Source organism: Annulohypoxylon maeteangense, assembly GCF_022496945.1.
Source record: "Annulohypoxylon maeteangense strain CBS 123835 unplaced genomic scaffold GGS22scaffold_2, whole genome shotgun sequence".
Taxonomy (NCBI): Eukaryota; Fungi; Ascomycota; class Sordariomycetes; order Xylariales; family Hypoxylaceae; genus Annulohypoxylon; species Annulohypoxylon maeteangense.
In genome coordinates this window covers 2,164,651-2,294,760 of record NW_025953249.1, presented here as the reverse complement: position 1 = coordinate 2,294,760, position 130,110 = coordinate 2,164,651, and the positions used below count along the sequence as shown (strand labels likewise).

At 45.0% G+C, this 130,110-nt stretch overlaps 43 protein-coding genes and 1 non-coding gene across 44 annotated transcripts in view; 21 read left to right on the top strand and 23 right to left on the bottom strand.

Annotated features, from left to right (window-relative positions):
- The window catches only part of GGS22DRAFT_153429 (uncharacterized protein), a 2,424-nt gene extending 1,369 nt beyond the window's left edge, over positions 1-1,055 (bottom strand). Inside the window, exons 1-2 of the mRNA XM_047959849.1 lie at positions 483-1,055; positions 180-385 (exon numbers count right to left, since the gene is read on the bottom strand). Of these exons, the coding sequence (XP_047823052.1) occupies positions 180-385; positions 483-669 (393 nt within the window). The 5' untranslated portion in view covers positions 670-1,055. The remainder of the gene's footprint in view (positions 1-179; positions 386-482) is intronic.
- A 453-nt stretch (positions 1,056-1,508) lies between these two features.
- Positions 1,509-4,311, bottom strand: GGS22DRAFT_68747 (methylenetetrahydrofolate reduct). Its single transcript, XM_047967799.1, has 3 exons — positions 4,135-4,311; positions 2,168-3,949; positions 1,509-2,118 (listed from the first exon to the last, which is right to left on the bottom strand). The coding sequence occupies exons 2-3, from the start codon at positions 3,864-3,866 to the stop codon at positions 1,943-1,945; spliced, it is 1,875 nt and encodes a 624-aa protein (XP_047823051.1). The 5' UTR covers positions 3,867-3,949; positions 4,135-4,311; the 3' UTR covers positions 1,509-1,942.
- Positions 4,312-7,419: 3,108 nt separating this feature from the next.
- GGS22DRAFT_184790 (uncharacterized protein) lies at positions 7,420-8,619 on the bottom strand (the record flags this gene model as incomplete). The annotated part of the gene is made up of 4 exons (XM_047964225.1): positions 7,420-7,706; positions 7,757-7,943; positions 8,000-8,311; positions 8,362-8,619. The coding sequence occupies 4 exons, from the start codon at positions 8,617-8,619 to the stop codon at positions 7,420-7,422; spliced, it is 1,044 nt and encodes a 347-aa protein (XP_047823050.1).
- A 447-nt stretch (positions 8,620-9,066) lies between these two features.
- GGS22DRAFT_184789 (uncharacterized protein) lies at positions 9,067-12,645 on the top strand (the record flags this gene model as incomplete). The annotated part of the gene is made up of 2 exons (XM_047964224.1): positions 9,067-12,047; positions 12,111-12,645. The coding sequence occupies 2 exons, from the start codon at positions 9,067-9,069 to the stop codon at positions 12,643-12,645; spliced, it is 3,516 nt and encodes a 1,171-aa protein (XP_047823049.1).
- A 978-nt stretch (positions 12,646-13,623) lies between these two features.
- GGS22DRAFT_196846 (uncharacterized protein) lies at positions 13,624-14,970 on the top strand (the record flags this gene model as incomplete). The annotated part of the gene is made up of 5 exons (XM_047965895.1): positions 13,624-13,780; positions 13,867-14,249; positions 14,316-14,648; positions 14,703-14,795; positions 14,849-14,970. Exons 1-5 carry the CDS (start codon positions 13,677-13,679, stop codon positions 14,968-14,970), a joined length of 1,035 nt encoding a protein of 344 aa, XP_047823048.1. The 5' UTR covers positions 13,624-13,676.
- Positions 14,971-20,715: 5,745 nt separating this feature from the next.
- On the top strand, positions 20,716-21,666 carry GGS22DRAFT_184787 (uncharacterized protein; the record flags this gene model as incomplete). The annotated part of the gene is made up of 3 exons (XM_047964223.1): positions 20,716-20,730; positions 20,800-21,280; positions 21,335-21,666. 3 exons carry the CDS (start codon positions 20,716-20,718, stop codon positions 21,664-21,666), a joined length of 828 nt encoding a protein of 275 aa, XP_047823047.1.
- Positions 21,667-24,033: 2,367 nt separating this feature from the next.
- On the top strand, positions 24,034-24,642 carry GGS22DRAFT_184786 (uncharacterized protein; the record flags this gene model as incomplete). Its single annotated transcript, XM_047964222.1, has 1 exon — positions 24,034-24,642. The coding sequence occupies one exon, from the start codon at positions 24,034-24,036 to the stop codon at positions 24,640-24,642; it is 609 nt and encodes a 202-aa protein (XP_047823046.1).
- A 419-nt stretch (positions 24,643-25,061) lies between these two features.
- On the bottom strand, positions 25,062-27,203 carry GGS22DRAFT_196844 (uncharacterized protein; the record flags this gene model as incomplete). The annotated part of the gene is made up of 6 exons (XM_047965894.1): positions 25,062-25,642; positions 25,709-25,977; positions 26,035-26,246; positions 26,327-26,533; positions 26,582-26,972; positions 27,088-27,203. 6 exons carry the CDS (start codon positions 27,201-27,203, stop codon positions 25,062-25,064), a joined length of 1,776 nt encoding a protein of 591 aa, XP_047823045.1.
- Positions 27,204-27,741: 538 nt separating this feature from the next.
- GGS22DRAFT_196840 (major facilitator superfamily domain-containing protein) lies at positions 27,742-30,333 on the top strand. The gene is made up of 10 exons (XM_047965893.1): positions 27,742-27,794; positions 27,861-28,170; positions 28,234-28,310; positions 28,366-28,417; positions 28,468-28,642; positions 28,719-28,742; positions 28,798-28,869; positions 28,923-29,426; positions 29,485-29,645; positions 29,708-30,333. The coding sequence occupies exons 1-10, from the start codon at positions 27,790-27,792 to the stop codon at positions 30,095-30,097; spliced, it is 1,770 nt and encodes a 589-aa protein (XP_047823044.1). The 5' UTR covers positions 27,742-27,789; the 3' UTR covers positions 30,098-30,333.
- Positions 30,334-30,444: 111 nt separating this feature from the next.
- On the bottom strand, positions 30,445-30,516 carry GGS22DRAFT_t10. The gene has a single exon. It is a non-coding gene; the product is annotated as a tRNA-Gly (tRNA).
- A 27-nt stretch (positions 30,517-30,543) lies between these two features.
- On the bottom strand, positions 30,544-31,989 carry GGS22DRAFT_153417 (GroES-like protein). Its single transcript, XM_047959848.1, has one exon. The coding sequence runs from the start codon at positions 31,695-31,697 to the stop codon at positions 30,681-30,683; it is 1,017 nt and encodes a 338-aa protein (XP_047823043.1). The 5' UTR covers positions 31,698-31,989; the 3' UTR covers positions 30,544-30,680.
- Positions 31,990-34,772: 2,783 nt separating this feature from the next.
- Positions 34,773-39,275, top strand: GGS22DRAFT_153416 (uncharacterized protein). Its single transcript, XM_047959847.1, has 3 exons — positions 34,773-37,061; positions 37,113-38,298; positions 38,358-39,275. Exons 1-3 carry the CDS (start codon positions 35,309-35,311, stop codon positions 39,127-39,129), a joined length of 3,711 nt encoding a protein of 1,236 aa, XP_047823042.1. The 5' UTR covers positions 34,773-35,308; the 3' UTR covers positions 39,130-39,275.
- Positions 39,276-39,908: 633 nt separating this feature from the next.
- Positions 39,909-43,466, bottom strand: GGS22DRAFT_177762 (Arginase/deacetylase; the record flags this gene model as incomplete). Its single annotated transcript, XM_047963535.1, has 2 exons — positions 39,909-40,994; positions 41,046-43,466. 2 exons carry the CDS (start codon positions 43,464-43,466, stop codon positions 39,909-39,911), a joined length of 3,507 nt encoding a protein of 1,168 aa, XP_047823041.1.
- Positions 43,467-44,162: 696 nt separating this feature from the next.
- On the top strand, positions 44,163-45,709 carry GGS22DRAFT_68670 (nucleotide-binding protein). Its single transcript, XM_047967798.1, has one exon. It carries the CDS (start codon positions 44,521-44,523, stop codon positions 45,547-45,549), a length of 1,029 nt encoding a protein of 342 aa, XP_047823040.1. The 5' UTR covers positions 44,163-44,520; the 3' UTR covers positions 45,550-45,709.
- On the bottom strand, positions 45,605-46,426 carry GGS22DRAFT_68666 (glia maturation factor beta). Its single transcript, XM_047967797.1, has 4 exons — positions 46,283-46,426; positions 46,123-46,225; positions 45,903-46,036; positions 45,605-45,848 (listed from the first exon to the last, which is right to left on the bottom strand). Exons 1-4 carry the CDS (start codon positions 46,283-46,285, stop codon positions 45,660-45,662), a joined length of 429 nt encoding a protein of 142 aa, XP_047823039.1. The 5' UTR covers positions 46,286-46,426; the 3' UTR covers positions 45,605-45,659.
- Positions 46,427-47,074: 648 nt separating this feature from the next.
- GGS22DRAFT_68634 (uncharacterized protein) lies at positions 47,075-48,295 on the bottom strand. Its single transcript, XM_047967795.1, has 2 exons — positions 47,472-48,295; positions 47,075-47,399 (listed from the first exon to the last, which is right to left on the bottom strand). Exons 1-2 carry the CDS (start codon positions 48,029-48,031, stop codon positions 47,210-47,212), a joined length of 750 nt encoding a protein of 249 aa, XP_047823038.1. The 5' UTR covers positions 48,032-48,295; the 3' UTR covers positions 47,075-47,209.
- Positions 48,296-49,735: 1,440 nt separating this feature from the next.
- GGS22DRAFT_177760 (Argonaute siRNA chaperone complex subunit Arb1-domain-containing protein) lies at positions 49,736-51,581 on the bottom strand (the record flags this gene model as incomplete). Its single annotated transcript, XM_047963534.1, has 5 exons — positions 49,736-50,600; positions 50,651-50,932; positions 51,003-51,020; positions 51,075-51,141; positions 51,197-51,581. 5 exons carry the CDS (start codon positions 51,579-51,581, stop codon positions 49,736-49,738), a joined length of 1,617 nt encoding a protein of 538 aa, XP_047823037.1.
- A 1,854-nt stretch (positions 51,582-53,435) lies between these two features.
- Positions 53,436-55,551, top strand: GGS22DRAFT_153408 (inositol polyphosphate multikinase). The gene is made up of 2 exons (XM_047959846.1): positions 53,436-54,109; positions 54,172-55,551. The coding sequence occupies exons 1-2, from the start codon at positions 54,009-54,011 to the stop codon at positions 55,301-55,303; spliced, it is 1,233 nt and encodes a 410-aa protein (XP_047823036.1). The 5' UTR covers positions 53,436-54,008; the 3' UTR covers positions 55,304-55,551.
- Positions 55,552-55,933: 382 nt separating this feature from the next.
- GGS22DRAFT_153406 (Clp1-domain-containing protein) lies at positions 55,934-58,315 on the top strand. Its single transcript, XM_047959845.1, has 4 exons — positions 55,934-56,046; positions 56,104-57,178; positions 57,239-57,496; positions 57,578-58,315. The coding sequence occupies exons 1-4, from the start codon at positions 56,011-56,013 to the stop codon at positions 57,583-57,585; spliced, it is 1,377 nt and encodes a 458-aa protein (XP_047823035.1). The 5' UTR covers positions 55,934-56,010; the 3' UTR covers positions 57,586-58,315.
- A 1,894-nt stretch (positions 58,316-60,209) lies between these two features.
- Positions 60,210-62,584, top strand: GGS22DRAFT_68591 (putative isomerase YbhE). The gene is made up of 4 exons (XM_047967794.1): positions 60,210-61,004; positions 61,155-61,620; positions 61,683-61,790; positions 61,950-62,584. The coding sequence occupies exons 1-4, from the start codon at positions 60,451-60,453 to the stop codon at positions 62,217-62,219; spliced, it is 1,398 nt and encodes a 465-aa protein (XP_047823034.1). The 5' UTR covers positions 60,210-60,450; the 3' UTR covers positions 62,220-62,584.
- Positions 62,585-68,324: 5,740 nt separating this feature from the next.
- On the top strand, positions 68,325-71,027 carry GGS22DRAFT_68535 (uncharacterized protein). Its single transcript, XM_047967790.1, has 3 exons — positions 68,325-68,818; positions 68,875-70,340; positions 70,440-71,027. The coding sequence occupies exons 1-3, from the start codon at positions 68,447-68,449 to the stop codon at positions 70,699-70,701; spliced, it is 2,100 nt and encodes a 699-aa protein (XP_047823033.1). The 5' UTR covers positions 68,325-68,446; the 3' UTR covers positions 70,702-71,027.
- Positions 71,028-73,165: 2,138 nt separating this feature from the next.
- On the bottom strand, positions 73,166-74,318 carry GGS22DRAFT_68543 (uncharacterized protein). The gene is made up of 2 exons (XM_047967793.1): positions 74,059-74,318; positions 73,166-73,960 (listed from the first exon to the last, which is right to left on the bottom strand). The coding sequence occupies exons 1-2, from the start codon at positions 74,108-74,110 to the stop codon at positions 73,311-73,313; spliced, it is 702 nt and encodes a 233-aa protein (XP_047823032.1). The 5' UTR covers positions 74,111-74,318; the 3' UTR covers positions 73,166-73,310.
- GGS22DRAFT_68542 (uncharacterized protein) lies at positions 74,319-75,469 on the bottom strand. Its single transcript, XM_047967792.1, has 2 exons — positions 74,637-75,469; positions 74,319-74,564 (listed from the first exon to the last, which is right to left on the bottom strand). The coding sequence occupies exons 1-2, from the start codon at positions 75,080-75,082 to the stop codon at positions 74,528-74,530; spliced, it is 483 nt and encodes a 160-aa protein (XP_047823031.1). The 5' UTR covers positions 75,083-75,469; the 3' UTR covers positions 74,319-74,527.
- On the bottom strand, positions 75,470-77,580 carry GGS22DRAFT_68541 (uncharacterized protein). Its single transcript, XM_047967791.1, has one exon. It carries the CDS (start codon positions 76,967-76,969, stop codon positions 75,857-75,859), a length of 1,113 nt encoding a protein of 370 aa, XP_047823030.1. The 5' UTR covers positions 76,970-77,580; the 3' UTR covers positions 75,470-75,856.
- Positions 77,581-78,110: 530 nt separating this feature from the next.
- Positions 78,111-78,863, bottom strand: GGS22DRAFT_184771 (uncharacterized protein; the record flags this gene model as incomplete). Its single annotated transcript, XM_047964221.1, has 1 exon — positions 78,111-78,863. One exon carries the CDS (start codon positions 78,861-78,863, stop codon positions 78,111-78,113), a length of 753 nt encoding a protein of 250 aa, XP_047823029.1.
- A 1,382-nt stretch (positions 78,864-80,245) lies between these two features.
- GGS22DRAFT_153390 (Aldo/keto reductase) lies at positions 80,246-81,743 on the top strand. The gene is made up of 3 exons (XM_047959844.1): positions 80,246-80,496; positions 80,548-80,608; positions 80,695-81,743. The coding sequence occupies exons 1-3, from the start codon at positions 80,455-80,457 to the stop codon at positions 81,582-81,584; spliced, it is 993 nt and encodes a 330-aa protein (XP_047823028.1). The 5' UTR covers positions 80,246-80,454; the 3' UTR covers positions 81,585-81,743.
- A 170-nt stretch (positions 81,744-81,913) lies between these two features.
- GGS22DRAFT_68527 (GINS complex protein-domain-containing protein) lies at positions 81,914-82,948 on the top strand. The gene is made up of 2 exons (XM_047967789.1): positions 81,914-82,091; positions 82,186-82,948. The coding sequence occupies exons 1-2, from the start codon at positions 81,978-81,980 to the stop codon at positions 82,837-82,839; spliced, it is 768 nt and encodes a 255-aa protein (XP_047823027.1). The 5' UTR covers positions 81,914-81,977; the 3' UTR covers positions 82,840-82,948.
- GGS22DRAFT_68523 (uncharacterized protein) lies at positions 82,948-83,817 on the bottom strand. The gene has a single exon (XM_047967788.1). The coding sequence runs from the start codon at positions 83,663-83,665 to the stop codon at positions 83,057-83,059; it is 609 nt and encodes a 202-aa protein (XP_047823026.1). The 5' UTR covers positions 83,666-83,817; the 3' UTR covers positions 82,948-83,056.
- Positions 83,818-84,250: 433 nt separating this feature from the next.
- On the bottom strand, positions 84,251-85,161 carry GGS22DRAFT_68521 (uncharacterized protein). Its single transcript, XM_047967787.1, has 2 exons — positions 84,504-85,161; positions 84,251-84,383 (listed from the first exon to the last, which is right to left on the bottom strand). The coding sequence occupies exons 1-2, from the start codon at positions 85,014-85,016 to the stop codon at positions 84,348-84,350; spliced, it is 549 nt and encodes a 182-aa protein (XP_047823025.1). The 5' UTR covers positions 85,017-85,161; the 3' UTR covers positions 84,251-84,347.
- Positions 85,162-86,871: 1,710 nt separating this feature from the next.
- Positions 86,872-88,429, top strand: GGS22DRAFT_153386 (DHH phosphoesterase; the record flags this gene model as incomplete). Its single annotated transcript, XM_047959843.1, has 2 exons — positions 86,872-87,203; positions 87,259-88,429. The coding sequence occupies 2 exons, from the start codon at positions 86,875-86,877 to the stop codon at positions 88,415-88,417; spliced, it is 1,488 nt and encodes a 495-aa protein (XP_047823024.1). The 3' UTR covers positions 88,418-88,429.
- A 27-nt stretch (positions 88,430-88,456) lies between these two features.
- Positions 88,457-90,025, bottom strand: GGS22DRAFT_68500 (NAD(P)-binding protein). Its single transcript, XM_047967784.1, has 2 exons — positions 89,557-90,025; positions 88,457-89,282 (listed from the first exon to the last, which is right to left on the bottom strand). Exons 1-2 carry the CDS (start codon positions 89,648-89,650, stop codon positions 88,894-88,896), a joined length of 483 nt encoding a protein of 160 aa, XP_047823023.1. The 5' UTR covers positions 89,651-90,025; the 3' UTR covers positions 88,457-88,893.
- On the top strand, positions 89,896-91,272 carry GGS22DRAFT_68514 (S-adenosyl-L-methionine-dependent methyltransferase). The gene is made up of 2 exons (XM_047967785.1): positions 89,896-90,153; positions 90,203-91,272. The coding sequence occupies exons 1-2, from the start codon at positions 90,140-90,142 to the stop codon at positions 91,086-91,088; spliced, it is 900 nt and encodes a 299-aa protein (XP_047823022.1). The 5' UTR covers positions 89,896-90,139; the 3' UTR covers positions 91,089-91,272.
- Positions 91,273-91,843: 571 nt separating this feature from the next.
- GGS22DRAFT_153378 (myosin regulatory light chain cdc4) lies at positions 91,844-93,356 on the top strand. Its single transcript, XM_047959842.1, has 3 exons — positions 91,844-92,318; positions 92,457-92,690; positions 92,761-93,356. The coding sequence occupies exons 1-3, from the start codon at positions 92,141-92,143 to the stop codon at positions 92,787-92,789; spliced, it is 441 nt and encodes a 146-aa protein (XP_047823021.1). The 5' UTR covers positions 91,844-92,140; the 3' UTR covers positions 92,790-93,356.
- A 36-nt stretch (positions 93,357-93,392) lies between these two features.
- On the top strand, positions 93,393-96,410 carry GGS22DRAFT_153376 (Metalloprotease). Its single transcript, XM_047959841.1, has 3 exons — positions 93,393-94,663; positions 94,722-95,827; positions 95,884-96,410. The coding sequence occupies exons 1-3, from the start codon at positions 93,932-93,934 to the stop codon at positions 96,167-96,169; spliced, it is 2,124 nt and encodes a 707-aa protein (XP_047823020.1). The 5' UTR covers positions 93,393-93,931; the 3' UTR covers positions 96,170-96,410.
- Positions 96,291-97,221, bottom strand: GGS22DRAFT_196830 (uncharacterized protein; the record flags this gene model as incomplete). The annotated part of the gene is made up of 3 exons (XM_047965892.1): positions 96,291-96,749; positions 96,845-96,986; positions 97,040-97,221. The coding sequence occupies 3 exons, from the start codon at positions 97,219-97,221 to the stop codon at positions 96,537-96,539; spliced, it is 537 nt and encodes a 178-aa protein (XP_047823019.1). The 3' UTR covers positions 96,291-96,536.
- Positions 97,222-99,610: 2,389 nt separating this feature from the next.
- On the top strand, positions 99,611-102,756 carry GGS22DRAFT_68449 (uncharacterized protein). The gene is made up of 4 exons (XM_047967783.1): positions 99,611-100,028; positions 100,100-100,393; positions 100,445-100,554; positions 100,606-102,756. Exons 1-4 carry the CDS (start codon positions 99,873-99,875, stop codon positions 102,488-102,490), a joined length of 2,445 nt encoding a protein of 814 aa, XP_047823018.1. The 5' UTR covers positions 99,611-99,872; the 3' UTR covers positions 102,491-102,756.
- A 1,059-nt stretch (positions 102,757-103,815) lies between these two features.
- Positions 103,816-104,646, bottom strand: GGS22DRAFT_184760 (uncharacterized protein; the record flags this gene model as incomplete). The annotated part of the gene is made up of 2 exons (XM_047964220.1): positions 103,816-103,933; positions 104,018-104,646. 2 exons carry the CDS (start codon positions 104,644-104,646, stop codon positions 103,816-103,818), a joined length of 747 nt encoding a protein of 248 aa, XP_047823017.1.
- Positions 104,647-108,871: 4,225 nt separating this feature from the next.
- On the top strand, positions 108,872-111,445 carry GGS22DRAFT_68444 (HET-domain-containing protein). The gene has a single exon (XM_047967782.1). The coding sequence runs from the start codon at positions 108,919-108,921 to the stop codon at positions 111,199-111,201; it is 2,283 nt and encodes a 760-aa protein (XP_047823016.1). The 5' UTR covers positions 108,872-108,918; the 3' UTR covers positions 111,202-111,445.
- On the bottom strand, positions 111,282-112,299 carry GGS22DRAFT_184758 (short chain dehydrogenase reductase; the record flags this gene model as incomplete). Its single annotated transcript, XM_047964219.1, has 2 exons — positions 111,282-111,689; positions 111,748-112,299. 2 exons carry the CDS (start codon positions 112,297-112,299, stop codon positions 111,282-111,284), a joined length of 960 nt encoding a protein of 319 aa, XP_047823015.1.
- A 1,424-nt stretch (positions 112,300-113,723) lies between these two features.
- Positions 113,724-114,692, bottom strand: GGS22DRAFT_68432 (stress responsive A/B barrel domain protein). Its single transcript, XM_047967781.1, has 3 exons — positions 114,606-114,692; positions 114,438-114,548; positions 113,724-114,391 (listed from the first exon to the last, which is right to left on the bottom strand). Exons 1-3 carry the CDS (start codon positions 114,669-114,671, stop codon positions 114,236-114,238), a joined length of 333 nt encoding a protein of 110 aa, XP_047823014.1. The 5' UTR covers positions 114,672-114,692; the 3' UTR covers positions 113,724-114,235.
- Positions 114,693-115,857: 1,165 nt separating this feature from the next.
- GGS22DRAFT_68421 (FAD binding domain protein) lies at positions 115,858-117,814 on the bottom strand. The gene is made up of 3 exons (XM_047967780.1): positions 117,431-117,814; positions 116,711-117,363; positions 115,858-116,645 (listed from the first exon to the last, which is right to left on the bottom strand). Exons 1-3 carry the CDS (start codon positions 117,449-117,451, stop codon positions 116,075-116,077), a joined length of 1,245 nt encoding a protein of 414 aa, XP_047823013.1. The 5' UTR covers positions 117,452-117,814; the 3' UTR covers positions 115,858-116,074.
- A 199-nt stretch (positions 117,815-118,013) lies between these two features.
- GGS22DRAFT_153365 (uncharacterized protein) lies at positions 118,014-119,802 on the top strand. Its single transcript, XM_047959840.1, has 5 exons — positions 118,014-118,389; positions 118,456-118,559; positions 118,615-118,988; positions 119,047-119,105; positions 119,164-119,802. Exons 1-5 carry the CDS (start codon positions 118,203-118,205, stop codon positions 119,571-119,573), a joined length of 1,134 nt encoding a protein of 377 aa, XP_047823012.1. The 5' UTR covers positions 118,014-118,202; the 3' UTR covers positions 119,574-119,802.
- Positions 119,803-120,708: 906 nt separating this feature from the next.
- GGS22DRAFT_153363 (major facilitator superfamily domain-containing protein) lies at positions 120,709-123,246 on the top strand. Its single transcript, XM_047959839.1, has 7 exons — positions 120,709-121,237; positions 121,291-121,424; positions 121,490-121,613; positions 121,690-121,896; positions 121,964-122,311; positions 122,380-122,747; positions 122,808-123,246. The coding sequence occupies exons 1-7, from the start codon at positions 121,068-121,070 to the stop codon at positions 123,113-123,115; spliced, it is 1,659 nt and encodes a 552-aa protein (XP_047823011.1). The 5' UTR covers positions 120,709-121,067; the 3' UTR covers positions 123,116-123,246.
- A 1,002-nt stretch (positions 123,247-124,248) lies between these two features.
- GGS22DRAFT_153362 (serine hydrolase FSH) lies at positions 124,249-125,712 on the bottom strand. The gene is made up of 3 exons (XM_047959838.1): positions 125,123-125,712; positions 125,046-125,064; positions 124,249-124,981 (listed from the first exon to the last, which is right to left on the bottom strand). Exons 1-3 carry the CDS (start codon positions 125,162-125,164, stop codon positions 124,344-124,346), a joined length of 699 nt encoding a protein of 232 aa, XP_047823010.1. The 5' UTR covers positions 125,165-125,712; the 3' UTR covers positions 124,249-124,343.
- Positions 125,713-130,110: the final 4,398 nt, after the last annotated feature.

The following is a 130,110-nucleotide window of genomic DNA, read 5'->3' as shown; positions in this document are numbered from 1 at the left end:
CGTCAGCATTCCTCTCATATCAAGTTTCCAGCTTCATCGTTTGTCTGACTACGACTATCCCAGAGGTAACTTGGGAGATGAACCAGCGATATTGCAACGTACTGCGAGTGTATTAGCGTCTATTGGGAAAGGTAGAGATGTCTAGCTAGTTTGAGGTGGGACATCATTACACATACCCTTGGATGTCTAGCGACATTTTGTGCCCATTTTACATACGGCAGCAAGATGTGCTTGTAGATCACGGGATGTAATCGAGAAGACAAGTCTCGAAAGTCAACTGTGCAGAAGACAGATGGCTCGAAGTCTTTGTGTGTCGGATCGTTAACTGCTCTCATGGAGGTAAGATCGCTCTCATCCCTAGATGCTAAGACATGATTGCCAATGGCTATAACCGAATTCCAGTTAACATGAAGTCCAGATCCCGGGGCAACTCCTTGAGGTCTATCTCAACCTCCTCGTTCGAGTTTACGGAGTGGACCTACTTCCATTGGTAGCTTCTTGGCCGGACGCGGAGGATTCATTATTTACCGTCTTGCCGGAGGACTTCTTGGCGGAGCTCTTAGTAGACGGCCCGGTGTTTTGCTGACACCGTTGAATATCCTCGGAAAGATTCCGGAGGAGTAAGACGTCGTTCGGGGGTAACTCTGGGCTTATGATAATCGAATCCATGATAATTCTGCCCAGCAGAATAGTACATTAAAAATTTTTACCAGGCGAGAAAGTCCGGGGAAATGACAGCTGAAAAGGAATGGGCAAAAAATAAGCTAAACAAGGAACGGTGTAGGCAAGGGGTTGCAGCCGATTAACATTAACTAATAAGTAAATTGTTAATGTGACTGTTGGCTCACCTCGATTAGAGATAGAGCTCAAAAAGAATCTGTAGATGCTACAGATACGTCAACTAAGTCGATGCTAAAGAGCAAAATGAAAATCAGGTCGCATGTTGCATGTTTGTCTTGGTCTTGTACCTAATGCATCAACTAAGATACAATAGGGGTTTTTACATCGTATGGTAGAGATCAAAACAAGACCACCTAGACACATTTTTGTAATGGTATCCCGGTTCAGATCCATTTTCAAATTGGCGCTAAATTGGAAGCGGTATTAATAGTCCACACCGTCCACATAAAAATACATTAAACTTGTCCTGCGCACGTTTCCTAAAGGCGGTCGGCATGTGGTCCGCTTATCAGTTAGTCTAGACTAAAATGGAATAACCTACGGATAGGAGTCTATCGTGTGAGACCCGAAGCTATCGCTTGATACGACCTTGAGCTGCCTGAGTTTGAGCCGCACTGGAATGAGTGTCGGAGATATCGGCGGTATTCGTTCGGAATGAATTGTTATCATATATCATAAAACGCCAAAAATAAAATAAAAAATAAAGCGACGGAACAAGATAGGCAAAATCTCAAGCCACCATAAGGGGTGATCTACGGTGATAATCACACCCACAAACCCTTTCTGTTCCAATTTGGGTTTAACTGTTGAGAGTTAAATGTGGAAGAAGTCCTGAATGTTATCCAATTCATCCAACTTTTGTGGTAGGTGGGAAAATGGCAAAATATAACTCGTTTCTCTTCGTCGCCCACATGCTTCCTTCGAACTAACTTCGCTACCTCGACTTACTGAATGCTGCTCGAATGTATTTCCTTGGTCCAATATACCAAGAAAAACAAGAAATGGTATTCAAAATTCATCATCTGTCATTGCTGGGGGTATCGTTGAGATATGATGCAGCGCAGCCTCTTTTAAGCCTATCCCTTTTTCCGGGGTGCCGTTAAAGCCCTAAACCTGTGCTCCGATTTTTTGTTGAAAAATCTGGACTCCGTTTCCAAACGCCTTGATATATGCTTGTTGTTGAAATGGTAACTCCCTTCGCCTACCAGCCAAATGCTTGTTGAAAAGTTCAATGACGCCGTTCCCTATATCATCGCTAATCTCATGCAGTTGCGATCGCTCCACTTCCATTAACAGCCGAGTTGCCATTCGTCTCATGAACTCCGTTGGACTGCTCCGATCCCCGAAGAGGGGCAGTCATAGGTACATCAATATCTCCGACCGTCAATCCGTCAAAGAGTTCGAAAATAGCTCGCGGTAGATGGAAGTCATTGTTTACTGTGAATAGTATCAGCATTATTCCATACCAGGATTCAATATAGCTTACCAATGTTGACCAAATACCACTCATTCATGATCTTCTCGATCAAAACGCGACTGGGGGAGTTGGCTTCGTGACAGTGAGCCCAATCCATGCCAAGTCTAAAGGCCTCGTCTTTCCAAGCTAAGAAGCTGATACTCTCGACGATTGTGGGCTGAACAATCTCCTTGCCCGGGAAGACACCCCACGTGACCGCGTTAGGGCCTTCGGATGAGGTGTTTGTCGTGAACTTCCCGGATTGGGTCACGGCGTAGTATGATAGATCCGGGTTCGCGTTGATCCTCCGAATAACCTCGGGGAACAAGTCTGGGGATACTAGTAATTCCAGATACGCTTTTTGATAAACATATCCATTGTGTGGTCCCCATCCATACACGGGATGCGTGGACTTGACGCCATCTACTGCGGGTTGAGAATTAATAGTTAGGAGACCGCGTTGGTTGAGTTTGATGAGATCCTCTGTAATTGAATCGGATTCACCGGTTAAAGGGGCTTCGCTCCATGGCAAAGAAGGAATATCTCGTTGGATGTATTTCGCGAACAAAGAAGCGATGTCTCGCACGGATCTAGGCTCGCCCCATCTCTTGCGATTGAACTCGTTGGTGCCGCCTAGGCCGACGCCGTATGCATCCAATTCGCCAAAAGCAGGCGAACGTGAGTCACCCCATCTGCCATTGGGAAATTCATCCCAGTCCTGGGTTCTTGAGATGTATGACTTGTTGCGATTACGCCAGAAGATGGGGCGGACGTCTTCCTCACGTCGACCAAGTGCAAGGGATTGCTTCCACGGCAAGGCTTGTTTACGAGGACGTGTCGTAGTTGGCATCCAGTCCAGCTCTTCCAAGACCATGCGGGTTGCTTGAGCTAGGTTCATGGTATAGAAGTGGAGATGCACGATACCAGCAGACATGATCTTTCGACACAATTGAGCAACCAGCGATTTCCCGACCTCCCTCACGGCAGCATCGTCGTTCTTAATCGGTTCGAGTGCAGCCATCCATTCGTCGGGAACTTTGCAGTTCATATGATTTACTCGCCGGATAAAACTTGCGTACGTCGCGATAGGCATAATTCCGGGCACAATTGGGATGGTTATTCCCCTCTCTCGCACTTTTCCGACCCACCGCACGAAATTGTCGGCGTCGTAGAACATCTGAGTAACAATGAAGGTGGCACCCATGTCAACTTTTTCTTTCAAATGATCCAGAAGCATGTCCTCATCTTTATTGTCGTCGCAACCCTCGGGATAACCGGCGACACCAATATCGAAATGATTGCCGTATGTCGTTCGTATATGAGCGACAAGATCCCTTGCATACTGGAAACCACCATCGACGGCTACCCATTTCTCTTTTTCCCGTGGAGGATCACCTCTTAAGGCCAATATATTAGTGCAACCGGCCTTGTATGCCCTCTTTAGTGCGTCATTGATCTTCTCCTCCCCCATATCGGTGCATGTCAAATGCATGCATGTCTCGAGGCCGAAGTAAGCCTGAGCCTGGACAACCATGTCGCAGGTTAGCTCGGCAATACGTCCTCCTGCTCCCCATGTGATGTCGATAAATTTGGGACCAAAGTCGTACATACGTTCCATACGATCATACAGATTTTGGACACCTTGGGCGGTCTTCGGAGGGAAATACTCGAATGAGAAGGACGGTTGGCCGGTCCTTTCGGCATCGGCTAGCATCTCCTTGATATGCATATTGGGCTAAGTGATATACCGTACGGTAACCAATTTGAAGGTGTAGGGAAGGAGGCGAAGATGGAAGATACAACAAATGAAATCTGCATAGGAAAGGTAGTTAGCATAAGTTGTAATGATACTTTGTGAAGTCAATGTTGACAGGAATGAACAGGTAGAGGAATAATACAATCATGTGTAACCGTGCAACTACCTAAGGGAGTATAATAAATGGTATGACATAGGCATATGGAATAGAAGAGGAAGAAGAAAAAAATAGTTAGCTCACCTAGCAATCTTGTGTGAAGAAGCACATAAAGAAACGACTCCCCCAAATGGAGATGTCTATTACTAGAAATTCGGAAAGAAGTCTATGAAGACTAATTGGACAGAACAACTCCTTTCCCTCCGACCAATTCGAACGTAAAAAAGAAGTAGCGAGGAAGAAAGAAAAGGAAGGCTCGGAAATTCTATTGAAAATGGACGGATCGAAATCCTCAGAGGTTCTGAAAGTATGGAAAGTATGGAAAGTCCCACCAACGCTGCTAGGTACCTCCCCGTCATTCCGAGTCTGGAGCATATTTGATTGGTTAAGTTTCTTAAGTCTAACTATCTTCAGCCACGTCGAGATCCACCCATCAATTCTAGTTGCGGTAAACTAATACTCCGTCGGATGTACTGTACATACCAAAACTCTCACCTTGCATATAAACCTGTAGGTAATGTATGCGGATTATGGAGATTTAGAAAAAGTCCCGCCTATCACCTCGTACGTGTATGCTGCCAGCAATGATTTGTAGAAACATATAAGTACGGTATGATTGAAGAGCAGAACGTGGCGTGCATGTTAGAGTTAGAGTACCTAGTACCTACCCTTGTACTTCCTGACTGTTGGGACATTGGGATCCATCAGTTCAACTATCAACTACATATCGGACCCTGAAATTCGGATTGCAACGCATCCAATCCGTAATAGTCAAAGTAGCGTCCCTTGCATTGGAATTCAAACATATCGTCACGTCCGATAAGAAAAAGCCGCTAAGCATTCATTGTTATCGTATATTAGCCTCCTTCGTCGAAGGTAATTACACTACCGGGAGGGGGGGGTGTTTGGACATGGTCACAGGTATAGTCACTAGGGGTGGACATAATGTCAACTGGTGATCATTAACCCACCGTCACCACGGGAACATAATGTCCGACGAACAGGATCACAGTGCAAAACAATCATGTGTGGCTGATCATAGTGTTACGGCGCGCTACAGTGTTACGCAGCCACTGTTACCAAAACGAAAGGCAATCAATCCCAATGCTGCTGTTGAGTTCAACATTATCTTGCGCTTTAATGATCATGTTCTAGCCACAATGCCATTGAAAATAGACATCATCATTGACAAAACATGATGGCCTTGAATGATCAGTGTGATGTTCTAACAATGCTTACAAGTTTGACACCAGTTGAGAAAATGAAGCTGGTCTCTGTTAGAATATCATTTCATTGTTGACAGTATCTTGACGCTGACACAATGTTCAATTGATGACAGTCTCAATTTTAACACAAGGTTAATCAGCACATCGTCACCAGCAATAACCACACTTGTCGAATCATGATGGTCTTGAGTAGAGGACATACTGTCCGTATCAACAGTGTCATTTTCGCTGGTGATCATGTCAACTACGACACCGTCACCAATGTCCATTGCCATGTCAGGCACATACTGGTCACCACGCCTGGCCGCAATGTCAAGTCGAACATGGTCACCGCAGTCAAGATCAAGACAGTCACGAAATAATCATCCAATGTGGCCATGGTAGTGGAATGGTAGTCCTCTCGACTCAGATTGTATTTCGCAGTAGTGTTATTATGGTTAATAGTACATATGTCTGGTGTGGACAGGGTAATAGATGACAGTTGCTGTCCAGTGGTAATATGATGTTGCTCATGAATCGATTTCGTCTTCACACTGACTGGTTAGTCCGAAATACAATTTACAGGATGATTTATGCTCGCGGGATCTACTCACCATGTTAGATCCCTCATGCCGCAAGAGGAATAACATTCAGAACTCCCATATTCGGTGTTTAATCTCGATCGGACCGCAGTAGCCGATACTCTTTAGGCTCTCTGAGTCATCGTTAGTTAAGTTGTTCCAATTGAATTTATGAGCCACTGGGTGAAAATGAATTGAAAGATTTACCTTAATCCCGAGGAACCTGTCCACCAGCGAAGTCCTGGTAGCGAAACTCTAGCATGCGTCAAGTGCATGACATGTGGTCAGCAGCCGAACTCAACTCAATTACATGTAGGGTGGGATATTTACCTTGATTATTTCCTGTAGTAGTTAAATACATGAACCCGGGTGCGAAATCTGTCCAATAACCATTGTGAAATTTCCCATTAGTATGATTATTCCTCGTATGGTTAGGGAACGAGCCACATACCTCATTGTGAATGATCCATGTATGTGCTGAGTCGAGTTAGTGAAAACCTATCGCCATCAGGTGGAAATTACTTACACGCTGCTATAATAAACCATACGTCAATAGCCGCACACGAATCATGTGAATGAAAAGTCCATGTATTCTAAATCATATTAGCAGTACCACTATGTATAGGAATGCATGAGGCAAATAAACACCGAAAAGAAATAGTATCGTGGGAGGAGGGAGAGAAGAGGTCATTGGTATAAATTATCATTATAGGAAGAGAGGTAGCGAACAGATTTGACATACAATGTTGGTATCATTGATTGAAATAACGTAGCTGTCGAAACGTAGAAGCAAAATCAAAGCTGCGCGATGTTCTAACTGCAGGTAGAATGCGAAAATGCAAGTCCAAGTGATGGTACGAGGTAAATGAGAAACCGAAAAGTATTTTCAACAGTAAAACACACCTATACATGCAGCTGGGTGCGTGCAGTCTTTATGAGAAAAATAGATGGAGATCTTGAAAGAAATGATTGAAGTTGAAGTTGAAGAAGAAATTGAAGGAAGTGGGAAAATGTGTGGAATGTTGAAGTGGGAAATGTGTAGGATATTGGAGTGAGCGAAAATATATATATGCTGTAGTTGTGGTTTCAGTAGGAGTTGCAACTTCCATCTAAAATACATATTTGCGCAGCTATCCGCAATCACATCTACGTCTGCCTAAAATATTCGCGCAGTTGTCCATAATCACATCTACGTCTGCCTAAAATATTTGCGCAACTGCCTACAATCAACTACATTTATGGATGTAATTGCCCGCTTTGGAAACGACTGCGAAAAAGCATACAAACATGTATGTCGGTTGCGATTGTCAGTGCAGCTATATTCATCTATATTGAGCACAGTTGTAGTGCGAACTATGAAGTCCCACCTCTCATTACAGTAGATTTCAATCGTGATGCGAAATGTCACCATCTCTCGAGTCAACATTCTCAAAAATGTACATATATAGCAACATTAGCTAAAAGCGATTTCTCTTGCGTATGGCGATGCCACAACCTACAATAGATAGGTAGATATGGGTCGGGTCTTAAAAAGGGAAGCAAGGTCGAAATTCGTGATCGTACGGGAAAACAGTGCCGCAATCTCAAGCGTTGTTAATTGCTGGTCGTTTAAATGTCGCTGCATCATCATCGGGTTCTCGGAATTTGCGTTTCGTTGTCTGGGGTTTAACCACCGGTTTAGATGAGCAAAGTCTACTCACGTCCTTTTTGCTCGGCTTCGAATCTTTCCATTTTCGAGAACATGCAATGACACTGAACCGATGTAAGCATGATTCCCAGTCATAGTCGTGTTCCGCCGGACGCGCAGAGGCGGCTTCAGCTTCGTAGTGGATGTTCTGTTTAACAAAAGCCCCAATCTCGGCGTAAATGGCTTGCACTTCTCAGCATATGAATCGTTTCACAATAAGTAGGCGTACTTACAAGCACACCAGTCCTGGACATTCTGCGGTGAAGCTCGGATGTTCGCATTACCATCCAGCCATGAAAACAACTTCACAAAATCATCTGGGTTGAAACGTCGATAGAGAGATTTCTGGTTTTGCTGTATATCTCTGTTTTCAGTGAAATCCGTATTCACTGGATCGGCCATTACTTCTTGAAGATGTTTCTGGCCATATACATTAGTATTTCAATCATATCCAAGTGTGCATACTCTGAACAAACCTTCAAATTCTTCATCGATCTACTTTTCCAAGTGTTGAAATTGCTTAGAGTGCGCTTTCTGGCAATGGCTAGTGCATATCCTTGCAAGCTTGCGTCCATTTCATATCCGCGCATGATATGATTTAGCATGGAGGTTACACGGCTGCTGTTTAAGTCTAAGAGGAATACGACTCTTGACACGCCCTGGACATCTTTCAAGTACTGATCAACAATTCCGTCTTGACCATCCTGGATGCCCTCATATTGTCGCTTTTTTCGCAAGTCCCCGGTGGGGATCGGTTGATCATCCTTGCGATATTTCTTAGTGTGAGCCTGCGAAAAGAATTAATGTCTCTGATCATATCTAGTAGGTGAATTCGCACCTCAAATCGCGCCTGGTAAGTCTCCATCTCCTCACCAGGCTCCGGAAGGATTTCTTTGTACAATTTTAATGCATCTGGGATGACTTGAGGTTGACCTGGTTGACCTGGTTGACTTGGTTGATTTGGTTGACCTGGTTGACTGGGTTGACTTGGTTGACTTGGTTGATTTGGTTGACTTGGTTGACTGGGTTGACCTGATTGACCTGGTTGACTGGGTTGGCTGTCATCGCCATCTAAAGTACCACTGCTGGCCTCCATCTTTTGTTTCTGCGCCTTGAAATGACAAAGTAAGGTGAGAAACTTGAAAAGCCAAAGTGCGAAAAAGAGCAAGTTGGAATTAAAATTGAAATCAAAATCAAAATTATGTACGGTAGGGCCATGCTCACTTGGGCGAGAGCCATGTCGTACCTGCCTTAATGCGACAACATGGTGAGTGCTTTGACACGAGGTGTATGAAAATAAGGTTGGAGAAATAGGTGCTACTAAAACTTTAGTGCTAAGGCGTATTTCCCCAACATCGAAAAAAAAGTTCTACACACAAGCAACCTTCATTTCTATTCCCTAATAATAATATTACCTGTAAACATCAACCTCTTCCTTTGAAATCACAATGGGATAAATTCATATATTCAGCACCACATATATAGATATGTACCTACATACAGTTATTATTCTAATTTTCAAAATTTACCATTATGTCTCGTTATGGCTCCCAATCGTATATGGAAACCTGCGCGCAATGCGGAACATAATCGGCATCCCACGCATCCTACGCATCGAACAGCGTTCCGAGTTCGCGAAAATGACATTTTCGATTTCCTAGATGAAAATGAGAATCCAACCGTACTACCGGATCATCACCCTCCATCTCCTATAAACCCTCAAAACAAAGCCAGAAATGGGATTACTGAATGGATGGCTCGAGATGACTTCGGCACGGGTGATAATGACGCCCCACCGGATCAACCTGATGATGTCGTGCAGATTGATACTTCGCCAGATGCTAGTGAAGTCTCGGCGAATGACACCACATATTTGCAAAGGACAACTCTAGATATTACTCGCGATATACTAGAAGAGGTCTTGCCAGAAGAGGATCATTTCAACGGTGCTAACGAGGCGATGCCACCGGATCCAGACGCTGCGAAAATCATCAATGCCGCCCAGGATGCAGAATTGGATGATGCTGGTTTTGACGAGGCAGAATCAGATCTTGAAGTTACATCTCATACGCTCTCTACATCACATACGCTCTCTGCATCACATACGCTCTCTTCTGGGACTTCGCACTTGCCAGATGATTCTGTCAAAGTTTTTCACACTCCGGAACACCAAACGCTGTCTCCTTTCAAAACTATGCTAGCTGTTTGGGAGCAGTTAAACGGAGTTTCTCGCGAAGGTCATAGACAACTAGTGGAAATTTTCGACCTAATAGAAAGCCTCGAAGATGTGAAAAGCGTACCGAAATATAAACCCGTTCTAATGCAGAAGCTCGAAAAGGCCCTCCCATTGCGCAGTATGTGGAAGACGACTTTGAAACTTGACAACACTCTCCTACCTACTCGCACTCGCCTTGAAGAAGATTTACTTTCCTTTGATCTCGCTGAAACCGTATCAGCAATCCTGAATTCCTCCACGATGACAAGTGACATTTACACGGGGATGGCTCACTATACTGATGGCCCTATTCGGAATCCATGGGAAGCACGCTGGTGGGGGGAATCCCTTCGCACTACATCGGGTCAATACTTCTACTACCCTAATAAAACGCCTATTTTCCCATCTGATTTCGTTTGTTGGAAATGCACAGAAGCCTCTTGTCCATTTAAAAACCATGAGTGCGAATGTGAACATCTCGGGCGCGTGAAATATTGCGGGTTAGATTATACTCTAGCAGCCCAAGCAAACAAATCAACTGGGAAACCTATTATACTGGTACAGAAAGTGTTCAAGAGAAACGAGTTACCTCCAGAAATTATAGCAGTTTCAAGTGCGTCGGGAATTTCACAGACGATGCAAGGAGATTCGGAGTTGATTTTAGTCGAAGACCAAGAAATTGCTTTAGATCCTGATGCGATACTCTATCAAATCCAACCAGTCGTCATCGATTATAAATTCGACCCAAGCAACAATGCAAGGCCTCCTGTCCCATTATTCTCGCAGCATGCTATACGTTACGTCTTCAATTACGAGAGTAAAAAAATTCGCCCAGTCAAGATGATGTCACCCCACAGAGGCGAGCTAGAGTTGGATGTTTACGGTCGCCAACACTTTATATTAAATTTCGCAGGCAAACATGTCATTTCGCTGCCATTCCAAATGTTCATGGATGCTTTTGGTCTTTACCGTAACATGTATCGATCGATTCTAGGCATTTACCTAATTGCGGACTTTTTCGCAGAACACCGACGGCTTCGAAAACACAGCATACTGCCATTGGCCCTCGGTCCATATGCTGCTGAACTTTCGGATGTCTTGAAGGGTCTTTTTCATATCAGAGGTCTGGACGGTGGGTTGGAGATGGAAATCAATGGCCAACGCATATTTGTATGCGCTTTCATTTCATGTATCACGGGAGACATGCCGTCTCAGGCGAAATTATCTGGGTGCCTCAGCCATCAAGCAAATAGACCATGCCGATATTGCTTTATCGAAATCAAAAACCGAGAGGACCTTGAGTTTGATATCATTCACAGTGGCCGATATCATACGCATACCGTCAATGACCGTCGCGAGATTTCGCATTCGAAAATTAGTTCAACACAGAAGTCCAAAAAATTCACATTACTCGGTATGCATGACGATAATACATTAATGGGTGTCCTAGATTCTCTTTTTCCTGCGTTAGATATTATTCGCAGTCGGCCACTTGACGCACATCATTCGGAATGTCAAGGCCTCTCCCGTGTCCTCCACAACTTTGTGTTTAAGGATGGAATGTCTTTTCTCACTAGCAGCGCATTGAACGAGGCATCCAACGTCTACCAATCTTTCAAAGGCCCTCCCGGTTGGCAACGACTGCAGTCCCCGAAAAGGCATCTGGATTCTTGGAGGATTCAAGAACTTACCAGAGGCGCCATCATCCTCCCATTTCTTCTCCGCTGTTGGTTAAAGGTGCATCATATTAAAAAGGACCATGGGCAAAGGATTGTCGCACTTGCAAAGGATTATCTAGACACATCAACATATCAGGTTCAAGTCCAAAAATTCAACGCAGCCGATTGGGTGATCGCAATATGTTGGACTTTCGCACGCTCCCTTACAGCGATACTTGGACAGAACCAGACAGCAGAGAAACGTAAGCAACTCAGCAAACGTATCATCGAAGGCAGAAAGGCCATCCAATGTCTCTGCCAGATTAATGCGAATATTAGCCAAAACCGCGCTGATGTTGCGAAAGATCGTGCAATGTCTAAAGCGGCACTTTTCTCAACAGGATATCCTGCCATTGGCGACCAAGACAGTATGGGTAGCCGTGTAGCATTAAACCAAGCAATTATAGCCCCTTCAGTGGCTAGCGGTTCTACAACACGACGCCGAGCAGCTAATCCTCAGGATAAAAACAACCAGTATTTAAATATGAAAGGACTCCCCAACATTCATAGTGGGCTCCATATCCCTGACGTGGTGGCCGAATATGGATCATGTAATCTAGTATCAACGTTACCCGGAGAGAGGAAGCACAAGTAATGACCGCCCAGTTAATGTTTTCTCATTTGGAATGAAGCTGACAATGACATTTATACTAGAGAATATAAGTCAATGATTACTCGGACGAATCATCGCGATGCCGCCAGCACTCTGATGAAAATGGAAAATATTTCACAGACAATCTCTTTCCTGCTATCTGGATGCTTCACAAATACGAGTCCCGAGTTGATTGCTACTTTTGAGATGGCAAGAACCTGGTGCCCATCTCTGACTGAAGCACTTAATCCAAGTTTCGGATTAGAGGATGAGGATGAAGAGCAAGGTTTATCATTTATCGATATCCAAAAAGATCCCGACCATCTATCACCGAAATCGCTACACAAGTTGGCAAACAGGCATGTTGCTGCACGAAGCGATCCTCTTTGTAATGTTGTTTGCCTTCGAACTGGCGAGGGAAGGTATAGCGAATTCGCTACGAGATTACGAGCGGCACATCTTCGCGAGTACGGAGAATATGTACAAGTGATGGACTCTACACCACTGCAATGGTCTAAAAAGTTTTCTTTCACAGACGGGCAAGTGATTTATCAACAGACCATTTCTCACTGGAAATTTTCTAACAGCGCGTTATAGAAAGAAAAGGAATCGTATCTGTTTTTCGATTGAGGATTTCGTCAAAATTCGCAATGAGGATAACCTGGGTTTCACAGTTGCTAAGATTGATGGAATATTTGCTCATAATCGCAGTTCGTCACAGTGGCTGTTCCTAGTTGTTACTTTCACAGAACGTGTCACGCAAGGCATAACATCTGATTACCTTTTACAATGCCCTTTTTATGAAATGACTTCGAAGCGCGATATAGTGGGACTTCCAAGGGTTAGTGAAGAGGCTATATGGATGGTGCCAGGGCCAAACGAAACATTACTATTCGTTGACCATGATGTATGGTCCATGTAAGGCATCAAATTCGCAATATGTTTTAGATCCCTAGGGAATATTGTCGCTAACTTTGCACACATACATACATGCTTAAATACATGGCTATATATTTTACTCGATTCAAAATGATAAAGGCTTCGATTTAACCTTATAACCGCAATAAACAGCTATAACACATGTCGTATCATACAGTTACTTATATTTGTGTAGGTGACGATAGCTTCCATGAACCCCTTTTTCGTCTCATAATTTTACTTCAATCAATATCAAATACTATATTAATATCATTTATAAATGAACGCTTATAACGTAGCTTCCTTTCACGAAACTACTACTTATTTATTTACAATTACTTGCATCGTCGATGACTCATTTTAGGGACTATTGGATATTATCTTTCTACACTTATTAAACTGTCAAGGCAATAACCTCTACCATATCATCTTGCAATGATCTTTCTCCCTTTTGCCTTTTTACACTTTATTTTCTATCACATTCATAATTAAAAACTAACATTGATCTAGTCTCTTGCTACATCTCTCCGTGTTCCCATTCCAAAATATTTTATCTACTTCTCACTCATATCCTCCTTCGCCCATTATCATATCTAAGTACTTTTGCACATATTTATTAAACATTTGCTTTACCCAAATCATTCAATTCCGTCTTAGGTTGCGCCACTCGAAGCTTTTAGCCTTATCATCGCACAGACAAGTTCTACATCATGGATCGATCTACCGCAGGCAAGAAGCCTCGAGCCAGTCAACCGAGTAAAGGCAAAGCCAAAGCCAGTCCTCTCACTGCCGGCAAGGGGTCGAGGTTAAATGAGTGCGCCTTCCTTTTTCATATTACCAACACTCAATGAAATCCCATAGAATTTTAGTGTTATTAAGGCTAATTTTTAATTTCCCCAGGAGTGGAAAGTACGATTCACATGACGATTCTTTTTACCGTGCTTTCAGAAAAGCTTTGCGAGACCGAGATAAATTTCCCAATGGGCCCTCAGTCCCATTATTCTTAGGCTTTCTACGTACGATGGAAAGTTATGACTTCAACAATATGACCAGGGCAATGCGAAAGAATTGGGACGATTTCGCACAACGTTGCCCAATTGCATCAATGATACTTTTGCAAGCAGCACAGGACAGTATTATGACAGATGGTGGTCATTTCATAATTCCCAAGCGCATTGAGGGAGTTGCATATACCAACAAATGCAAGCTTATTGTCGATTTCTCCAAGCCTACCAAGACCAAGACCAAGGCGGGACTGTCTGGACCTATTAAGCATCAAGCTAGTAAGAAACTTGGCATGATCCTACATTCAATTTCACAATCCGTTTACTAACAGTATTGAATGATAGGACGCAAGCCTGCGTATTCTCAAGCTGACCTGAAGTCGAACTGCGAACAAGCGGACGAACCCGGCCCTCATGGTTCTCGGGCATACCCTACGTCTTCGCAACCAAAGGCAGACGAATATGAGGTAGAAAAATACGAGTCAGACTTACCCCAGACAGACGAACCCGAGCCTCATGGCACCCGAGAATATTCTGCATTTTCGCAGTCAGAGGCAGACGAATCTGAGGTAGACGAATACGAGTCAGACTTATCCGAGGCAGATAAACCCGAGCTTTATAATACTTCAGGAGGGTTTACCACTTTTCAGTCAATGACTGTCAGAGAAAATGACTACAGTATGTATTATACATGTTTGATTTTGCAATTAGCTAATAAATATACGTTAATAGGAGGAGAGCCTAAGTCCAAAGCCCATAAGCGAAAAGTCCCTTTAAATCAAGGTACCGAAGAAGAAATAGAACCACAACGACGACCCAAGCTAGGTATGATATAATTTGATATTTAATTTCGCAGTTGTCTAATATAATTTTCACAGCTCGATATTCACCCCCGTCTCTTGAACCTGATGATGAACTTGAGATGCAAGCAATATTCGACAGAATGCAGACAAGAATTCAAGCTATGGAAAGTCAAGAGTCCCAAGAAGAGGAGTTGTAACTACACACAGAGCAATCAGAAAGAGAAGAATGGACTTATGTATGTATCATGATTCCAGCGTGAAAATATTTCTCAGTTACTAAACAAAAACAAAGTAGGGATGGATGAAAATCAAGAACGTGAAGCCGTCCTTGAGAAAACTGACCCTCTGTTTTCTCAGAATACAACTGAGCCCGAGAATGTCCCATCATCTACACATGTGTCTGGTTCGAAAAAACAATCGAACGACAACAAGAGTTCAAAATGCAAATAGAAAACTTGCAAAAGCAATCACCCAAAGACAAGTAATCATTCCAAAGCCCTCGAAGAAAATACTGACACATTTCACACTAGGCAAAGATGTTTTGATGATTATTATTACTTGACTTTGACATAGCAACCATTTCGCTCCATTCGCTGTAAGCGTAACAAGACATTCGGTCTTTGACTTGAAAATATTCTAAGGTTCTTAAAACCAAACTTATTAAAATTTACAGAAGCTCATAAACATACGTGTAGCTTAAAATATTGTACTTAGCATTTTCACAGTCACTTGCATTTTGAAAATCTTTGCGAATATTTTTCTCATCATGTTCAAATTCTGTTATCATTATTAAGTTTCGACATGATTGCTGGCCTGACATTTGTTGTGCTAGACATCATGTTCAGATTGTGACATTGTTATTAAGTTTTGACATGATGGTCAACTTGACATCCGTTGCATTCAACATCATGTTCAATTCCCCACACTCCTAGGAATAACTCGACATGATGGTCATTGAAACATCTGTTGGGTTTGACATCATTTCTCAATTATAACATTGCCTTCGTATTTGACATGACATCTTCTCTAAATTAGCATTCTTATTGTCATGCATTCTATTCTAGAAAAGTGTCATCAAGCAGAAACAAGGGTATCAAAACATGCTTTCAAGGTAAAATAGGATGTCCTCGTTAAACTACCTGATCAATCGAACACATGTTAGCTTAACCACTATCTCTCATCCATCATATATTACTTCTAAATAGCTGTCGAGTGAGACATGCTGTTCGCAAAAAATAGTAGTCACCAAGAAAAGTTCATGTTGAGAAGAAATTCGTTACATGATGACCGGGGTCACAGAACAGGTCACAAGCATTTTGATGACCAAGCCACAGCTTACAGTGACAATGTCAATCCGCGCACTGTCTCTGAGACTAATCGCTGAGGGTGATCGTTACCACACGTCACAGTCATTGGCTTCTTGACGAAATTAGGTTAAACATTCTAGCTGCAACCCTTTTGGACTTTTAATATGCTCACCCTGAGGAGTGATCCAATTCAACTTCTAATATTATCCCTGTGACCATGTCCAAACACCCCCCCCTCCCGGTAGTGTATATTTTACCAGGTTCTTGGGAGGCATCGAATTATGATGGCAATTCCAGGTTACCCCTCATTGTTACCCCTCCAAGTCGGAGTAGGTACCTGTTGTACTGTAACTGCAACATCCTCCGATCGGCTAGGCACATCTGGACTTGCAGATGACCCCGCTTCACCGCTAAACTGGGCAACTAACAAACTCTTTTCCTCTCACGAGCATCAGCTGACAGCCAGCACCGAGTGTCAGAAACCTAATGTTTGTACGTACCAACTCGGGACTTTGGAAACCATTTCTTACCAAGTACAGTACTTTTGTTCCTTTATAGACAATATAATCCGAGGTGCGCCTTTCGAATGACACTGAGACGTCGGGAATGACAACCTTGGAACATACCATCTCTCGACAATTCACATATAAAATACGAGATGCAGCATAGAAAGCGCACAATGCCTAATATATAGGTGCCATAATATCCATATACTGTCCATACAAAACAAGAGAATTCGCGTTGCTCAGGTAGCAACGCATGGCAACCAATCATGCTAGCTTTCATGAAGTAGGTGTAGCTTTCTTAAAACGAACCTTCAACTAGGACATCAAGGTTTAAAGTATCTAGGAAGATGTATGTAGAATTGCCAATAATCCGTATCACACTTTTAACGATAATTAATTAGTACATAAGAACGTAAGTAACTTGTATGAAATTAACGCTTACCTAGGTAGCACATAGCATGTTAGAATAGTAGCTCTTTATTTTGAAAAATTTAATGTCTCTTGAGATAGTACACTGGCTTGTGGTGTCTTTCGGTGCCTTTTGGTACTGCGCTTCGGTTAGGTATAGGAAAGTAGTAATTAGGCACTACACCATGCAGTACCTAGTATGTGAGATATCGTATATAAAAGGAAGTGCCTTAAAAACAAGCGTATTTATATTCTAAGGTTGGATTGTACTTAAAAATTCATGTTTCGACTGAGATTAGATATACCTTTGTTACTGCCCCCTTTCCACTAACTAAAGCGTAGTGCTGAAAGTACGAAAGACGTCACAAGCTAGCTCTTGTAATATCTATACCTAGGTAGGTACCTGCTAGGTAGGTAGGTATCGTAGGTGTTGTAACAAATTCTCTACGTCTATGTTCAAGGCCAAATTAACCAGGACGAGCTTTCGATATCCTCAATCTCAGCTTTCCGAAGTTTGGCAGTTTATACATCTCGAAACCCAAAATCATCTCAGAGCGTTTGCGCCTCTCTTACCTACTAGGTAGGTATGTTTCACTTTTCCTCGTATGGATAACACCACCGTCCTAATCTCTACTGTCTTCGCCGGTCTTCTCGGCGAATCGAAGGAATGTTCCTCCAGCCCCTGAACGAGTAGAAGCGGAAGATCTCATGGTGGCACCGGATCGGAGCGAGCTCTTACTCCGCTATCGCATGGCGTTCATCCTCACCGAACTACCTGTCGCGGTCATCGGGCTAAAGAGCCTCCCGTCGCTCTAGCGGATCTCATTTGGGGTAGACGCGTGCCCCCCTTTTCCGCATCGCTTCTGATGGTACTGGCTTTGATTCTGGTGAATGTAGTGGAGAGACGGATATAATCTTGTTTCTATGTAGCTCACCGCGTAGAACACATGCTAGATATATTAATGGCGCGGCACTAGGCGTTGGGATAACACTACCCGATCAAGCTCTATGTATCAGGTAGCTACTAGGTAGTGATAGAATCTCTATATGCTCTATATGCACCGGGGCATTCTGCTATGATATAGACCAAGCCTGCCCAAACAAGGAATGAAGGCGGATCTGAGAGCGCAATTCTAATAATACGTTTGATTAACGGACGTAAGGTGAATCGAACAAGGTAGATGTGTCGAACAACTGTAATTAATGTCTCACCTTGCAATATCCCTAGGCTGAATGGCTCATCAATACCGATAGCCTTGCGACCTCAACGTCCGTTGAAGATATCAACGCTTCCTTGCGAGCGACCCCTAACCATGCTAGTTTGGCGGAGGCGGGATCGGATGCCGGCTTAAGGGAAGCCTGCTGGGAGATCCGGGCTGCCGATGAGAAGAGTACAAGCTCAAGTAGTGTAACTCGGCATTTGAGGCTGCTTAAGGAAAGAGACACTACCTAAGTCCTTGAGACATTGACGTAGGTTTAGTAGACGTTGTTATTGTGTTTCGTTCTGCTTGTAGGTCATAGGTACCTAGGCAAGCTCGCTTAGCTCTGCTTTCACGATATCCTACCCCCAATTGAATCTCTCAGAGTGATAAATATAACAGAATCTTGTTAGGGTTCGTAGGAACCGCACGCCTCGAACGGATTTAACAACTTGCTAGGTAGGTTTCTGGGTGAGGATTGTAGCTTTATGAGCGATGTTGGATATGATCCAAGTACAGAACCAACAACTGGCCATCTTTGGTGTCGAGATCACCCCGATGCTGCTATTTCTGGATTCCAGAACATTCTAGTTTCTCTATACCTTGAAGATATATGTTCTGTTACCTACTCAAGATAGTAAGTTGGAACTCGTTGCTACTGACATCCAGGGGTTGGTCTGGAGGCTATCCCGTTATTGGGAGTTAAAAATGTTCATAGATAGAAAAAACCGGGCTAGAGTGAGGGATAGCCATCCAGCCTCCCCCAAACTTCGGCGGCTAAGCTAAGCATGCTCGAGGAATATAAACGGAGCCGTGCGGCGCAATTGCCGTAATGATTATTTTTGAGACCTGGATTCAGCACAGCCCTCGCAGCTTAAATTCCTACTCGTGGCTTCCTACGCCCCGGCGCCTCGGAAAGAGGCTTGGTTCTATGTCGTATCCGTCTGTATCCGGTGGGAGCTATTAAGAAATAGTTCATGACATTCTGCACCTTCGGGGATAGAAAATCAGTTATTAAAGATGTTTCTCGGTTGGTGGCCTATTGGCCAACTTTTTGGTTGTCGTTTTGTCGTGCGGTGGAGCCTACAATGCATACAAGGTACAGCTATAGTGCTGACGTGAGATACCAAATCGACCTGCAAATTCTCGATTCAACTGGCTGTGCCTCTTTACTAGTAGTTGTATTAATACTACTACGTACTAGGTAGGTACCTATGTAGGCAATATTGATGGCTTATATACGAGAAATTTCTTTGCAGACCTGTAGAATATTTAGCAATGATTCAATTGTATACGGAGTATTGATAATTGATTGAATGAGGTTTTGAAGCAGCACGATAAAATCGGGGGTTTACCACGTGCTACACGTAGTATTGTGTTTCGCATGGATCGCGGACAGGGAACCAAACTGTTGGGGTCCGTTGAATGCTCGCAGCAACTTGACCTCCTTGGTGTGGTTTGTATCACTGTAGCAGATGCATTCCTTATTATGGTAGAGGTTTAGATATTAGACTTGAAACAGGTTTTATCGAAAGTCCTATGCTAGAAGCAATCTCGTACTTAATAATCTTTTAAGCAAGCTCGTGGTCTGATCATGTGTTTTTACGTTGAGTCTTTCAGCCCTACGAGTCTTTTCACAACTTATTCCGGCGCGATGGCGCCAGCGCTGCCCGAATTTCGAATGGCCATCGACGAAGACACCCTAGTGCCTGTCAGAAAATGGTATATCAACTTATTATCATGCTTTTCCTTTCGCATGAAAGCTTCAGATTGCCGGCTTAGATAATCGAGGATTACTCCTTGAATCAAACCCGTAGGAAAATAAACGTACCTAGGCTGGCATTGTATTGTACGTCCCATCAATGCTACTCCTAATAGGTTCCGGGACTGTGGAATGGTAACTATGTAGCACTACAGATAAACTGTTCCTCTCAGCTCATTTCAACTAGAATCTAAGGGAGAACGAACTCTTCACCCCTTGGATTAAAAGATGCAATAATAAAGTCTTCTTAATTATTACCTTTTTTAGTAGGTAGGTTCTCAAGAGGGAACTATTTATTATGAATTAATACTCACGGAGGTTTTAAAGAAAATCCATATTCGAAGGCGTTCATCAGGGCGTTATGGTGCTACTTCACTAACCTTGAAGGTCACATCGGCTACATTGGCCCTGGTCTTCTTCAACCCTGCCGGTTGCCCTGTCCATGTACAGCTTTCGGTTCCGTGAAGAATTTATTACCTAAAAGCTGGTACTGCCTCCGGATTGGTTCACTTTCGCAGATATTTATTACCTATAAGCAGGGATTAGACCCATTGAGCTTAGATCCCCGACCCGCTTGTGATTCCATATCTGTATTCATATGCCCTATGCTTCCCGCTATTTCTGATACCGTTCCTCTCTGTCAGCACCGACCACGAGCTACTTCCTAATCGTGACGTTCGGAAGTTGTGGTCGTTTGGAGAATTTTATATTATCTTAACTTTGACAGTACAGGCTGTCGTCATCGTCGCTGTGATTAATCATGAGTGGAACGAGAGTAAGTGTCTCACCATTGCCGCATCCCAATTTCTTCAGCTTCTGTAGTGATGTGTTAACGATTCCTTAGCACGACGAAGCGCCTGAGGTGGCACATTATGCCTCTCCAGAATTTCATGAGCCGCCTTCCGTACCAGAGGCTGTAGTGCCGGGAACACCCATAAAACCAGAAGAGTCGACGAATCCGTCCATACTGAATGCGGGTTATGGTACTTCGCCTTCGCCATATGTATATCATGATCCTCAATTAGTATACGGCCCTATAGAGCAAGAAAGAAGACCGACGACAGTATGGGGATGTTCAATATTGGTGTTTGTTCTATCGGCCATCATTGCAATTTTATCTGCGGCTGTGATTGGGTTGGCAGCTGGCACAGGCGTCGAAGCTAGCAGGGCGAACAATGCTGAAGCGAGATTGGCTTCAATGACTGGTTCACCGGCGACTGTCACTGTGACTGCTGCAACTTCATCGCCATCGGACTTTAGCACTGTTGATAAAGGATGCTCTAAGAATTCGGCTTCAGTGACAGGGACCACTTATGCATCTCAATGTAAGGGTATAAATTCTGATTAAGCAGGGCGACTACTGACTTTATAATCCTAAGTCTTCGATCGGCAAACCTTCAAGATTTACTGCAACAGCGACGCCCCTAACAACCCAATCTCGTCACTCTTCGTGGGGAATTTCGACGATTGTATGGACGCCTGTGCTTTCTACACCTACTATATCCCTTCCGACTTCCCCACCAATGCTACATCTAATAATGCTACCTGTGCTGGTGTTAGTTATATCCCGGCATGGACGAATCGCACAACCGCCCAAGACGGCGGCGCACCAGGCAATTGCTATCTTAAACCCGGGCCTCAGAACCAGACAGCATTGAATAACCCTAATATAGGAGGCTTCGCGGTACACGCAGCGATTTTATCAACGTGATGACTGTTATTGGTTATTCGATGATTCATTATTACGGACTGGTTTAAGTAGGATGCGGCATTTTGAAACGATACCATAGAGGGAGTTAGGTGTTCAGCGGCAACTTTCTGGGCGGATTCATCCGACTACTATTCAACTTCGCATGTTACGATTTTGGTAGGAGTTATTAGGCAACTTGGATCTAAAAGGGATACATGATATAAGCCCAAGTGCGTCACTTGGATATTTACTTAATGATAGATGGTAAAGGGTATACTGTTACGAGGTATTGAGGGACTGCCGGCGCTGACCGAGGGCGGGTTGTAAGCTGATTTAGCGGAGTCAGCGAGTCAGCTCACTCTGTGCCGCAACCTGGCAGCTTGGATTGGTTACCTGGTACTTTGATACGGGATTTTCTGAGACACTGTCTCACGGTACCGTAGTTTGTTACGTGCATCTGTTACAAAACGGACCCGAACAAAATCAAGAAGAGAATGCAATTGATATCGAGGATTCGATGCGAAACTGACGGGCATAAAATTAGTAACAGGGGCTCACTACTACCTACCTGAGCAACCTACTTGACAATTATCTAACACTATTCTGTATCCTAGGTATCTACTTAGGTACATAGTAGGAACCGTGCTGTGCCACTGATATACCTTTTCGGTATAGACAGTTAGGACGATCCATTCCGCCATACTAGACACCTGGGTATTATCATAGGTAAGCTTTTACATGGGATTCTCGTCAACTTACCTGACGGCCAGACGACTACAAGGATAATATAACGACACGGAGTTTATTTTTCCCCATCAGGAGCTTTCGCTAATATTGGAGGAAACAGTATCAACAATGGGAAAGGCGTGTAAGAAGCTACTGAGAAAAGTACAAATATTGCACGAACGCCCCTAAGGTCCTAGGCCAATTTCACGGACAAAGACAGCATACAGAGTAGGGCCGGTACCTGCTAGGTACCTACTGATGATAATGATGATGCATATTGGAAACCTGGTTCTAGTATATTTACTTACCTAATGTGTTCATACTCCTTTTACGATGATATATCGTGCTGTATTATAGAGTAGGTAGCTATCGACTTTTAATGCTGGAGTATTCTATGTTCACGCGGTCGGCAACGCTATGGCTCATTAAGAACCCCTTACGTGTACTAGCCGACGCCACGGCATGTACCCCAAGAAAAAGCTTCGTTATCACTATATCTAGAATCGAAGCATCCAGTGATTAGTAGCACTCAGTCAGTTGCCAAGCTGCCAAGTTTCTGTCACTGCAGCAGTCTCAAGAGCTAAAGTAAGTGCTGGAGCTACGGGTAAATTACTTAGAACATACAACTCCCCCACCAAGGAATGAAGCAGCTGAATGTCCCAGGGCCACCGTAATAGTTACAAGCAACTTTATCGGTTAATAAAGCAAGCGCATCAACTTTTCGCGCTGTCTATTCAGACTCGAAAGCGCATTACTACCTAGTAGGCACTAGCAATGAATGCGATTGATATGCGAAACCCCTTTTTGCAAGCATATCGTGACGAGGGTTATGCAGGCTAGGTTTACGGCAGAGTAATACTCCTTATGTCAAACAGCAGAAGAAACCATACAAGAATACGAAAAGGTTTACGCGTTTTTGCTGTAAGGGCTTGGACAGCTAGGATTCTGGATGCGGGCGTCGGGCAGTAGGCATCGCGATGCGGCGTTCTAAATGCCGTCTGACCTACCAATGTTCACATTGAGTCGGAGGAATTAATACCTAGAGATATGTATAACACTTTAAGACAAGTTCACTTCTTAATCATTAACGCTAGTCACGGGTTGACATTAACGAAGACGCTTCTATTTATCTAGATTCTAAGTGAATAGATACCTAGTAGGTACCTAGGTAAAAAATCAAAAGAGGTTCAAGGTGAGACATCTACTGACGAAACTCCCTTGCTATTTCTGGGGGAGGGAGACTCACTGATATTACGATTCCGGTTTCTCTCATTGTTATGACATGGTATTACTAGACATCCCTGGAGGGACTTTTGTTGGTCAAAACCTTTATTGGTGGCAACCTTGGCACGGAATTTACTCACAGTTAAATGGCAGTATATAAACCTAGTACTTATACTTACCTAGGTAGGTAGGCAGGCAGCGGGATGTATTCAAATCTTTTCCATACAGACCTTATGGTAGATATTTTGGACCGAGACCAGAAAAGACCAAGACCACATGGACGAGTACGAGTCCTCATATCCGAGAAACCAGCAACCAGCCACTGTAAACGAGAGAAAGGGACAGGTTATTAATAAACCACAATGGAGCACCCTTCTTAAGCTCCTATCCGAGCATCTGGATAGAGCTGCGACTGAATTGGGAAAAGGCGATCGAGAGATGACGCTAGAGCAGCATAATTCCTACTACCGTTCCATATTCGATAGGGTACGAGAAGAATCGGCATCACGAGATGACATCCCAAACGCCGTCATGGAAAACCCGACAAAGGAGCTAACACTAACATTTTACGGAAGGTGGAATGAACACATATGTCTTGGTTGCGTTGATTTTCACGACACCAATGATATAATCCACGTTGAGATACATGCCAAGGGGGATGAACCTGACGGAGTCACCAAAGATGATCTCATTCGCAGCATTGGCGAGGTCTACAGAGGGCTTCATGTGTATAGCAAATCGAATAAAGAAACCGGCATCATTCTTAGTAACTTTGACTGGATGGGTACGACCACACTATGTAACCTGGAGGACAGCATATTGTACATAGGCTATAAACCGGTAACTCAACCGCCTTTGGTGAAGATAGAGACGGATGGATTAGAGGGAAAAGGTGATGGTGGGGAAAGATATGAAGTTACTTGGGATCCGAAAGCTTTAGGGGCCGGAGCATTAGCATATCAGGGTTATAATGCTGATTACACAAAGAAGCTCATGGTGGTAAAGGGTTGGAATTTGGAAGATTGGGACTTAAGCATGACTTTCTAAGAGTAAATCAAATGGTATTTTGCCCTGGCTTGGATGACGTCTCCTTAATGAATTAATTTTAACCTACCTACCTAGAAATACACCAGAACAAGACCTTTTAAGAAGAGGCAGGCTTTGGTGAGTGCCTACCTTATAGTTAACCTACCTACCTCATAAATTGAGTTTTGTGGGACTGTGATTTTTCCATTTTGGGATATCCCCCGAATATAATTGGTCAGTTAGAAATTATCCCTGCTACCTAGCACTTTCCCGAGTCGAAACAGAATCATTCCTGTTATAAATTGACTTATATCTGGTTAGGTTTATGATGCATTGATACTCCAAGAAGAAAACTACAACTGATTGGGGGATGAATCGATTGGCAAGTTCATAGGTAAACTTCAACAGCATCATTTACTGGCCTTGCCCTATGTACGCACTTATTCCCAAACCTCATTCCATATGTTGGAGAACCAAGGATCACCCATAAATACCGTAGATGATGCGAACTCACTACTCGGAGCGTTGTTAGGAATAGTATCTTCTCGACCCTTCGTGCTTTCTGCGTCCATAAGCTCAAGGTCATTCTGCCAAACCTCTTTCAGCTTCCGAAATACAACAAGACCTCGATTATGCGATTCATCTTCGCTGCCATCCCTCGAGGCTAAGGTTGACGAAGCCTTCAAATACTCAAGCATAGCGATTATCTTGTCGCACGTTGAAATCAAGTCAATGCTTCTTCGAACGGCGGCCCGATCCCAGGCGGGATCTTGAATGGTTGTGAGCCTGTGAAGACTCTTCATGACACGGACGACTTGAGGGTAGCAGGTGAAAGGCACACTTTCCAATAGGGAGAAAGGCATCGAGAAAAATGTATCAAAATACGCTTGGATTGATGTAAGACAAGCCTGATAGACCTGGAACCGCCGTATGTCTGGCTCATTCCAGGGTGTAGGAGGTTTGATTATCGCGGTTTCATTGATCAAAAGTTCTGTAAAGTGATAAAGTTCTAAAGTTATCGCTAAATTGTATGCGTGCATCAGCAAAAAAGGGTCTTTAAAGATACTTAGCTCTTGGCGCAACTCACGATGATTCCTGGCAACGGCACTAAGATTTTCGCGCTTGATTATTTCGTGTAGCTGCGATCGGAGAGCTGAGATATAAAGAGTCGGGGGGCTAGCACCACCGCTGGCTTGAGAGTCATCGTATATTTGGTTTATAATTAGTTGCATCCTTACAAGCGCGATAAGAGTCTCGTCTTGGGGCATTGGGCTTTCCTGGGCAAGATTTGAGAGGTAGCCGTCAAGATGAGAAGACCAACGGAGGCCGGGGGCATGTTTGAAGATATTTGATATCCTATCATGTTAGATCTCCCATTACAATACGATAACAGGTACTAGGTAAGAAGCTCACCTAGAAGTAAGAAAAAATGCGCCTAGGACAGCCCGTTGTACTTCACGGGTCGGCGTTCTGAAAAGATTTGTTATTCGCGAATCGGTTTCCTTACCAAGAAAGCAGAGCAATGGCGTGCTTTCAGGCTGTGGCATGTGAAGACCCAAATCGCAAACTAAAGTAACAATAAGTTGCGAGAATAATGTCCAGTATGGCTTGTCTCTTCGATATCGCTGCAACCTGACCATGTCACGAGTTAGGATTAAGTCGCGAGATGATAGTAGTAATGAGAAGTAGGTACTAACCAACTTACGAAGGCAAGAAGTCCCAGTAGAAGATCCAGGCTCTTCTCTCTGTCAACAACGACCTTCTGAATTGCGATACTTCTTGCTTGGTCGCCAAGTGAGAGTCGTTCTTTCGGTGATGTCTGTGCTATACACATGATGTTCAACCATAGGAAGGGGTATAGCTCTCTCAGCTGTTGAGATGTCATATGAATGTTTATAAATGGGAAGAATCCCTAATTTCTATGTTAGTGCTGCTATGCCCTGTAATTTTTAATGGTTACTAGGTATAGTTGACTTGCTATGGTTTCTTGGCGGAATTTTTTCAGCAGGTCTTCAGCTTCCGAAGGGGATGGCTCGTCAAGGTAAGAAACGCTCGAGTCCGGCGGGCTTCCCGCACCGATCAAAGTCATCCCCTCAAGACTATTGGTAGCTGCCGCCGGAGTCGAAGAGGCGATCGATATCCCCGTGTCAGGTTCATGTTGGTCTTGCTCTCCGAGCTGATTTGATGTATTTTCCGTCTCCTTATCCCCAATGCCTTGTTGGGCTTTTAAACGCGACACAAGCTCGTCGAGTCTTTCTTCAAGTCTAGCTGTCCTGGAAGCCCCGCGACGCCTTGCTGTGCGACGTCTAACAGGAGCCGATGGTATGCACTGTTTTTTAAGACGGTGGCACCTAAGATGCATCAGAGATTGCCGCTAAGATCATATAGTACGGTTGTAAATCCAATAGATTTTCTCAATAAAACCCCCAAATGACTGAATCAAAAAAAAGAAATATTTCAACCCACCTTTCGCAAGTGGCGCCGTCGGTCCGATAAATGCATTTGCATTTTACTCGAGCACAATTCGTACAAGCTCTACTCCCCAGAATAGTAGGTAAATCCGAAGGTGATTCCGTCTCCATTTCCCTAGAAGTCGTTCTGTTCGCACCTGTTAATTGTCGAATAGATGCGCATAGAATAGTGAAATGTGAAATTTGCGGCGGTCGGATACGGGACGCTTAGTGATTTATTAGTTCATTTAGGCGGCGGAACAGGGGATATGAAACTGCCCGCCGGACACGGAGATAAGACTGCTCATGCTCTCTTCAGAATCTAGATGAGCGGTTGTAAGACACTGTCTCTTGAAATATTATCAGAATGCTGATCCCACTCAAATCATCACCATATATCGCGATTGAATCAAAATAGAGGCGCGATATTTGTTATAATCCACGTCGTAATTATTTTCGCGTCTCGTAAGGATATCTCTACTACCGACGGATATCGACGTCATGGAGTCTCTCCGCCGGTCAATGTTAGACTTAGTTTACTTCCACAACTTATGTCAACAAATATTAATTGATAGTCAATGGGATTGATCGTCTGTGATATTAAAAGGCTCCATGGGGACTCTCCCATCAGTTCTATATAGAAATTGGCGACCCAAACGCTCGGTTAGATGCAACGATAATTTCTCTTAATATACCGGTATCCAAATTGATTGCAGCTATGAGGTATGTATCACGGAACATTACGATCGTTTGCGACCAAGTGTCTATACTTACTTCGAGTTATAATAGCGATACCACCACCTCATATACGAAAACCGAGCTCGTCGAGTTGCATGTTAAAAGCGACGGACATCTACATACCACGAATGATGGACAGGGGAGCGAGAAATTGTCAAGAAGTGAGAAGGATCAAGAAAGTGAAAAAGACTTAATCCAAACCTCCCATGAATATGCAGAAGCACGAAACTCCCCAAACCTGGGCAAAGCGTCTGAGCAAGATACCATTCAATATGTCACGGGAGCGAAGCTAGTTTCCATCGTCGTCAGTATCTGCCTGGCTGCTTTTTTGATGCTCTTAGATACCTCCATCGTCAGCACGGTATGTACCTACCTAGCAACATATAGCACATCGAGATAGCCCCCACTGACCAAGAGACTTCAGGCTATCCCCGCCATCTCAGACGAGTTTCACTCACTCCAAGATATCGGCTGGTACTCAGCGGCCTACAACCTCGGATCGTACGAATATCCAATCCATTCACCTACCTGGTCTATATACTGACTTAGAATGTAGAGCTTCGCTGCAGCCTTTGACGGGAAAGATTTACAACTGTTTTAGTCTCAAGGTCAGCCTTCATATGCCTCATTTTCTGGTATCCTCACTTACAATTATTAGTGGACATTTATAACTTTCTTCGCCATCTTCGAGATTGGCTCTGCACTATGCGGCGCTGCACAATCATCCAACATGCTTATTGTCGGGCGCGCCGTGGCTGGAGCTGGAGCATCGGGTCTACTTAGTGGATCTATCATCATTATATCCTGCTGTGTACCTCTTCATAGGCGTCCGCGTGAGTTTTCCTCCCACCATACCCATATACCGTTAGCCTTAAGTTACGTAGACTAATAATAGCTTGCGACATACAGCATTAATTGGCCTAGTCCAGGGTGGTAAGTTGATCTTGATATCCATTTAATCCTAGAAAGCTAACACTGGCTGTAACAGTTGCTCAGCTCGGTACAGTCATCGCGCCTCTCATAGGAGGTGCCTTCACGTCTGGCTATACATGGCGATGGAGTAAGCAACCCTTATACCCTACATTAATAAGGTACCTACTAATCTCATCCTAGGCTTTTATATCAACCTTCCAATTGGTGCTATCGTCGCCATACCGATTTTGACCCTTCATATCCCCGATCAGATGGGCAAACAACCTGCTTTGAAGGTCCTATCTAAGATCCACCACCATCTAGATCTAATAGGATTCGCCTTACTCGCTCCCGCCGTCATCCAGCTTCTTCTCGCCCTCGAGTATGGCGGAAACCAATTTGCATGGAATTCATCCCAGGTCATTGGCCTTTTCATTGGTGCCTTCGCAACCCTAGCTGTCTGGGTTCTATGGAATAACTATAAAGGCGACGATGGCCTCCTCCCCTTTTCTATCATGAGGCGGAGAGTCGTATGGTCAAGCGCGTTGAATTATTCTTTTCAGATGTCGACGCTCTTTGGTACATCGTACTGGTTACCTATCTACTTCCAGGCGATCAAAGGCGTAAGTGCCATACTGAGTGGCGTGTATCTCTTACCCACCATCCTCGGCCAGCTAGTCTTCGCTGTTTTAGCTGGAGTTCTTGGTGAGTTACTTCCAGCATAATGTCGTGATTTATAATAGGCACTAATGATCTTATCTAGTGTCCAGAGTAGGCTACATACCTCCGTTCTCTATATACGCTGGCGTTCTTATGTCAATCGGCTGTGGTTTATTCTCTTTGCTCCGACCAGATACGGCAACTGGAAAATGGGTTGGGTTTCAAATCATCGCTAGCTGCGGTCGCGGCGCTGGTTTACAAATGGTTCGTTTCCCAGTCCCCACCAATCCATCCAAACCGTAGGTAGTTACTAACCGGATGTTTAGCCTATCGTTGCTGTTCAGAATGCTGTAAGCCAGAAAGACTTATCTCCAGCCATGGCGTTCCTCCTATGGGCACAGTACATCGGCCCCACGATTTTCCTAACATTATATAACACGATATTCAACGCGAGTCTCAAATCTTTGTTACCAAAGCAAGCCCCGAACGTCGACGTACAGGCTGTTCTATCTGCCGGCGCAAGACATTTCCGGGATGTTGTTGATCCCCGAGACCTACCGAATGTCTTGATTGCGTATTCAGACAGCCTGGATAGAGTTTTCTACCTCGTCGCTAGTGCCGGCGTGGGAGCTTTCATTGCTGCTTGGGGTATGGGGTGGCAGGATACCAGAAAGAACGTGAAGGAAATCAACCAGGCTAAAAATGATGAGCCTTGAATCACGAATTTCAATCTGATAGGATTTAAGACGAAGCCGTCTATAAATGTTGGATGTATTGTAACGAGAATTGTATGATTTGTAGCGATAAGTTGGTTCCATAGTCGGCATCAAGCCTGTTTAGCCCCCTTTCCCACACCATAGCAGCTTCGAGAGAGCCTCGAGCACCTAGAATAATTACCTAGTAGCTATATTAGGTAACATTATAAATTTCAAAGCTTATATTTAGACGACCACACTCTCTCACCGTACCTTTCAGCCCCTCTGCAAGCCACTGCCTACCTAGTGTTGCTACCAGTAACCAGTTTCATAGGTAGAAATTCAACAGAAAAAAAATCGCAAAAAAATGCAGCTCCGGGGAATTGAACCCCGATCTCGAGCTTGGAAGGCCCGAATGCTAGCCATTACACCAAAGCAGCTTCGATACATATGCGAATAGCCAAATATTGAGTGAATTTTCTATATTAATCAAAAATCTCCTTAGTCTACAGCAGAAAGCGGCCGGCGCTACTAGGTGCCCCTTTCAGCGGGTTTAGGGGGTCCGCCAGGGCGCTTGGGCCTTCCCTTAGCGAACTTTCCCCCCTCATAGCGTAACAACTAGCTTCTGAGCGGATACGCCACCAGCTTTTCCCTGGTCAAACGCAGCTTGAACATGCTCTAGACCATGACCAACAATCAACGGCTTTGGAAGGCATCGGTACTTCTTCTGGGATAGAGCTTCGGGGAGGAATTTGTCGAAAATTAGAGACCCGACCTCGTTGTCCCTGAGCGTGCCCGCAAACACCATCTTGGCCTGGATGCCCTCTGGAATGTCACCGGGCGGCGATGCGCACGCTACGAATTTGTCGCCTTCACTTTTCCTGACTACTTCGAACACGATCTTGTCCGAGCCTCGATGGACGACAACCCCGCCGGCGCATGTCTTGCCTTTGAAGGCTTCTATGAGGTCTTCGGTAATGGTCGGGCTGTGGTAATCGAAGACACGCGCAGCGCCGAGTTGCTTGCAGTAGTCGAAGTTCTTAGGCGACGAGGTCGTGTATACCTCGTAGCCGGAAGCCACGGCTAATTGGATGGCGTTGGTTCCGACGCTCGAGGCACCCGCCCAGATAAGCAGTGTCTTGCCGTTTGGCTTCGGACTGAGGCTCGGAGGGTCGAGTGCTAGGAAATCTTTCTGGTAGAGGGCACATGCCGCCGTGGCTAATCCGAGAGGCACAACAGCAGCTTCGGTAAAGTCTAAGTCGGCTGGGATGGGCGTGACGGTCTTGATATTGAGGGTGGCGTAATGCTGGAAAGCGCCGAATCGAGCTTCGAAGCCACCTGCAAGCCCAAGCACGCGATCGCCGATCTTAAATTTGCTGGCGTTGGGACCAACCTCCACTACTGTGCCGGCCATGTCGTTCCCCCCAACAAATGGGTATTGAAGCCAGTCAAACAGATCTTTTCCCATGATCTGGATGAACCAATCCACGGGGTTGAAGGCGGCGGCAGCGACCTTGATAACGATCTCGCCATCGCCAGCAGTTGGATACGGAGTTGATTCAACCTTCAGCGGGTAAGCTTTGGGCTCAGTGATAAATACAGCTTTGTTGACGGGGGCCATCTTAGAGTTGGTTTTCGTTGATGTGATTGTAATTGAGTCTAAATTTAAAGTTGAAGGCTATAGAGAGTTAAGCGTTCAAGTTGCACTGCTTTAAAACTGAGGTATGTTAATGAGTCCTAGAATATCGTCCTTGTCGCATTTTATAATGAATCATTTATTCTGTTGTTCTGGCATGAATTTTACGACATACCTGGTTGCTAGAGCGGCGGCATAGACAGCCCGACGGGACCGGACGAAGAGTGTCGATATGCCATTCCAAGTCAACGGGTGGCACAGCAAGGCCATAGAGCATCCTTCTCGATGTATATTAATAAATCACGGAGGTGCCTCGTCATCCGCACTCTTGAAGATACAGAAATGCCGGGGTTGATTACGATTATATCCGACCGGGGCCGTCGTATGGCTTACATCCGGTAATCTCCGTATCTTCGGAACTCTTAACTCCCACGATGAACAGATAGGGTCAAGTAAACTTGGAACGAAAATCGGCCTCCGGTGATCGTCGGACGTTATGTACCACTCCGGCCCGGAATCGGGGAGACTAAATTACCCTTTGATGGTTGGCCACCGCTCTCGCTGAAGCTATTCGGCTTATCGCCGCCGATCTCCGTGATAATACACGATTACATACCTGCCACTTAGAGGACACCCCAAACAAGAAAATAAAGTTAAATCAAGATGTTTAATATGAATGCTTCGGTAATAGGAACTTACTAGAGTAATATCTACCTACCTAGATAGACAATAACACCTAAGGTTAGTCGCACATTACGAGTGTAAAGCACTAACCTAGGTGGCTACAAGACAAGAGGCGATGCTTCTAGGTGCGAGGTATTGGGTAGTTTAAATATCTATAAAAGTTACTAATAGAATAAAATCATGAATATAACTTCTTACAAAAGATCCCCTACTTTACGGAATGCGTCAAGGTGGTTATAAAAGGCATCCCTTTAAGAGACGCGGGTTTTAGGACCAGTTGACTTTCGCAAATATGGTCGACCTAGTATCGTTTCCAGATAAAATACTTCGTCATTTGGGATTAAAGTAGTAGAAAGAGGGTTGTTAATATCTAGGTTTACATCCATGGTATCGTGGTTCCGATCCGGAGATCGTTCTTGAATCAGTGACTCATAGCTTCTTTTCGACAGAAATTACTATCAATGTCACTTAATGCGGAGCTCAGAAATACCAGGATGTCAAAATGAATAATTCTTTCATTTTGCTTGTTCGTTTAGGCTGCCTTGGGAGTTTAGGTATCAAATAAGAAAATATGGTTTACCGGATGGGGTCTAATAAATTGGGAATCAGAATTCGACATGGCTAGTGGCGCAGGAGAGCCCCTTTGTCTGTTCTCTTCCTAGAGCTACCTGGTGACAAACAGGACCTCATAGACTCAACGAAACTACAGACCAGACTTCTAACAGGCCATAATAATTCATATAGAAGAAGTAGTTATAAGGGGGAAACGCGTTGCAACACAGTATTAGAAACTAATGGTACTGGATCCAATCCTCATCCAACCTCGGTACCTAGGTAGTAACTATGGGATGGATACAACACGGATTCACCTACATCGAACTCTCTACCTACCTTACGATCGACATATGATAAGTTGATCTGATATGTGTCTTACCCAAGGCATTACCGCAACTTGACAGGGAAAAACCAGTTTAACCTAACCAGATCCGCATAAATCACCTCGAGCCCTACGATGAAGCTAGGCAAAAAAATCTACCAATAGTTCTATTAAGTTGCAATGCTGTTAACTTCATTCAACCCCTTCTCCTAACATGATATTATATTCGTTACTTGCCTAGGTACTTACGTAACACCCCATACATTAAATGCGCGGGTTGAAATTTGGCCAAACGGAATCGACTCAACTTGATTAGGTATAATGGTTGGAATAAGAGTTGCGTCTGACATACGGTCAAATGTGGAGTATCGCTAAGTTTCAACCTTGAGCGCTTAATTTTCTAGAAAGGAGAGTTGATGAGCGTCTGGAATGCATGTGAGAAGTCAAATTACAGCTTTCAAAATGTCACCCACACTACATACTTAAAGATTCTTCGAGTTTAGCTAACACATTAAAACTACCTATTCAATATCGCTTCGTAAGATTTAAGCCAATGACATCTATGAATCGTTACATTTTATTAATCCTCTTTCAGCCTTATAGGTAGGATCAAACCTTTTGATATCAATTCCTGCTTCAGACCTGTTAATCATGATAAATATGAGTATTGTCTTGTAAACTCTTATATTAAAGTTGGGAAGTTCAAATTGTATTTTGCCTGCCATGTTGTTAATATGCGAATCCGCGTATCTTTGATAGGTCGTATTTCACCTAGGTACAAAACTCTTTGAAAACAATGCAGCTACGTTAACTCATTAACACGATACCTACCTAGATATTTAAGTATTAGGTAAGGTAAATTATATCTGTTTGGTTTTCTTCTCATTAGTCTGATGAGTTACGTGATAAGAGTTGCTTGCTACAGCATCTCCTCATTACGCGATGTCTTCGTTAATAGCTGTGAGTTAGTTTGCTAATAGTCAATTCTGATTGGATGCGACTTCCCTTTTAAGTATGACGACTTAGAGATGAAAGCGCCACCAATTAGACCGGCAGGAGCGCAGGGACAGACCCATTTCCGGGGCTTTAAACCCCCCATACATACTTCGTACAGTGTTCTAAGGTTGTCTTATACCTCAACCTTGCATACCTCCATGATTTTACGGATTACCTACTCCTCACATTCCTACTTTCTAGAAAAGTCTTTAAAGGATGATATTTATGCAATGACACATTCTATCCTGCTAGAGCCATCACCTATCAGCCTAGTAGAAGTTGGCGGTGTGAGTTAGGACGGTCCGGTCATGGCCGCACAGTAGAACGGACCTGAGAAAATACACCGTCCAGAACCGTTGCAGTAGTATGCGAGCGAGAGCGAATCAAGGATACCCCGGACCAATAATAATATTTCCAGCCGTTTCTTCTCCCCACCTTTTTTGACGAACGCCCTGCTCGTCAACCCAAGGGCGCGGCTCCACATTCATTACATGGTTGGATGGGCCGCTTCGGCGATGGTCAGCAAAGACCGGGACCAACTTTTTACAGCGGTCGTGATAGCAAGACCGAACAAGATAGACGATGACTCTTCCTTCGCCTCTCCCGCTTAACGATCTTCATCGTCTTGCGTCCGGCTTTGGCGACAAGCGGAGCTGTATATGCGAATCATATCGTATATCGATATTACACGTTACAGCAACTCCCGCATACATTGTGCATATTGTATCCAGAGAGCGCTTGTCGCGTGCTTTAGTTTCCTTTTCCCCTTCGTCACCCTGCTTATTCGACCCTTAAGAAGTTAGTCGCGATTCCTATCATATCCTTCCCCAGACTATTTTTTCCCGTCTTTAATAGAAACGTATCCCCTTTTTACTCATCAGGCCGTCCTCTCCTGTTCTTTATATGCTTCCACTCTATCCGAAATCGCGGGTTGAGGCCGTAACAGGTGTGACGACTTAAACTGGCGCCCTTTCCATTTCAACTTACTGTTACGCCCTAGCCGTGAAACACTCTAGGTTGTAGATAACGCCCTTCCAAAATGACGACCATCGATGAGCTACCTGAGATGGAGTTCGTCAACTGGGATGGTACAGGAGTTGGCACTTCCTTCGATCCCGTGACAATATCGGAGGGCGCAGCCGGTACCTTCGATGCCGTCGCCACATCATCGGACCAACCAAACATGGACCTCATGTTCGGGGACGTTGAAGGTGATGACTGGTCGTACTGGGCCCTTGAACACTTCGAGTCAACTCAAGTGCCGCAGGACATCGACATATCGGCTCTCCCGGAACCGGAGCCCGCGGCAAACTCGCAGATGTACTGGGAGACGCCGGAGGCTCCATGCACCCATTGCGCCACCGGGGGTTACCAATGCAAGCGAATCCGTGAAGGTAAGTACAGAGGTTACTGTACGAGCTGCGTTGCCCTACGATGCGAGTGTAGCTTCGGGCCCCTGGATAACAACTTGACTGCCGAGGCGGGTACGACTTTCCCTGCGAACCCCTGGCCGATCATGGGCGATAGACCGGCGACTTCTATTCTGCACGAAGATGAATTGACCGCCATGGTCACTTCAGCTCCACCTCCTCACTGCCTGTTTACTTCAGAAAATAGACAGTCGCCGTCAAAGCCCCAGACTATGCCGAAGATTGGTGCTCGTTTTTCCCGCGAGTCAGTCAAGATTTTGAAAAATTGGGTTGTAACGCATAGCAGACACCCATATCCCACCGAGGAAGAAAAGGAGGGCCTACAGAAAATTACTGGCCTCAATAAGACACAGATCACCAACTGGCTGGCGAACGCTCGCCGTCGGGGCAAGATCCAACCGACTCGAGCCACATCCCCTCATGTCGGTCGAGGATACGCCCAAGCCATCGATATTCCACAGAGAAGAGGTACACCGGGACCTTTTGAGAGCATGAATCCGTTGCAACGTTGGGCGAATTCACCGCCAGAAAACGAACCGGCGTCCGTCGCAGCTATTGCTAGGGCTGTGTCAGCTTCTTCTTCTAACTCGTACTCACAAACTTCCGGATCTGGTCGAAATAGTCCTTACGTTTCCAATTACTCGGACGATGGATCTAGTAGGTCGCTGTGCAATCAGTCGTCTGCTAGTAGTCTTGGAACCTCCCACTCAAGTGGTGGCTCTTTCGCATCTGCGTTTTCTAGCAAATCACATGGCTCTTTTGGTTCTCTACCATCCTTCGTTCGAACTCGAGGGCGACGTCGTCGCCGCCGAGCTCCACCTAAGCGAGCTGACGAAAGTCTAAATCAGCCATTGAAGACTTTCCAGTGCACGTTCTGTACCGAAACATTCAGAACTAAACATGATTGGCAACGGCATGAGAAGTCGTTACATCTTTCCCTTGAGCGATGGATATGTTCCCCCGATGGACCCCGGTTTGTCAATCCAGAGAATGGTTTGATGAGCTGCGTCTTTTGCGGCGAGGCGAACCCTGACGATGCTCACACCGAGTCTCATAACTTTTCCGGATGCACCGAGCGAACACAGGAAGAGAGGACATTCTACAGGAAGGATCATCTACGACAGCATCTAAAACTCGTGCACAATGTGAGGTTCTTGCCGTGGGCCATGGACAGATGGCGAATAGCCTCTCCCGAGATCCGGTCGCGATGCGGTTTCTGCGGTGTCGTGCTGGACAGCTGGACGATCAGAGTTGACCACTTGGCCGAGCACTTCAAGACCGGTAACACTATGGCTGACTGGAAGGGTGACTGGGGTTTTGAGGCACCCGTACTTGAGATGGTTGAAAACTCTATCCCACCTTGTGAGAGACCAGAATACTTCTCTCCCACACAGCTTTCTGACTTGCCTTTAGATTTAATTCATGACGAGAGAAATACGCCACTACCTTACAGGGCTAGCACTGGCCCGCCAGCGACACCGACCAATGCTTACGAACTTCTAAAGATCGAACTTCAACACTGGATATCGGGTTTCACGGCGGATCACGGACGGATGCCAACTGACGCTGAGATACAGGTTGAAGCTTGTAGTGTTATTTTTGGTGCCGAGACCCAATTAAGACCTAACCGCTGGGAGACTTCTTCATGGCTGCGCGATCTTGTCGTGTCTGCAGAGGAGCAAGCTCGAACCGCTGCCTTCCGACCAATCCGGAACCCATTGGATAACCGAGTAACCTCGCTGCGTATCAATGGGAAGGAGGATATCTTCGAAGCCTGTGAATTTGAGCAGCAGATGCAGGATTTCGTCAAAGCTAAGCAGCTATTAGGTCTAACTGCCATGGATCATGAGCTCCAGGTCGAAGCTTGCCGTATCATCAGTAGGACGGAGGAGAAATCCAGCAGCACCTCTGAAGATATAGCAAATTGGATGCTTCGCTTGATATACGCGTCCCCGAAGTGGCTTGAAAATTTCAAGACACGGGCGTCTTTACCACGCACGGAGGACTTGGAGGATGTTAATACAAGGTCAAAGGATCCCAAGACCATCGACTCTACTATCCACAACTACAGTAGATTGGAGCGAGAGCTTGCAGAGTACCTCCAAGAGCAGAGATCGATGGGCATTGAACCCGGAGACGCCGATTTGCAGCGGCAGGCTCGTATCATTATCTACGATACAGATGATGGGTGGAATCAGACTGCAGCCGATGATAAAGAGTGGCTTTCTCGTTTCAGACAAAGACACTCCCCGAGCAAGACGCCAGCTACTATATCCACATCCAGTGGTTCTCCAATCAGTTTACGACAACAATCTAAATCGTCTCCCCCAAATCAGGCTGCCCCAAGGGACTCGCAATACGTTGGTCCTCTATTCGATAACCTACCGTCATGTCGTGACCAGCCCGGAATTCATGTTAGCATCAACAACTCTTCCATCAAGACAGGTCCCTTCTTTTTGAACGACACGAACTGCTATCGTCGCCTAGCACAGGGTCTCAACCGCTTCGTAGCAGCAACCATGTCCGCCAACAATCCCAACCGACATGTTCCCACTGATGAGGAAATCCAGTACCAAGCACGGTGGCTGATCTACGATGAGTAAGTCTACCCCCTTTTTAATCTCTTTCGCATCTATAAGTACTAAACCCCTCCCTTAGCGACGACCCCTGGAACCAAACCGCCGCCGACAACTTCGAATGGCTGCAACGCTTCAAACGCGACGCCAACATCCTGCCCGCCGACAGTGGCCCAGGCCTCGGCTCCAACGACGTAACCTGGGCGCCCTCCGAAGGCGGAACAGGCTTCGCACCCCCTTACGTAGCGCCAAACCCCGCCTCAACAATCGAGCCCCTATCCTCCGACCCCACCATTTTCCTCCGCGAAAACGCCAAGCCATTCGAGCCCTCCGCAGGTGCCGCAAACCGGTTCCTGCAGAGCTTTACGCGGCGCCATCCCGCTCCCGCGAAGGTATTCTGCAGCCGCGAGTTAGAAGACGGATTGACGGAGTACGTGCGCCGCGAGCTACGCCGCACCAACGGCGTTTTCCCCACCGACGACGCGCTACGCGAGCGCGCGCGACAGATCATGGCGATGCAGAAGACGAGCTGCGACGACCCTATCCTCCTCGAGCGGTTCAAGGCAAATGTACGCTCTGCCGCCACGCTGGCCGAGCCATTGGCTAGTGTACCCGAAATTACAAGCCTAGGGAGTGCGGGACCGCTTACCCCGGGGATAACGGCGGATCTGGCGACTGTAACCTACGATGAGCCCGTGTTGGTGCTCTCCAGGGATATGGATGTGGATTTCCATTTCACGGAGGCGGAGATGAATGATTTGCTGCTGGACGTAAGTCCTGATCTAGGCGGCGGTGGTGGTGCGGATCTGAATGATGGTATGACGGGGATTGACGGGACTGGGTTTAGGCAATGATCGGAAAATACTAGTAGTAATGATGTTAATGGTCGAGGTAGGAATGGCGGCCGTTTCTTCTCTTCGTATTCTCTTGGCACATTAGATACCATTTGGGAGCAATAGCTGTTGATGCTTTTTTGGGACGGGATGGGGTCGGGGTTGGGTGGGCGTAGGGGATTTGCTTTTTTGAACTTCACTACTCTTAATAGTATTAAAATTAAGATGAATTAACCATCACTGCATGCTTGAATAGTAACGGGCTACCCCTACGGACTCCGAACCCCTATTGGACTATTTCACCCGAGACAAGTGGCGTTAGAAGACCACACCGCTGTTATACTTAGTACCTAGAAAAGAAGATATTCATAATCACAATCAAGGCTCTTGATCATTTTAGTATGTACCAGTTAATTAGCTATAGTATGTGCAAACCGCGGGCACCGACACCACAGTATCCCGCCCGAACAACTTAAACATGAACTTGTAACGATTGACTCAAATGTCAAGACTAAAAAAAGGTATAAAAGGGTATCGTAAAAGCAGTAAAAAGAATCGCTAAACCCCCATTGAAAAAAGAAAACCAGTCGCCCGATGACAGGGCTTGTAGGTCTGCTTTCCCCCGTCCGCTTCAATTCCTTGTTGCCTATAAATATAAATATTTTTCCAAACGCTTTGTACAGTTGGTACTTCAGGGTATGCTACTATACTAGCATGATAATATACAGGGCCATCATCTACTTGTTTCGAGATGATCGGCGCAGGTTCTTGGGAGACTCTCGGCGTTTTCTAGGACCCTCCTAGGCTCCTTCGTTTGCCGTCTCAGACTTGTGCTTAGGACTTGTCGATGCCGGACGTGGCCCCTGACCTAGCTGGGGTGAAAATGGAATATCGGATGTGGCGGTGAACTGATGCCCGCCATGTCGAGCTGGTGTGGCCGGTGCCGAGGCTGCGCCGAAGCCCGGTTGCAAAGTTCTGCCGCGTTGGACCGGTACATCTGTGTTCGGCTCTAAAATCTGGACGGGATGTGACATCGGAACAGTGGTTGGTGGCGGGCCATCAGGCTGGTAATGTATAAAATTCGACGTCTGTCGAGCTGGACCCGGCGCCGGCTGAACTGGTGAACTTGATGTGAGTGGCGACTGATTGTACCTAACGGGCGCAAAGGTAGTAGACGCGCCTGTAGAGTTAGACCGATTGACCTCAGGTAACGGTGGTAAATCATTGTCACTAGTTTCCATGGGCAAGCTTGAGCTTGATCCAGAACCGGTACGGCCATTTGGACTGCTATCGTTGTTCCGTGCAGCGCCAAATTGTGCAGCGAGCATTGCGACAAGGCCATTTTCGGAGGCCACTGGCTGCGGCTGCGGCTGCGGTGGAACTTGTGTCTGTATCTGTGATTGTGAGGACATCGTCCTCGCCCTCTCGGCCTCAGCTCTCCGTCTAGCTTCCCTCTGTTCCGCATTCAAAACGCGGATCAAATGCTTATTTGCATTCCTACGAATTATAACCGTTTCAGGGGAGCTCAATTCTCCGGGGGGTGGCTCTATAGGATCATTGTCCGCAGGTGCGGGAGGAGGCGGCATCTCTGCGGATGGAACGGGTTCCTGTGCATGTAGAGGTGCACCCTCTGTCGTTGTCGCTGCAGCTCGAGGTTTTCTAGGTGCTCGAGAGCTTTCCTTCCTGGGTGCTCCTGGCCGGGTCTTCTTAACATTCAACGTAGGCGCCTGGCTTCGTACACTCATCGATGACTCGGGGCGTATACTTTGAGAGGTTGAAGGTCTGGGCATTCCACCATTCGTCCCATTGGCTGCGAGCAAAGATGCACCATTAAGTGGTTGCACAGGCCCAGAAACAGCTTTGTTCGGTATACCTCTAGCAAATGCCTGCAGGCCATTGTTAGACACTAGTCCAGTATATGTTGAGGTGTGCTTTACCTTCTCTGTTGCGAGACCTGTTGGGCCGCCAACAGTTCTTCTGCGGGAAACGGAATCATTAAGCTCGGCATAACTGACCGGCTTTCTCTCCCGCAAAGACTTTCTTGTGCCACCTACAACCGAAGCCGTATCGTCATTAGTCTGGTTGTTGTCCGCAAGGGATTGACGCTCGCGTTTAACCTTAGTTGGTGCAGTCCTGAGCTCTTCGGGCTTAAAGCTGTTGATCTGACGATCGTTCGGTATAAGTAGTTTGCTCAACTCATGAGCAGCAACGTTCCAGGGAACATCAGGGGGAGGAGGGCTCGGTGGTCGGTTAATCACTGCCGGGGTAGAAGAAGAAAGTCCCGAAACAGTACGTCGCACCTTAGTAGGATCAATAGCCCTCGCGCTTGACGCCTGCGTAGGAGAAGAATAATTACCGGGCGTAAAACTGCGAGGCTTTCTTGGCAACAGCTCGAGAGGCTGTTCGGTCATAGTGGCATCTAGTAGATCGAGTTCGGAAGCGGACCACCAGTTTGGATCGTATGGGAACCCAGGGATCTTAAGCTTGAGTTCATTCCCATTCAATGTATTTCGTCTGCTGACCGAACCAATCATACTGCTCATCTCATGACTAAGTCCAGCGGGAATTTCATTCTTGGGTGGTAGAGGTTCGTTGCCAGCTAAGCCGCTTAGGTGACTAAAGACACCTGAATAGAGAGCGCGGTCGCTATATCCACCCTCGAGAACACTGACGATTCTGCCGTCAATGTCCAGACCTTCTTCGGAAGCTAATCTGACTAAATCCCTAGTAAATCTGGCGTAGAACTCGGTTGGAACGTTGACTTTGTGTCGTTGCATACCGGCACCTTCCCACTCACTCGCATCAAATCCACCAGATATAAATATTGCCGCTTTGGATGTCTGCAAAGAACCGCGCAATCGTTCTGCATGGGTACGGAAAAAGACTCGCATCTTATCGAACAAGATGGAGTATCTAGATCGGTATAGTTGCCAGAATTCCTCCAGTGTCTTCCACTCCTGTAAGTGAACATTCCAGATTGACTGGCCATACGCATTCTCAATACAGACGCTGGCATTTTTGATGATATTCTCGTCGCCATTCTCACAAGGGAAGGAATTGATATCGTGCAAACTAAAGTATCCGATTGCTGTCTTCTTCCACAGCGCCGCATTTCCCTTTAATGCCTCTCTACGTTTATTGTGATCCCATGTGATAGACTGGGATCCATCTCCGTGATGCAGGTCGAAATCGATGATTGCAGCGTGGGTCATCCCGTGGTTCTGGAATGCGTGCATTATTCCGACATGAACGTTGTTGACCCAGCAGAATCCCGAGGGGTACGATGCTGAGCAATGGTGACCGGGAGGACGAACTGCGACGAATGCGCGCTTGTGGGAGGAGTTGTTGAAAACCTCATCGACGGCCTCACAAACGGATCCGAGGGCTCCTTCGATGGCGTTTTGGGACTCCGAGCATAAATACAGGTCCCCTTTATGGAATTCCTGTGGAGGTCCGTCATCTCCCCGGTTTATCTCGGGTCTGCGTACCTCGGTTTCCTTGAGGGCAAGGTTTTGTTCCGCGGAGCCGCACATGAGCTTTAGCTCATCCATCCACCGGGTTCCGTGGACGTTCGTGACGGTCGTAGAAGTAAGAGAAAGGATCCGCTGTGTCTTGCGGATATGGAAGGGAACGCTAGGGAGTGATTGGGGGTCGAGGTGAGGGTGGATGGGGTATTTTCCGTCGCAATGACGCTCCCCGAGTCGAATATAGGCCATGGATAAACCGAGAACGCTGGCTTGAATTCTCTCTGGGCGTTCGACAATGTCGTTTATGTTCGCCCTGACCCCGATAGGCCTAGAATATCTGTGGCCATAGCATGCGTCGTGAAGAATAACGACGGTATCTGATGGGTTTTGCTCCACGGTGCTGCCGTGAAGCAATCCCAATTCTTTCTGTAAATACCCACTTGCTACCTGAGCGGCAGTTGGAGGTAGCTTTTCTTCCATAATGAGCTTCGATTGGGATGGTGATAAAAGGTTGGCGGCGCTGCCGCGGCGGGAGGGTGCACGGCTTGGTGTAATTCCGTTTGCGGAGTGTAAAGAATTCATTGAGGATTTTCTAAGTAGGGAGGGAGTTGACGAGCGGGATTGGGTCATCAATCCATTGGAGGTAGAGCGGTGCAGAGGACTTCGAGACGATGTTCTAGTACTAGGAGAAACAGAAGATAATCTTGCAGGTTGTTGCGGAGTCGCATTGGAATTTGGAGAGGTTGATAATCTTCTAGTTGAAGAATTTAAAGGTGAGGTGGAAAGTGACAGTTTATTCAAGGACTGTACGAGTTCTGTATCGTCGTGGGTGGCCTGGCTGTTCGATTCGGCCAGCCTAAACTGAGCTCGACTGCGCTCCGGTGAAGCCATGATTTCGACTTCTTCATTCGTCAACCTCTAAGACCTTAGGAGCTGATACGGTAAATTAAAAAGGGATTTCCAGCAATTGAAGTTTCTATGTAGTTTTTGTATTTATAAAAGAGAGTTAAGAAGAGATTGAGGGCGTGTTCCCCTTGAAATATTGAAGTTGGCGATCTTAAGGGTTGGTGGTTTTGACATTATGAAAATTGTCGCGCGTCGCGTTTCCATAGTTGACATAAAGCGCTGAAATCACGTGTAAGTACCTGCTAACTGGGTCGCACCAGCAACAAATTGCCCCTCTGCCCCTCTGTTCTGACGTAGTAATTGTGTGTTATTCCAGACCAGTGCAAATAAACACAAACTTTGTTGATGCTTTTTCTCAATTCACTTTATCTAAAGAAAGGAAAAGAAACCTTGAATTTTAATTAAAAAGAAGTACTAGGTAAGGTTGGCTAATACTTCAAATTCCTGGGGAGATAAAATAACCCAAAAATTACCTAGTAGATATCCAATCCAAGGGTACTGATGTATATCGCTGCAAAATCGTACTCAAGCTCTATATGAACACTACACATGAGAATTACCTGTAATATTGATTGTACGCAGATTTTCCTTTATCGAAGATTGCTATAGTCCAATTTGACAACTATATCAGTTTTCAGGTCAGATATTGATGTTATAAAAAGACGATTCAAGGGAATATGTTCATAATCTGTCAAAGTACATACAGAGGTACATAGGTACATTCAAAATCCCATTAGGCGGGCAGACGGGTATGTAAGTACATGTGGCGATCTACAGAAATCTGCCCCACTAAGTAGCATCCGAAAGCGCTCCAAATGCACACTACAGTGCATTATCGATAGCGATAGCGCTTGAGTTTCCATCGGCTCCCTTCATATGTACATCCTCTCGTTTCTTTTCGATTTCTAAGCAAGCCTCACACATTTAAATCAGCAACCCGTCCATGTTGTAGGTAAATTACTTGAGCCAAAAAGAAACAGCGTCATTCGAGAATACGACAACCCAATTTTAATCGACCCAAAGGTACGATTCCGTAACGATGGCACCCTCGTTGGAAGAGCCCGAGCCCGTCCAAGATGTCCTCGATAACCCTCTAAAGGAACGCCCCCAACTCGTCGCACCCGAACCTGAGCACTGCCCAGGCCCCGAATCACAAAATGCAGGTAAAGCCGACTCCTGCGCTGGGTGCCCGAACCAAGCCATATGCGCCTCAGCGCCCAAGGGCCCCGACCCGGATATACCGCTAATCTCGGAGCGATTATCTGGAGTCAAGCACAAGATCCTCATATTGTCAGGTAAGGGGGGCGTGGGCAAGAGCACATTTACGAGTCTGCTGGCACACGCTTTCGCCACCAACGATGATATGACTATCGGTATCATGGACACGGATATTTGCGGTCCTAGCATACCTAAGATGATGGGCGTCGAGTCCGAGACGATACACATAAGCAGCACCGGCTGGTCTCCCGTCTGGGTCGCCGACAACCTAGGCGTAATGAGCATACAATTCATGTTACCTAATCGCGACGACGCAGTCATATGGCGTGGTCCTAAGAAGAATGGGCTGATCAAGCAGTTCCTAAAAGAGGTCGAGTGGGGCAACATGGACTTCCTATTAGTCGACACACCACCGGGTACGAGCGATGAACATTTAAGTGTTAACAGTTTTCTAAAGGAGAGCGGTATAGATGGGGCTGTAATGGTCACCACACCGCAGGAGGTCGCTCTTCTCGATGTGAGAAAGGAGATCGATTTCTGCAAGAAGGCCGGAATACGGGTATTAGGACTAGTAGAGAATATGAGCGGCTTTGTGTGTCCGAAGTGCACGCACGAGAGCCAGATTTTCAAAGCTACAACGGGTGGCGGCGCAGCTCTAGCAAAAGAGATGGGTATCCCATTTTTGGGCGAGGTACCGCTAGATCCAAGAATAGGCATGGCGTGCGACTACGGGGAGAGTTTCTTCGACGCTTATCCCGATAGCCCAGCCTGTAAAGCACTAAAGGGTGTCGTTAGAGGTGTTGCGAACGAGATAGGTCTCGAAGCACACGAGGTAATGCCCGACGACTGAAAAGACTAAAATAGCAAATAAAGCTAGAATCATCTCGCTACATTTCGCAAGGGGGGTTTTCTCCAATATCGAGGCGTAACCAATCCATACATATACCACGCAAGGGCAGCCTATTCGGCGCCCAGCTTCCCCGGAATCTCCTCCAGGTCCTCGACATTCTCGATGTCAAGAACCTTACCAACCTCGGCCGTATTCCTCATCAACTCCTTCGCGCCCGCGTACGTCATACGGCTTTCGGCATTACACGTGTTGGGAAGGTAGTACAGGAGGACGTAGGGGACGGACATCCGGCCGGATGGCTGCAGCACGATCAGTATGTCTTAAGCTTGAACGGGTGGGGTGGGCGGAAATACAAGAGTTAGAGGATAGCTCAATAGAATATAGCGCGGCGAGTTGTCTGGTAGTTCGTCGGCGATCTCCTCAAGGGATTTATACACTATTTTATCCTCATCTTGCTTGATCTCGTGCGTCTTCTTATCGATGTAGTCTATTGGGATTTGTGTCGTATCAGCTAGAATTCTATAGATACAACCCATTTCAGGCAAAGAGGGTTACACGGGCAGACGTACATACAAATGACAGCTTGGGGTCCACTAGCTCTCGAAGTAGTTAAGCGAAACTTGCGTAGGTGGTCTTTCGTCTCCTGCGAGAAAGTGTAGAGTCTTGCTTCAGAGCTCTAGTTGAAGGTCAGTACAGAGTAATTAGGGATGTAATAGGTACTGAAAGGCTTTACCATCTTGACTTTATCTATCCACAAAATCCAATCTTTCTATTTCAAGTTTTTAATAGCTTGGAGAAAGTGTCTGGTATATTAAGTTTGCTAAGTCGTGTATGTATACAGAATAGGTACAGAAATAGCAGCGACGCAGACTCGGATGAAAGTCAGTCGATAAGTAACTAACCCCGCCCCCACCATGACGAACCTACTGGGTACCACCGACGGATTCAGGGATTCGTGTCAAATGTCTTAGGCTTAGCTAAGCTCTATATCCACATAACTAAACAAGCCTCTTTGTTATTCGAGGAGATGTGGAATCTATCAAAATATTCATTTCGTCATAAAAAAGAAAATTGGTTAAATATATCCCAATAACAGACCTCAAGAAACTCAAGAATGTCTACATTGGTAGGTAAGTATCGAGACAAAAAAGGGATTATAACTAAAGTAAACCGGTAAAGAAGAAAGGAAAGAAAGAAAGAAACGGCCACGAAAACTACGAGTGGATAACCAAATCCAGTGTCTAGATGCCCTCGGGTATTTAATACATATTTATTATGTGTGTCTATTGGGTATAACCTACAACATAAGTTTTCCCTTAATATCTCAGACACCTCCCTATTACCCATGACGGGAGTTGGAAACAGAATTCGCCTTCGAAGTATCTCATAGCCAACCTTTCCCTACCATTCCCGATAATCCTCGATATACCTATACAGAACAACTAATCCATATCATAATATCATAAACACCTTGGGGTATAAAACGTCTACCCATCCATCAAAGATCTAACCCATCGCTCTCACGCCTATCGATGGCCTTGGTGGTAGGATAGACCGTGTAAAGGGGACTCTCGGTAATATTCGTATGGCCGCATATTGCATCCACGCGGATGAAATATTAAAGGGTATATTCAAATCGGCAAGAATATGAGAGTCGGTTTCATCTGTAATTCGTCTCCTTCATTTGTGTCGCCCTTGATCCCTCCCGATGACGGCTCTGTGCTACCCTTTCTCCGTATGGCCCTGGCCATCCTGGTAGTTGCTGCGGATATACTGTCACCACAGAATCGTCCGAATTCCTCCGCTGGGTCTCGACGCACGCACGCACGAAAAGCGTGAAATGTATAGCCCTGCTCTCTCGTTAGCAACCTACAACCCCAAACACACCATCACTGGATCACACCAGCAAAAATCAAACCTACCATAACATAACAGAGAACGCAATCAGAGTCTGCACCTCCGAGCGATACGACGCATCGTTGATAAGCTGCTTATAGCTCTCAGGGCAGAAAAACTCCGTCGTCTCAACCCTCCTCCCACCATCATCAGTCCAAGCATCAACATCATTCCTCACAGCCCAATCCGGATCACTCGAGTCGCGCTCCCACTCATTACACGGCTCAACACTGCGCTGAACACTCCTCCACAAGACGCAGCTATAGAAAAGCGCCAGTATCAAAGCCAGGAAGATAACGAGCTGCGCAGCGACATGCGCGCCGGGGTGTATGCCGCGCCCCGGCGCGCTCTTCCGCCTCACGAACAAAGTCAACAGCTCCGCAAGCGTCCAAGCGGCCGTGACGACCGCGATGGGGATCGTGAGGATGCCGACGCCGTTGCCGTGGTCCCAGGTCCGCGCGCCGCTGATCCCAAGCAGAATGGCGCAGCACGCGAGCGAGGCGCACTGCAGGAGGATTTTGGCACGCTGCCAGGAATGCCCCGGGGCCGGCGAGGCCGGCGGGCGGGATCGTCGCTGGGGATCCATCGATCCGCTTCTGCTTGCGGGCGAGATCTTCCGAATGCGAGATATCGATATGTATGTGCGTATGTAAGTAAGTACGATTTGACGTAGCACGTACGTACGTATGTATATATGTGTATGTATGTAAGTGCAGGAAATATTATCTCAAGTTTCAAACAAATAACCGCCCGACAAAATGGATACGAATAGGTAATAAGCAAACCGACGAATTATGAGAAAAAAACAATTATGTAGTGGTCAGTAAGTAGTGATTAGAAATTACATAGAATGGGGGGGAAATACAGTTCACCCCTTGTATTAATGTTAGTTTGTTTCAATATAAATACCGTTATGAACTAGGATATGGAAGTCTCGAGCAGGGCTTTAATACGTATTTCTGAAACGTATAGATTTTTATTCTTTTTTATACCGAATAATAATAGTAAAATGCTAATCGGCTATAATATAAAAAAAATTATATGTTTTAAGGATAAGATTCCATTACGTTATTTAAGGTTGAAACCTGGCGAGATACTTCTTTAACAGGCCTTGATGAAGTATAAAATCGATTTCGTGCTAACATTAATACAAGGGGTGAACTGTACAGCCGGGCGACGGATAGGGCGTAAAGAAGGAGGAGAAAGGATAGGATCGGCGGGAAAAGAAAGGCGTGGAGAGGCAGGACGGTCTCGACTCATTTCCTTCCAGCAAACAGAAAAAAGTGCTTGTCCCATCCACTTCGGTCCGTGCCGAGAAAACGGGCAAGCCAATGCCCAGCGGTCCTGCCTTTCTTGCCTTACAAGTTGGCCCTCCGCCAAACCTCGCCAAGGGCTTGGGTGGGATGTCGAGTGAGATCTCTGTAGTTAAATTGCCCTGTCCGGGGTAGTAGACCTTCGACACGCTGTCACCCTAATCACCACGTCCGTAGCCTCGCCTGTGCCTGCCCAAGACGAGTCGCCTGCATGAAAAATTCAATATATCGTCGGCAGTCACTTGGCCAATTCCTCCTCCTTACTCGCCCGTCCGACGTTTTTTTTTGCAAATCCGCGGCGACCAACCCGCAGAAGCGGGCTATCATCATATCTATCTATCTAGGTGCCTAGCGACGAAGCTGGGCGCCGCGGCATAATGCCCAGCTCGCGAGGAGAAAGCCAAGAATATGCCATGCTTACTTTTAGGTAACGACGCGGCGCGGCGAGCGTGCCAAGGAGCGAAACGGCTCAGATTTGCCCATGCCACGATACGCCCCGTCTTTGCTAGGCCGCTAGGCGCCACGGCACCAAGAGGTCAAGGACACCGAAATCCAGGACTTTCATAACCTTCGCATCCGCCAAGTCGTTAGAATCTCTTAAGTGTCACGCGAGTGGTGATAGCGGTGCACATCCATACCTCATGCCCAGTAAAGTCGGAGGATCGGATTTACAAGATAGAAAGCCCTAGCCCTTGCCCCAGAGAAGAAAACTACACAAGTTAGCCATAAAGCCCATACGATTTTTAAGGCCGTAAATTCATCTCATTCATTTGCCTTGCGGCTAGCTATCTTAATGGGTATAGCAATGGGTATCTCGAAGCAAGCATCACGATCCAGGTTACCATTCCACCCCCAGACGCCGAAATCGAAAGCGTCATAAAATCGCACAGTAACTCAAGACTCATATAGAGATATTGGCACCGATCCAAATTCTGGTACCAAATCTCATTTCTCCCACCGGCATAGTAAGCTTGCCATCACGACTTTGGTTCATCCACTGCGAATTCGGTGGCCATGACCTTCTCTTCGGCATCGGGATGAGAGACTGACGGAGGAGGTCGCTCGTTGGGGACGGGGTCCTTCCAACCCTCCATCAGCATCTGTGGGAGGAAAAGATCCCACGAGACGCGGATGTCCTTGATCTCCTTGATGAAGCGAAGACCGATGTCAAGTTCACACACAATTGCCCGAATCTTCATGTCCTTGCTCAGCTTTTTGAGTAATTTCTCCTCGAGGAGAAACTCTTGATACCCCTGGTTTCTGATCTTGAATTGTCCGGATCGAAGTATGTTGTTGTAGCCGTGGTCGATGATGGACTTCTTCAACTGGAGTAGGCCACACGGCACACCCTTGCCCTTGTGACCGGCAGCCTCAAGTTCTTCTTCTACAATCGAGTAGCCGCTCGGGTGAGGAATGTGTATAGCATATACGATGTACGTCTCTTCTGTCTCGCTGATCACATGAGTAGTAGTAGGGTCGCTTGAACGCATAAGGCGCTGCTGGATCCATCCTTGAGCTGAAGTCAGGACCGTGACGCGGAATGAGACTACTTTATCATAGAGTTCCCCCGTAATCTCTCCCTGGGACTTGTACACCTCCCCATCGCAGAAGAGCTCTTTGCAAATAGTGTTGAAATTGCCTGGCATTTCCTGAAGCAGCTCGTGCATCATGCGTAACTCGATAGGGGCAAAATCGCAGAGTGCTTTGGCGCGTCCGATGTCATCGTTATACTCGGGACAGACGTCGTGCATCAAGATGTAATTGAGGAAGTTCTTGACAAGGTTTGCGGCTAGTTTGTTCGCCGTCTCGTCGTACAGGTACAAGCTCGGAACGACTCGAGATCTATTGTCTATTAGCACAAATGTTTCATAACTAATTCCACAACAGCTTACAGGAATCCCCTGACGATGCCATGGAAGTCAACAGTCCAGTCTTGAGGCTCGACAGGGTTATAAAATCGACTACCGCCAGTACCAACGAAGTCAGTTGCAGTCATCTGGCGAATAGAATCCGCATCTGCCTCAGCTAGAGCCTCACGATCTTCGGCAAAACCGGTGAACTGGCGTGGAGATGCATCAATGCCACCAAGCCATAGGTACTTGTTGAACAGCATAGTGCGTTCGCTGTCCAATCGGCGGCTGGCTCGGTAGCGCTGAAGGCATTGCTCGATACGTCTGTATTTGGTTAGCTATCAGCTATCAAAATTATGTGTCAACTTATAAAGGTAATGTTTAGGTTTCGTACTCGGAAAACGGTCGTGATCTGTACAACTGTCAGTCAGCATGAAATAATTAGCCTCGCGGTTAGTAAACTCACTCGCTATAGATCTCATTCTTCTCCTGGGTTGCTTCGGCAGGGGTTATAGGAGCGTCAGCATAGAATTCTAGTTCGTGTTAGTCGTACGTAATTTGTTCTACATGGTTATACGAATGATCTACCTTCGAAGCCGGTAACACCCTTGCGGGCAGCTGCTCCATGTTTCTTGTTCTTAGACTTTCGTTTCTTCTTCTTCGTCTCGGACTCGGCATCTGGGTGAGCTCTTATGTCGATAGCGACGCTAGCCTTGTCACCATCGGAAGTAGGGGTGTCATTGGGAGCGTTACTGGGGGTACCATTGATAGCCTCTCCGTCATAGCCGGGTTCGGCATTCTCATTCTCAAGCTCGGCTCCATTTTCATCCTCACGATTAGGCTGGGAAATATCGGCCTCTACTCCGATAACTGTTCCCTTATCTTGGTTCGTGTCAGACTGACCGCTACTTGATTCGTCCGTGGCCGTGGCAATGTCGATGTCGTTAGTCTGCGGAGATGTGTCTTCCGCCATAATAGGTCCTTCCGTTGATTCGACAGGCGAATCTTTGGGCAGATCTGCCATATTCATGCCGTAAGTATCAAACTAGGGCTGAATATGTGTTAGTAGCTACAGACCCGGGCCGATGTTCTAGAAAAGTGTGGAAAAGTTGCGGAAAAGGTAAAGAAAGCGGGCAGTGACAAGTAGGTGATGTGAGGCTGAGGTGCATAAGCATAAGGCATGCGTGAGTTAGTGTAAGGAAGGAGGTGCCGGTGCTGGTGCCCTACCTGGGTAGTAGCCACCACGTATCTACGCGTACCTTTTTGGGTTGCTGAATGTTCTTTCTATTATCCTAGATACCTTTAGGAAGGTAGGCGGGAAAAATTAAATATTTGATAGAAGTTTGCAAGGGATATAACGTACCGACCGAGCTATGAGGTAAGGAAATCGGATGATAATGTTATCAGGGCATTAGATGTGTCGGTGTCAATGCTTGATTATTTGGGTAGAAGCCTATGCTAACCTCAATAATTAGACGTTCAGTAGGAGCTAGAATATAGCTGGTTTACAGGATGTGTGACGGTTAGTAGATCCAGAGATGCCAGGTAGGTGTTCTGATTGTGAGGGATCTTAATAAGGTTAAGATGGTTTCCTCCATTAGCCACTATTTTGAGAATGAATATGGATATTATCACCATGTTTGAATTACTTCATTATAAGTAGAATACCTAGTATCCACTGACACATCTAAAAGTGACACATATGACAAACACCCTTTAAAGCATACTTTTGGCATAGGTCGTAACTACCTAGACAAACGCAAGTCGCCAACCGTTACCGTCTGCATAGCAGCTTCCGTTGTAACGTTCACTGCCTAACACATGAAGTTTAAATATCAGTAAGAACATTGATGTGAACAAGACATTTAAGAAAAAAAAACCTGACCTTGTTAGCCTGTGGAATTAGGAACGAAGAATTATTCTTAACCCTTTTAAAATATGTTTATTAATGTCGTTTTTTGAAGAAAAAAAATCATTCGCAGCTGAATGTGATTATATGATGAGATGATACTCACCTTGCAGATTCCCTGCAGCCGTCCGTCTCACGCACCTTGGAACTCGGAAGGGGGGAAACTTGTGGTTCAGCTGATGATAAGTCTTCTCAGTCGTCTATTTAGTAACTGAGATTCCGAATTCGAATCTGATTAATCTTCGGTCGCTAACACTGCCCGGTTATTCGCAATCTTTCCATAAGAATACTTAAGTAAGACATGGGTGCACCAGGTGAATACGCAGGTCTCCAGGTGATCTTTCACGTACCCGGTGATAGCTGCGGCCAACTAGATGGGGTAGTTGGCTGAAGTTTGCCCTGCCCGCGCCCCAAGTTTCCGGAATGAGTCAAGTGATTGCGGCAAATGGCGTCCGAGGCAGACTGGATTATTGGTATTTGGGTACTTACCAGGTACATAGGTACATAACTATAACTATTGACAGATGTGGCTGAGCCAGTAATATTCAGCAGAGCACAAATTCAACCATTAATCCATCCCTATCTTTCTGGCGAAGTGCCTTCCCGCCACTGAAAATAGTGGATATTCCGTCCCATCCGTTTAGGGCAGAGCTGATAGTTCGTGCTCTCATTGGTTACGATGTTCTAGGTTTCAAACGCATTTCCCTAAGTCGTGCAGCTTAAAAGATCTTGCCGCACCTGGGTCATTGCTGCGGTCGAATGTTTGGCTGAGACTTACGCAATACTGCATATGTTTTTTGCCCTCTTTGCCGTGGCCCAGCCGCGCTTCATCATGTTATACCATGCTACCTACTAGGTAGTATGTTATGCAACAGTTAGTAGGTGTAACTTATTTCATCGTATCCATGGATGTTTTCAGATTTCTATATTTCTACTTAGGTGTACCTACTGACAGCCCTAGAATCTGGATGTATCTATTGTGCAGAGCTGACGTGCACTAAAATAATAAAGCAGGCGCGGCCTTGATCTAAGCGGATCCCTGGCGGACCTTCGATTTCAGGGACCCTTGGAAATTACCATTTCGGGCACCTTTAACTTTAATCCTTCCACTCCTTGCAGTCCTTTGTAACGGCTTGTCCTGTTTGTCCCACATGGAATATTAACCTTCCTGAATCTCTTACTTTCACGACCCCGTGAATCAAACTTCCAACAATACACGTGAACATTCATGCGGATCATGTAACATAAGCTCATCTTGCTACCATCAGTAAACAATACAGATCTCCCTTTTTCCACAATACTTTGTTCAAGCTACCTCATTGTCAATTTTTAACACCCAATTCATTCATACATCTACCAACCACCCAGGCCAGCTGTCGGTCTTTGTCCTGCATCCATCCACTATAAAACTTCGGAGCAGAAGAACTTAAATTTATTGGTAGCATGCAGAACGAATAGACGTACTGGCTATTATCACCAACACAAGAGAAGATGTTGGTTTCTCGAGATACTATCAAAAATGGCGGAAGTAAGGAACGGGAACTACCTAAACGGGATGACCTAAAAGATTACAATTACGCAGTCGCTGGACAGTACGCTTCACTTCCTATCCCTTTTATCGTGCCTGGTTATACTAATATACGTTTATTGACAGTGCTGGAACCATGTGCGACGCTGATGGAGAGCTTTTTATCAAGCCGTGTACGCAGTCCGAAGTCGAATTCTACGAATCAGCGCACGCACTGCATCCCGATTTTGCAGAACTTATGCCTATGTACATAGGCACTTTATCCCTCAGCAATTCCACCGATCAGGCGTCGATACACGCGCAAATACCGAACCTCGTTGAACATGCAGATATCCCCTTTTCCATGAAAGAGGAAATCCAATCGCATTTACACCTTGCGGATCGCACACCAGTAGCCGAAACGCCCGTTCAAAAACAAATTAAACCCGATAATGATAAATGGATTCCTAACAAAGCGCGAAAGATTGCGACGGACCAGGCGGTGGTGCTAGAAAACGCCTCTTTCGGCTTCAAGAAGCCTAATATTATGGACGCGAAGTTAGGAGTTCGGCTATGGGCTGACGACGCGCCATTAGAGAAGAAGGCACGGTTCGATAAAATCACCAAAGAAACAACTCATAAGAAATTTGGGTTTCGCGTGGCAGGAATGCGAGTATACAACGGATCCACAGACGAGTCTGAGTTGGATAATGAAGGATTCAAGATTTTCGACAAGGACTGGGGAAGATATACGGTGAACGAGGCCAACATAGTCGACTCATTTAAAAAGTTCATTTTTAATGAGGCTGCTGGCATCGATGAGGAGCTTGGCAAGACTGTGGCCGGACTATTTGCGGAAGATCTTCGAAGAGTACAAGAGGTTCTCGAAAACGAGGAAAGTCGGATGTACTCTTCTAGCTTGCTCTTCGTTTTCGAGGGTGACGGCGAAGCACTGAGAGCAGCCATCGAAGAATGGAAGGCTGATTCTACTATATCAGCAGAAAGTAAAAGAGGTGCCACTCGAGGCCCTGTCTCTAACCTTAGAGTGGATAGTGGCATTGGCATGAACGAAGAAGACCTCGTTGAGCCCACGGCGCTGGAAGACTTTGACGGACTAGAGGATGACTCGGACGAGGAGTCAAGTCTCCCAAAGATATATTCCTTGAGATTTATCGACTTCGCACATGCGACATGGGAGCCGGGCCAGGGACCGGACGAAAATGTGCTCCTTGGCGTTAAGAGTCTCACAAAGATCTTCAAAGATATATCGGAATCATAGACTCGGGTAAGATGGGATCAAAATCCGGAATAGAGCCGTGTGGGCGGTCCGGAAAATACACAGCATATGCATAGCCCATTCGATGGCACGGGTCATTGGATGGACAGAAGAAGAGTAAACCGGCGTCCGGTGGAAGATGTCTCTCAAAAGATACCCTTACTATTACTCCAGCCTTTGACATCCATCATAGAGGACCACTCCTCGTAGGATTCTTATTTACGATAATGAAATTTATATCCATATCTAAAGTTGCTTTATTATACACTTAATGATAATGATTAGTGGAATGTGATGACATAGATTTACTTCAGGTATCCTATATCAGAGAAAAATAAGGCATAATAGGGCATTCCCCAGCCGATGCTTACCTCTATCCAGTAGAGTACTAGGTATATAATGGTTTGTAACTACCAGATCTATGGACTTATTGGTTTCAATGTTGAAGTAATTACCCCACGTCTCGTCAAGTACCTGCATAGCTTCTCCTCAGGTACGCGTAGTTTTACCCCGCCATAGAAGCTGCAAAGAACTATGTTAGAAGCTTAGAACGGTTAGACCCACTTTACATAGCATTTAGTCCTAACCTGAGCTCTGTAGCTTGGAGTTTATTTTTCCTCACTTGTCAACATTCTGGGAATCAACATTTTCGATATGCTTCATTTCCCTAGACACCTTTCTTGTTAAATTGAGATCGGACCAATGCGAATATGTCAATCCCGGGATTAGGAGAAATACCATCAGTCGTGCGCATATTATTCTTTAATTCACTTTGATTGACTACGTAGCTAATCTTCGAACAGGCGGACCCGACTACCTCATCTGCTGCCGCCGTAACACCAACTACTATCGAGACTCTCCAACCTTTCTGGGAATACAGATTCGAAGTTCCTCATGGCTCCACTTTAGATATCAAGTTAATTTCAGGAACTGCCGAGAAGGATGGCACCGAACTCGCCCCAAATACGCCGTACACTTTTACGGCGACAAAGTCGAAGATAAATACGTGGCATGGGTGTGCTCTCGAAATAATTTGCCCTTCCGGAAGCTACGATGCATATACGTCAGAGCCGACAGCAGACGAGACACCCATGGTCAGCTACCTGAATTTGCATTTCAAACTCGAAGCCATTCGCAGTGCCGCAGAGAAAGCAGGACAAATGGGGCCACGAGTCTTGGTCGTCGGGCCGCCGAACGCCGGGAAGACAAGCTTGGTCAAAATGCTCACAGGGTGGGCAACACGCATGGGTCGTCAACCTCTCGTTGTAAATACGGATTGTCGTGAGGGTATGCTCGCATTACCAGGTTCGCTAAGCGCTGCCGTCTTCGCGACTATCATCGACATCACAACGGAATGGGGCAGCACGCCAAGCAGCGGGCCAAGTGCCATACCAGTCAAGCTTCCGATCGCGTATAACTACGGTTTAGGGCAACCCGAAGAAAACATGAGACTCTATAAGAGAGTAATAAGTAGGCTAGCTGTGGCGGTAACCTCCCGGCTCGCGGAGGATCCCGATGTAAAGACAGCCGGCCTGCTGATCGATACGGGTGGAATCAACGCTTCTAAGGGGGGCTACGACCACATAGCCCATATAGTATCCGAGTTTTCGGTCAACATCGTGATCGTAGTAGGCTCGGAGCGTATGGGTAGCGAGATACAGAAGAGGTTTGCTGGGCAGAAAACTACACTGGATGAACCCATCACTGTGGTTAGCCTAGATAAGTCAGGGGGCGTCGTTGAAAGGGATGCGGGATTTCTGCAGCAGGTCCGTGAAACAGCCATTAGGGAATACTTTTTCGGCAATGTGAATACTACGTTGAGCCCATTTACACAACAAGTCGACTTCTCGGCTTTGTCAGTCTGGAGAGTTGTTGAATGTATGGATATACTCCGTGCTACTAATTATACTATGAGTAATCATGCTAACAAATATATAGCATCCCCCTCAACAGCACATGAAGATGAAATCTACAATGATACGATGCTGGAGAAGGTTGAGCCGTCGCTCATGATGCAAAACTGCCTCCTTTCAGTTGTCTACGCATCGATCCACGACCCGGCAGACACGATCCGCGATTCTAATGTTATGGGTTACGTATACGTCGCCGATGTTGACGAAAAGCGACGGAAGCTTAAAGTTCTGGCACCAGTGAATGCTCGCTTGGGAGATAGACCACTCCTCTGGGGAAGTTGGCCTGAACCTATGGTTAGCTTGTTGGGTTAAACGACAGGTCGATTTTCCTATTATTTTGAAGGAGAACCTGACAGAAACTTACACGCGTGAAGCCTATTACTGTCACAAATACCCTATTCGGATCATCTTATGATATACGGACGGGAAGCATGGCGAGTAACAGGAAAAGAAAAACAACCATTCGACGGGAAATGAAGATAACGATGTTGACTCGGGATCTACTAGAGCGCAGTTGATATCGACCTGCACGCGAAGTCGTGTTCAAATTTCGCCATTGGTTGATAAGCCCACATGGGATGCTTAAACGGATCGATAGAAAGAAGGCGGAAATTCCTAGGAAAATCACGAACGCGTTTCAACAGCTGGCCGGAGCAAATTATGGCGTGAATGACAAAATTGGAAATTTTATGCTATCCTCGGGCATTACTACATATTTCCACACTGACGACGCCTTGAACAACATTGCAGTTCGCTAAAATCCAGCTTGCATAGAGCCGATTTGCATATTACCCCGAGCATTGGTGACTCTACGCGGTTAAATCTATGGTTTTAGATCTCGCAACACCGACTACGCCTATTCAAGGAAAAGGGCTCGATGATCGGATTGCTTATTGATTGACCAAAAAAATATTTATCTGGATTAGCTAGCGAGATACAATTCTCGGCATGGGGGTTGAGCTCGGTTTGGTTGCTAATGCCAATTCTACTCGGTTTGCTTTGAGGCGACGCTTAACAGGTTGAAGTTATATTCGCGTTACGATGGGCAAGATCACATGGCCAAAGTTGCCTTAAAATAATGAATATAATATTCAATCAGAAATCTTTATGATTCCAGTCGCTAAAGTTCATATGCATCAAAATCAGATATGCGTCGTGGATGCGGTTCCAAATCAACATCCGAAGTAACATTGCTTGAGTAGTTGTCATTGTTTCAAGATGGCACGAGGCTTCTCTAACCGCTGCGTTTAGCCCCTTTCCTTTTGTCTTCGGCCACGAGGTGAGGTAACACTGTCAAACTCCTTATTACGGGAATTGATTTATTTAAGGTTTCATCCTTGCTGTATCTATTTCCACACCAATTCTATACTAATACAGCTAATGAGTTGTTATACTCGAATTATAGTTATTTTATGAATAATAAAAAACGAGGTTGACGTGGACAGCAGAATGAGAATGTTACACGGTAACATCACATTACTGTAGGTTATTTGGCGATCGAAAGAGATTGTTACTTGGAAATAGCTGGCAACCATGTGGACTATCTCTTGGCTACATGCTTCCAAATCTTTAATCCTCCCTTATTGCCCGCGCACCTAGTAGCTATGTTCCGGCAGTATGTATAAGTACACGTAAACACAATTACACGATGCGCCTAGGACATATAAGCTCTTCGACTCGGTCACTTGGCGGAATTGCTATATGTCTTGGCGTAAACGGAAGTGTAATAGGTGTCCCCATAGAAACTTGGTCATATGGAAGCTAAGGTTTTTGTCTTAGCATCGTTATCCATGCTGTCGGCGAATTCACTATGATTACAGCTGACGGTGGTGGCAGCGGAACTCGGGTATCGGATCGTTTAGGCTTTTGAACCGTGATGGCTGTCCTGAGATGTTAGATACTAGTCTACATAGGAATATTTCTCCGTCGACTCGAAGCCCGACACCCACGGAGAATAATACATCTAGCATAGATAGAAGCGATTGGTGCTCTTGTCCTTTTTCTGCAAGCAACAGAGACGATTTCGACCATATTTGGACTTGGTCATAACTCTTCTCGTCCATTGATTACCAGGTTGGGGCAGTGATTAGAAACAAGGACTCTTCCCGTCTTTTACTACTACGTCAGGGTTGCAATTGTGACTACGCTGACTTGCTTGCAGCAGGTAACCCTTCTGCGACCCTGCTAGCCTGCGAGTATCTCTGTGAGCAACGCAGGGGTAGTCTATAATTTAGACACGGCATAGCAAGTTACCTACTGAGAGATGATAATAACTACCTGGTAGTAAATGTCTAACCAATTGCGGCGGGATACCTAACACGGTGTAAGCGCTGGTCGAATGTGGAAGCATACAACCTGACTTGAGCGCTATAGTCACATCATGAACAGCTCAAGTGATCTCCGCGTTCGGGACTTAGCGATGCGACACGATTAATTAACTTTCAGGGCGATGACACCCCTCCGAACCCCTAGTCCTCGGTCCCTTTCTTCTCCGGCTACGATAATTATACGACGTGTTGTAAGGGGAAAATTCTATCCATCCTATCCGCCGGTGGAATATTTTTCTGAACGTAAGTGGAAGGTCTGAGTTATAGTCGAATCTTAATAAGTTATAACTGACGTTTGAGGATCTCGTAGATCCTCCACTCACCCCAGAAAGAGACGAAAGTTGAGACGAAGAGGCATGATGATCGAACCCAGCAAGACAGAAAAAGGTACCCCTGTCCGACTGTACCAGAAATCTTCAAAGTCTAGTTCAGGTCACTAATGATTTGCCCCGTCTCTTCTCCACCATTTTTCCTCCGCATTGCTACGCTATCTCCCGTGTGCTACTAGCCTAGATTTTACTCCAACCTCTTCGACTTTGCTTATTGGAGCTTGACGTGAAGGTCTCCTCGCCATGCCCTCTTCACGCCCGTTTCCTCCAATTTCTTGCCCCATACCCCTGCAGCGGACTAAAAAGTTGTCGTGTTTGTAACCAAAGGACCTTCACATAAGGATCTCTATTGAGATGGCCCCCTTTTGCATCATCGGTCTCCCGACCCCCTTGCTCTTAGATTCGGCCGGCTTCCACAATTTTTCCGGATTTTATGCAGTTCCGTACTAGGATTCAGTGCAAGGACCCTCCGGTTAAACCCAACAGAGAAAAAGAGGCGGGGGATAGTGATGACGGCGGAGTGCTAGTTGAGGATAGCGAACATAGTGCGTCTCCGGAGGGGGAGGCGGACGTAATTCAAGATGACAAAGCCTGGGCATGTTGTTATTGCGAGAGCGCGTAGAGTTAGCTTAAGAGGATGCGTTGGGGTGACTTTTCTGCTCGCCTTCCTTATCCTCACCCGTCAGTTGACTCGGTTCAGTGACAGTCAGTCGATCGACAAGTCGAAGCATCCAACCATGTGGAAAGGTATCTTCCCCGCAGGGCTGCTGTCCCTTGGATTAGTTAGTTCGGCATCCGCTACCCTCCTTTATGTAGCTTCATATGCTGGTACCGTCACGACGCTGCGTCTAACCTTGCCTGACGATGACTGCGTTGACGGCACTGCTGCCACCCTCGCAGCCATCTCCAATTCGACCGGCTGTGGTCCAAATCCGTCGTGGCTAACGTTGGACTATTCCAAAAACTTCCTCTTCTGTCTAGACGAAGGATTGAACGACCCTTATGGAGGCGTGACATCCTTTTTCACCAACAATGACGGCACACTCACCACACTGAACAAGCTCGAGGTGATACAAGGCCCCGTTAGCATAGCTGAGTTCGGTGTTGGTGGGCACGGACTGGCTATAGCACACTAGTAAGCCAACCCTCTCCCGTCTCCTCCGCGTGCGGCGAACACGTTCGGTGGTTCGCAGTCCACTCCTATGTCTTGGCATCACCTACAATATCAAATCATGGGCGCCGTCTAGATAAAATGGTTTCCGTCATCACTGACCAAACTGTCCAGTTCCGGTTCTAGCGTCAGTGCCGTTGGGTTCACCCCCGAGGGCAACCTCACTCTGGTGCAGAATGAGACATATACTCTCACGGCACCTGGCCCTGACGCTGAACGTCAAGAGGCGCCGCACCCGCACGAAGCGATATTAGATCCTACCGCCTCATATGTGCTGGTACCAGACCTGGGGGCCGACGAAGTGCGTATCTATCAAGCCGATGCTAAAACTCTTGGGTTGACCCCTATCGCGCCCCTTACTGTGCGGCCCGGGTCTGGTCCGAGACACGGTACATTCTTAGTCACCCCGAAGAAGACGTACTTCTACCTCATCTCCGAGCTGACAAACGCAATCACCGGCTACGAGACCGTCTACAATAAGAACAAGACTTTGAGCTTTAACGAGTTGTTCTACATTCCTACCCACGGCGAGAATAAAACTCTGCCGAAAGGGACAGGCGCTGCTGAAATTGTCGTATCGGTGAGTGTAACTCGAGATATATTAGTATTTAGAACCTCGGCTAACGTTATATGATTATGAAGCCTGATGGAAATTTCTTGATCGCGTCATCTCGCTGGGAGAATTCGTTCAATATCACGAACTTCGATCCTAACAACAGCACGGATATTGCCTCAGACCCACTGATAACTGTGAGTACTAATCTACCTGTATTTCAAAACCGCTTACTCTCGATTTCTTTCACGTGCTTTTTCTCTCTCTCTCTTATTTCTTGGCTAAGGTCTCGTGAGTTCACGAGACCAACATTTTTCCGCACATGTAGATTAGTTACTGACTCACGAACGTCGCAGTTTTCTATCGACCATGCCACCGGTAAATTAACCAAAGTCCAAGAGTTCGCTGCTGGCGGTAGCGGGCCTCGGCACTTCTCCGTTAATGCGGAAGGTAACCTGGTAGCCGTGGCGCTGCAAGCGGACAGCCGCGTCGTCATCATCAAACGCGATGTCAAGACGGGCAAGCTCGAGGACTACGTCGCGTATGCGGATATCGAAGGCGAGCTGACCGCAGCCATCTTCCGCGAGGATTATAGTACCGCCTATAAGTCCAAAGTGCAACATTAGATTGCGTGTTTAAATAACATACATACCTGGTTGTATATACGTCGTACGACTTATTAGAAGCAACTAGCCCCCTTTTTGTGGACCGCTTTCGTCCTCGTAAACCTACATGTACGTACATCGTGAAGCAAACCTGAGTGGCCAATGGTTGGCCAATACGAACGGTAGCAATACATATATGTATAAGATTAGTTAACCATGTATGTATAATAAAACCGTGCATGATAAGATATACCTAGTTTAAGGTCATGTGGTAACTTCGCTGAGCGGACCCCCTGAAAGCGCTCCAAACCGTCCGGAGCCTCATTCACGAGCCCGAGGGGGGAAGACGCGAACATGTGTTGGAGCCTCCTGCGGGGTTCGAGCCAGTGCTGGGTGGCTCGCACGATATAGATTGGGAGGAGAAATTCTGCGGTGCGGGGGAAGGGGGATTTTAATATACCCAGACACGTAAGTAAGCCTTCTCAAGTTTGGTAAGCCAGGACGGGATGGGTTTGGCGGTATGTAGGTTAATTAACCAAGTTGCCACTGGTGAGATTTACTTTTTTCTCGGGGACGAAAATAGAAACACAGTACTCGTCTTCCGGGATACAGTGCCTGGTCTGGCTACCTAGAAATGGGGTAGCTGCTGCGGAATAGTGTCACTCTGGATATGAGGTAGGTAATAGGTATGTACTGAGATACCTGGCAATAGAGTCAAGCTAATGTGTCCTACGTATGGAAAATCGTTGATCAGGGGCGAAGATGTTCACGAAGATTCGTCATCCGTGCCGTCGACCTCATCATAAACAATCTCCTTACGGTAACAAGATAACGACGGAGATTCTTGGCAAGCCCGTTTCTGGAACAGGATACGGGAGATCGACGGGGCGCTGGCAGACTGCTTGGATACATCAGGGTCACGATTGCGTAGCACCCTCCGTCGAAGAACATCATCCTTCTCGCGATGGAGCTCAACCAGGAAATTTGGGATTCGCGTAATATATTAACATCGCATGAAGTGCACATCCTGTATGACTTACAGCTTGGTCCACACCGAACTAGTGACCTGGTCACACGTCGAGATGGCTGACTGCGGCGCTCGGTAACGGTACCAGAAAAGCTTGACATGTAGGTCTGTAGCCGGTTGGTACGACGTAACCGTTTGCTTTTTTTTTTCGACAGGGCAAGGAATATGTAGCACACACTTACATATGTCTCAGGTAGGTCAAGAAGGGGGGTAAGTGCTCGATCTGGATGTACGGAATGCCGTTTTAGGCTCGATGATTAAGCCAATACGGCTCGGATTGCGAGTGAGTTGTACGTCTAGACTTCGATCCTGTATTTTGTATTCGAAGAATTTTGTTGAATGTGAGGCATGATACCGACGTTGCATTCGTTTAGTAGTCTCTGCCCAAAAAGCGCACGGCCTCTCGTTTTTTCTTTTTCATCTGTTGCGCGTCATTCTTTGCATATGTCGGAGACGGTAGGTATCGCGATCGTGGTTCTCTTATTCTTTCTTATTTTTTTTGTATCAAGCCTTGCTCTTGGAGCTGGTTGGTGGAACCAAGATAGACATACTCGTGGGACATAGCCTCATAGGTAGGCTGGCTGAGAGAGAGGGTCTATCCCTATTCTAAAATCTAAGAAATACTACCCCGAACCGAGTTTGCCCATGTCATAGAGTCTGTGACTAGTGCATGCGGGGTCTGCGGGCTGGCAGCGAGGCAAGCGTGGGCTAGCGAGAGTCCGGGCAGGCTGAGTAGATGCATAGGAGATCTGGTAGGTCGATCATCAGAGAGGATGTGACATTTTTTACGATGCCATACATGAGTTTGTTGAATGCGGCATTGCAAGGTTACCTGCTAGTTATCCCCTGTCAGAAGGTAGGCCGGGAACGTAGGAGCCGACGTCGTTGGAGTCTATAGCGAAGTCTGCCGGCAGCGGAATGACTCCGAGCGGCTGGGCAGGTTTAGTAAACTAATGAGCATGGGGAAGCATTAAAGTTATCGTAAGCTCTAACATATATTGGAGAAGCTCGTACGAGTTTCGCCATAGGCCGGCCACGTTATGAGTGCAACCAAATGTCCACTCTGGCAGATTAGTATGTGTCTTGGCATCAAGGACAAGAAGTTGACTTAGTATGAGGAAGTGAGAAATGAGAGAAGACATACAATGCTACATGCGTACATACAGAGGTAGTAACCGTCACTACCGGCTGACCGGGGCTGTGGGAATAATTCAAAACTCCTCGTAATATCTTTAAACTGAAATTATCTGTCTTAGGCGCGTGACTAAGGTAAAAGTTCCACTGCGGGAGCGATAGAATAGTACTGATACTACCCCCATATGATCTACTTCACTGTCAATAAGGAGATTTCCGAAAGGTACCCTGATGAGGTTCAAGGTCTAGTTAGCATTTCTTATTGTAACGAGATGGTGCGACGGTATACTAAGTACGTACGCATTGAATAAGGCCGTCTTGGATTATTCTCTCATGCCACGAGACCCTCTTCATCATCATATGACTAAAGATGACAAGTGCTTGGAAGGACGGAGGGTGTGTTGGCTGAATATTTGAAGCTGAATCTTAGTAGGAGGTAATAATAATCATGGTAATATCTGATTAATGTGAGGATACTATACCTGTAGGTAGGTACCGGTAATCTTAAAATCTCAAACCGGACTTCTCAACTTAGGTACGGGAAAAGCCGACGTGTTTGAGACATCCTTCCCCACAGAATATGATCTACTTTGTTCGGACGACTTTTAGTCGATGCTAAACCTAGTCCGATCTTATAGATGATGATTAAGTGTAAGGATAATGCCCTCTAGGAATTGAACTCCGTGCCGTGGTTTTCGCAAGGTTGCCACGTTTTCATCACTTCCGTACTTCCACCATCACTCAAGTATTCGGGCCGTTGGAAGGCTCTCATCATGCAAGTCACCGTCGACACCAACAGCCGACGAAACGGCCACCCCACGCACCAAGCCTTGGAACATAACTAAATAAGTAAGCTTTGAGCTCTTAATTGTTAGCGCTAGGTAGGAAATCGATCTCATGTCTTGAGTTTTCCAGAACACTGCTAGATCTTCACTCTTGCCGTAGTAATCCGCGTCAATCCGCGCCAATCCGCGGTTTGCCTGAAAAGTACGGTCCACTGTTTAGATGAACTTGTCCTGTATGGGGGAAAAGTCTTCCAAGGTCAGCCTCGCAAACTTCCCCGTCTAGAGGATATAGGGCGAAGGGTTGCCTGGTAGCGAGAAGGGATCGTCCTGTTCATGCTGCGCTAGCGGAACGACAGCGAAGAGGTACGGCACCCCAGGCTGTCGGCCGTAAAAGTACAGAAGGGCTTTCCAGAAAGGAAGGTCAGCTACCTTCACTAATAGAGATAGTCATCCGCTTTTATATTGATGTCGCAGAACAACGGTGGTAAACCGGCTCTCGTGACTTAAGCGATACGATGTAAGCAAATCGCTAAATGACGACCAAGGCCTTTGGTCAAGTCATTATATATAAGTTGGAGCATCTTTCACGTGTGGCCAGGTAGATTAATAAGTTGATGAATGCTGAAGCCTGACTGATGGTTTGGCCACGACATCGATATCCAATGATGGGTCACCCATTACAAGAGGAGGTAGGTAAGATCATTTCGGAGGTTGACTTGTCCTTGGGGGATTCCTGGGCTCGTAGTTGGATATAGTATAGTAGATAGGTATATTATAGCCCAGTATCGTTTAGTATAGCACATGAGATGCGTCAAATCCCCTTTAGGAACACGCATCAGAATACCCTTAGAGGTCGTGACTCTTTGGGGAAGTGGGGAAACCGAGTTTAATTTGATAGCTCGGCCGAGTAACGTGAAGATTGACTGAAACTGGGAGCAAATTTGCTCAAAGTGGTTAGTGTAGACTAATAGCTAGACTTTGATAGAGTCGTCCTAGCCTTTGTCATCAGATATCAGCTTGTATTGAAGGCATATAAAGAAATACAAATCATTTAACGGCTTCGAAATATGAGTTTTGTGTTTGTAGAGTGGGCTGTTAAATAGGTAACTTACCTGGTATGCATGCAATGTACGCTGTACTGACTGTGACTGCATGTATCTCGCATACTCGTGTGCCGAATCCTGGGCTGTAGGAAGATGGGGATGACAAGGGTTATCGACTCAAGTCTTACCTCGGTACCTATAAGAATATGACTTGTAACACTCTATCTAAAGTATCTCCGCAGTGGCGTGCGGCACTCCAAATCAGACGATTAAGGGTCTGAGCCGATTTCGTGTACCCCATGCAGATAATTACAGCACATAACCTGTGCTATTTGGAGTACCCGCGAGGGGTACTTAGGCTTGATACGGACACCTAAAGGCTCCTGTGCGTACTAGATATCAGAAAAAAGAATATCCATCGTGACAAAAGATGCGTCCAGACCTGACTTGCTTTCCTACCTCGGAGGTACGTGTTAGCTTTCCTTAACCTCTTGGGGGTAGTCAATAGCTTTAAAATATAAGCGCCTACACGATTTCTTGCATAACCAGTATTTCCCTACGTAACTTAAGAAGTATGAGATAAAACGGTTGGTGTCTAGCGATTGCTTCCGTTCCAATCGCAGCTTCTTCCTCTGGCTACCTACTTGGTAGGGCTAGTAGCGCTAAAAACTAACCGAACTTTTTAGTATGGGAGCTCTAGGGCAGGAGCTAGGAGTTAAGCAACCGCTAGCTTGTCAGTTTGTCGGGCGTGTGTAGCCTCCAATTGTGGCAACTGTGGACCTGAATTAGCTAATAGCAGCTGTGCCCTTGCCCGCTTTGAGATTCTTCCCCTGTTCAAATCCATGAAATCCACGAAATTCATGAAAATCTTCGAACCTCACCACAATCTTCGTGCCGTCCCATCGTCAATTGCTATCGTAAATCCCACCTAAACTACGGAAATTTTCATATTCCCTTTCATCCGGGTCCTTGTCGCAACCCGCAGGACCCCAGATCCCATCTCCAAAATTGCATCCTACGTACTTTTGTACCTTGCCTATAATTATTTTCTCATTCGTCGGGTTGTGAGTTAAAGCCTACTAGGTCCTAGGTATAGTGGACTCATCCGCCTTAATCTGAAGGCCTCTAGTATACTTACCTAGTAGGTATAATGCTAGAGCCGCCTCTACAAAGATACTTTCGAGATTTACCACGATCGGTGATCTATCTCGAAAAGTCTATACCGATTTTCGAATCGTCCCATGTTTTATACTATTCATGGAAAGATCCTGGCCATAGCCAATGCACTGGGCTGAAATATTAGACCGCGGTATACCTAGGTAATTATAGTCCTACATGCGAGGATTCGAGAATTTGAGGATCTGCTTATTTTCAGTTCCATGCTTTCCAAACCCCGTTGATATCAGCGCTTTGGCCGATATCAAGTCACAGGTGTTAAGTATCACCCGTGGTAAAAACCCCATCTTTCCCATCCTCTTTCGGTCTTCCTGCATAGTGTAGGGCATGAGGGCATGGCAAAGGGTGGATGTACGATGCATGATTCCCGCTGCCAGGGCTTGCCTGTTCGCACGAGGCATTACGAACTTGTATCACCATAAGAACCTGTTCATACTAGTTCATACGGAAGATGGATATCCTGAAAACCGGTTGGTTGATGAGTTCTGGACGGGCGAACGATCAATTTGCGTACAATACTGTACTATGCGTACCGCAAGCTTCCAGAAAATGGGCTCCAATCAAGGGTGGACGTGACCGGGTAGGGATGGAACCCTTGTCTCGTTGCAACGTCCCGCTCAATTGCTGTACTGGGTACCTTTTGACGACACTGCGCCTAAACCGCTATAGGTAGGAATTTTCTGGGGTTTACGGCTGGCTGGTCCCCCCCTCTAGGCGAGCTAGGATTAAATACTAGGGGCTCAACGATTCTGCGCCGCTTCTGCAGGTGTGTACCTACCATGTGGAGGGAAGACATAACCGTCAAATCTTCCCATATTTCCTACGGTTTCCTGTCTTAATACATGATAAGCTCGTTCCCGTGCCTTGCAGTTCGGGATACCCTCTCATCATTTTTTGTCCGAACCTTTGTCCCTGCACGGCGTCCTGGGTAAATACTTCCTCGCCGAAGTCGTATGCTTCTCCTGGTCCCGGTTACACGGCTTCGTACGAAAACGTAGCAAGGCATATCGTCTAATACATAAGCGAGACCGTCTGTGGTTGTTTTCGCCCGTTGAGGTGCCCGGTGACCCATTGGTTTGGAAGATGTCGCCGTCGTCCACGGGAGACTCACCTCTTTCCGCCGGCGCAGCGAGTAATTCGGGACGGCCATTTCCCTTGGCTTCGAGAGAGACTTTCTCAATCGAGGTCCCTTCGCCGCAGCTTAACCCGGTCACTAACGGCACAACACTAAAATCTCCGACAGCCCTCAAGGCTCAACGCACCGCAAGTTTCAGCCGTGAGGGAATATTAGGCTCGGCACAGAAGGCCCGAAATCTTTCACAGACGTCTGAAATCCGTACCGAGCCAACTACCAATGGCATGTCGAAAGCACCGAGCGACGAAGGAGTAAACCCGCTAAAGAGGCGGAACACAGATGCAACTGTCGACTACCCCCGAAGACGGGCCACCATTGCGGTAGGTTGGGAACGAATTCTTGTAATTTGAGTGAGATTCTGATTCAAAATCTGTAGTGCGAAGTCTGTCGCTCGCGAAAGTCAAGATGCGATGGTACTAAACCGAAGTGTAAGCTCTGTACCGAGCTGGGAGCTGAGTGCATATATCGAGAGCCCGGGATCAAGCTTGACGCTGGCGACAAGCTCATTCTTGAGCGATTGAATCGAATTGAGAGTCTTCTTCAAATTAATTTGGCAAACGGTCACCCGAACGCCATACAGATCGGACACGATTCTCCACCCATAAGTAATGGCACCGCTCTTAGTGGTGAAAACGTTATGATTCAGAACTCGTCTGGGAGTTTTGTCTCCATAATACCAAGCGGCGGCCTAGGAACATGGACGAGCCATCCCCAAGGAACCAACATATCCACGATGCCCAAAGTACACACCAACGCAGCACTACATCTACTTCAATGGCCATTAATTCGGGATTTGATCGGACGTCCATACGATCCGCAAATCATTCTGCAGCTCGAGATGGCACGTGAGCCTCTTCACTCACTAGCGAAAACACCTTGTGTCGATCTATCGAACACTAACGCTTACATCGAGGCCTATTTTGAGAGGGTGAACGTATGGTATGCTTGCGTCAACCCTTTCACCTGGAGGAGCCACTATCGAACGGCACTGTCGACTGGATTTCGCGAGGGTCCGGAGAGCTGTATCGTGTTACTGGTACTTTCTTTGGGTCAAGCAAGCTTGCGTGGCAGTATATCGAGGATCGTACCCCAGGAGGACCCTCCTGGCCTACAGTACTTCACGGCTGCATGGTCACTTTTACCTGGGATGATGACCGCTAACAGCGTATTGGCCGCACAGTGCCATCTACTAGCTGCAGCATACCTTTTTTATCTAGTAAGGCCATTAGAAGCCTGGAATTTGCTATGTACCGTAAGCAGCAAACTGCAACTCTTACTTATGACGCCAACTCGAGTACCGGATGACCAGAGAGAACTACTGGAACGAATTTACTGGAACGCTCTCCTTTTCGAAAGCGATCTTCTTGCAGAGCTCGATCTTCCTCATTCCGGGGTAGTTCAATTTGAAGAAGGCGTCGGTCTTCCTGGTGGGTTTCAAGGAGAAGAATCGGAAGCAGTTGGTCGAGACGATCTCTGGTACTTCTTGGCAGAGATTGCGTTAAGGAGACTCCTTAATCGAGTCAGCCAACTTATTTACTCGAAGGATTCTATGGCCTCAACCACCAGTCTCGAGCCTGTTGTGGCAGAGCTGGACTTTCAGCTCACGCAATGGTACGAAAGCCTCCCGTTGGCCCTCCAGTTCCCGTTCACCCGTACGACTCTACCGGACCCGGTGCAAACGGTGCTACGATTACGTTTCTTTGCTTGCCGAACCATTATCTACCGTCCGTATATCTTGGCGGTGTTGGATAACGAACAGGCCGTATTGGACCCCTCAGTGCGGGAGAGCTGTCACAAATGCCTCGAAGCCTCAATCAGGCAATTGGAGCACATATCTGCACAGTAAGTAAAATTCTCCTTCAATGATTGGTCAATTTCTCTAGCCTCATGCCTTGTTACCGGCTCTTCAAATCATGACCCAATCTAACGATTTGGCCGTAGTCACGCCGGCCATATGCCCTACCTCTGGCAAGGCGCGCTCTCTATTGTCTCGCAGACGTTATTGGTTATGGGTGCTACCATGTCACCTTCTCTATCTAATATCCTGTTAACGCTCGTCCCTCACCGTGAGGTTATTGATCAAATCATCAATGACGTAATTATGGACATCGAGAGGATGGCTATACTGGCCCCAAGCCTTTCCCTAGCTGCCGAAATTATTAAGGAGGCTGAGGTCCGGAGGCGAACATTCTTGAATGGCTGACAGAATTGATCGGGAATGACGCAAAAGTATCGAATTCCATGGACGACATGTCCGGTCCGAATGCTTTGGGGGCCCCACGACGACAACGATCCCATGCTCCGTCCTGGACTCGGCAGTCCGCCACCTCCACGCTTTCATTGAAGCATCAAATTCTACGATGTCATATCTACCCGTTGTCTGGGCCGGCCTGTTCGCGTATCTGGGAACAGGTGCAGGCACTTGCAGAAGGGTGCCTGTCTAACATTCTCGGCTATGCTTGCAATGCGCTGTCTCTATTGCACGAGGACTTCTCCCGGGGAATGCACGCTGCGGTACGACGCTCAATCGGGGAGGTTATGAGGACGCACTTGGCGGCGACTAACCATCGGATCCTTTCAGCCTTGTCGGGTCTCTAGGGATCAAGTCCCTCCGTGGCTGATTTCTTAGATGATTGACAAGCTCCCAGGAACAAGGCCGACAGAGAGCCCTCGGATGTCTAAAGTGGCACACTCATGCGCTTTGGCAGCACTGCAATGGTCTGGGGTTGCATTCTGGGGTTGAACTGACGGAGCTGATTGGCGGGGGATACTCTTGGTCTGGGGATGGCTAGGCTCTGCGGTCCGCCATCCCGTCAACCCTGTTAACAACATCATTCCCTATTCCTGGATCCGGATGGGTCGGACAACACAACAACCACCAAATATTTTCATGTTTAGCACAGTTGGAGAAAGACCTGCTGAAATTTCCTATGCGTTGCATCGCTATCCAGAACAATGCGCGGTTATTCTCATCCTCCCACGGTGTACGCTACCTACCCCTTTCAACACCACCACGCACGACGATATCCTATGGGCCGATGAGGTCACAGACAAGAAGAATCTTGGATCAGGGGAAATGAGCTAACTACCTGGTTTATCCAACCCTATTCCAACCCTCCAAATATTTGCATGCATTATTGTATACCTAAATTTTCTTTGAGCGAACATGGTTGGGCGGATATGTCTTGATTGAGCGGCATCTCACTTTCACATTGTACTATTGTTCGCAATTTTTAGAGGATGATGTAGTCTCAGGTTCTTGTTCGGCGCCATCGGCGTTTTTAAGCGTTTCGCTCTGCATTGTCATTATGGTTAATTTTAAGGATCGGAACTTGGAAGTCTAGGAAAGTCCATATGTCTCGGGAGATTGGCTCTCGCCTGATGGCAGGAAGGTTACGAGGCAATGACAAAAGAGAAAAATTCACGATTCTAGACGACCAACATCGTCACCTATACCCAATTGATTTTTGAATGCATATATCTATATAATATGAAGACTTCTATTTATACATCTATCCACTTGGTAAATACCCAGTATACTGTATCTAGTGTTCTATTTTGAGCGAGCCGCACTCCGATGCTGAGCGACAGTCATCGTCACTCGCACGTGGAAATATTGCGAGTGGGATGCAAGGCAATTAATGACTTCATACTTTGGGTCTGCACGTTTTTTCCCCAGGGAAAGCAGCTTTTTCGTGGGAGTCACCCTTCTCACTCTTCTCTTTACTCCCATTCTTCCTCCGTATTCACATAAAGACTTCCACTCCACCAAGTATCGACCCTGACTTATGTAACTACCTACCTAGTACCTAAGTAGGGACTTACAACGGCTTAATAAGAGCCCTAAAGAACCAAATCCCGGACCTAGGTCAGTCCACGCGCATACCTCATTTTCCAAAATAGGAAATTTCGACCAAAAAACACCCCGATCATGCACTTGCAGTAGGTTAGGTCCTCGCTCGCACTCTCTCACTTTGCGGGGCTCCGCATTGCATTACCTTACCCTGCCTACCCTGCCTACACTACCTGCCTACAGGCACATATGTAAGTAACTACCAATCCCTCGTGCAGCGTCCCCCGGGTTCCCCTCCCCGGGATTGCTAGCACCCAGCTAGCACTAGCCGCGGCATTTTGAAAAACTGTCGGCAGGGTCGAGCGCAGAGACGAAGGATTTTTTCGACAGCGTTAGTTTGTGGATTCCACATAATAGGTGTATGTATGTATGTATGTTTCTTTTTTTCGGAGATTTATCTCGTCGCTTATAGGTACGGCGCGCGGGAACGCGGACTGCTAGAGGAGTACCGGTGAGAGGCGCGTCGTCGAATAGGGACGCTGTTTCTGGTGGGAACCTGAGACGGCTGTCGAGTGAACGCGCTATGACTTGTTGGGTAAGGGATAGTTGCCGTAGATGTTAAGGCGTGCTCTTCTCTTGTGGTGGTACGTGATGGTGAATAGGCTATCATAGTGTCTACAGAAGTTTCAGAAAGAGGAGATAACATATAATTAATGAGGTGCTTTGACGAGTTTAACAAGTTTCATAATGTCAGAGTCAGACTGGGGATCAAATATGATGCAGGATTTGGTATGGCTGCGTTATTAGCATCTCGTTGCCACATGTAATTGACTATTGGGCAATGTACTGGACAGTAAGCCAATTCAACTAAATCCAAAATCAATGGATTATAATCGCTACATAATCGCTATATAATATATCTACTGCCCTACGTCGCTAGCCGCAACAAGTGGCTCAACTTCACCCCTTTTCGCCTTTTCGCTACATCATACTATTCTAAATAACATACGTCTCATGAATCACTTATCAACGTCCCAAAAAAACCCATAGAAGATCCTCATCTGATGCTGCAGCGAATCAGACGCCCACGAAGTCACGACGAATCTTCGATCGAACCAAGACATTCTCCGGTCGATCTCTTCATTATTGTAGTATGGGTTGAAAGGGCTTCGTAGGTAATGAAGCCGCCTTAGCCTAGGTAGCCCTCGGAGAGGCATGAAGGCTAACGCCTTGAGTAATGAATCGGCTAGATCCCTTGATTGATTTAGTCGCTTCGGCATATCAGGGGGAAATGTAGGCCATTCGATCAATTCCAAAGAGACGATGTTCGGTGGCAGTTTACTCAAGAGCAAGGTATCCGACTTATCTTTCTGGTCAAACTTGGATAGAAGTGGAATTTCGGTTGTCAATTTCTCAAGTTTTATGAGTGAGGGTAAACATGTTAGTAGTTTCGAGTTTCCAAGCTGGCATAAGAAAAACTCCTTTCCGGTAACTCTGAATTCCAAGACTTTCAAGGTGTGAGCTCGCAAGAGGAGTGCAGAGTTGATATCCCTACCCGGCAATGGGTCTCTTGGGGTAGCATGACGATTATGTGGCTCTGTTGTTGCCAGCGATAAAGTCTCAAGTTGAAAAGCCGACTTGCAAATTTCGAATACCTCTTTTGCGCCAACTATAATAATAAAAGCCATTAGTGATAACGTACATACCTAGGTAGGCAAGACGAAGTATGGAAAGGGAGGGGAATGAATTCAACAAGATGCTACTCACAGCTGCAAACAAGCCTTAGTTCCCGGATATTCACCAACCATAGATAATTCATCCCGAAATAGGCATGATTTCCCGTTACACGCCATATATGAAGTCGCCTAAGGTTTCCCAACTCTAGAAAAACTGAAGGTATGTCAAGTTCATTCTTATATGTGTTGTTATTGGGATTGGAGACTCTTTGGAAATATAATGTCGACAAATTGGGGAGGATGGGCCCAGGGAAGTTAGGGTTCTTCAATACTTTGGTTATGGCATCACACAGAACGGGATAGTTGTTATTATCCTGTATACGAAGGAGTAATAATTCCGCTCTGGACGATAAGCAAAGAAGGATCGCTAAAATCCGTTGGGTGTACTCTGTGGTTGATTCCCAGTAATCTCTGAGATCCCAATCCTTTAACGTCCGGCCTTTAAATGGATCAAGCCGCGCACATTTAAATATAAGCCGGTGACGCCAATCGATAGTCTCCTAGGGTGGGTAATCGTATTGGACGAAAGGCCAAAGACTATAATCTCTAGAGTTAGCATTGCAATTTATATATCATAGGTAGGTAATAACCAAGGTCCGAGATACCTACAGGAAATCTTTACTGTAGTCGTGGAATTTGCTGATCCAAGGGAATTTTGTAATTATTGAGGGGCAAATGATATTCTTGATGAGCGGACAGAAGTCGGGTTCCTCTAACAAAGTTCTGATCAGAAGTACCATGGTCCGCTGGTTGCCGACGCGTTCATTTTCATCCGGTTTAGAGCCCAAGTATAAGATAATCGTTTCATATAGAAGCGGCCTCGTAAATTTGATGAGGAAACTGGCAGTAAGACAAATATTGTAAAGTGTGGTGCGGTTCACTAGGAATTCCTCTGGGGGCATCCCATCAGTTACCTTGTTAACTGGAAGTCGGAAATTATTTATGATCATGTGAAGGATCTCGTTGGGTATGAAAAGCACTGGTTTCTTTCGTTCCGGTTGCGGTTCGCGTAGGCGTATGACAAGGGCACGCTCCCAGTTTGGATCGTGCTCCATCGTTGCTATTGACCTAGGTAATACTATAATAGAGTAATATTGATATTGTAGGTAGAGGAATATGGCTTCTTAACTTCGCCTAGTAACGGTGAATGAAAGGGAGTTGAAGTTAGAAGTTGATAGAAGTTGAAAATAAAAACCTTTAGGGCTGAGTAATTTGAAATTGATCATTGATGGTTCCAGATGGGGTAGTACCTACCTACCTACTAGGTAAGGTTTTACTTAGTGCTTTCCATATGCTAGACATCGCCAAGGCAAGCCCTAACACTGGTACCTGAACGGATTGCAGGTGCGTAGGTACATTTTAAAAGTTCAAAGTAACTCCGAGTTCCTCTATAGCTTTAGGTAGGTAGCACCCGAATGGTCTTTGAACTTCTGCAACCTCAATCCAAACCCAAAAACGAACCATTGCTGAGAGTCAAGTGAATTGTGTTTATTAAGGCATTGGTGTAAAATGTTATGGTAAATCCCACTTAACCCGAAGTGTTATCGCTGATCTTGATCCGTAGTTCGCTGTGCTCTTTAAACTCAGCACGATCTATGTACAACCCTGCTGTTCGTGGAAATCGGATGAGCCAGCTTTTATGGCGGCCACCCATAAACATACCTACCTACCTACTAGGTAGGTAGGTAGGTAGTGTAGCGGGGATATTAGCACGAGGGATGGCGGGATGGCGGCCTCTTCAGCCAGTGGGGGCTTTTGAATGGGTCGTTGCTTCGAGGTTGGGACCTTTGAAATACAGGCGCACCTAGACATAGGTATCCATGGATATTTCAGGTAGGACTGTCGGGTTTTCGTCTTAAGAATAACCTTCTGAGCCCACCATTGGATTTCGAACTCTTGGGTCGCATCGAATTTTCTCCCGATATCTCAGGGGAAATCTCAACAGGAGTAGGGGGGAGGGGGATAGCCGGCTGTTCATTCTCGGGTATGGGTGTCTGTTTCTGCAAAGCCATCTTCCTCTCCGCTCTCCGTCGTCTTGGTCTCGGCTCCGATGACTGCTGTGGTGCTAGGAATTCTGGTAGTCGGTATTCGAACCCATCCTCGATGAATCCGGGGCTTCTTTCTTCTCCATTCATATTTTGGCCCTCCTCACTCTTGTATATCTGGGGAACTATGCGTTCCTCGTCACCGCAAACAACGACGTACCACCGAATACTCTCCTTCCTCTGTAGCTGATCTCGAAGCTTCTCGAGCCAGCCCGCCTTTTTACTCCCAAACGTATTAACTTTACGACCTTCCTCGTCGCTAATGCCGCTCATCGGTTTGTATGATTCCGTCTTCATTTGCGCCTCGTAGCGGCTCATTTCTTCTGCGACCGAGACCGACGTGTCGATGCGTATCACATAATCTGCTACATACGCCCACGGTCCGCTGACGGCACTCAAATCTGTTGGATCGAATTCTTCTAAGAATTTTATAGCGGACCAATCATTGAATGGTATACTGTCGTCGAGCTCAGCCGGATCCGGGGATGGTAACGAAGTCGCGTCGTCTTGCCTCTTATTCGTCGCTATCTGTCCTAACGTTGTGTTACGATTAGGCGACTTTATTCGTTCGCTGTTATTTCCATTTTCGCCGTATTCGATTCCGTTCTGTTTCCCCTTATTCCCTTGACCCCCTTCCGATTGTGTTCGCGCGTGAGCGTGGCCATTACTTGACGGAAGGCAAGTAGGATCGCGATTGGGGGAGGGGTTGCGGGTGCGCGCTGGACGCGTACATGGCGGCAAGAAGTCGAATAGCTCATAGAACTGGTTAAGGAGAGCGACGGGGCTCTTTCGTGTTACAATCCACTCGGTGGCAGCATCATCGATATTTTGTATAACGACAAAATACCTAATGCTTGGGCGATGCCAGCGAAAACCGTGGCAGAGGTACGTCGGCATTATGTGGTTGACAAAAGTCCCTTTACTGGGGGTGGATCGATTGGTAGACCGTACAGTAGTGCACGCGAGAAGTGGAGGGTCCCAAGATCCTGGTCTGTGGGGAAGAGACAAGGGGGGATCCTGAATTGGGGAATACCAGAATAACGAAGAATCGGGTGTCCACGATTTTCGATCAATATTCAACTCAATTCCACGGGTTCGCCATATCAGAAATAATTCTAGAATGTTTCTGATTTTAAACTATCACCACCGGATCTCTCGGCCGGCCTTGGAGAAATATTATGACGGTCGGTGCAGGGCTTAGCGAGCATAACTGAGCATAGCCAGCGCGCTCGTACAATCGACCAGACGCGAACCGTCACAACTGATAATAGCCTGTCTGACGGGACCACCTCTAACCTAAGTTGGGGATCCAGGGTAAAAGCAAACGTCGTCGCAAAGCCTTCGCTCACGTTATATATTAACAACTAATTAATATGCTCCAAAGCCGTCAGAGAGATATCGGCTGTTAATAAGAGGAGAGCTGGCAAGCTGAGTGCGTAAGCTGATCTGAATTAGTACTTGGCAGGCAGGTCCAGAACCCTTCATGGGTTTAGCACCGTACTAGATATGTGAGTATTTCTTGACTCTACAATGATCCGTAATACTGAGATACCTATAGATTATACATCAGACGAAATTCAATTATAGCCCGTGGCGTCGCGTAGCCCTGGAGGTATCGAGCGACAGTTCTTGTCTTGTCAAATCCCATCAATCTCAAATCTGTTAGGCGAACTTCATCAGGTCTCCGCCGAGACATATTTCAAATATTCTGGTCTTTTTTTAGCCTCTACCTTTTCTAGTTATATATCCTTCTGTGGTATAAAAGCGTGGCTATATCATCTATCGTCTAAGCCCCTTTTATCGGCCATGACAGTCCTGCCCTATACGTGCGAATTATGGATACCTACTACCTAGTACAGCCACTACGCATTTGCTGTCTTTTTTCATAATATGGGTTAGAACATGAAGCACTGCGTTCCAAGGATTGACGATGTTGCTCTATAATCTACCTATCTTCTTCTACTTGGATTTCATGCGTACTTTGCTTGGTGATGAACCTTGTACTCCAGATCTCTCTTCATCCTCGAGGCCATATCCTTCAGACCAAATTTCCTATCTCCCGAGCTATCTTCCTTATTGACTCTGGAACCTCGGCTTTTTGCGCCCGTCTCGCATTTGGATGTTGTTCTAGAGGATCTGGAGTGTCAACCCTCTGAGAACATTGTCGAAGGCTATTCCAGTAGTGCATAGGCGGGCTCTCTGGACTTCCCGCATACCATATCATCATTCGTCCATTAGGTATGGCCATCAACTCCTCCCGGTGGTCCTTGATGTAGACTTGGGATTGGGAGGAGACATGGGGCATATCGTAAAAGGAACTAGAAGTAAGGTGGTTATCCCAAACTGGTCTATTTCGGGGTATGAAAGAGAACAGAGGCCCGTGACTTAGCTCAGAGGCTGTCATATAGGAACCAAGGACGTCGCCTTGGCTATTGATAAAGCGAGGGACGTAGTGGCCGGTTCCAGGGCCGAACTTCACTTCGATTACCTCATCACAAGTTCGGGGATACCAGCGCATACCATCTAGGAAGATGACCCAAAAACCCATTGCTTTAGTCCGGTATCTCCCAACAAGGTTTCTGTACTCGGTAGAGTTGCCGTGGACATGATCGACTTTGTATTGGTGAGACGGACTGATCAACAGAAAACCACGGCCATCTGAAAGCTCTAGTTTGCAGGCCGTATTCGCGCCAGCTGGGTTTTTCGCGGTTGTTGTGTTGCGCTCTCCTCTCGACGATATATCAATTCTTCGCGTAAGCTGACAATTAGATTTTGTAGGGCTCAAAAACATGTTGGGCTCGCGACGAGATTGCCCTACGCCAATATTCCAAGGTTGGCAATGATATGCCCAATATATCGGCACGTTTCAAGGACGGTTTCCCCTTCATAATATAGTATTGTGGGAAACATTCTAGCTGAAACTTAGGTGTTCACAAGAGGGCATTTACGAAGATATTGTGAGTTACGGAGACTGGGTCGTTATGAGGATTTACTACTATGAGAAATCAGTTGAAAGGGGATTTTTAGTTCACCTAGGTACCTACTGAATCAATATTTCAGTCTCAACTGCTACCTTTAACACATAACCTATCCAGAAGTGTTCTAATCGGCATGTTGTTTAGGTAGAGTGCTGACTTAGGGGAATTAAAGTTATTATACTTCTACATCCCATGAATAGGAACATGTCGAATATAAAATACAGACTCATTGCATTCTTTTCATAAAATTTTCGTAGAACTGACTAACTCAAACTTTCAAGATCATATTGAATTATGGTTATATTAAAACTAGGCCAAAAGCTATAGCAGTATATAAGGTAACTATTACCGTTAATCATTCCATTATACCCATGAAAAAGGCCTGCTCCCTACTTACCTGGGTTTATTATTTAAACAGCATGGTGCTCAACCTGTCAGATAGCGCTTACTTCAGCACGCAGAACGCGCGTCTAAAGCCACTGACAATGCATTATCAGCTCTAGAAAGCTGCATATATCGTACCTTAGACCAACCTCTATTACTCTCTGACTCATATGTAAGCCTTCAGTACGTAGTAGGTAATTATCAGCGTCAATTTGTGCGGCTGTGTATATAGCTTACCTACTAGGTACCTACCTGGTATGTTCCCACCTAAAATCATAGGAACATCATGTGAATATTTTACGCATTATAAACTCTTCCGAACAGATCTGTTCATATATATATAATGTTCTTCGGACGGATTATACCTGCTGTCACTTAGGTGCTTAGGTATAAATTCTTAACAAGGGGTTAGAGTTAGGACACTGGCCAATAATATTAAGGGAGATGGCCGAATTTGGTGATGTATTACCTAACGAATATAAGATTAATAACTAACAGCAAAACTATCGAAATCAGTAGCCTTTCCATTATAGTATTACTCTTCTTTTATTGGCACGCTTATACACTTATCTATATCTGTGTAAGGGCTTGCGACGATGCAGGGGCTAGATGCGCGTTCAATTGCAACGGAAGCTTCACGGAGACCCACGAAGCCGACCTGCACGCAACGGTGACTGTCCCTAAATAGTAAACTGGAAGAGTTTAGGGCGCCTTCGGCCCCACTGAGGCTTTGGGACTAGGTAGGTATCTACACTATAGAATGAACTAGCTCTGTGATGCAATAGAGTCTTCTCAAGGTTGTCACCCCTCGACCCCTCATCACGAACTTAATTATGAAACCGTTCCGGGGAAGGCTTTAAAGTGGATTCGACTTTGTTATCGTCCTTTCCGGAATAAATATCTGCAAAATCCCAAGCTTCGTTTCCCTCTTAAGTTCTGTTCTTCTGTCCAATCTTCTTCACAGTTATACCCAAGTTTATTGCTCGAAGTTCTCCAGGTTCTACAAGTTCAGTAGCGAAAATGGCAACCAAGACACCTACAGTGAAGCTGTCTTCCGGCTATGTATGTGACACCTCGATTTGATATCTATATGGCTCAAGTTAACAGTAATAGGAAATGCCCATTGTCGGATTCGGTATTTGGAAGGTACCGAATGATGTTTGCGCTGATCAGGGTATGTGCCTGTATTTCCATTTTCCAATTTGGACCTGATATCTTCTCGATTGGTGGCGGAAGGCTAACTTGTTGTTCGATACCTAGTTTACAATGCCATCAAACTCGGTTATAGACATATCGACGGCGCCTGGGATTATACAAACAGTGTCGAGGCAGGTCAAGGCGTAAGACGTGCCATCGAAGAGGGTATCGTCAAGCGAGAAGACATGTTTATCACGTCAAAGTTATGGAACAACTACCACGCTCGTGAGCACGCACTGGAGATGGCGAGGCTAGAGAATGAGGCGTGGGGCTTAGGATACTTGGACCTATTCTTGATCCATTTCCCCATCGCGCTCGAATATATCCCCTTCGACAAAATGCGCTTCCCATGCTTCTGGGTCGACAAGGAACAGACAAAAGTCACCCCCTTGGCGAAGGTACCTGTCTCGGAGACTTGGGGCGCCCTAGAGGAATTAGTGCAGACTAAAGAGAACCCGAACGGGTTCGTCAGGAGCATCGGAATCTCGAACTTCCACACCCAATTGATATACGACCTCCTGTCGTATGCGAAGATCCACCCCAGCGTATTACAAATCGAACACCACCCATACTTAACCCAACCAAACTTGATCGAAATGGCCCAAGAGAACAACATCGCTGTTACGGGCTACTCGACATTCGGACCACAGAGCTTCATCGAGATGGGTAATGCTGTAGCAAAAGAAATCAAGCCACTCTTTGAAACGGATGTGGTCAAGAGCATTGCGGCGAAGCACGGCAAGACGCCTAGCCAGGTTCTGCTCCGATGGTGTACTCAGCGCAACATCATCGTCATTCCCAAGTCAAACAACGTTGACCGTTTGAAGCAGAATCTGGAGAGTTCCTTGTTTGACCTTACTGAGGACGATATCAAACAGATCTCAGGCTTGAACATTAACCTGCGCTTCAACAACCCCGACACTCTCGGAACTCCGATACGTATTTTCACCTAGATGCAACATAAGGTCAGAGATGAAATCCATACATACATACATACCTACCTAGTGTTTCGTAGATACCTCGTAGTCTTATAGAGATAGACTATTCGTTTAGAACAATCTAAAGGATATGAATAAATCACCTATTCTTATTAAGAATTTAATATTACTAATGTGCACATGATTGGTGTTCGAAATTAAATTTAACAATCCGTGACAGACGATTTTAACTTTTATTTACAGGGCAGGGTATCCACAATTTTGCACCGCCACAAGGATCAATTAACTTTCAAAGTGCGGTGCAACCGTAGGCGCGTCATCTTTTTTGTCGCGTCTTTTCTAAGGTTGCTTTGTACCATCTTTGTCTCCAAGCACAATTCCGCTAATTCTTCAATTGTGCACCGAAATATGGCTCTTCCATTACCGTCTGGCCTTGTGCCGACAGAAGTAGCTTTCCTCTGCGAGATGGAACTTGTCACCATAGTTCCTCGGCAAAGACTCGACTCGATTCCGCTCCTCAGCGTAAGAAAACCGACCCCACTACCCCGCCATAATACGAAGTCGCTTGATCTCGTCTCGACTCGAGCTCGAGGGCTAACACGTCGACAATATTTAGGGAAATACCCCAGTTCTGCGACCACCTCACCGCGCTGAGCTTCCGCTATGGCTTGCGATATTACTGAAGAAGCAACGGCGCGCCAACATTATCCCCCCGCCTTGGTTACATCCCGATTCTCTGAAGGATATTCTACACCACGAGACGAACGAAGACCCCGAGGCCTTCTCCCCGCCTCCACCGCCGTTGATGAGGTCTGATGGGAGGGGAGGCGTAAAACCTTACGGTCAATCGTCGTCTGAGATTAAACCTGGGGATATGGTACTGTCGCCGCCATTTCTCCCGTCGTGTACGCAGGAGGCGCCTTCGGGCTACTTGCCTTATCACTGGCTCGAGTTGTCGGAAACCTTACTGGCGCATGCCGCGGACGATATACCGAATTCACCCGAAGTACGGACGTTGCTGCGAGATCTCCAGGAAGTACGCGCCGCAAAAATGAGAGGCAGTACAGTACACCTAGAAGGTGGCGGTGGTGTCCTCAATTTGCGAGGAGTCGGAGCTATGGAATTGGCGGAGAGTCGTGGGTTCGTGTTGGGCGTTGTTGAAGGTGTGAGGAAGCTGGGCGCAAGTGCTGAGGCGGGCAGAAGAGAAGAGGAGGAAGATGATCGCGCGAACGGTAGAGGCGATGAAAGTGATGAGGAGATGGCTTTTTAAAAATGGACAGATCCACGATTACGAGACACGATATGGCATTAAATGCGACATGAAAATTACGGACATTGGCATATCATCGAACTGGCGTTCTATCACATCGGCAGGCATAGCGTTGCATTTGAGTCATTTGGAATCTATTTTTTCATCTAAACCTCTTTATTTCGTCCCTGATAATGAAGGCCTTCTAAGGTCCTTTTGGATTGCTAAAACGAATTCTTTAAGGCACCGGATTCCTTAGTGGAACGACTTCACCATCAGTTCTGTGTAACCATCGTCGAGGGGCTGTTATTGGGGTATTTTCGAAATGCAGGCGCATACAGTCCTGTTCCTCCCAATCCAACGGTGGTGGCTGCGGTGGTTGTGTATTGAAAGCAAACCACCCGAAGATCATCAAATATATACACGAAATCCACAGCATTACCAGAACTATAAGTGCCAACGTGTTTAACACTACGGCCGGAGGTATGAGCCTGTCTACCCCTCTCTTAAAAGCTATTTGGAAGGGGAGAACTACATATATTGCAATGAGATGCAAGGCGATGTCCCGGATGGCGCGCCGTATTGTGATTAGGTATCGGATTTGCCTGATCAGGTCGATTGTCCCCGATCCGACTGCTGCGACGAACGCCGTGATGGTTCGGATGAGCCTTACCCACGGCATGATACATTCTTCATGCCATATGCTAAACGCCTCCGAAATGTACTCTATGAGGAACCCTAGGGACATTGCTAATGTGGAGACTATCGCGTCGTATGTACGATTGATGCTCCCGATGACGCCTGTGATGGGTAATATGTAGTATGTTGTTGGTTTGTGCGGATTCATGCTAGGTTATGTGGGATTGTGCTATCGAGACGCGGGATTTGAGGTGCTGGGGGTTTAGGGGGCGGTGGCCGTTTATTTACGGTTGGTTATATATACTAGGTACCTACCTATCTAACATATATATAAATCCAAGCTGATGCCTTGTTCCTGACGAGCCTCCATGTCTTGGACTCGGGGGAAGTCATTTAAAGTCAAGTGAAGCTACAAGTTCTTCGTCCTTCGTTTCTCAGGGCGAAGGGCGTAGTTATTCAACTGTCGGCATTGTTCTTCAACTTGTGTATCACATTGTTTACCCTTCATGGTCTTGACTAACGATTGTCTTTTTTATGTGTTTCACAATAGTATTGTTATGGTCGTTTTCTCGGACCTTTATTGTTGTGACTCGAAGTTTCTTTGCCTATGGGGTGATTCACTCTTTTTCTTTGTCGAAGTATCGTACCTCCTATTGATACATGTTTTCGATACACTTGAAAACGCAACGCTCAATACACTTGTTACTTCGTATGATATAGATAGCTTGTCAAAGGAGTGTGAGTAAGGGGTACTTACCCCTTACTGGTGTTCACGGTTACCAACATATTATCAGGTACGTTCGTCGTCGATATAGAAATAATTCATGTTGGAATCTTGCTATCTACCTACAGATACATTACATAACCCAACAGATCTAGACAAGTCTAGCCTACGCATTCGCGTGTGCGTCATTGTAGTAATGAATCTATAACTCTATCAGCACATGTAACCTACCTCTAATCACTTACAGTACTCCCCCATCCCAACTACTCAGATAGCCTCCCCATCGAGAAAACAAAAGGGGTAAAGAAAAAGGCACTCATACAGTCTGATCCGCACACCCGCTAGGCGTCTGATACCCATACGCGCCGGTATTAATAAACAGCGCCTGATTCGCACACACAAGCCACGCAGCCAGGTTCTGGCGCTTGACCTCCGGGACACTCCACGTCAGAGCGTCGCCCTGGAACTCAAACGTGCCGAAGTCGTTCTCCGTCTCGTTGAACGCGGTCGCCAGCGTGCGCGGCGGGTTCGCGGTGTCGGTCGGCCTCTCCACGTGCAGGTAGAGCGGCGCGGACCCGGAGCCGGTGTTCGCGACTAGTTGGCCGTTTTTCACGTTGTACTGCCCGGCGGTGGTGTAGGTCTCGAGAACGGCGGTGCCGACGGCGTTGGTGGGTTTGGTTTGGAGGTACTTGTGGTAGTTGGGAGAGGCGACGGCCCGGATCCAGTACCAGCCTGCTTGTAGCGTTGTGCCGGGGCCGGAGGATTGGCGGGGGGTGATGGGGTTGGAGGAGCCGAGGGTTGCTAGGAGTGTGACGATGAGGGCTTGGGAAAGCATTTTGATGAGGTTATCTGGAGATGTTAGAGGTGTAGCTTTCTGATCGATGTGGGCGTGAGCGGTGGCCTGGAGATATTAGTTCAGTTACATTGCCAGCACACTGGGTGTGGATGGCCTCTATTTTAAACAGTTTATGTATTTCTCTAGATTTGCCATGGAGAAACAATGTCTCCCGGTGGGTTAATCTATATATAACCGCCCTACTATCCTATAGGATAGGGAAAGGTTGGGAAGTTAACTTACTTGAAGGTGTGATAATAGGCGATTTAGCCTAAGCTGCGTCTCGGAGCTTACGACTAGGAGAATTCCATAATAGACGATCTAGAACAATGATTAAGGATATCGAAATAATATTATGCCAGTAAGTAAATTTTAGTGACATTATCAGTTTCGGTTCATTACACGCCTAACGAGGAACTTCCTGGCCATGGTTGTCCAATGCACCTCCTATTGAGTCTGCAAAAATTCCTTTCTTGGTATCGCGAGATACTTGTTGGCCTGTTCAATCTTCACAATAGGTAGTCTTCCATACCTTCAGAAGGCCCATCAACGGGCTCGTTTGTCCTTTACTTGCCCAGTTTCGATGATTATAATCGGCTTAGGTGGTGGGTCCATATGCAGCTTGCACTTTGATAGCAAATATTAGCAATTCGGTTCGCTCACGTTACAAGGCAAATAGGTTGAAAAATTAGAAATCTCGATTGAACTTACTTTGATGTCAAAGGTATGCATAGCTGGAGATGTACAAGTTTTTTTGTAGCTACAACATCGGTCGATATAATCTGGACCCCAAACGAACTTTCGACAGACAGTGCAGTGATGGTACTTGATGATACACATTATTGCGTTAGAAAAAGCACCTAATACGTACCTAATTATCATAAACAATTCGCATAGAGCTGGTGATGTATTAGTGTATGTTTGACGAATTATTTTTTCTTTGGGACGATAGGATCAACTATGGGCACGACTTAGTTCATGCTTGAAGATATATAACTACCTATGCTTGAATCTCCGGATTCATTGGTATGAAATGCGTCAAGGTGAGTCCGGTGGCGAAAGCTTGCGTATATCTGGTTCATGAATCTAAATCTAACTAGTCACCATGATTGAAGGTCATATGAATATGGAACCACGTTGGTAAAATAGCAATGAATACACAGGAAAGTTGCTGGATGAGGACGTGGAGCGGCGTTGAATGAGACAATGAAATACGTGGGAAAATGACATCCGACGCAACAGAAGCAACATCAAACATTCATGGCCTGTTCGAATCAAGCTTATTACAGCTCTATGAGAGTTTGACATCGAGAAGTGTGATATCAAAGGAGCAGCCATGACTCTGGGTGAACCGAAGACCAATAGAAGGATCGTGGAACACCCTTTTGAGTAATGCGCATGTAGACCGTAGAATAGCTTGGCTCTGTCTTCACTGAAATTGGCTGGGATAATAACCCCTTTTTCTAAGCACCAAGATAATTGGGCGACGAGGTGATATGCTTCTAAGCATTATCCTTCGTTCCGTCGGGATTGATCTACAATTTCCGTAGGAATAGTTTGTAGCGAGGTTTATTTGAGTTTAGGAAATTGATGAAACTGTCAACTCTAGAGTTGAAAATCTAGTGGTCGAATAACTGGGCGTTTAGTGGTGTATCGAATCCCCTGTATGATATGATTGCCCCGCTAATATAAACGCTATTCCATTCGTTCATTAGCCCTAAATACCTTAACCTCAGGGTCCGGAATACACTATGGTTTACGTCATTAGCGACGTTGATTTTTTGAAGTCTCACTAAAATCAAACCGCGAAACTTTCTAACCAGCTTTATTAGTCAATTGCATTGCATCAACGATTTAGATGGATTGCCTGCATCACTGTTCAGTGAACTTGATAAAAGCGCATCCGGTTCTCAATTGTTATGTTCTTAGAGGAAGACCGAATGTTGTCAAACAGATAACCAGTCGGTTTATCACCCATGATACTCGAATAGGACGATTTCCAATATATAAAATTGAGATGAAACGTGCCGCATCACCAATATCTACAGCCACTTTGAGAGTTAAAAGGCCTCGGGTAAAGGCGCCAGAATATCATCTAACCCCATCGATACGGGATGAATCTGGGGAAATCATATGGCCGGCTCCTAACAATCAGATCGAATGCGCTCGCGATTTCATTCTAGAGTGGCACGTACCGTATTATGCTTCGGATTCTCCCTTCAAACTAACTGTTTATTTCTAGCGTTTCCGCAAAGAAGAAGACATTAATCGTACCTGATAAGGACGCTGATGGATTGTCATCAGGTGCTATCTTACAGAAGACTTTGATCCTCCTTGGATTAGAGCCTAATTTGATATCGGCACACTTGCTTCAGAAGGGAACTAATCTTCACGATGAGAGCGAGCGTGCTGCCATGGCTGTCTATAAGCCTGATTATATCTTCATTCTTGATCAGGGATCACGCCAGTCGCCTCCAGTCATCGATACTCCTCATAAGGCTTTGATAATCGACCACCACTGGGCACTAGAAGATGACTTCCCGAAAGGCTCGCATCGTGTTACGGCATGCCACTCCCCACCAGTAGCTACTAGTTCACTCCTCACCTATCACATATGCAATGAGTTGCATCCGGAGGTCCAGAGAAGTTGCGATTGGCTATGCGTACTTGGTACTCATGGAGATTTAGGGAATAGTTTGAAGTGGGAGCCACCATTTCCAGACATGCAGGCCACCTTTAAGACCTACACTAAGAGCGCTATAAACGAGGCCGTGTCACTTATCAACGCCCCTCGTCGAACCGCCACTTACGACGTTCCCGCAGCTTGGGCTGCCCTAACCGCCACGGACTCCCCCAAAGACCTGCGTCAGAATAGCACTCTTCTAGCGGCTCGAGCTGAAGTGAATGCTGAGGTGGAGCGATGCGCCCGCGCAGCCCCTAAATTTTCAGGCGATGGAAAAATTGCTGTAATCCGCGTCAACTCCGCAGCGCAAGTTCACCCAGTGATAGCGACGCGTTGGGCGGGGCACCTGGAGTCACCGAAACTTCATGTTGTCTTAGTAGCCAACGAAGGATACCTTCCCGGAATGGTGAATTTCTCGTGCCGTATTCCTCGGAGCGCGCGTGAGAGAGATCCACCGGTAAATATTATCGAGATCTTGCAAGACATCGTGGCGAGGGCGCCGGACCCGACTCTGCGGGAGAGACTCGGCGAGTCGTATGCAAGAGGACACAAAGAAGCTAGCGGAGGTATTGTCCCAAAAGCAGAGTTTGAGGAGATTTTAGAGATCTTGGAAATTGGGAAAAAGCCCGCAAACAGTAGTAGTCCGAAAAAGGCCAAGGGGGCGCGTTTGAAGCAGTCGAATACTTTGACGAATTATTTTAGCAAACAAACAGCGTAATTGCTATATAGTACATCATATTGCGCCATATGTTGAAACTGAAGAAACAAGTAATATTTGGTTCATAAATGCTGGATAATAACATAATCATACACATAAGCTAGGTAGGTAGTCGGTTCTTAAAATGAATAAGAAAATCTCTTATAACGAGAACAATGCATTCGAAATCTATCGTGTAAGGCGGAAAGAAGAGAAGTAAGTCGAACATCGCTTATACCGCCGTCGCGTCCGTCCGCCCGCTCATGCGTCCGCGTATGCCGTCACATCAGGCGACACACTTCTCCCACAAGCTCTCCCAAGCCACGCCTCTTCCTAAGGGTTTAAGCCTATGTTCATTGATTCATTCATTTGATATTTTTGATTTGTGTATTTTTGTTCGGGAAAACTGACAACCCGCTCGCTTTCACCCGAGCAGCAGAAATGATATTTTTTTTCTTTTGGAGGGGTTCAGGGTTGATGAGAGGCGGGTGGCTCACTCACAGTTTTCCCGCCGCCCGCAGGCCCCTCTCCCCGTCCACGAGCACGCACCACCCGCCGTGCCCGCTGCCGCCGTCGCCCGCTACCACCGCGCCGCGGTAGCCGGACTCCTCTCCTTCGTCAGCGGTGCCGCGCGCGAACGCGATCACGGACTCGTCCCACGTCCCCGGCTGTAGCCACACGGCTGGGATGCCGAGCTTCTTCGCTTCCTTTAGCACGTTTAGAGTCACTGGTGCCGGCGTGATGACTGAGAGCGAGGTGTGCTCTGGGTCTGGCAGCTCGGAGAGCGATTTGATGGTCGGGTGCACGCCGAAGGGCGTTTCGATCGACGGGCTCGCTGGGTTGATGGGGGTTACGGGCAGGGAGTGCGCGTGGTACCAGGCGAAGACTTGGGGGTGGGGGTGTTAGTTAGCGGGCTCTACAGGTGTGTTTTTATATAACTAGCTACTAGGTAGGTAGTTGATATGTATGAACGCTGAAAGGATGGGATGAGGTGAAGTGAGGTGAGGTGAGAATGATGTTGTATTCAATGTGCATGAACCGTCCGCTTGGGTTGCGCGACTGTTGGTCCCGCTTGCAGCCGAGATCAGGGGACCGCGGAGGAATTGGGTGATAGGTGACGGGTGAAGAGAGGGGCAAAATAGGGGACCTAGGAACCTTACCCTTATGACCGAATTTGGCGGGGTTCGTGCTGGCCCCGACCACGGCGAATTGGGGGGAGTTGAAGAAGGCCTTCACGGTAGATTCGGTAGACATCTTGAGCGAATTATTATAGGTTGATAGGTGAATTAGGACAAGAATAAGAAAACAGTGGCCTGATATGGTATGTTTGGTAGAAGATTTTGATCAAGTAGGAGATGCGTTTGGTCGCTGCTGTTAAATGAGAGTGAATTACTCGAGCTAGCTGAGTAATCTTTGTTTGGTTGAGAACCGTTGAGAGACGGATGGTGAAAAAAGGTTCAAATTCCAAGACACACATATGTATAGGTAGGATACTATATCTCGGAATAATCTTGACCGATGTCACACTAGATAAAATTACCTAGATGAAATATAAAATACGTCCCATGATTCGTAGAGAGAGGATCGCGGCTGAGTAAAGTTAATCGCATCTTGCTTTTACCCCTGGCTGCTCTAGTTTGCTGCCGTAGTCTATATCTAGAAACTACATAGCACCAACAAAATCTACCTTCTGCTATCAGGATCTAGATATCAACCTATTCCCGTTAGTTGGGTTCACACAATATGACGACATTTGCGTCAGTTGTTACCTTCCCTTTCAGAGACATCTCGCTAACAGAAATACAGCCGGTCAACCTTTTCAGCCAAGGCCTACGCGGCTTTTCGACCGGCTTACCCACCATCAGTCTTCCGTACCGTTCTGAATTACCATCAGTTACCCGCACCTGGGGGCACCTTGCTGGATCTCGGATGTGGACATGGGATCATCACACGTTATCTTAGACCGCATTTCAAATCAGCGCTCGCCATCGACCCGTCGGTAGGGATGATAGCGCAAGCCCAGCAAACAACCGCCGATCCCGAGATCGTGTTTCGACAAGGTAGTGCGGAGGACCTGAGTTTCTTGTCCGATGGATCTGTGGATATGGCCGTTGCGGGTCAAGCTGCGCATTGGTTCGACTACGGCAAAGTCTGGCCCAATCTCGCGCGGGTAGTCCGTCCCGGAGGCACCGTGGCTTTCTGGGGATACAAGGATAACGTGCTGCTCGGCACCGAACATGTCACGGAGATTATGGAGGAGTTTATTTACGGCTTTGACGAGGTAGCACCGGGGTGGACGGGAATGGGTCCATGTTGGGAACAGCCTGGACGGAACATCCTAAGGGACCTTCTACGCAGTGTGCGGCCTCCGGAGTCAGACTGGGCGGACGTGAAGAGGCTAGAACACGAGCCTGGAAAAGAGGACACGGAGGAGACCTGCTGGCTAAGAAAGAATATGAAGTTGGGCGAGGTCGATAGTTATCTGAGAACGTTCAGTTGTTTCATTGCTTGGAAAGATGAACATCCCGATGTTAAGAGTCGAACAGAGGGTGGAGATGGTGATATAATCGATGTTATGTGGGATCGCATTATCGATACTGTTCCTGAATGGAAGGCAATGGGTGGTCGATGGCGGGAAGCTGAGGTCATAAGTGATTGGGGCACTTATATCCTGATGGCTAGACGGCGGTGAAACCATCAATGTTCAAAGTTGCCTTTTTACCGGATGTTAAAGATCAATAGAAATACCTAGCTTTCTCATGTACCTAAGTATTCATCTGGAATTGACTTTGAACTTTGGAAGTTGCATCCATCTGTACCTAGTATTATATACGTAAATAGTAACCTTAATAATTCATGTTATTGGTTTAGATGGGATGCAGGAAAGAAATAAGGTAAATGCTATGGTAAGGTTCGCCTGGTAAGAATTTTAAACTTTGGTACCTAAGATTCTAAGGTTAGAGATCTGGAGATTTATCGACGGCGTGTGAATCTGTATTGGCTGATGTTCTAGCGGTGTGTGACGAGAAAGCGAGAAACTGCCCCGCATGCCCTCAATTGACCAAATAAAACAAGTGCACGATTGCGGTTACGGTTGCCCCGTCAATACCAAAGCCTAATCGATCCACAGTAGGCGCATGGACTATGTACGCTAGCTAGGGGCAAATCAATTTCACCGTTTCACTTTCAATATCAACTTTCTTATTGCTTTAGCCAACGTTGTCTCTCTCTCACTCCTCCAGAAAATATCATCACAAACCTCTTCACTGCTTACTTGACACCTTTCATCCGATCTACTTTCGATTTTTCGCAGTCAAACAATTCAAGATGGTAAGTTATTCTCGTCTCCCTATTTCTTTTGTTTCAGTTGGAAGTAAACAGAGGAGGAATACTTTGTCCGGTGCCCCTCGCAACCCCCTAAATCCTAGTTTAGCGTGGGTGTTACGCGATCGGGAACAGCCAGTCAGCAATCCTTTCGCACTGAGTGATTGTAACAGTGGCTGTTATTTGCACTGGCAACGGACAACGACGGCGCCCCTTAGGGGGTTTTGTCGGCAAACTCTTTGTCAGCTTTCCCGGATCGTCCCAGTCCTTCGGAAAACAAAGCGAAAACAAATAAAATCAACAAGGAGAGCAAAACGACAACCCACAAACCGCGCATTCGATCGTTCCATTTTTCTTATCAATTGTTCCCTCTTTACATACGTTCGCTCTAAAAGAATAGAATTGCGATAACCCGTCAAAATGGCCACTAATGATACCCCTCAGGCTTCGACCAACTACAAGGAGGCTTTCTCGTTATTCGACAAGCGAGGCAACGGCCGCGTTTCCCTCGATAGCCTCGGCGATCTCTTGCGTGCTTGCGGCCAGAACCCTACATTGGCCGAGATCAGAGATTTAGAGCGAAATGTCGGCGGTGACTGTGAGTAGCCCTATTATTTACCCAATGGATTTCAATCTCGATATTCATTCACCTGCACTGCCTGTGACTTTTCCCGCAAAAAGAAGTTGTAAATACTCTATGGAATCAAGATGATTTTCTGATGCGTACGCATTCTAGTTGATTTTGAGACCTTCTCGAAAATCCTGAACCGACCAGGTGGTTTCCGCGACCCCGGAGAGCCTGACGAGTACTGCCGTGGTTTCCAAGTCTTCGATAAGGACATGACGGGATTTATTGGTGTCGGTCAACTGAAGTACATTCTGACGAATCTGGGCGAGAAGATGACAGATGAAGAGGTGGACGAACTCCTGAAGGCAGTTGACACCAGTTCAGGCCAAGTCAACTACACTGGTAAGTGCATACTCTACAAGGCCTAGTTCTATCTAGACAAAGAGCGATAGCAGTGGCTAATGGCATATAGATCTTGTCCGAACCATCTTGGCCAATTAAACGATTCGCTCTAGCACATCGATGGAAGCCAGAGTTTAGAGGCGTAAGAATAGCTACGTACTCCCGCAATACTTGTTTGGGGAGAGCATCAACGCATCACATTGCATGACACCACGACTGGGAGTGATTGGGCGTTTGTTAATGGACGGGATTACATGGAATTGGTATGGGCCTATTTGGTCTCTTATGACTTGGAACTATGGAATTGTAACCATAGGTCATTGGCCATAGGTATGGAATATACATGAATAAACTTCCAATGGGTGTTGAGGCCTCTTTGCCTTATGATGGATCCTTATTCCGACATTTCTGTGCACTAGAATTTCTTCGATAGGTACCTAGGTACCTTATACCAAGTGTTTACACGTACCTACCACCTGAGAGTGCGAGTGGATCTTTGTTGAACGCAGCACTCGGTACAACGTAGGACTTTAGATGGAGTACCTTCACATTGCTAATGCTTGTAAAAAGTACTTCCAAGTTTTGGAACTTCGGGTACCTTCTTCTGTACAATTCCCCGCAGTCTAGAATAGGTTAGAGACACCTGTAGGGTGCCTAGCTCCGTCACGATCAACATTCATGAAGCTCCATTCAACATCTCGACACATTCAATCAGGCTGTCTAAATCATTCGTCAAGTACCGTCAACCTTCAATATTTCTGAGGTGGATAGCGGCAGAAGTCACCTGCATCAGGAAAACCTAATCAGATTCGAGAACTCGACTCCGAAACACGCACCTGCATTAGTTGAGAAGTGCGTTAGACGTGCTTGCCTAATAAAAATATACACTGAACCCCGCTGTTGCCCAGGTGCTCACCACTTGTTTCCTTGCAGCTCTCTTTCCTGACCATCGCCTTACCATTGGACACCTGGGACCCAATTGCCCTTTCCCCCTCGTGATACTGGCGAATTCGAAGGTCCCGTCTACAAGAACTTACTCTCGACCCCTCTCACTCATTACAATAACTTCCCTCCTCATACTTCTGCTCGCTATTACTCTCAATCTGGCTGCCCCACGAGCTCTCTCTCGTCTTACTTTATATCTAAACCAGATACGCCCGAAAGCTTCTTCTCCAACAGCTCTTCTATTCTTCAACCGTTCACCCGCTCCCGCACATCTCCGATCCATCGTATCCGCTAATATGGCTCCCGACAAGTATAAGAACCCTCCGCAAGCCCCGCCAACCTTCACGGGCACGAAGGAGTCTATTGTCAACGATGCCCAAGCTCTTTGCGACACCACGCGATCTTTACTAGACAATCTTGTTGCGAACGTACCTTCTGAAAAGGCCAGTTTTGCTTCTGTCCTAGCACCAATAGCAGAAGACGAAGACCAGTCTCAGCTGAGTTCTCGAATTCTCGGATTCTACCAATACGTTTCAGCCAACGAAGATTTGCGCAATGCTTCCACCGAGGCAGAGAAGATTATGGACGAATTCTCCATCGAGTCTAATATGCGCGAGGATGTTTTCAAACTTGTCGACGCTGCTTTCCAGACCCAGAAAAGCAAAGAGCCTAACCTAGACCCCGAAAGTCTACGATTGCTCGAGAAAGAGCGTAAAGGTTACATCAGGAATGGATTAGGTCTTCCTCAAGGCCCTAAGCGAGACAGGTTCAAGGAGATCAAGATGCGACTCAGTCAGATCGCAATCCAGTTCCAGAAAAACCTTAACGAAGAAAACGAAGGACTGTGGTTCACAAAGGAGGAATTGGATGGAGTTACGGATGATGTAATCGATAGCCTAGAGAAAGGTACGGGAGAGAACGAAGGGAAAGTGAAACTCAACTTCAAGTACCCCGTCCTTTTCCCTACGCTCAAATTCGCCAAGAACCCCGAGGTTCGAAAAAAGGTTTTTATCGCTAATGAAAATAAGGCATGTATAGTCCTTATTTGCTCATGCTAGACCAAGTTTAACTAACAAGAAACTATAGATCAATCAGAATGGCCCCCTCTTCAAAGAGACCATTCTACTACGTGACGAAGGTGCCAGACTCCTAGGGTACCCTAACCATGCTGCTTTCCGTATAGAAGATAAGATGGCCAAAGACCCAGCAGTAGTCAACTCTTTTTTGGCAGATTTACGAACACGCCTTGCACCAGGAGGCGTCAAAGAGATAAGCCATCTTCTCGAGCTAAAGGAGAAGGATGAGAAGTCAAGAGGACTAAAGCCAGATGGGAACTACTACCTCTGGGATCACCGTTTCTATGACCGAATGATGGTCGAGCAAGAATATAACATCGATGAAGTCAAGATTGCTGAGTATTTCCCGCTCCAGAGTACAGTTCAGGGGATGTTACATATCTTCGAAGAATTGTTCGGCTTGGTGTTTGTGGAACTAGATGCTGGTGAGCGGAAACGGTTATCGCCGACTGGTAAAGCCGAAGACATCGCTTGGCACGAAGATGTGATCCTCTTTTCTGTCTGGGACGACAGCTCTGAAGGTGATGGCTTTGTTGGCTATCTCTATCTCGATTTACACCCACGACAAGGAAAATATGGCCATGCCGCTAACTTCAACCTGCGACCTGGTTTCCTGGAGAAAGATGGTACACGCAAGTATCCCGCTACAGCCCTAGTGTGTAACTTCTCCCAACCAACAGAAAAGAAGCCCTCGTTACTCAAGCATGACGAGGTGGTTACGCTGTTCCATGAGCTCGGACATGGTATCCATGATTTGACTGGCCGAACTAAGTACAGTAGATTCCACGGGACATCGACAGTTAGGGACTTCGTCGAAGCCCCAAGTCAGATGCTTGAGAACTGGTGCTGGACGCCTAGTCAGTTAAAGGCCCTCTCAAACCATTACCAAACTGGCGAGAAGATTCCCGATGAATTGATCGAGAAACAAATCTCAACCGAACACGTTAATGATGCACTATTCAATCTCAGGCAATTGCACTTTGGTATTTTCGATATGGCGGTGCATTCGCCTGCTACCCATGAGGAGCTCGAGAAGCTTGATGCTAGTGCTCTTTATAACGATCTCCGAACTCAGATTGCTGGCATTAAGGGCCCCGAAGCTCTAGGTGAACCAAGGTGCGTTTCCATCGGACATAGAGAAATGGGTTTAGATATAACTAACTTGAAAATAGCACTTGGGGCAATGGCCAAGCAACCTTCGGTCATCTCATTGGGGGCTACGATGCTGGTTACTACGGCTACCTTTCTTCAAAGGTCTACAGCACAGACATGTTCTATACTGTTTTCAAGAACGACCCAATGAACGGAAAGGAAGGCCGTAGATACCGTCACACTGTTCTTGAACGCGGCGGTAGTCAGGACGAGATGACCACACTCGAGCAATTCTTGGGCAGGAAGCCTAGCAGCGACGCGTTCTATAAGGACCTTGGTCTTACAGCTCTTACTTCTACTGCGTAAGACATACATATATTTAAGGCTATTAGCTATGCGGCTCATCGAAATCGGAAGCTATCCGACGAACCTCGCACATGGATATCCCATGGTTGGCTATACTAATGAACCCCTTACTTCTTTCAAAATTTCGAGGTTAGAGGCAATTCATATAGAGTGTAGTTGAATAGGCTACATTGTCTGTAGAAAATAAAGACTTTTTGCTAATTATCATTTCGGATGGGGATATGATCTAGCATGAACAGAGATGATTAATGTTCATAACGGAGATGGTATTAGATTATCATATCCAAAAAGAACGTATCCTAGTCGCATTCTATCTATTTACATGCCCATTTTCTCCCTTCCATGCTTAGCACTCTTGTATAGTAGCTTAGTTGGTGCGGCCGAGGAGACGGTTGGCGATGTCGGAGACGTAGGAAGCAGTGGCGCCCATGCCATCGGATAAGTTGTTCGGGTTGACGGAGCCGGAGTTGTATTCGCGTAGCGCCTTGTAGATGCAGTCGGCGGTATCGGCGTTGCCGAAGTCCTTTAGGTTCTGCTTGAAGTGGTTGGTTCCTGCGGTGACCATCGATGTGATTTGGTCCTGGGGGCTTTGTTAGTTGCTTGTTTGACTACTAGAAGACTAATGGTACTCTGGAAATGGTAGAGTGGTGTTGGTGCTTCTCCTTAGTAACTTACCTGAGAGAGACCGTGCTGGCCGGGGAAACCTGGGCTGCCGTCACATTGCATGAGGCCGGCGGTGGAGTGTCCGTCGTTGTTGTAGGTGGTCTGGACACCGACGTTTCCGGTGGATTCCTGCATGATGATACAGAAGATGACGCTGCTCCTGAATTAGTTTTGTGTCTGATGTTTGGCCTGAGTTGCAAGACTTACCGCTCTTCAACCCCGATCTTGGCACACTGGTTGACGGCATTCCAGATACGGCCAATGTCCTCGCCAGTGTCGCCAGTAGCGGCCATGGCGGACTTGTTGGCGTTGAAGATATCCTCGAAAGACTTCCACTGGTCTCGGCCAGGGAAGGAAGAGGAGGGACCGGAGTAGCTGACGAAACCCATTTTGACTGATTTCAAGGATGTTATAAGAGTTTTCAGAAAGTGTTTGAACTTGTGGCTTGGTTGATATCGAATGCTATGGTGATTTCTCCTCTCTTGAGGTTCTAAAGCTGCCTTTTTATACATTTCCTTTGAGGCCTCTCCATCGCTTTCATCGCTCGTTACGGTGATCATCACCAGTCCTATGAACCTGTCGTCCAATTACCATCGATCTCGCCCACGGTGAGAGTTAAGGTCAATGTTACCGTGATATGAAGCTGTGTGACTGCATCTCGTGGTCAATACTGATGAGTTAGCCTCGCCACCTATCGGATACGCTCTCGCTTGCTTTCCTCTTCTCAGCATTGCAGTAATGGAACCGGCCAGGAAGTGCCGTAGCCATATACCGTGCCTCTACCTTGAAAATTTCTAGCATGGTAGCTGACTGTTCGCATCAGAAACCAGGGCGACGTACCCCCTGAATCTGTCTGCTATATTGCTGACCTGCTCGGGTTTAAGGACATATGATCTATCATTCTCAGCTCTTACCGCCATGATCCTCAATATTCTGGATGCATCTCGCACGAGTCTAGGTTCTTGGTCAAGGCCTCCGGGTTGGTAGTTATTCCCCCATGAGGCTCTTTTGTCTTGGCTATTAATATTCTCCTAGCCTAGGTCTTCGGTGTGATTACCCCAAAACTACTACCTAGTAACTATCTTACGTGAGGCTTGATTATCTACGCTCTATCTGGATGGCTTAGATCCTAAAGTTGTTCCTAAGAAATGATATGACATAGTTAGCTCTAGGGGATTCCTTACGGGCTCTGCTGTGGGGTTATGATACTGATTAGGGACTATCGTGTTTAAACCAAAACACGTAAACTCTCTGGATACCTACCTATGCTGTGTGGATAGTTCTACTCTTGTTACCTGTCTTCGAAATGCGGTGAACCTCGAAAGTGCGGTATAGCATTACAGCACTGTATCGGAATTCAGCGGGTTAGCCCTCAGGGGTGGGAAATAGTCCGGCAGTGAGGTCTCATATGATAAGTCAGTCACACTAGGACAGCTGCTAATCAGCCGAAGGAAAATATAAGCATTGATTCTAAGCCTTATTTGTGGGTGCGGCGAAGATTGACTCGATCAGATTCATCAAATCCCCGGATTGCCGAGACTTGTACCTGCGTGTCGTTAAGTAGAGGCTGAAGATTTTACCTCGCAATTGCCTACTTGAATCAGAACCAGTTGCTAGGTACTGACAATCTCACCCCCCTAGCTGCTGACAAACATGATTACATAGCATTTTGCCTCCTAGACCAATTACTGAACGCGTTCATAGTCCTAATACCCCTAGTCGGAGATATTATTAGCTAATAATCGTAGTTTGATATGGACACTGTAGTGAAGTAGCTACTCATATCTGACCTTCGACTTACTAATGCCCCTTGCCCTTAAGGGTAAGACTGCGTGAATAGGCTATGGTGCTTTCTGTATCAGGTATCCATAGCATTGAGGAAGATATGATTAGCGAAGCCAATCGCAGCTATTAACGAGTTGCAAGGGCGAAGGCTGGCTTCATTTCGTAAGTTAGGTAGATACCTACCTACTGGCTATACAAGAGCAGTTTTTGAGATAATTCATATATATGTGACTCTTCAAATGAATATTCAGTTTCGGTAAAAGGTGCTGACTATCCGTATCCTTTTTCAACTGTATGGATATTATGACGACGTACTTTGTTGAATCTGACGGTAAACTTATGCAAGACCAGGAGACGATCTCACGAACTGCTGACTTGATAGCATTGCAGATAGTAATTACTTGTAAGCCCCGCCCTTTTAACCGACGACAAAGCTGTCACTAGGCAATCAGGTGACCTGTGAGGTGAAGGACTCGAGTATGTTTCATGAGATTCGTCCGTTTCCCAATGGTATTTTCGTGCACATTCGCGCGTAGGTATGTGTTTTGAGAATTGGATTCTTCCGGCTTCTAGACATCTCGAAATCTTTATTTATATTAGGGATTTCGTTAAGGAAGTTTTTCGATCGTATGCATGTAGCATTTATTAATTTGCTTGGATAGATATCATGGTAGCAAAATATCAATGAGTTCAACAGTGGACGCTACGAAATTCCGAAATCCTACGCCATGGAGCTTTTATTATGTAAGGACGATTAACCTTGAACGTGATGTGGCATTAACCTTGAACGTGATGTGGCGTACAATGTGGCTTGGTAAACCAAAAACATCCATCTTACGTCATCAGATATTGCGGCCGTGCACAACCTGTAACGAATATTTAGGTACGTACCTATTTGGTGGGTGAAGGTGGGTCCATCGTTGAAGTAAACAGAACGCGGTCCAGTAACCAATTGAATTCGGAAACTTAACATCAACACCTTTCTTTTGCAACGAAGTCGCATCTTGCACCTGCAATTGCAATTCCTTCAACACGCTGAACGAATTTTCAAGCGACCGTTCTACTTCCCTCTCAATAACTTGATTGCGTCTTGCATTTTTGCCGTACTCAATTTCCTTTCTGCGTTTGCAAGTGCGATCTAACCCCTCCGACCGTTATACATCAATCGATACCTTTGGCAACGTGAAATTATCTACAATTTGCGCCGATTTCAAATATTTCTTCAACCAATTCTTGCGCGACTGTCGCTCGAATAATGGAGGCCGACGAGGTTTCCGATCAATTTTTTACCTATGATGGCAGGTTGGAGTCATTCAAATCTGCTCATCCAGCCGCACGCCGCTCATCCCATGCCAAGGGCAAAGGACCAAAGACGATTGCATGGCCTCATGAAGAGCCAAACCCTGTCCAGGTGAGTAATTTTCTATGAATCATGTTTTAAATCCCACGTTTCTAGATGTTAATAATTGTTTATTTTTGTAGCTCGCCCATGCCGGACTTTTCTTCGAACCAACGCCTGATGCCCCGGACAATACAGTCTGCTTTCTATGTGTTAAAGCTATTGCAGGATGGGAGTCAAGCGATAGCCCCTTAGAAGAACATTTACGCTTATCTCCACACTGCGGGTGGGCCATTGTGGCAGCTATCGATGTTGGCCTGGGTGATTACGCGGTAGACGATCCTAAAGGTATTGAGATGACAGAGGCGCGCAAAGCCACATTTGCTGGAAGATGGCCTCACGACGGCAAGCGCGGTTGGAAATGCAAAACGAAGCAGGTATAACACACCCATTACTTCTGCTAGCCAATCTTTGCTAAATTGTCACAGCTTGTCGATGCAGGTTGGAAATACACTCCAACTGTCGACTCCGATGATATGGTTAGCTGCACGTATTGTTCTCTCGCGCTTGATGGATGGGAACCGAAGGACGATCCTTAGTAAGGGACCTATTTTCAATATTTCTGCCTTCGACTAACATTTCATAATAGCGAGGAGCATTATAGGCGCTCCCCAGGATGCCAGTTCTTCAAGTTGTTAGCCCAGTATAAAGGACAACCTAAGAAGAAGGGGAGGGGCAAGGGTGCTAGAGCTTCTCAGTCATCCCGACTTTCTGCCCAGTCGATTGTTTCTACAGCAGCTTCAGACGTAGCATCAATGCTTGACAACCCTGTCGATCACGAGGACAGCGTTATGACTACTACTTCCGTTATGACACAAGGTGGCACGAAGCGTAGCAGAGCGAAGAAGGGTACTGCTGCCAAGGGCAAGAAGACTAGGGCCAAAAAGGAGGCACCAGTTGAGGTACTCGAAGACGAACCCGAGGCAGAGGAAGAGTTACCTCCCCCGCCCCCGCCTAAACCTACTCGAGGACGCAAGCGAGCTAGCGACACTCTCGACGACTCAGTGCTGACTGCAGCGGAAGCTCCTGCGACTAAGAAGCGAGCCACGCGCGCTCGCAAGACGAATACCGCCGATGTATCCGTTGTTGAACAAGACCACGATCTTGAAATGGCTGACGTTAATCCTGCACCGAAGTCAAAGGCAAAGGGCAGAAAGGGAAAAGCGACTACTACTCGCAAGCCGAGAAATGTTTCGGGGGCATCAACTATCTCTACAACATCCCAACAAGAAGACGCCGCTCACGCGATGGACGATGAAGAACTTGACAGACAGCTAGAGGCAGATCTGGACCGCCCGCTTTCTGACGACGAGAATATCGCGGCGGATTCGGATTCGGACCGCAAGAAAGCTCCAGTGAAGCCAAAGGGCAAGAAGGCGACAACAAAGAAAGCGGTTGCTGCGAATCATGATGAGGCACACAACGATCATGCTATGTTTGATCCAGAGCCTCCTATCATCGATGAAACTGCTGTTGATGCTGAGCTGCAGGCATTGGAAACAGAAATGGAGGTTCATCAAGATGAATCACTCCAGGTCCCCAAGAAGGGCCGCAAGGCTGGCACCAGGAAGACTTCCAAGCAGACCACCAAGAAAGCTAGAGTGCAAGAGCCTGTAGAGCCTGAACCCGAGCCAGAGCCTGTGCAACAAGATTCTGAGCTAGCCAACGAGGATGAGCTAGCCGAGGGTCACGATGTGAGCACCGTGAGCAACGCTACTATTGTCCGAACGAGCCTATCATCTAGTGCTGCTGCTCCTAAGAAGCGTGGTCGGCCGAGTAAGAAGGCTGCTACAGCAAGTTCGGATTATGCAAAACCTGACGAACTTGCTGAAGGTGAAGCTAGAGTTGATACCTCGTTTCGTGTTGAGCGTCGTGTGTCGATAGAGAAGGCGCCCATAGCCAAGAAGAAGGCTATCCAGGCCCCGATCTCCTCTTCTCCTTCGGTTGACAAGCCACTTCCTCTACTTCCAGTTCAGTCTGAGGAATCCCATACTCCAGCAACGCCCAAGCCCACGGTATCACCTGCCCAGGCTGCAAGACAGCCAGTCATCTCACCATCTCCGTCTCCACAATCTTCTGACGCCGAGAACGAACCGCCTTCCTCGAAGCCGTCGAATACCTCGAATAGCAACAGAGTCGCCCTGGCTCCGGTTGCAGCTACACCTGTTCGAACTTCGCCATCTAAGCGTAATGTTCTGGCCGGTCTACAAAGCACCATCCCCTGGACGTCAACTGACGTTGAGATGGTCTTCGAGGATTTAGATAAGGAGAACACGCTCGGATCGACTAAATATCTGAAGAGCGGAACGGATTTGACAAGTCCTGAGAAGCAAATGACGGTCGAACAGTGGATATACCACAACGCAGAGGAAGCCCAGCAGAAGCTGAAGCTCGAGTGTGAAACCATGGTCTCAGCTTTTGAAAGAGAGGGCACCAGAGCTCTGCAGGCGCTGGAAGGCCTTGTCATTGATTAAATTAACGGAGTAATGAAGCCTTGAAGTAGCTGCATTCTTGCTTTTCTGGGCTTATGACGGATGGTTTCTGCTATAGATGTTGGAACCTATATGGAAGCACTGCATGAAAATCGACACTATTAGTGTCCATGTCACGATACTCACGCCGGCGTTGGGGGTACTTTTTCCGGATGTTTAAGTCGGAATGGGGATTGGATGAAAAGGTCTGAGCTAGATTCGATGTCTTACATCCGGTTATTAGATGATAATGTCACACCAATGCAAATGAACAACTTTTAATGAATCGCTAAGCATCGTATGTTGGTAATGATGTTGTGATGAATCATGAAGTCGTAGTTCTATTAGCGGTAGGACGCCTAAAAGTTAGGGCATAGTATCTGCTGAACATTCCTACTGCAGCGGTATCCATATTAGCCCCGCTCCTTGCCCACCGTGTAATCGGATAGGTATTGTACCTAAGCAATTGCCCACGTGCTTGATACTAGAGACTTAACAGTGACTCATCCGCCTACAACTTCACTAAGATATAGCGGATATCAATTAAGTTTTAGGGGCTAAGCCGCTGAGATCATATCCAGAATAATTTTGGCGCTCAAGCAAATGTGATAAATTTTTGACCCAGACCCTCGTAATCCTAGAATCAATTGAGTTTCTCGGTAATAGTAAGTATTGAATTTTTAACATTTAAGAGAGAATGTCAACGGATATTTTATTCCTATAGAAAACCCTCTCTTTGAACCCGGATTTATATTTAGAGTCTCCAAGCGATACCTGGTTCTACCGGTAGGTATTAACGCCCTACTGGAATCAATACGGGGCTTTGCATAGGTATGGTCCACAGGTGTTACTAGAACAAGGATCGGTGCTAAATTAGCGAATGAGATGTGGGCAGACGACCTAAACTGGCAAGTATTTAGTAAGGTCTCCAATTTTACGCCGTTGTGGATGTCTCGATCTAGGATATTACCTTGGCAACTTCATGTCACTCACTGCTAAATGATCAGATGAGAAGTCAGAGGGGAAATTACCGGTTTGTTTTTGCTAATGCGGCTATCTGGGAATGTAAAAACCAAACTTGAACCCCCCTTGTTGCCGAATTTTCTGTCTAGGAATCATTGTGCTATGCCTGTATAGCCCCCATAGCATAAGAAACCCAAGTTGCAAAGCGAAAAAATCAAATCCCGTGCCTCATACTCTGTCTTATGCCTAGCACCGATCATCCTCTCCATCTCATGATAGACCGTTTTCCCTACTACGCCCATTCATCTTGCAAAACAAACTCCTTAAGTTTGTTCTGTTGATGTGATTGTATGAATGTCGAAGGCTTAGCGAATATTCGGTCCTCCCAACACCGATCTGGGACACTCCCACTGATCATGGTCAAACCCATCTTTTCCCAGTGCTAGACCACATCGGTAGCAAAACTTCTGACCGCATATGCAGCTAGATCGATGAGAAGAGTTAGTTGATTTATCCTTCTAGGTAGTGACTATCACGATTATGTGCGAAGGGGATGTGTTAACTTACGTCATGTGAGTGCACCCCTCTCCTCGCTCGACGATAACCCGGCAGTTAGGACACTGTTTCCAACCCTGGGAGTTTGCGAGGTTGTGGAGGGGGTCGTCGGGGCCAAGTGCGTCCACGTCTTCCTGTTTGCAGGGGCCGAAGTGCGACTTCTGAGCGCACGTCTTGCAGGTGTTCAGGCCACACTTCTTGCACTTTCCAGCGCGCGTACCGCGGTAGGAAGCAGGGATGAAAGCGCTGCACTGCTTGTCATGACAGTAGAGCTTACGGCCTGGGGTAGTGTACTCCTCAATTTTGTCGATGTACGTCTTCAACTCCTTCGTAGAGAAGACCCCGCAGTGTTTGAGGGTATTATTGGCAATTAGCGCACAACACTTTGCCGGGGCGAATGGGTTCGACTGGTATGCCATATGGGCGTTGCTTCGGACACAGTTGACGCAGTGCATGTGTCCGCATGACAGTCGGTTGAAGTAGGCGTACGGAATGTCTTCTCCGCATATTTCGCATAGCTTCAAGCCCGGGCGTGGAGGGGACTCGTGGGGGACGCCAACAATTGGTGAAGGCTTGCCTACTTGGTCCTCATCCTTGAGATTGAACTCTAGTCCCATGTGGGTAGGAGGTACATTCGCCATAGCGGTAATGGTGAAGTTCGCAGGCGTCAGATCTAGATAAGGGTCAGTGGTCTTGCTATGGAGGTTGATCAGCTAAAGTTGTGGTGGTAAATTGAGCTATAATGACACACCTAGATGTAATATCAATGGACTTGCGCGCCTCGTCTCGCGTAAATCGAGGCTTTACTTTCTACTTAAGAGTAGATGTGATTTTTTTCTCGTGAAATACTACGTAGGGCGTATGAAGAAGGTTGGGTGAAAGATGTAAGAGTGATGAGTTATCAAGATCAAGTAGGAAACATGGGCTGACCTTGGTAAGAAAAAAATAGGAAAGAGGGTTACGAGAGAATTTTAGTGTTTTAGAAAATCAAGAAGCTTAGGTTTCTGAGAGGATGTGGCAGTGGGAAATAAAATCCATGGGACTGATCTCTGTAATAATTAGGACGTTGGTGGTAGTTTACAGGAGGCGGGAACTACTGGCAGGAGACTAGAGCCATCAGTGCCCAGTCGAAAGTCTCCGCGTAAACCAGAGTTCGACATCGCCATATTCGTTTCAGAAAGCTTCACGGTTGATATGGCTTGGTTGTGATCTTAAGGGGTATTGACGATTCTGGTAGTCCATCGTGTCGGTCTATCTCTGTCTGTAGATTTATCGTTGGGGGAATCACAAGGACGATACTATAATATGAAGAGCCTAACAATAGGAATTAGTCGAGTGTTGTGCTAAATCGGTAGGTAAGTATCAAAGTCTTTTTCTCTGGATAAATTCTATCATTGCTATGTGCTACGAGTTAATTATATGTTCACAAGTTTCATCCAACTTAGATGGCACTCTATCTCTTTAACTACGATTTAGTTCTACATTGTGAATTGCCTACCTCTACTACCCCTTTTCCCACAGATTATCAGCATCATTAATACGATGATGCAAGTTGGGGCTACCACTTACTTCCTAATGGATAGATACTAGGTATGTATGTAACTAGACAGAGATATAGTCTACAATTCAATGGTTATCATCTATGAGAGACGTAATTGAATAGGCAATCTTTTGAGCACATTATCTCCCTTGAAGTGCGTGTTTAATTACCATATAGTTGAACGAAACCTCTATACCCAAGTACTAAGTACAGTAATATATACGTAGATATACCTATCCATGAGAACTTTCTAATTAACCTACCTATATAATTCTATTGAATACTTGTATCTTAGGTAGAACGCTTTGAGTATGACTTTCATAGTTACTTATTAGGTATGAGACCGAGGCCGTCGCACTCTGAGGCTGTGGCTTGGCTAAGAGTTGCTGCTGCTAACAAATAGTCCACGTAACGTGGGCCGCGAGGAGGATAGCAAGAATGTTTAATCATATGGATGGTGGATGATTTGTGAGGGGGTGTAAAATGATATACTTAACCCCCTATTTAGAGGATTGGCAGTTCTGGGTCGGTGATTCTGAGTTGTGAAGGTGAAAGTATCGCTATTTCACCTCCGGTCATGCCGTGGAGTATCCTGTATAGGTATTTTGAAGCAGATGAGGAGGGTTCACTGGAGCTCTCCATCGTGAAGTTATACTAGAAGACAGGGGGATCTTGCCACAGCACGACTCGAAAAATCAACAAAAATAGGTACCAAGGTATCGATGATGTCAGATACTTGAATGTTTATTGCGTACTAACTACCCATCGTACTTATTCTAAAAATCGCAAGGTCTCCGTACCTACCTACCATAGCGGCAAATACTAAGAGCTAATAATGATTAGAAAGTCGAAAATAATGATTGGAAACTTGAAAATAATCATTATAAATAGGTTAAAATCATTGGAAAGAGGTTGGAATCATTGAAGGGGTTTAACAATTATTGAAAAGATTTAACAATCATTAGAAAACCTTAGATTTAGATTAGGTGCCTAAGTAACTTTGGAACCCAGGCGGTAATAAGATTAGCAATACCTTTTTACCCATAAAAAAACTTAAGATTTTTTTTTTTTAAATTTTGTCCTTATCCTACATCTCTTATACATAAGTTTTTATTTTTATTTCTTTCTTTTATATTTTTTTTATCATAAAAACATATACCACTACTACTACCACTATATTATAATAATAATACTTATTTATACTTTAATATAAATTTAACCTTAAATAGATTAAATTTTTAATCAATAAACAAGTCCTTAGATAAATCAGATAAACCTTTAGATAGAATAATATTTCGATTAATAAATAAGTCGTTAAATAAATTAAATAGATTAAAAAGATTAAAAAGATTAAAAGGACTAAAAAGATTAGAAGGACTAGAAGGACCAGAAAGATTAGAAAGATAGACCTATGTATAGCTTGGTGGGCAGGAAAGTAGGTAGCAAAAAGCCCTCTCGTTACGAAAGAAAGGATTTTTACCACCTACCTCGTCACCTACCTCTTTATTTAAGGATACAAATATTTAGGTATTTAAGGTTTCCAATGAATGTTTAAGGTTTCTAATGAATGTTGAACCTTTCTAATGATTGTTTAGCCCTTTTAATGATTATATTTTAGACAATAGCTGTGCTGGGAAATCTTGATTATTATAATGGGCCATTATTGTTTCGAAAATAATCATTGTTAGGCGTTGGCAGGTCCCGGTACGGTAGGTTGGATAACTGATAACCAGCTGATCTAGTATTGTATGTTACATGACTCCTTTTTAATAACATCTCACTTAATTACTACAACTCATTAGGTTCTCGAAGGCGCTTATAGGGGATTTCTTCGAGGGCTAGCGCTAGAATCTCCACTAGCGGTTGGGAATTTAAGGCACAACCAAACTGTGGGGTAGAGATCTTAAAGCCTCTCTTAGAACTATTAGTTTTCTTCCAATATATGTGATAAATTTAAACAAAGCTTTCTATGTCGTGCATTAAATTGCATGCCATACAGGTATATAGACATATAGGATAAGAGATGGTTATACGAAGAATTATTACCAAGTATCAGTATCTACCTGTGCAAGGTGTTGTGATTGAGTCTTACCAGTGGAACACCGCTTCTTCGTGTTGGTGGAATATTAAGGGACAACGGGCTTTCAATTCATCTTAAAAGGATTCTACCAACTTTCCAGCAAAACGACTTAAGTCTTAGACGAGAGGTGATGGTACGGCTAGTCCATTGTTCTTCAATGCTTTCGAGAAAGGGCTTGGTGCAAAATTATAAATCGTATGTGTAGTACGAATAGCACTTCTCAATCTCGACCTCTGGACGTTGCAGAATGGAACCCGAACGCCTGTAGAGTTTTCGTTGAAGGGATTGCCTAGGTCCTCCAAGCTGGCCAAGGTATACCATCTTAGCGCCAGGTGCGCTATGTTAATGGTTACTAGGCTCATCTCGTTAGTAGACATTTTAGCAATGAGGCGCCCCTCACTTTTACCCCTCACCTCCCCTTGATTATGTAACAGCTTACTATCTTAGTAATAATCTTAGTAATGATCTTAGTAATCATATGGTAATTGGATGGTTGACAGGATATCTGAGCCTTGGTACATTGAAGATTATAAAACAATGTTTCGGCGCTTCATTCCCTTCTCTAGCTAAACAAAACCTCCCTAAGAGTGATAATTGTATCTTACACAGATTGTCTATCGAGGTTAGGGTTCAAAAGTTCCAAGTTATCTTTGATTGATCGATTACATAATTATGTTATTAGAAAGCATCTTTCAAGATGACCTAATCCGAAGGCAGTTGATTACATAATACAGTCACACCGACGGTAATTGCTATCCATAAATTTTAGGCTGAAACCGAGTGATCTATCTGCTAGATTCTGTTGAAAACCCGCTATAACTTGAGCCCGTTTAGGGAGCTTAGCCACCGAAGCGACAATCAGACGGCGCAACGATATAGGTCATTAGCACGCAGTTAGTCCAAATATTTGGCCTTAACCTTTCAAAACAAGTCATGCACATCAATGTTGAATAATGTTTCAATATTTTCCCACCAAAGTTAAACTAATGAAACAATCTCGTCGATCGATCGCTATCTACGTGAGTAATATATGAGGATAAAAATCTAATTTATCTAAACAATCCTTTGCAAAAGGTTGCTAGGCCATGCACTGCCAGATACTCGCTTAACCTACAGCAGCTCATGATGCAAATACAATTGGTCCATTTACTGCATTTACAGGGAGGCTGAGCAGTGTGTCCTATAAATATAGAAGGCTCTTGTCTGCCCTAATCATCCATCTTACTGACCCCAAAATCCAACCTACAATTACACTTGTTAACATTTAAAGCAGATACATTATCCGATTCAAATATGGAAAAGAGTGGTCAACCGACCTCCCTCTGTGACGTATGTTCCTCCATAAACATTTCCGAATATTTCAAAGAAGAGAAATATGATTGGATAGATCGCAGTTCTGGTTGGGTTGAAGCAGATTCTTCGGCGAAACGACTCGGGCTCCTTCGTGACATTTGTTTGAAGGCTCACCGATGTTCGTTTTGCTGGATTGTCATGCAGTCTGTTTGCACTACCAGCCTCTTAAAAGAAACGACTCCCGAAGCTTTATTAAAGAAGGAGACGGTCGCAACTGAACCGCGGGAATGTTATTTATACAGTTATTGTTTCGCCAAAAACGATCGGATTGAAGATGAAAGCCCATACTCAAAAGCAATTCGAATTGGTATTGCTTATCGAGCTGGGCGTCCGAGCGGTACTGGCCCAGCAATCGACGGCCAGATAGGCGACATCCAATTACTTGACGAAGATTCGATGCGGGTTCGGAACTCAAGAGCTTTCTTTGGGCGCCGGATAGGCCCAAAAGTTGATATTAGCCTTGCTAACTACTGGTTGGATCTATGTGAAACATACCATGGAGCTCGTTGCAATGAACAGGGACTTGGTTCGAACAATCAGCCAAAAGACTTACTAGTCATCGATGTGAAGCAAAAGTGTATCGCTAAACTTCCGGCCGGTGCGAATTATCTTGCTCTCAGTTATTGTTGGCCAACTCGAGAGATGTTCCAAACCCTTCTTGAGAATGTTGATGAGCTTTTCAAACCCAGAGCACTCACTGCTCACTGGGACCAACTACCGGCTGTTATTAAAGATACGATTAACTTCACCCTTGACTTTCACGAGACATATCTTTGGGTTGATGCGCTCTGCATCGTTCAAGATGACCAAGATCAGAAAAATGCACAGATTTCACAGATGGACCGGGTTTACGCTTCGGCTTTGATGACCATCGTACCAGCATTGAAAACGTTGGACCCAGAAATGGCGTGCAGCGGACTTCCAAGATACAACCCAAAAGTTAAGGTTAGGGAGCAGAAAGTAGCAATTGTCCAAGGTATGCATTTGGCAGTGCCATTTGAGGCAGCTTTTGGGGTGGTAGATCGGAAAACAAGATGGGGTACAAGAGCTTGGACATATCAGGAATGTCTTATATCGCGAAGGATCTTGTTCCTGACGGAATCGCAAGCATACTTCCAATGCCGCCATAGTGTATTCTGCGAGGATTGCAGAGGGGAAATCGACAGCACTGATGTCTACATCGCCCCGGGGACGAACCTCTGGAACCCGGGAGCATTAGAAACAACCGGCGGGCGGCTACAACTCGGCTTCGGAACTTTACATCTCACGAGAGAACCCTACGCGACTGACGAACGAGCGATTATGGCATATCTCAATTACGTATTAGATTACTCTTTTCGCCAATCGACGAAAGCTTCGGACTCTCTAAATGCGTTTCGAGCGATCCAAAATGTGTTATGTGATACGATGCAAACATCTTTTTTCTACGGAATACCTGAGAAATACTTGGATGTCGCCCTCTTGTTCATCCCTTACATATACAGACCCCGTGCCGAGCAGGACAAAGAAAATTATCCGTTAAACCTTGCTTTCCCTAGTTGGACTTGGGCAGCATGGAATTGTGGACTAGAAAACTCCGAATATTTCTCTTGCATTACCCACGGTATCCGTCGTGAAGTGGACTGGTTTCTCGTGTGTGAGGGGAACTATGCTATTGCGCTGGAATCCGTGGGTGCGCCGAGTAAAATCAAGTTCCCTCATGCCAACAACCAAGAACTCGGCCTATTGGGAAGTGTTCCTTCAGGGATATTGCCACCACTCAAGACTAAGACTTCGCCCAACGAAAATATTGAAGATACGAATAGCCAAACTCTGCTCTGTTGTTGGACGATGGTTTTGGATCTTTACCTACCAGGGCGTATCGTACCTCTAGGTAGCTACAACAAGCGCTGGTCCGGCTCAGTACATCTTGCGATATTGAACGACGAAGGGAAATGGATCGGTTCTATTCTAATGAATGAACTATGGGTAAAGGCTCACCCAGATAGAACCCGGTCATATCGCTTCATACTTATATCACGATCGGAGGAGATTATCGTTGATCGAGATCCTGACGTGGCTTTTTTCGACACGAATCTTTTCGAATACCGACCGTGGTGCTTTCTAAATGTAATGATGGTTGAAGAATCTGGTGACACCGCCCGGAGACTTGGTGTTGGAACCATTCACGAAGACGCATGGATTCAGGAGAACCCAACTAAAATGCTAGTGAAGCTTAAGTGAAAAGGCGATTGGGTAGGTAGCGGGTTACATCTCCCTTCTTATGCCTAGCAACCTCTACATGATACTGGGTATTATACCACTCAATCCTTCATAGTATCACGGGTATCCGTTGTTGTCTGCTGCTTCCTAACCAACTCAACATTCCTCTTCCCCCACCACTGCGGTCGCGTCTGAATTAGCATATCTTCCACTTCGGTGAACGTGTCACTAATAGTATGGATCACGCGACCATTCCATCTTCCCCCAGAGTCCGTATCCTCGCTGTCTTTTCCGTAATCCTCCACTCTCCGGCTTTGCTTTGCTGTCGCCGAATACACGATGGCGAGTCCGGCGTGTCTAGCCGTCGATACAGGGAGCCCTGATGCCAAGATCGGGGCTACAAGATTCGGCGGGATCGTGCTTGATTCCGTAGCCGATGGTGCCACACCCGAAATGGCAATATTATGGAGCGGCAGAGTAGTACGGAGAGTACGGATGAGGTTCGTCAACTAAATATGTATGGGTTTAGGTCCATGGCAGGAAAGGGATACCGCATGGGTGACTAACCGCGGCCTTAGCTGCGCAATAGACTGGCAGGCTATACTCCGGTACATATGCCGTCGCGCTGGTCGTTATCACGATGCTCCCGCCGTCAGCCTGCCCCTTCATGACGCGCGCCGCCAACATGACGAAATTCATCGTGCCTTCAAGGTTCACGGCAATGGTCGAGTAATCTGGACCACCCTCATTCTTCAAAGCTAACCACCCAGCGGATTCCAAGGGTGCGGGGCTGAAACATTGCTGGAGGTAATTTCCATTCTCACTAACCCCCGCATTAGCTATCGCGATGTCCACCGAGGCGCGGTGCACGCAGGTGATGGTGGAGAATGCGTCTACAAGGCTCGGCCATGAGGATATATCTGTTTTTATAAAAATTGGGTTTGAAGTAGATTCAAGATCTTGGGGCGGCGGTTGGACGTCGAGGATGAATACCTGGGCCTTGTGCTCAAGAAGGATTTCCACGGCTCCTCGACCGATCCCGCTCGAACCACCGGTCACTATTGCGGTCTTGCCGGAGAGATCCGGTATCATGTCATTAGTTATGGAAAGGTCTGTCATTTTGAAAATCGGTATGCTCAAACGGCTTGTTCAATTGAGATCTAATGATAGAGGTGAGACTTTGGTCATGTTTTAGTTATAAACAGGGAGTTATCTTGGAATCTTGGATAGCATAATTGCCAATTGGGCGGAGGATGCGCTCCCCTGTTGCAAGACATACGTGACTCCTTACCCAATGCGTACTCACACAAGCAATCGCCGAATACTGTAGGTTTAGTTCAACATCCATTCCAAGGTTCAGATCTAACAGTGATCTATCCGCCTATCGCACCCCTGATACAGCAGCCATCTGCTAAGATTCAAGGGCTTGGCCACACGATGCGATCGTATCTCATTACACGGGTTTAGCTGGATATTTCTCGAAAAAAGCTATTAAGCATTGCAATATTCACGGTAATTCGGCAGCGAAGCTCTCGTGGATACTTCGCGCCTCACATGCATCTTCTCTAAATTATTCTCACTCTTCAGTTTGGAGTAGGAAGGTCAGTTGTTAGCTCGCGCCTAGCTAGGTAGGGATCTAGGTACGTTGACTTCAACATCTTGGAGACTAATAGCAATACTTTAAACTTCGTCAAAATTGTCCTTAAACTCGTCTGCGGCTCTAATGAACTATTTCTAGACTTCATTTTCTTTGAATCCTGTGATAGTATCCTGTAATAGTAAGGGAGGCACGTTGGTAGATTTCGCACGTTGGGACCTTTTCATTGTACTTAGTCTTAGGTGTCTGTTAGGTTTGTGTTAGGGGAGAAACCCACTGTCAGATGCGGGCGTAGCAGTTCCAATGTTAGCTCGCTGTAGGCTATGATTAGTGTATGCCCCTCCCCTAATGTCCCTAGCTCTAGGGGGTCTTCGCGCCTCCCAGCGCCTAGCAGTTTGCCAGTTTTCCATATTCTTATTGTAAGAAACACACATTGTAAGAACGCATATCTGGAGAATCTAACTTGAACTCAAGCTAAACCCAGAAGTTCCCGCAGAGCGCAGGAGTACCTGCCAACCAAGCCTTGACCAAGATTAGCAGTTATTAGTCTGAATAATCAGACCCCTAGGTAAATAACACTCACATGGCACGAACTCCTTGACCGCCTATCGCCATTCCCGTCAATACAACACCAAGATGAACCGCAACCGCCAATCATCCCTCATTCCAATAACGTCGCACAGTCATACCCGTAGGCCGCGACTGCGCCATCTTGCTAGGCAATGTTATACCCAGTGGAGTATTAGCGATCGAGTTCTAGATCCCGACCGCCCCCATCTCGTGTAAGGAACGACCGACAAGGACCAGTGCACCGCATTCCACACGCCTGAGTAGTTGGCATAGTCATAGATCCGAGAAGGCGCAAGGTCGTCGTTGCGGACGCGCGGAATTACCGAGCCCAAGGACCCGGCATCAAGGACCACGGCATCGAGACGCAGGATCTATGGACCCGCTACATCAGAGCTTGATGCCAAGTCGCACGTGGCGATGATAGCGGATAGTTGCAGGTTAGGGTTCAGGGGAGCTGCTGTGGTTCCCGAGAAACCTTGCGATGACCCGCGCCCGACTAGAACGATGCTGTAAATGCCGACAGTAGCGTACGCGTAAGCTATATCCTCGCCAATGCCGCGGCTGACGCCAAGAATGCTGACATTGTAATAAGGGTCGTATAGAAACGTTGGTGAAGCTACTCTGATCGGTTTTCTGTAGGGCTTTTCAATGTTGATATGTGGGTATGGATTATATTGAAGTGATATTGATAATGTAATATGTTACATAGCTGTGCCGCATTCTGCGCCCTGTGTGCTTGTCGCTGACCAACAGCCTAAGGTCCAGTCCAGACTTGAGGGAACTCAGAACTCAAATGCCGTTTATTGCAATTAATTAGCTTCACCGCTGTAGAGGGTTGATGAATTTGTACGTTAAAGCTTGCTAGCCTATGGAATATCAAGAGACGATTTAGAATTCTCCTTCGGAAAAGTCTACGACGATGACTTTCTCTATGAAAGGTCCTGCGAAAGCCTTAAACTTTTGATGGAAGGGGTCTGTGTTAACGTAATAATCACGATCTTCTAGTGACTCAAACTCTGCGACGAATGCGTGGGTAATGCCATGCTATCAAATTAGTTGCCGATGCCAAGCTTCATATAGTGTCTCTTACCTGGGCCCCTTCATGTGAATTATCCTTACCACCGGTGAGTGATTTGATGTACTGTTTCTTTGAGGTGGGATGGATACAGCCTTCTTTCAGCCCAAGCATGCGCAAGGAAGACTGCGTGCATCGGAATCAGCCTTGGCTACCATAGGGGGCCAAATAATGGCAACGTACCTCCTTTACGACCTCCGCGCTAGCGCTGGCTTTGAATTGAAATAGAACCAGATGTTTCACGGCCATGTTGCTGTAAGAGAGAAAAAGATGCGATGGTGAATCTAAGAGATAGTATTGAATAGTAATGCAGAGAGGGGAAAATGAGGAGGGGTTACTTACCAAAAACCTGCCTGTTTGGAGGATTCACCCAATCAAAATTAATAAAAACTTGAAGGATGGATTAGCGCAGAGCTAGGTAAAGTCTAGCTCGGGTTGGTTGTGTGGGGGTGGGGAATCGAGTAGACTATCGCCATGTTCCACTCTTATCCGTCCCCGTCTTCCGAAGGATTCCAATCCTCTTTCGATATGCTGTGTAACCATACTGTTGTGTAACCGTACCGTTGACGCTCTAGATCACCACGAGAAGAGAAGGTTACAATAACATATGCAGTCAGATGTGTTAGGTTTGTGGATACTTCGTACTCTCATTGAGCCTCACACCTCACTCGCACTTCTATCTTTCTTGGCGTACATTTATTCTAGCTGTGCCCCTTAGAGGCAGATCCGTTGATATCTAACATCGCATCTTATAACCAATAAGGTGCAAAGATCACATTTGTCTCAGTTCGGTGCCTAGTCGAACCCTGCAGAAGAGGGGAAATTGATTAAGTTCCCAAGCCAATTAAACTCCGGCGGCTGGGCAAGCTGAGATGCTGGAACATCGTTCTAGAGGCTGGGAAGGAAAGCGTATCAATACGACCAGATTTTAATTTTCAAGATTTGCGTAACACCGCGGAATCCTCAAGACCATGTGCCAAAACATCTCTAGGCTGCTAGGTAACCAACTACGAAGCTGACATGTAACCCATTAGGTAGAATTTAGAATTAGCACGTGTATTAAGACGTACGAAGCATGTCTTGTAGATCAGGATATGTATAGGTACTTTGGTATGCCGTACCACGAGGCTTCCAGTCATGACGTTACATTTATATGACGTTCATGAGTACCTATGTATTCTTTATTGTTATTGCTTAAAAACCTTGACGTGATTGTAAACATTAGGTAAATAGGTATTTTATCACACTGCCTATTTCTATATGCCCATGTGAAATGTCATATAGTTTAACAGGTACCAGACACTTATGTCTCGGGACGAGCATTAGTCTGACGTGCTATGACGAGTGTGGCTAGACAATCTTGGAAGTATTTTGCCTACCTCAACCTACTTAGATAGTTGTTAGTATTGTTAAGTAACTAAATCGACTAAAGTAATTCAAGGAATCAAACTTCAATTTAGCGCTATGTTTATTTCGACGACTCTTTTTCTCCACATCTACTAAGCAGGTAGGTACCTATTCACAGATATGTATTCTTCAATGTTGCCCCTTTGTTGATTCACGAGAAAAATAACTCTAATGAAATACTTCATAATTCCCCCTTATATACATCGGAAGCAGTTAGAAAATGTCCCTATGCCTTTTCATTACCGTTAAAGTTTAGATTTGATAAGAAATATGGCGTAGAAGAAGACTGATTTAGCCAAGGAAAACATGGTTCCAGTACCAAGCTCCGCAATTATCTTATTAATCAGAACAATCCGTTGTGCGAATCGGCGGACCTCCAGGCTCCAGGCTTCTGGTGTCTTCTCCCCTCGGTAGACAGATTCCAAGGTATTGCTGTGTAAAGAGGCCTGTTCCGTGGCTGCTCCAAGATGGGGGCGCAGTGTTGTAAACGCATCTCCGACCAGTACGACCTTCCCATCATAAAAGCTGGCCGACGTACAAATCACATCTCGAATCTTGGTGACGAAGGGGCTTGATGTCTTCTGGAGCAACTCCTGGAAAGGAGCCGAGATGCGAGGGAGTAGCTCTGCTCGGCATCTCTCCCATACTTCTTGTCGTACGAGGCCACGCGGGACCGTGTTGTGATGCTCCTGATTAGAGGTATCGGTGAAGATCTCTTTCATCTCAGGTGAGTTTTCGGCAACATTGTAGTACCAGACCCAATTCAGGAGCCGCTCGCCAGGCTCAAAATTACCGGTCTCTGTCGGAATGATATAACTATTGATTTTGGACCATGATTAACATCAACGTGCGATGTCGAAGTGTATAAGGATGGGACCTACCATAGAAGATACGTGCGCTTCGAAAATTGGAGCGATACGTGATCTGAAAGATACTCTACTGTCTCTTTGGATACCAGTTTCTCGGGTATAGTACCTCTCCACGCTACGTATCCCGCATACTGCTTAAAGGAAGGGGCATTTACTAATTGACGAACAGTCGAATGGACACCGTCGGCTCCGATCACCAAATCGGCTTCAATCGACTCTTGCTGGTTTGTGTTAGTATCGGTGTAGTTGACAGTGACGGTTTCTTTCGTGCATTGTAGTGCTGTTACACACTTTCCGCTCAGATACACAGCAGAGCCGTCTCCTTCAGCTGCTGGCGGCGGCTTAGGACATGCCGTCGATGCTAAGCCGTCGTAGTTGGCGCGCAGAATACTATTCAGAAGTCCCCAGCTAGTGAGCTGAATGCTACCCTTGGTGTTCATAACGTTCGGTCGAGCGTAGTATGCCCAACGTCTGGAATGAGATGCAAATGCCGCGGTCATTCCTGTTAAGTCATACTTGCGAAGGAACTCCTGGGCATTAGCTCCAAAGCCTATACCTGCATGGTGACTGTGTCGCTCGCCAGATTCTTGCTCTAGTATGGTGACATTGTTACCGCGACGCTTATGCTGGAGGCCGTGAATCAGGCCAGCTAGAGAACCTCCAACCTGTGAATAAGTATTATTATATTAGACCACGCTAAATATTAGCTATCTCAGAAATGAGGCTGCATACAATAACGACGGACTTTGGCATTGTGTGCTGGTAATAGCAGCGCCGACAATGAGCGAATGAGAAGAGTGGTGGATACGGTTGTTAGAGCAGAAAAGGAGAAGAGGCTTGACAGAATACTTAGCTGAGAAGAAAAGTATCAAAAGCCTTCGGGGCACCTTCCTAATTTTCTAAGTTGAAGCGAGGGAAGGCGAAGCATCCCTTCCAACATTATGTAGGCTACAAATGATGATTTAAACTGAGTGCGGGGGGTCTTTGTACCTACATGACAGTACATAGTAGGTACAGGTACTAGGTACGTGTCTAAGTAAATATACAGACTTGGCCTTGGCTACATGATGTATGTAAGCAATCAAGGTGTAATCAACCACATACAGGTGCCTCTGCCTCAGTGTTGTTCCAAATGAAAGTGGGGTACGAGGTACGGCAACGAGATGTGTAAGGTGTTGGCGAAATATGTTATAAAGCAATAGAGGGCACGTTTAATAGGAATATCTCGATAAAGGCATATTCGATCATTGAATAGTTTGACACGGAGGTTAGGGGGGTTAAACAGGATTGATATTATATTTTCAAAGTAACCTTAGATCCTCCAGGCACTAGGTAGGTCAGATTGATTACTCTGGCCAATGATCTAGAATTCAACCATAAAGAGTCATTATCCTGTATAAATCGCATGAAAGTTAAGTAACTAACGAACTTTATTCCTATCAAGTACGCATCGAAGAGATTTTGCTTGTCCAACGCAGCCCATCACGATTTCTCAGCACCGAACATGGCGTTAACAGAAACTGGCCAGCGGAGGTTTGACTCAATCATCATTACTAGTGCCATCGCCGGAGTCGCTGTCATCCTTCGTTTCTGGTGTAAATTCCAGCTACGAAGTGGTTTCCATGCCGACGACTGGTGGATTTTGTTCTGCTTGATAGCGTGGTATGGCACAATGTCATCTTTACTATGGGGTATTGATATCCACTCCTTTTTCCCTCAGGGCTGCTTGTGGATATGGACTGCTAATAAACGATAAGGAATCTTTGCCGGTACTGGAGGTAGAGATGTCCCTGAGGTCGCTGCTGATTTGAAGACGTCACCATCTCCCGCCAAAGTGTTGGCGTTACAAAACTTCCTCGAGGTAATTAGGAATACAGTCTCATCGCGGATCGGCATAACTAACGAAGATTTATCAGTCTTTATATATCTCCGTAACCCTTTCCTTTTTTGTCCTCTACACAGCCAAGATTTCTATATGCCTACTGTATCGGCGTATATTTTCTGTTCACAAATTCCGCCTGATGGCCAGCATCTTGATCGGAATAGCGACCGCTTGGATTATCGCCACGGAGGTCGCAAATCTAGTCCACTGTATCCCGATCGACAGCTTTTGGCATCGCGAAAAGGGCGTCAAGTGTCTCAATTTCAATCTCATTTTTTTGACTGTGGGAATCTTCGAGACTATCATCGATGCCACGATACTAGCCTTACCGATATGGGCCATCTCCACCATCCAAATGCGCCTGAAGACTAAATTCTTCGTAGGAGGAATTTTTTGTCTTGGTGGATTGTAAGTTGCCATAGAACATTAAATATCCTAGTTTGGTGCTATTTGCTAATAGGGACAGCTCAATTATCACTAATATCCTTCGCGTCTATTATACATATCAGCCAGGTAACGAGTTTGGTAAGACACCCAGCTTTCGTCCAACGTGGACCAAATCAGCCCTAATATGTGCTTCTAGTTGCGGTAGCCGACTCCGAATTTTGGACCAATATACACGCCGCTGTGACGATACTCTGCGCATGTCTACCTGTGTACAAGCCGCTCAGAGTTAAGGGAGGCCTTCTCCTAAGCAAGGTCAATACGTCTCTGATACACCTTGTACGCAGCTACGCGACCAAACAGAGGAACAGCGAAGAGTCTCAGGCCATTTCCAATGTTGATATTCGCATGGAAGGCTTGGGCTATGACAAAAACTCAAATAATCGGTCCCAGCAAAGCCGCCAGGGAGGGGATTCAGTCAAGGACCTCATTGTACGACCTATGGACGGCGTCCACGTTGTTGCAATCAGCCATGATGAATTCTCATCTGATTCTCTCCATGTTCCCTCCGGTTCTATTGGGTATGAGAGGAAGGTTGACATCGTTTGAGACGACGTAACTGCAACATACGCCGTCAACAATTCCTTCTGTCCCCCTTTGATACGAATCACTGAGAGAGAGGGCTTTGAATTGACTATACTCGATCTGTACTTAACGTTAGTGAATGGTTGGATGGCATAGCGATGGAATATCTCAACACCTACGCAGGATGGATGTACCTAGGGAGTAAGAAAATGTAATTTATTTAATTCAAGTTGAAGAAATCCAAGGATTTACACACCATAGCTTTCAATCGATTATAGCCCGTGAAACATCGAAACAAGGTTAACTAAATTTATTCAAAAATAATTATATCAATTGCTCAAAGCGGCTCAAAGACAGGCGCTCGTAGTTACAGATATTTTAGTTCCACAATTACCTAGTATTTACCTTCAACCTAGTAGGTAGGTAGGTACCTATTGAAGAATCTAGGTTAAGGGGCTAAGATTGTATTAGTGCTGGCTACACCGAAGTTCGCCTGGCACCCCCTAGCAGCACTAGTAGGAGAACTACTTAACATCAGCACACCATTTCTACATCACGATATCTCATTATACTACGCAATTGACTAAAAGAAAGACAAGAGATTTAAATTTCCGATTGACTTACATTAAATATCCCGATTAAACGAGGCTTCAATTTATTACCTAAAGACTACAATGAATCAAATATAGTACCTTGGATTCTGTGCTTGTTAAAAGGTGGAAGAAGCTCCGATTGGCCTTTGTGCTCGAGATAGGGGGCAGAATTTGAAAGGTTGCTCTTCCGGAATATTCTGTACAGGTAAGTAGGTAGGTACCTAAGATACCTACTAGATAGCATGCAGTGTTCGCATTTTAGGTGCTACATGGCCCTAGGTGTGCACCTAGACTTACATGAATACAGCACCTCGTTTTCAGCTTAACCTAACTGTTCACAAATATGACAATATCTTATTAAACGTATCACACTTTAAGTGATATAACGGGGCTGAAGATACGACAAGCCATAAGACACTAATCCTAATTGAGTGCCATTGCGCGAGCTTAATTGAACTGAAATACCAGAAGTCATTGCTCCTGTTTGTCTTGGCATCGTCCCATAATTGGTGCCGAGGGTGGCCGCGGCTGGTTGCTCACTTAACATCATTTCGTGCAGAAATGATAAATCTTCTCTAGGTAACATAGTGCTACTGTAACTTCACCATTGAAACGACCTATCATTACTATGTCATATCTGCAGGTCTAAGATAAGGGCCGGGCCGAGTTCTTGACACAGCCGCTCCTTTGCCAGAGCATCGCCTGCATATTCGATATGTCTTGGCTACCACCTAACCTTAAGTGCCATGTGATAACACTCACTGGTGAACTTCAAACAACAAAATGGCTGATATCCTTCTATGCGTACGGTATCTCAAGAGGTATCTTGGAACATCTCTAGCAATACGGCTTTCCAATTATCTCGCCCAATTTTTCCCGCCATTCTGCCACAACTCATCCTGAAGACCGATAGACGGACAACAGAATGGCTCTACTAAGCCAAGGAGAGAAGCGTATTGAACCTTTGGATTCGGATGGAAAAATAGAAATCTCATCGACTCCCGATGAGAGGGATATCAGTTCCATCAGCTCGGGAGAGCAGAATGAAGATATCCACTACTTAGTAGGGTGGAGATTCTATCTTTCAACAGCAGGGTAAGTGATGATGGAACTACGTCAGCAACCTGATACTTAACCTCATTCAAAAGGATCGGTCTAGGCTTATTTCTTATCAATTTCGAAGTCACTATCGTCAGCACCGCGCTAGTGCCTATCACCAACGAACTGCACGATTTCCAACAGGCTAGCTGGGTAATCACGGCATATCTGCTGACATATACAGGTAAGGTCCATCATAAACTCCATCACTTAGTAATAACGCAAAGGAAATTGACCATCTCTCATTAGGAGGTCTTGTCATCTGGGCAAAGCTAAGCGACATAATCGGTCGCAAGTTAGCATGTCTCTCATCGATGATCATCTTCACTGCTTTCTCTGCGGGATGTGGCGCGGCTCAGACTTTATTGCAGTTGTAAGTACTTTCTGACTACGCTGTCTGTTAAGTCAGCAGCCGAGGAAAAGCGGGAGCTGTCTAACTGTCATTTCAGGATTGTCTGTCGAGCATTCCAAGGTATTGGAGGCTCGGGCATCTATGCCGTGACCATCGCTATGGTTTATGAGATGGTACCGGCGCACAAATTGCCAATATATTCATCCTTCGTTATGATCCTATTTCTAATCGCCGTGGCCCTCGGACCGCTGCTTGGAGGAATCATAAGCCAACAGGCATCGTGGAGATGGATATTTCTCATCAAGTAAGTGATATATGCCATACACGACTTACCTGTGTTACTTGCAGCTGACATTCCTTGATTTTATAAGTGTTCCTTTTTGTGCCGTTGCGGCGGCCATGATTTTATTTTCTGTGCCTAACAATTTCCCGAATCAAGGTCGGGTGAGGCATCCACCGCGGCCTAGTCTCAAGTCGCTGGACTTTCTCGGTGCAACGCTTATGCTTGCGGCACTAGCATTACTTATCACTGGTCTTCAACAAGGATCCTCACTACTATCATGGTCCGACTCAAGCGTGTTAGCCCCTCTTATTGTCTCTGGTGTGTCTTGGGTGGCATTTCTGGCAAGCCAGTGGTATGTTAGCCGCGAAGGAAATACTATCCAACCGGTGTTTCCTTGGCGCTTCTGCCGCAGCCGCTTAGTAATGGCTCTTCTGCTGTGAGTACTGCCTTCCTCTAGGGCTAGGCCGTAGCTTTCACTACACGGAATGCTAAATGATGTGCCAGTAACGCATTCACAATTGGTGGCGTCGGTATCACTTGCACTATCCAACTTCCCTTTAGGTCTCAGACGGCCGTCGGTATGACTCCCCTGGAGTCAGGTGTTCGATTGCTCGCCTTCTCCGCGGCCGCACCGCTCGGCTTCGTCGCTATGTCTATCGCAGTGAAAAAGCGCCGTGTGCCCCCAATCTATCTTTCATTAGTCGCCCAGGTATTGCAGATAATTGGTTTAGTCTTCATGTCGCGGGCGCCCGTGGATAAACCAGACTGGGCTACTCTTTACGGAGTATCAAGCCTTGTCGGATTCGGAATGGGGGCTTGCAACAGTGCAGCCACACTGATGACACCGTTCATGGTGGAGAAGAGAGATATTGGTTAGTAAACCACCATCAAAGCTTCGATGATCAGGTCATGTCCTAATTATATATCACTAGCCGTCGCGTCTGCATCAGTCGTCCAATTCCGTTTCTTAGGGAGCACTGTGGTCCTCTCTGTAATCACGTCTGTCGGGAATACCTGGGTTAAAAACAGGTTATCCGAAGCTCTTGGGTCCGAAAACCTAGGTTTGCTCTTCGAATCGACGGAACTCATCGACAGTCTCCCGTCGGACCTAGAAACTCTCGTGCGGAACAGGTTTATAGAGAGCTTCAACCTACAGATGGAAATTGTGCTCGGCGTCGCAGTCGTTTCTGTCTTTACCACGCTGCTGATGTGGCAAAGACCACAAATTAGAATCCCTTAGATTTACAGATCTTATGAGCATCTCAATCAGCTGGATTGTCATATTAGGTTGAACAGATAATGTTGGTCCAGAATCTCTGGAGTGTAATTAGACGGGTTCCATTCAATACATATCATCAGGCTTTGTCAGAATATCCAATTCCCTAGGCTAGAAAACTAAGGACCTAGGAACCTGCTGTGACGATGCGAAAGTCAACTGAAACTTATTGATTTACAGTGGCCCGTGGGCTTTCAGCAGTAGGCGTTTTAGGGGCATAAGTAGAATCATCTCCACTATAATTTTACCATTGCGCAGCCAACAAGGTTTGTTTAGAAAACTTACCTACCCCTCGGTATGCTTACCTAAGATAAAATCTCTATATTTCTTGTTTTATAGCACACCAAGCCCTGGACAGCGCTATATTCATAGGTCTTTTTGGCGTCAAGGTGCATCCATAAATCACCTGCACCCACTTTTATAGGGGCTCGAATATAGCGTACTGCGTCACTAAAACTCCCTATAATTGTTGGAGTGCGCAATGCTGAACTGTTGATCAAACTGCCCAGCGACTAATAGCCTGACAAGGGTTTACAACTGCACCAACAACATTACGAATAATTCTAGATAGTTGATAAAAGCTACTTGTATGAAGTAGCTACCTAAAGTTATGGATCGCAAATACACGGAAACTCACCAGCATATTTTTATGCGTTAGATAATTGCAGTGGTCATTGGTCCATAGTCGCAATCTAGTGTATTTTAGCGGGGTTAGGGGTAGAAGTAGGGGGCCGTAATGGATGTCGCCCAATCTCAATTAGGTCCGGGTACCTACAAATTTGCCGCCCAGGGGGCCACACTAGGGCCAAATTAACTAGACTTATCCCCTAAAATTCAGTTGATCTTTTCACGTACCACTAAACATTAGAATTTCTTCCTGATGTTAACCACCTACTAGGTAGGTACCTATCTAACATGGCGCCAATTAACTACTAGATACCTGGTACTATCCTAGATTTCATACTACAACCAGCCATTTCATAGAGACCTCAGTATCCATGTACCTCAGGGATTCTCTCTTTTAACATACACTATCTTATTTCGGGAACGAAGTGACCATGACTTGAGACAACGTATGGTTGGAACGTCATAGTTGGGTTAAAACGTAAAAAAAAACGCCAATACTCTATTCATATATCGATACCTAAGTATACATAAAAACCATAGGGTTATAGTTTGCTGAACAGACACTCTAGTGATTCGATGATCCATTCGTGGGCTCATTCTTCTTATTAGCCAAAAACATCGCCCTTCGCATGAGCCGGGCGGTGGTTTTCACCGCATCCGCCATACGGGCCCCGGGAACTTCATGTCCTCCGTCGTGTATGTATTCCTCTCGCGCTTGTGATGCGCAGATGCCACGAACACGAGGAGCTCCAGTGAGCCTGTCGTTGCGGCCCCAGATATGGACTGTTGGGATGTGTATGATCTCGCCGTTGTCCTGAGCGAGCAAGGGCCGGCTGTTGCTGCCTTTGCCGATCTGTTCGGGATCGAAGGTGTCCAGTGACGAGAAGAACACGGCGAATTTAAACATAGGCGATACCTTTTGCCGTGCTGGATCTTGTCGAAACTTCCATGCGATATACGAAGCAGTTAGCCCGGCGCCTTCGGAGAAGGCAAGGACGCCGTCGAAGGGGCCCTGAGCATCCACATAGGCATCCAAGTTGGCCACGGCCTTACTCATGCTGGCGGGCACGGTGGGATCCGAGTAGGCGAAGTACTCCTTCTCGGGGGAGGCAACGCCGTCGAGGTTTGGTGCTATCCCGGTAGGGACGCAGCCCTCCACAAACTCATAAGTGTGGCGGTTTCCTAATTCATAGCGGATGGCAGCTTGAAATCCCAAGTCATCGTGTTAGAACCAAGACTGGTAGTTAAAGACTATTAGTCATCTTACATATCTGGCTTTCAAACACCTAGCCGAAGTTGGTAAGTATATTGATCATATAAGATATAATTGACTTCATCTCTTACTTGTGAGTTTGAACCCATGCCGTGAAGGCAAAGGAAACGCATTGCGGTTATGGACTGTAGTAGGTAACGATAACTTGAGAAGGTGAAGATGATCGACTGAATGGATGAACATGAAGTTCGTAGGACAACAGGGAGAATAAACAACCTTCCAGGTAGCCCCTATCGAGATTGCGAAGCTTCAGTATAACTGTATTGCATAACGAGTCACACCCCACAGCCCCCAACGCCCTGTTGATAGACTTGGTTACATTGACTTCGTGTAACTACCACTACCGATAGAATACCCGAGTCGTACATATTCAGGTTTCCTGGTCCGATCTATCTCTCCCGAAAACTATGTGCGCGTGCGGCGTTCTCAGGAGAAGGTTACTCTAGACGTCCTATGAGGCATCATTACGCGTCATGTATATGGTAGTATGTGCGTCCTTCGTACATTGACGCGATCGTCATTACGAACGGTGTTCGTAGGTAGTAGGTATAATGATGCTAGTAAACCAACATGGTCAAGTTGGTACTACTCTAGGTGACTATCAAATATATTACAACCTATAAATATCTGTTCTAGGTGGGGTAGGCTGGCCTCGGGGAAAGTTTCCTGTTGTGATATTGGTCTAGAAGTTTACTTGGCGATTTCGCAGCTTATGACTCAATTTGGTGCTGGTGCGAGCTTCTATTGGTCAAGACACGGGACCGATACCTATGCAGGGGTCGTGATAGAGTTTTTAGAGTTTTTAGAGTTAGGTATCGGTACTTATTATCACTATGCGTATGGTAAGACCTGCAGGAGATGTAACACCAGCAGGGCTGAGGAAGCGTCGGCCGAAGAAGCAGGCTGCCAGGTGGTATTCGCCCTTTATGTTTTGCTAGATATGCAGGACTTTTAGAGTCTGCTATCCATGCAGCTGTGATAGATCATTTTGTAAGCCCCGCACGTACTTAGTACATTCTCAGCTAGTGACAAATGTAGGTAATCGACGGAGGTCGATAGTTCGAAAATCCGCTATCCCGCTAAATTATTTTAATTTATGTATGTAACCGGTTTTATAATATGAATATATAAAAAAGAAATATAATCCGTGTTATAAATAATATTATTTATAATAATTTATTAATAAAAGCGTAAATTTTATTTAATAAATATTAATTATTAAGTTTAGTTTAATATTATTTTTTATTTTTTATTACTTATTTATTTATTTAAGTATTTAAATAATTTTAGTTATTTTTAATTTTAAATTTTATAATAATATTATTATAAAATATTATTATTAAATTATTAAGAAAATATCGTTATTAAATTAAAAAAAATAAACGTTTACGGTTTTTTTATATTTTAATTATTTTTATAAAACGGTAAAATTAAAAGTTTATTTCGGCGTATTAACGTTTATTATTTAAGTTATTTATATTTAAATTTATTAATAAATTTATAAGTTATTAATAAAAGATTTTATTATTTTTTTTTATATTATGTTTATTATATTATAATTTATAACGTATAAACCGAAAACGAGGAATAAAATCGAAAAAATAAATTATTTATATTAAAATTTATAAACGTAAATAAATTTACCGTGGAAATATTCGATAACGATATATTATAAAATAATAAATATTATTTTCATATTTTAAATTAAATTAAAAGTATATTATATTTAATAATAAATATATTAATATTTTTATTATTTTTTATATTAATATTTTATTATAAAATAATATTTTTTTTATTTAAATTTTACGAATTAATCGTTTTTTAAAAAAATACTTAAAATATTCGCCGAAGTTTTTTTTTTTAATGTTAACGAACCGGATAAAATAAAAGTAAAATAATTTAAATTATATACGTTTTTCTTTATTATAACATTATATAATAAGTATTATCGTTTTAACGGGGTGGTTTATAAGTTAAAACTTTATTATATTATTTTAAAATTAACTTTAAATAAAATATAGTTTAAAAAAAATTATATACGTAATTACGTTATAATTAAAAAGTTTTTACGAAACGATTTATTTAATAATTATTTTAATTTTTTACTTTTTCGTAAAAATATTTATTAATTTTTTAATTATAATAACTTTATTTTCTTTTTTAAACTAAATGTTTAAAGTAACCGTTAATTTTATTTACGTTTTTATATATTTATAACTTTAAATAAATTAATTAATAATAATTTAAAATTAATTATATATTATTATAATAAACCGTTTTTTTTATTTAAAAAATTATTTTAAGAGTATTTTTTTATTTAGTTTACGTGGTTAATTTTTATTAAATAAATTATGTTAATTTTTAAAGAATTAAACGTAAATAAAGTAATATATTTTAATATATTTAAAGTTTAAAAAGATAATAAAATTAAAAAAGTTTAAAAAAATTTTATAAGTAATTATTTTTAATTACGAAGTGAGAATTATATTAATAAATTAATTAGGATAAAACGTTTTTATTCGAACGAATAAAATAATAACGAAAATAAATATAATATTAATATTTTTTAAAATACATTTAACTTTATTTATTATAATAATTATTTTAATAATATACATAATTAAAATGACTTTAATAATAATATTAATAATTATAAAAATGTTTTAATTTAATTATATAAATGTTTACGTTTTTTATTAAAAATAAATATTAAAAGTAAAAAACCGGGAAATATAAATAAAAAGTTAATTATAAATAATAAATCGAATATAATTAATAATTCGAATTAAATAAATAATTTACCATACGTTGGAAGTGTTTAAGATTAAATAATTAAAAGTAAAATAAATAAAATTAATAGAAATAAAAAATTCCGCGTATTTAAACTTAAAAATGTTAATAAAAAAGTTTAGAAAAAAATAATTAATAAATTATTTTTAGCTTAATAATGTTTAATTATATAAAGTAAAGTTATTAATTAAAAAAAAAAAATAATTTATTAAATATAAAGTTAATTTACGTATAATAGCGCGTACGAAAGTTTAAGTATTATTATTTATATAATATTATTTCTCGTATTTAAAAGGAATTATTAGTTTAATATTTTTATTATTAAAGTTTAATTTAGTTTTTATCTTAATGTTTTTTAACTTATTAAAACGGTTATTATTAACGATATTAATAATCGATAACGATAAATTAAAAATAAAGTTTTAATACGGTAAATTAATAATACGTTTTAATTTATGCTTTTTATAAAGTTTTTTATCGTTATTATTATTATTTTTATTATATAAATTATTTTCGATTTTTAAGGTATGTAAATTATATTTTTTATTATTAAGAAAATTTATTATGCGTTTTTTAAAAATAAAGTAAAATTAATGGGTATTTTTATTACGGGTAAATTTCGAACGTTTTTTATTTAAAAAATTAACTATTTCGTTATTTTTAATGGATTTTTAAACGTTATTTTAAAAAGTACGAAGTTAAATTAAAGTTTTATTATTTTAAATAATTAAGTTTAATTAATTAAAAGTCTTTAATTAACGAATAAAGATTTTAATGTACGAACGGTTAAATTTAAAAATTTTTAATATTATATTATTAAATAACGATTATATAAACCGAGTAAAAAAGAATTCGAGCTTAATATTAATAATTAATTATAATAACCGGTTATAATATAAGTTATTTTATTTAAAAAAATATTAAAATTATAAGTGAAGTACGTGTAACGATAACTTATAATTATTCTTTTATTTTTTAAGAATAATAATAAGTTTTTTTAAGTCGAATATTTTATAAATATTAAAACGAAAAAATAACGTATTATTAATATTATTTATTTTAAGAAAATTCTTTAAATTTAACGAATATTAACTTATTTAATTATTAATAAATTAATTCGATTTAACTTTAAAAATAATATAAGTACGTTCGTTATAATAACGTGTTTAAGTAATTCGGTAAAACTTGTCCCGAATATAAATGGTATTAATAAAGTTTTTCGTTAATAAGAATATTTTTAATATTAAAATAAAAAAGATATTTAAAATTTATAAAAGTAGTATATAATTATAAAGGAAAACTTAATATTAAAATTTAATAATAATAAAATACGAATTTATACGTAATGTATTAATATTAATAATATATAATAAAAAGTAATAAATAAATAACTTATTAAATAAGTTTATACGAATATAAAAATAATACGTTTTTTTACGTAATATATCGTTTTTAAGTATATTAATTAAAAAGGTTAAAGAATTTCGTAACGTAAATAAGTAATTATAAAATAAAACATCATTTTTTAATTAAATATTTTTAATTATAATATAATAAACATTATAAATAAAAATATAATAATAATTATTATTATTTAAAGTAAAAAAACGTAATAATGTTTTATATAAATTAAGGTATAAAAAATAATAAATATTAAAAATAAGAAAAATATTAATATTATATACATTAATTAAAAAAAGTACGAACGAATTAAAAGTAAATTTTAATTTTATTTTAATAAAATAAATAATAAAATTAATAATCGAATTAATAACGATTATATAAAAGAAATATAATATATTAATGTTTATATGGTAAAATACGATATAAAAGAAAATAATAATATTTCGAATTAAAGTTAATTAAAATGCGGGGTTTTTTTTATGTAAATATATAAAGTTATAAAATAAATACGTATTATAAAAGTTATAAAATAAAAATAAAAAGTTTTAATTAATTAAAAAAAGTGTATAAAAGAAAATATAATAATTTTTATAACGTATGTAAGTTAAGGTTATTTAAAATAACTTTTATAATATTTTATTATATATATTTAAAATTTAAATACTTAAAAATAATAATAACACCACGTTTTATTATAATATTTATATTTTATTTTAAAATATAATATTAATTAAACTTTATTTAATTAATAATAATTATTACTAATACCGGGTTACGTTAAATATAATTAAATATACGTATAATCGTAATTTAAATAATAATTATTTATAAATAATAATATTTAAATTAAACTAAGTATTTT

Coding starts and splice junctions, on each gene's coding strand:
- GGS22DRAFT_68747 (XM_047967799.1), bottom strand. CDS start 3,866: ATGCATATCAAGGAGATGCTAGCCGATGCCGAAAGGACCGGCCAACCG. Junction 2,119..2,167: donor GTGGTATTTGGTCAACATTG/GTAAGCTATATT, acceptor TACTATTCACAG/TAAACAATGACTTCCATCTA.
- GGS22DRAFT_196840 (XM_047965893.1), top strand. Junction 28,743..28,797: donor AATTGGCCTAGTCCAGGGTG/GTAAGTTGATCT, acceptor TGGCTGTAACAG/TTGCTCAGCTCGGTACAGTC. Junction 29,646..29,707: donor GCGGCGCTGGTTTACAAATG/GTTCGTTTCCCA, acceptor CCGGATGTTTAG/CCTATCGTTGCTGTTCAGAA.
- GGS22DRAFT_153417 (XM_047959848.1), bottom strand. CDS start 31,697: ATGGCCCCCGTCAACAAAGCTGTATTTATCACTGAGCCCAAAGCTTAC.
- GGS22DRAFT_153416 (XM_047959847.1), top strand. CDS start 35,309: ATGACGACCATCGATGAGCTACCTGAGATGGAGTTCGTCAACTGGGAT. Junction 37,062..37,112: donor TGAAAACTCTATCCCACCTT/GTGAGAGACCAG, acceptor ACTTGCCTTTAG/ATTTAATTCATGACGAGAGA. Junction 38,299..38,357: donor CGGTGGCTGATCTACGATGA/GTAAGTCTACCC, acceptor CCCCTCCCTTAG/CGACGACCCCTGGAACCAAA.
- GGS22DRAFT_68670 (XM_047967798.1), top strand. CDS start 44,521: ATGGCACCCTCGTTGGAAGAGCCCGAGCCCGTCCAAGATGTCCTCGAT.
- GGS22DRAFT_68666 (XM_047967797.1), bottom strand. Junction 46,037..46,122: donor TGGACCCCAAGCTGTCATTT/GTATGTACGTCT, acceptor AAATCCCAATAG/ACTACATCGATAAGAAGACG. Junction 45,849..45,902: donor TGAGCTATCCTCTAACTCTT/GTATTTCCGCCC, acceptor ATCGTGCTGCAG/CCATCCGGCCGGATGTCCGT.
- GGS22DRAFT_68634 (XM_047967795.1), bottom strand. CDS start 48,031: ATGGATCCCCAGCGACGATCCCGCCCGCCGGCCTCGCCGGCCCCGGGG. Junction 47,400..47,471: donor GCGTTCTCTGTTATGTTATG/GTAGGTTTGATT, acceptor ACGAGAGAGCAG/GGCTATACATTTCACGCTTT.
- GGS22DRAFT_153408 (XM_047959846.1), top strand. CDS start 54,009: ATGTTGGTTTCTCGAGATACTATCAAAAATGGCGGAAGTAAGGAACGG. Junction 54,110..54,171: donor AATTACGCAGTCGCTGGACA/GTACGCTTCACT, acceptor GTTTATTGACAG/TGCTGGAACCATGTGCGACG.
- GGS22DRAFT_153406 (XM_047959845.1), top strand. CDS start 56,011: ATGTCAATCCCGGGATTAGGAGAAATACCATCAGTC. Junction 56,047..56,103: donor TAGGAGAAATACCATCAGTC/GTGCGCATATTA, acceptor ATCTTCGAACAG/GCGGACCCGACTACCTCATC. Junction 57,179..57,238: donor AGTCTGGAGAGTTGTTGAAT/GTATGGATATAC, acceptor ACAAATATATAG/CATCCCCCTCAACAGCACAT.
- GGS22DRAFT_68591 (XM_047967794.1), top strand. CDS start 60,451: ATGACAAAGCCTGGGCATGTTGTTATTGCGAGAGCGCGTAGAGTTAGC. Junction 61,005..61,154: donor GGACTGGCTATAGCACACTA/GTAAGCCAACCC, acceptor CAAACTGTCCAG/TTCCGGTTCTAGCGTCAGTG. Junction 61,791..61,949: donor CCTCAGACCCACTGATAACT/GTGAGTACTAAT, acceptor CGAACGTCGCAG/TTTTCTATCGACCATGCCAC.
- GGS22DRAFT_68535 (XM_047967790.1), top strand. CDS start 68,447: ATGTCGCCGTCGTCCACGGGAGACTCACCTCTTTCCGCCGGCGCAGCG. Junction 68,819..68,874: donor GAAGACGGGCCACCATTGCG/GTAGGTTGGGAA, acceptor CAAAATCTGTAG/TGCGAAGTCTGTCGCTCGCG. Junction 70,341..70,439: donor TTGGAGCACATATCTGCACA/GTAAGTAAAATT, acceptor ATTTGGCCGTAG/TCACGCCGGCCATATGCCCT.
- GGS22DRAFT_68543 (XM_047967793.1), bottom strand. CDS start 74,110: ATGAATTATCTATGGTTGGTGAATATCCGGGAACTAAGGCTTGTTTGC. Junction 73,961..74,058: donor ACTAAGGCTTGTTTGCAGCT/GTGAGTAGCATC, acceptor TTATTATTATAG/TTGGCGCAAAAGAGGTATTC.
- GGS22DRAFT_68542 (XM_047967792.1), bottom strand. CDS start 75,082: ATGGAGCACGATCCAAACTGGGAGCGTGCCCTTGTCATACGCCTACGC. Junction 74,565..74,636: donor GACTACAGTAAAGATTTCCT/GTAGGTATCTCG, acceptor TAGAGATTATAG/TCTTTGGCCTTTCGTCCAAT.
- GGS22DRAFT_68541 (XM_047967791.1), bottom strand. CDS start 76,969: ATGCCGACGTACCTCTGCCACGGTTTTCGCTGGCATCGCCCAAGCATT.
- GGS22DRAFT_153390 (XM_047959844.1), top strand. CDS start 80,455: ATGGCAACCAAGACACCTACAGTGAAGCTGTCTTCCGGCTAT. Junction 80,497..80,547: donor TGAAGCTGTCTTCCGGCTAT/GTATGTGACACC, acceptor TAACAGTAATAG/GAAATGCCCATTGTCGGATT. Junction 80,609..80,694: donor TGATGTTTGCGCTGATCAGG/GTATGTGCCTGT, acceptor TTCGATACCTAG/TTTACAATGCCATCAAACTC.
- GGS22DRAFT_68527 (XM_047967789.1), top strand. CDS start 81,978: ATGGCTCTTCCATTACCGTCTGGCCTTGTGCCGACAGAAGTAGCTTTC. Junction 82,092..82,185: donor ACTCGATTCCGCTCCTCAGC/GTAAGAAAACCG, acceptor GACAATATTTAG/GGAAATACCCCAGTTCTGCG.
- GGS22DRAFT_68523 (XM_047967788.1), bottom strand. CDS start 83,665: ATGAATCCGCACAAACCAACAACATACTACATATTACCCATCACAGGC.
- GGS22DRAFT_68521 (XM_047967787.1), bottom strand. CDS start 85,016: ATGCTTTCCCAAGCCCTCATCGTCACACTCCTAGCAACCCTCGGCTCC. Junction 84,384..84,503: donor GCGGGTGTGCGGATCAGACT/GTATGAGTGCCT, acceptor ATAGAGTTATAG/ATTCATTACTACAATGACGC.
- GGS22DRAFT_68500 (XM_047967784.1), bottom strand. CDS start 89,650: ATGTCTACCGAATCTACCGTGAAGGCCTTCTTCAACTCCCCCCAATTC. Junction 89,283..89,556: donor CGCCAAATTCGGTCATAAGG/GTAAGGTTCCTA, acceptor CCCACCCCCAAG/TCTTCGCCTGGTACCACGCG.
- GGS22DRAFT_153378 (XM_047959842.1), top strand. CDS start 92,141: ATGGCCACTAATGATACCCCTCAGGCTTCGACCAACTACAAGGAGGCT. Junction 92,319..92,456: donor GCGAAATGTCGGCGGTGACT/GTGAGTAGCCCT, acceptor TACGCATTCTAG/TTGATTTTGAGACCTTCTCG. Junction 92,691..92,760: donor AGGCCAAGTCAACTACACTG/GTAAGTGCATAC, acceptor AATGGCATATAG/ATCTTGTCCGAACCATCTTG.
- GGS22DRAFT_153376 (XM_047959841.1), top strand. CDS start 93,932: ATGGCTCCCGACAAGTATAAGAACCCTCCGCAAGCCCCGCCAACCTTC. Junction 94,664..94,721: donor TTATCGCTAATGAAAATAAG/GCATGTATAGTC, acceptor AAGAAACTATAG/ATCAATCAGAATGGCCCCCT. Junction 95,828..95,883: donor GAAGCTCTAGGTGAACCAAG/GTGCGTTTCCAT, acceptor ACTTGAAAATAG/CACTTGGGGCAATGGCCAAG.
- GGS22DRAFT_68449 (XM_047967783.1), top strand. CDS start 99,873: ATGGAGGCCGACGAGGTTTCCGATCAATTTTTTACCTATGATGGCAGG. Junction 100,029..100,099: donor AAGAGCCAAACCCTGTCCAG/GTGAGTAATTTT, acceptor TTATTTTTGTAG/CTCGCCCATGCCGGACTTTT. Junction 100,394..100,444: donor GGAAATGCAAAACGAAGCAG/GTATAACACACC, acceptor AAATTGTCACAG/CTTGTCGATGCAGGTTGGAA.
- GGS22DRAFT_68444 (XM_047967782.1), top strand. CDS start 108,919: ATGGAAAAGAGTGGTCAACCGACCTCCCTCTGTGACGTATGTTCCTCC.
- GGS22DRAFT_68432 (XM_047967781.1), bottom strand. CDS start 114,671: ATGGCCGTGAAACATCTGGTTCTATTTCAATTCAAAGCCAGCGCTAGC. Junction 114,549..114,605: donor GCGCGGAGGTCGTAAAGGAG/GTACGTTGCCAT, acceptor CGATGCACGCAG/TCTTCCTTGCGCATGCTTGG. Junction 114,392..114,437: donor ATTCACATGAAGGGGCCCAG/GTAAGAGACACT, acceptor CTAATTTGATAG/CATGGCATTACCCACGCATT.
- GGS22DRAFT_68421 (XM_047967780.1), bottom strand. CDS start 117,451: ATGCCAAAGTCCGTCGTTATT. Junction 117,364..117,430: donor TGCCAAAGTCCGTCGTTATT/GTATGCAGCCTC, acceptor ACTTATTCACAG/GTTGGAGGTTCTCTAGCTGG. Junction 116,646..116,710: donor AAGCGCACGTATCTTCTATG/GTAGGTCCCATC, acceptor CAAAATCAATAG/TTATATCATTCCGACAGAGA.
- GGS22DRAFT_153365 (XM_047959840.1), top strand. CDS start 118,203: ATGGCGTTAACAGAAACTGGCCAGCGGAGGTTTGACTCAATCATCATT. Junction 118,560..118,614: donor CGTTACAAAACTTCCTCGAG/GTAATTAGGAAT, acceptor AAGATTTATCAG/TCTTTATATATCTCCGTAAC. Junction 118,989..119,046: donor ATTTTTTGTCTTGGTGGATT/GTAAGTTGCCAT, acceptor TAATAGGGACAG/CTCAATTATCACTAATATCC.
- GGS22DRAFT_153363 (XM_047959839.1), top strand. CDS start 121,068: ATGGCTCTACTAAGCCAAGGAGAGAAGCGTATTGAACCTTTGGATTCG. Junction 121,425..121,489: donor ATATCTGCTGACATATACAG/GTAAGGTCCATC, acceptor ATCTCTCATTAG/GAGGTCTTGTCATCTGGGCA. Junction 122,748..122,807: donor GGTGGAGAAGAGAGATATTG/GTTAGTAAACCA, acceptor ATATATCACTAG/CCGTCGCGTCTGCATCAGTC.
- GGS22DRAFT_153362 (XM_047959838.1), bottom strand. CDS start 125,164: ATGCGTTTCCTTTGCCTTCACGGCATGGGTTCAAACTCACAA.